The sequence below is a fragment of the Micropterus salmoides genome, unplaced genomic scaffold (assembly GCF_014851395.1).
Source record: "Micropterus salmoides isolate LMB-PRFRI ecotype aquatic unplaced genomic scaffold, ASM1485139v1 Ms_hic_scaffold_10, whole genome shotgun sequence".
Taxonomy (NCBI): Eukaryota; Metazoa; Chordata; class Actinopteri; order Centrarchiformes; family Centrarchidae; genus Micropterus; species Micropterus salmoides.
Window position 1 is genome coordinate 23785229 of NW_024040041.1, and position 144179 is coordinate 23929407.

A 144179-nucleotide genomic window follows, 5' to 3' on the forward strand; every position below is an offset into this window, starting at 1 on the left:
ATGTGTTCGCAGGAAAATGATGATGAATGTTAGCCTCATACAGCTCATTGCAGCTGAGAGAAGGAAAAACTGTTTAAATGTTTTTTTTGTGTAGTAAAAGTGGGGGATGTGATGGGGTGTGTATCCATCTGCGCGTGTGTGTGTGTTTGCTTGTTCGCTCGCTTGCCTGGGTATATGTTCATTATCAGCAGGCTGCCTGGGTTTGATGCATACCTGGAGAGCAACTTAATATCCTCAGGCCACTACTACATGTCAGGCCATAAGAAAGATACACACACAAGACAGAGGAACATCTCTGGCCCCGGTGGAGCCATTTACCTTTCTCCAAGTAGGTTCAAGATATTAATTAAGATAAATCTACCTCAATTCACACATTCTGCCATCTGCCTATTTATCAGAATTATGTTAATCATTTCTGCAGGGCAGAAGAATTATTACCCATTTTGTACGTAATTCGTATTAACATTTCAGAAGTAAATGATTTGCATTCTGTTCCATATGGACTCCTTACACCATGACATCTTTTCAGCATACAGTAGTAAAATAAGTGACACATTCATGACAGCATTATCCCTCTGGTACTCCCACAAACAATATGGAAATGTATCCATTCTAATCATGCACAGCCTCTCAGGATTTATTTGTCATGATGCACCTTGTGCATTTGGACAGCTTTAAACAAAACAATAATCTTACGATGATCCGTTCTGTCTCGGTGATTTGAAGAGAATCAAGGCTGTTTTTTTTTTGCTTTTGGCCAAAAGATGAGCTAGTTAATTAAACTCTGAGGAGATAATTAAGATGAGACGGCTGCTTGAATCACTCCGGTCATTCTGTCATTATCTGGGGCAGGCCGACAGGTGGCACAGGCTTGCATCAGGTGACAGCTCAGCCAACAGATCACACCATATGATGGTATGGGCAAATTTCATAGCATCCCGTGGTACACAACAGACCCACATGTGATGCAAATCTATACTGTAGATCTACGGAGCTGATGGACTTGATCTCAGCTTTGAGTTTGTGGCTATGTGGATGCTTCTGGCTGATAGCACGTCTGGGTCAGAGTCGGGGGCTGAAAGGAGAGTGCCAGGGCTAAAACAGGGCAGATCATACTCCTGCACAAGCCAAGGACTAATGAGGGTGACAACAGGGCCAGGCAATGCTGTGTGATTAAATTTAGATCTGGGGGGAGATCTTGACCCATAGTGGCCTACGTCTAACTGACATTTACCCAAGAGAAACACTCTGCAGCTGAGGCTTATTAACCTTTTATAGATCTAAGCACTGCCGCCTGTCTTAATTGGCAATTGGATTATTAAATAGACCAAATTCAGAGTGATTTGATCCAACAAGGTCTACAATGTGGAGGCTATTTTGAAAGGTCCGGTCTGTGATAATGTGTGCATCCGATCCATGTAAGAGGTTCAATCTTCTAAAGTAAATTCTCTGGGAAGATTCTCAGTCAATTATAGTATTGCAACAAGCCAGTCATTAGGTTAACTGTGAATTACAGTGTCAATAGCACAGAGCTTGAACCAGTTTCTAGAGCAAAAATCTATGTCATGAGAAAAGCAGACAGATAAATGATGGAAATTATGTTGACCACTTATAACAACTTTTCTTTGCAGTGCAAGTCTTTCATAAGTGCATCAACAAGTAAATTCTCACTTTTGACATTTGACACTAGTTCATTATTCAATCTTTCCCCATTTAAGGCCAATTAAAGTGACTTAGATAAAATAAAGAATAACATTCTAAACAGTTTAATAAACAAAAAGAAGGAAAATGTTTCTGTAAATATACTGCCTTTTTTACTGATAGTTACTGACTTGTTTACACATACTTATTACCAATTCAGATCATTACGTCTAAATTAATTGAAGTGAATTACAAAAGTGATGTTTGCATCATGGCAACAAAAAGTATCCTATGGCATTTAAATAAATGTTTTTTACAGAACTGAAAAAAACAAAGACAAATTATTTAATATTCTTGGTGCTGAAGATCTATTAATCAATTAAAAAAATTTTCTTCATTTTTCGTAAACACAATTGTTTTCATAATTGTGCAATATGTAGTCACAATGAATTGTGGGCTTTATTTTCCAAAATTTTTAATTTTTATCATTTTTGCTTTCTCAACTTGCTTTTAGAATAATTCTGAATTAATCTTGAATGGAGAATTTCATATGGCAAGGTGTACCAACGTGTTTGTAACAGAAGGGTGACATGCCTGACAGTGACTGTGGAGTTTATATTTACTGCTGTACTCTTCTCTATACTGAGGCATTATTAGCTAATTCCATGACATAATAATCACCTCAACAGGGGTAATTACAATCCTGTTTAACCAGGTTTTGCAAAAACAAAACATGTTGACAGCACTGTCTCTGATCTGAGAATTTCATATTAATTATAGTGTTCAGCTTTCTTTAAAATTTTATTTTTTTAAACATTATTTTGTGACTGGACTGTATGAGGTTTTACTTCCATTTACAGTTTATCATAGTTCTACAAAATGTATAACAATAGCCTGGTAGCCAAAAGGTTGATTTAAAAACAGTTTTCATAGTATGATGCATGCAATGCATTACATTTTTAAAGTAACATATTTGTATTATTTGACTGTGTATCATATTATAACTTGCAGCACTAATGTTTGTTTTTTATATTCAAAAAGCTGATTATAACTGCATGTGAAAAATGTCCTGTCAGAGTAAATTACTACGTTATTCTGTATTCAGCCTGACTGTTGAAAATCCAGAGAAGCTCTATGCTCGACTAGGTTGCAAGTAGAAAACCTGATGCTAGAGGCAGCTTAAAATTTAACTGTGATTATCATTTGTTGAAAATCAGTTTATTTACTCAATGAATCTAATGTAAAATAAAGATGAAGAAGTGGCTGAGCCAAATACCATCAGTACAACGGATTTTCCGAGCAGCTCTAAAATTTGTGTCTGTCTCATGGTGTTGATGCAGATATTCATTCAAGACAAGACAGCCACTTTTATGGACTTCTTACAGTCAGTTAAGATGACCGACAAGCACTGGGAACATTAGTTCTGTGCCACAAGTCCCATACATCAACTGTCTTGTGACGAGTAAGGGGGGATCAACATATTCTAAATGAGTAGACATAATCCCACTGAATGTGGAGTTAAGCCATTTCATAATTAGTAGATTTTCTAATGTATGCCAGGCTTTAATGACCTTTGCAAATGAGAATGGTTGTTTGAATTTCCATCCTTCACATCGTTTTATCCCTGCCATATCTGCCTGATAGAATGAGTGCACCAGTTGATGATATGCACAAGCTTAATGAACAAGTGCACACACTTCTGAATGGAAACTGATGGGCTCAAGCCAGGGAGATTGGAAATGCATTTCCACACCTTGCATATCATCATCATGGCCATAAGTGGTGTCTCTCTGACCCGTTAACAATGCATTTCAAGCCTTTTCCTTCAATTAGGTACACTTCTCACTCAGATTTCGCTCATCAAAATGCTATTAGCATACTATAGTATAAAAATATACTAGTCTATAGCATCGGAATCTTTTAACTATTGTAAATTAATGTAATGTATTAATATAAAATTACCATTCATTCAACAGTGCAGATGGCAATCAACCTTCATAGCCAGTTAATGTGTAGTTCTCAAGAGTTCCTGTGTAGATATATAATCTGAAAGTCAAATATAAGTAAGTATATAAGCAATGATCAATATGTTTATATTAACAATGGATCACATGACTATGTGTACTGTGACAGTGGTTGGTCGTAGGTATAAGCCTACAGAGAATTGTCACCAACTCATCGTTTCAGCTCATTGTTTTTATTTCTGGCCCACAACTTTACTGTTTTGGTTCACACTCACCACCATCAACAGTGTCATTTTTGGACACAGCGGGCAGCTGTTTCCAGTCAAAAGCTCTGATAAACCTTCTGCACACAACCTACCCAAAGTAAAGCATTTAGCAAGCAAGAGCTATTTTTCAGACAAGAAACAGAGCTAAAAGAAGATTGAATATCAGTCTCACATCCTGCAGGACACAAACAACTCCTCTTATATGTGTAAATATGCAAGTTTTTGCTGACAAGCCAGCCATATCAAAATAAAAGGCACATCTTGTTTTCACTGCCCCCAAGTGGCCAAAAAATTGGTTATTACCACCCCAATCTCACTACCCGACTTGTCAAATATGGACGCAGGGTCAAGACCTATCTGCGTCAGTTAGTAACGCACAGGGGATCCCTATAGCGTCATAGTTCAAGGCATTGGGCGAAGCCCTGTAGCATCAGTAAAGTTAGGTATATATCTAACAGAAAAGACTGAGCAAGGAGGTGGTCGGGATGGATGGAGGGCCAGAACCTTGACTTTGAACCAGGAGACCGGGGTTCGTGAAACAAATAGTCAACATTAAGTGTTTTTTCATTTAAGTAACACGAGTTATGTAAGTTAACTTACGTGTTAACTAACCTACGTAGTTATTTTAACCGAAACCATGATCTTTTCCTAAGCTTTCCTAAGTAGTTTTGTTGCCTTAACCTAACCAAATTGCAACGTTTCATGGCTTTAATAATGTGCCGTTTCAAAATGGCAATGTTTCAAAACACTACTAAATCTAACCGGATGTTGCACATTTATTGTTTATTGTTTACTGGATGTTGCATATTTGCTAAGCATTGCTAACTTGACCGCAGAGCCTTAAACGTCTAAAAATGACGCAAAAGTGGTACCCAAGGCATTGCAAAGGGACGGCAAGCGTCAAAATGTGACAAGTCGGAAGTGACAATGTGTTGTTATTACAGGTTTCAACCAACCTGCAGTGGAGAGCTTTTGTCTACCCTTCTGGCGGCGAGCGTATAATTACACAAACACTGTTGATGCATGCTCAATATGTTTGCCTACCTTGTTTTATACATGTGAGCTCACCGCATGCTCGTGTTCAGAAATACACTGAACAAAATTATAAACGCAAAACTGGTTTTTGCCCCCATTCATCATGAACTGAACTCAAAGATGTCTATGAAGATTCTCAGTCATCCAGGTCATAGTTATCCAACGAAGGTTAAAATCAAGGGCAACTGGACTTGACCAGGGTTGAGAAGCCGTCATTGAACAGGGGAGGGGGTCTACGCCACCACTTATCCCCCACTTACAATGCTGTCCTTTCATCACTTCCCAGAAAACTCAACAAACGTAACCTATTGACCTCAGGTGAAGATACCAACGATGGTCGTTCAGTCTTGGCCACAGGTAGTCTTAACGACTGTAACGACTGTCGTCACAGCAACAAGGAACACTAACGAACCAGCGGTATCGATGACCCGGGATAACGACCCCACTGAGGTTAAATAGCTGAGTTTCCCTGCCAGTCAGTCAGAACGGAAGAAGTCCTTTGGATGAGGGACGAAACGTCTTCCAGTATCTTCAACCAAGTCCAGTTGCCCTTGATTTTAACCTTCGTTGGTGAACTCAAAGATTTTCTCTATGTACACAAAAGGCTTATTTCTCTTAAATATTGTTCACAAATCTGTCAAAATCTGTGTTAGTGAGCACATCTCCTTTACTGAGATAATCCATCCACCTCACAGGTGTGGCATATCAAGATGCTGATCAGACAGCAAGGGAATTGCACAGGTGTGCCATAGACTGGCCACAATAAAAGGCCACTCAAAAATGTGCAGTTCCATCCCACAACATAATGCCACAGATGTCGCAGGTTTTGAGGGAGCGTGCAATTGGCATGCTTACTGCAGGAATGTCCACTAGAGCTGTTTGCCATTGAATTGAATGTCCATTTCTCTACCATAAGCCGTCTCCAAAGGCATTTCAGAGAATTTGCCAGTACATCCAACCGGCCACCGTAGAACACATGTAGAACCAGCCCAGGACCTCCACATCCAGCATCTTCACCTCCAAGATAATCTGAGACCAGCCACCCGGACAGGTGCTGCAACAACTGTTTGCATTATCAAAGAATTTCTGCACAAACTGTCAGGAAACATCTCAGGGAAGCTCATCTGCATGCTTGTTGTCCTCATCGTGGTCTCGATCTAATTGCAGTTCATCGTCATAACCAACTTGAGAGGACAAATGCTCTCATTTGATGATGTCTGGTACTTTGGAGAGGTGTTCTCTTCACGGATGAATCCCGGTTTTCACTGTACAGGGCAATTTGACTTTGAATGCACAGAGATTGTGTGACCGTAACAAGATACTGATGACCATTACCTCATCTTGCAGCATGATCATGCACGGCCCCATGTTGCATGGATCTGTACACAAGTCCTGGAAGCTGAAAACATCCCAGTTCTTGCATGGCCAGCATACTCACCGGACATGTCACCCATTGAGCATGTTTGGGATGTTCTGGATCGGCGTATGCGACAGCATGTTCCAGGTCCTGCCAATATCCGCCGCAACCTGTCTCCCACTCACTTTGCCTCAGTGGTAGCTTCCGCTCTACCTTCCCTCAACACATTTTCCTCACTTGAGGTCAATGATGCCGTACAATCTCTGTGCTCTACACTAAGCTTGTGCCTGGATAGCCTGTGTCCTCTATCCACCAAGCCTGTGAGCCCGAACCAGTCCCACCCGTGGCTAACTGATACCATCCGTGGGCTCCGTACTGATCTCAGAACCGCTGAAAGAAAATGGCGAAAAACCAAAGACCCCGCTGAGCTTAAGGGCTATCAATTGCTCCTATCTTCCTTCTCAACAAGCATCAGTGCTGCCAAAACTGCGTTCTACAATAATAGAATTAGCAGTACCACTGACTCAAGGAAATTATTTTCCACTTTTAAAGTGCTACTAAATCCTCCTCCACCTCCACCACCCACAAACTTGTCTGCTGATACCATTGCTCCCCTACTACTAGCCAATTCTCTAAAACACTCAAACTCAACCATTATAGCAGTACTACTACATCTTTTCCTCTGACCTCCCAGGTCAATAGTTCTTCACTCTCCTCGTTTACTCCTCTTTCAGAGAGCTAAGTATCAGAACTCCTGACCCATAGCCGTCCCATTACATGCCCACTGGACCGGATTCCTGCGAATCTCCTCCAAGCCATGTCTCCTACCGTGGTCCCCGCAATCACTCATGTGATAAATATTTCTCTGGCTTCAGGAACTTTCCCGACCACTTTCAAAAGGGCTCGGGTCACACCCTTGCTCAAAAAGCCCTCACTTGACCCAACTCAAGTTGAGAACTATCGGCCAGTGTCTCTTCTACCATTTTTATACAAAACTATTGAACGGGAGTGTTCAAACAGGTCTCAGAATTCCTCTCACGGAATGATCTCCTAGATCCATATCAGTCTGGTTTTAAGAGTGCCCACTCTACTGATACGGCTCTTTAGTCTGTAAAAGAAGCCCTAAGGTCAGCTAAAGCTGCAGCCCAATCCTCGGTTCTTATCCTGCTTGACCTATCAGCTGCCTTTAACATAGTCAACCACAGGATCCTGCTATCTGCTCTTTCAGCAATGGGCATCTCAAGTAAAGCACTCCTGTGGTTTGAATCCTACCTCTCAGGGCATTCCTACAATGTTTTGTGGCAAGGACAATTATCCTCCTCCCACTGCCTCTCCACAGGGGTGCCCCAAGGCTCAGTGCTAGGGCACCTTCTCTTCTCAATTTACACCACCTCACTGGGGCCAATCATTCGCTCTCACGGCTTCTCTTACCACTGCTAGGCAGACAATACGCAACTCTACCTATCCATCCCGCCAGACAAACCCACTGTCTCGGCACAGCCATTGAAGAGGAGTGGATCAACATTCCAAAGGCCACAATCAACAACCTGATCAACTATGCTCACTGCGTGAGGCAAATGGTGGTCACACCAGATACTGACTGGTTTCCGGACCCCCCAAATACAGTGAAACTGCGTGGCCTTTTATTGTGGCCAGACTAAGTCACACCTGTGCAATACCCATGCCATCTGATCGGCATCTTGATATGCCACATCTGTGAGGTGGATGGATATCTCGGCAAAGGAGAAGTGCTCACTAACTGTAGCGGCCCCTTGGATTTATTGATCAAGACGCAGAGAGTTTCAAATGGGTGTCGATTTATTATTTCTCTCACGTGCACCATGCACCATGAACACCGTGAAAACTACAGAATAAAACAGAAGAAATACAAAAGGCTTCTATGTAGCTTCACAAATAATTTGCACATAAATTGTGTTCACATATTAATCATGTTTACACACAATACAAATCATTTTAACTAACAACCAATATGAATATGAAATGAAATGTTTTTAAGCATTTATGACAAATAAATATCACATGCTTTTAAATGAAATACAATATATTATAATTGTTCACAGAAATAATATTGCTTTTATATTGATGACATGTGCAATTAATCCATAAACAAATGAAGTAATGACATTCTCCTTTCCTTAAACAAAATCCCTTCTGATAATAATACACTAGACACATTTTCTTTCATAGCTCATTCCGCTCTCCAAGGACGCTAATCAAATGGTTTCCGCCATCAGCTATCATGCTCTCTAGCTCGACACACGCTCACAGTTCGTAGGTCTTAGAAATAACATGTACAAACAATACGAAAATAATAAAATCACAATGTAAACTCTTTCTTTACAAGATTCAAATGGATGAACATGATAAATAACTAACGTGTTTACCAGTTTTTTACCGTTCTTCCGACGATACGTGAGCACCACATTGTGAAGAGAAAGTAGCAGGAAGTTTAGCGTCACAAAAAACATAAGAAGAAGAAAAAACGGCACTTTTCAAAATAAAAGCAGAACAGGCAAGGTGACACTTTAGAACTACAATGTCTTATTAAATATATAAATATAATACTATGTAGGAGAATATTAATGCGATTTATCAGACATTTACACTAACACAGATTTTGACAGATTTGTGAACAATATTTGAGAGAAACAGACCTTTTGTGTACATAGAGAAAGTAAATCTTTGAGTTCAGCTCAAGATGAATGGGGGCAAAAACAAAAGTGCATTTTGTTCAGTGTAGTTACAAATATCCTATATCATATCTCAGCGCTCTCCATGAGAAGAAGCTACACGAATGGTTATCTGCGTTTGTCCTCGCCGTCCATCACTTTCGTTTTTAGACTGTAATCCTTCCTCAGTTATATCTATCGATCAAACCAGATGAAACTCATCAGTTAGCAAAACCTCAAATGTGCCTTCAGGATGTTAAAACCTGGATGACCTGTAATTTTCTAATGTTAAACTCAGATAAAACTGAAGTTATTGTTCTGGGGCCTAAGCACCTCCGTCACGCATTATCTAAAGATATAGTTTCCCTTGATGGGATCGCCCTGGCCTCCAGCACCACTGTGAGGAATCTTGGAGTTATCTTTGATCAGGACATGTCGTTTAAGTCTCACATTAAGCAAATTTCAAGGACCGCCTTTTTTCACCTACGTAATATTGCGAAAATCAGGAACATCCTGTCTTAAAATGATACAGAAAAACTAGTCCATGCATTTGTTACTTCTAGGCTGGATTACTGCAATTCTTTATTATCAGGCTGCTCGAAAAAGTCCATTAAGACTCTTCAGCTGATCCAGAATGCTGCAGCACGTGTTCTGACAGGAACAAGGAAAAGAGATCATATCTCTCCTGTCTTAGCTTCTTTGCATTGGCTTCCAGTAAAATCCAGAATAGAATTTAAAATCATTCTTCTTACCTACAAAGCTCTTAATGGTCAGGCACCATCTTATCTTAAAGAGCTCATAGTACCTTACTACCCCACCAGAGTACTGCGCTCCCAAAATGCAGGGTTACTTGTGGTTCTTAGAGTCTCCAAAAGTAGACTAGGAGCCAGAGCATTCAGCTATCAAGCTCCTCTCCTGTGGAACCAGGTTCCAGTTTGGGTTCAGGAGGCAGACACCATCTCCACATTTAAGAGTAGGCTTAAGACTTTCCTCTTTGATAAAGCTTATAGTTAGGGTTGGCTCAGGTTAGTCCTGAACCATCCCTTAGTTATGCTGCTTTAGGCCTAGACTGCCGGGGGATTTCCTATGATGCACTGAGCTCCTCTTTCCTCTACTTTCTCTCCCTCTGTGTGCAACCTCATCCCATTATTGCATGTTACTAACACAACTTCTCCCCTTTCTGGTAGTCTTGTGCTTTCTCGTCCCTCTCCTCTCTCCTCCTATCACTTCCTGCAGGTTTTCTGGCTCTGGAGCTGTGGAGTCTGGATCTGTGGTTGCGGGTCACCTGCTGCCCCGTGTTCCTGCTCGACACCCTCTGCTGCAACGACTATTGTTACTAGTCCTATTGTTATTATTGTTATTATAATAATTAACATTGACTGTTACCATTAACACTACTATAAATATCTGTACCATTTTTTCATTTAGTATATAGCAACATCACCTTTACTGTCTGTACCTCTGTGTGTGTGTATATTGTGTAGGCTGCCTCCCTCCCCTCTCTCTCTCTCCTTCCATCCCTCTCTTTTTCTCTCAGTTCCTCTCCTGCCCTCTCTCTCTCTCTCTCTCTCTCTCCCTCTCTCTCCTTCACCCCAACAGGTCGAGGCAGATGGCCGCCCACCCTGAGCCATGGTTCTGCTCGAGGTTTCTGCCTCTTAAAAGGAAGTTTTTCCTTGCCTCTGTCGCCTAGTGCTTGCTCTTGGTGGCAACTGTTGGGCTTCTGTAAATAGCATCATAGAGTATGGTCTAGACCTGCTCTTTTATGAAAAGCGCTGTGAGATAACTGTTGTTGTGATTTGATTTGGCGCTATATAAATAAAATTGAATTGAATTGAATTCCTCTGAACGCCAAGTTTCTTCTTTTTTTTTTTTTTTCCTGGAGCATCAGAAACTTTTATTGGATTATTAAACTATATTAAAAAAACACTGGTTTCACTGAACTACACACTGCTTTCGTATCCATTTTTACCATTGTAAAAGACAAATCAAATCCACTTTTTTCACAGCAGCAACAAAGTTGCTAATAGTTAAACAGGTTTGGGCGTTTTCCCTCTCTTTTATTGAGATATATACCTTTTTTGTGCATGTAATAGGTTTGCATAGCGAAAAAGCTAGTCCAGCCCAAAGGAAGTTCCCATCTCCCACAGAAAACACTGCTCTGAACTGCCTGAAAACAGCTTGTTCATAGTCCAGCCTTTTCTTCCCCTTTATTGTGACGTCACAAGAAAACATGCGTCATAATGCATAATACGGCTAGTCAGACATGCCTTCAACAACATTTGTAACGAATTAATAACTCACCACTCTGAAACTCTCCAGTCCATGTTGCTAAGCTGGCATGGGGAACATATACAGCTGAAAAAAAGCGTGTTTACCGGCTTTTCAGGACCCGCCCTACTCTCGCTTCTGATTGGCTTGTAGTCCTTAACTAGGTGCATGTGCAACTCCCAACAAAAGATCTTATAGAGGTAAGATGCATCACTCCATAGCTAAAACAGCGTAAAACACACAGGGTGAAAAGAGGTGCTGCAGCAATGTGCAGTATGACAAAAAAAAAAGTGTTTTTTGAAAAGAAAACAATTTAAACCTATTCTGGTACAACCCCTAAATAAAATTATGAACCTGAAAATGAGCATAATATGACCACTTTAAATGTTCGAACGAGACTATGTGGTTCAAACTATGAAACCCTCTGCAGTGAACAAGTGGACTTGCCTACCTTTGAGCAGAGATGCTACTACAGTAATCCCGACATCCCGTAGTTTGAGCTAAGCGCACAACTCTGCATACCTTCAAACTGCAAACAGAGATATAAATCAATCCATACATTTTTTTCAGTCTGGATAATTGGAAAATATTACCCTGAATGCGTAACAATCCCTTTAAGTCGAAGATACACAGTCGCAGGAAGTGATGATAACAGCAGTTACTTCTGGACAGAGAAGTTTCAGGACTTTTAACTTGCTGGCTAACAAAAAAAAAAAGTTTCATGATATTATACCATTGACGTATTTAACGTTCTACAGTTGCACTTTCTAACTCTGCCCTCGTCAGATGCCTGGTAAGAAGCCACGTGGTAGGCTCTGCTAAAAGCCACCAACATTCATCATGGCTTTAATGCTATCAAACTCTAATCTGTCTGGGATTTTGTGTGTGTTAACACAGCTACAAATTCAGAGAGCAAACACTTCAACAGTACTACATAAATGTCTCAATATATTTACTAGACAATAAACAACCTATTCAATTCCAGGGATTTGCATGAGAAACGTGAGCATTAGTGAACAGAGACAAGTCTTCTGCCTCTCTGCTGAGCGAAAAGATGGCTTCAAACGTGATCCTTTGTCAGACAGGATGGGAGACACACAAGCCTCTCGGTGTTGGCAGATCTGGGCTCACAATGCCATAGATTAGTAACAGCCTGACCACAGAGCTGAAATAAGCTAATTGCTTAATTAGCTGACCCAATTCTATAAGCTTCTTTTAGCATATTAACAAGAGCTATGTAACAAATAGTTGCGTTTCACAGGGGTGGTGTTTATGGAATTACAATAATTAGGATCAAATACAAAACATACGGTCAATGGCACTCCTTTTATGGAATCTCTGCTTTAGAAAATCAAGGCATTATTTGATTTCAGCAACACTGAGGTGCTTTTATTTATGTAGGACTCAATTCAGCCTTTGTTGGATCCACATGTAAATGATCCTGGTGCTTGTTTGTAATTTACATCAATTTTACATTTACTGTCCTATGTTTTTGTTTATGTTGTTTTATTTTCTGTTTTTTTCCTATGTTAAACAATTAAGCTGCTTTAGGGGAATAGATTGACTGCCCTCTCAATATTTCTGGACATTTGAGCAATGAGAGACAAATAAGAGAAGGGAGGGAAAAAAATCTTATTAAATTGAATGATGATTGAAATGGATTAATTTACATTTTCCACATGCATACTTTACATACATGATCTTTGCTCAGCACAGGGAGTTCTGGGCAAAAGAGCACTATTTGTATGAGATGAACTCATCTATATGCTAATTCATTGGTATGTCGACCTGCTTCATTTCTTCCATTCAGGACTGTTTACCTATTAGCTATTATAGATGCAAAGGGAATCTAAATCTTAAAACCAAAAAGCTAAGGAATATAGAGCATTAGCAGTACATCACCCCTTATTATATTTTTATTACTGTGGAATTTCTGCCCTTTGTTTAAGCTTGTAACCACAAGCCAACTTCCAAGACACTTATTACAAATAAAATTAGCCAACTCTTTCACTTAAGTGAGACTTGTTGCCCTTGACAAAAGCACAGTGGATTTTCAGAAGACAAGAGGAGACTACACCCTGCTGAAAACCTCTGAGCTCTCCTGATTCAAATGATCTGATGCTCAAAGATGAAAAAGCAACTTGGACTGTTTAGCATTTCACAATGTTCTTTTGTGCGTCAGTATACAATTCATAACATTACAGAGCAAAAACCTGACTTAAATGTTGCATAGAAACACCAACATGGCCTTATAAGGAGATGTTTGACAGATCAAGTTACAAGTGAGCCTAAATGCTAATGTAATTTTATATGAACCAGGCTGAAAGAGATGCAATCAACCATTCCTGATTCAGACGACTGTTGTGTTTAAGAGGATGACAACCCCCTTTCTTATTGTCTATGTAATTCACCAAAATTGCCTCTTACAGCCGCTAAGAGCAGGGTGTTTCATCTCCAAGCTTCCTCTGGTCTTTGCTACTCATCCCATTTCTACTTCCTCCAAAAGTGCCACCACTTCATTAACCTTGCCAGGCATGAGATAAGAGAGGCAGTGCATCAAAGCTGCCAGCCCACAGAGAGAACAGAGCCCTGCATGTCTCCACCACACAGCAGCCATCACACACACTGGCAGATACACAGTGCACAAACCATCCAACATGCAGAAAAGACCTTTTGTGTTTCAAACTGTCATTCAGAATTTTTTTTTTTTGTGCCCACGCGACATCATCATGTTTTAAATATAATTCTAAGTGGGGTGAAAACACTTGCTAGTTCCAAAGGTTTATGGGAGTTTGATTGGGAAAGAACGCAAAATAATTGGTTTAGGTCAGACTTTTCATTGCCTCAGACCATGCAGACACTTATTTAAGGTGTCTCATAGCACTCTTGTAATAGGGGTTCAGGTACACAGCGCTGTCATCACTATGACCTATACACTTAAAACCTTGAAAATGAGAAAATTAAACAAGAAAAGCATCAAAGCCAACTTCAGCTCGATGAGTAACAACTCCCGACTTCCTCAAAGCATGAAAGCAGATGGTAGGAAATGTATTAACTGAGTCACAATATTGTTTTACTTGCACCACATACAAATCTCTCTGGTGCATTTAATCCCTCTACCCACAGTTTCTCAGAAAGGAGGATATAAATTATTTTCCTTTGGTGGAAACTGCAAATCCCTGTCTGGATTCTGTTAAAAGGCTTAAAATGTCACTAAATGCCAAGGCTGAGACTCCTGCTAACACGTAGGTCTTTAAGACAAGATGTTAAAGCGTTGAAAGTTACCTGAAATTGATGAGGTTAATATTCTTATCGCAAACTGAGGCTTCTGTGAAAGTGGATATTGAAAATAGCCAGGTAACCCTTCATATTAGAGGCTATCACAAGGATTAGCTGCATAAACACCAATTACACATTTAATTGTTTATTGTCAGTAGTATTTAGAAAATATGCTACAGTGCATAAATTAAAAGGATTGGGATGTAGAGGGGGGATTTGACACAATATAGTATCATAAGTATGTATTTCAGTGAAGAAGACAAGTAAATGTTCCCAAAATAAGAAGTCAAACTGCTGAATTCTGGCCTGTAAATGAGTAATTTACCATGAATATCCTTCTCTATCCCTATACGGCCATATGAATTTCTAAACTACGTTATACTAGCATGGAAGGGTCTGTCACTGAAATTTGAAATAGAGGACAAAGGGCCACCGAGCAAATAGGTTTTTTTAGACACCGTCCTCTGAGTTCTCTGCCAATGTGAATCAGAGGTAAAATACAGTGCATTAAGTCGACCTCTGAGGAAGCACAGAGGAGGGTAGAGTGAGACATTCTGCTATCTATTAAGACTTGCGCTATGTATATATTGTGTTTTGAAGGAATTTTACTGATCCACAAAACCAGCAGGGAAGGATAAGAGTGAGTCCCTAAGACCGTGTGGTAAGCAACTGCAGTGCAGAATCTCAGGCAAGTTGAAAGTTGCTGTGCCGTTAAGGAGAAAGTCTGGCAGAATCCTGCATGCCCGCTGATAACATGGTTGGATTAAGGATGTTTAAGGGAAGTGAAAATTATTCATTTGAGATGGATGAAAGCTGCACTTGTCAAGTCTACCAGTCATGCACTTTATACATTTCATTTCCACTAGCCAGCATGCATAATTTCCCCTCAATGCAAATTTCTACACACTGAAAATTGTGAGCATATTTACCCCGCTCCCTTAACACATTCTCTGACACAGAAAATGGATCATCTCTATTGAACAGGGAACAAAACAATGCAATTTTGTTTGCAGAGGTTTGAGAATCTAATTTTGTGCAGGAAGATAAAGTCACAAGACTGTAGAATACAAACAATACTTTTCATTTGAAATCATGCCTGAATCAAAAAGAGACAATGTTTTGTTTCCCAACTCATCAGAATGACATCTATGGAAATAATTTTAGCACATACCCAATTATCTAAACAGACTTCATGTTTTGACTGTAATTACTGTTTTTTTAAGTCACAAAAGTCTCAGCCTCAGTGTTGGTCTAGGAGCCTTGTAACTGAGTATATGTACTGTATATGCATCTCTCTATACAAATATTATGATCTCTCTGATGAGAATTAAGTCTCCAGCCTGGATGGCCAATAAATTAGAGGCACGCTTCTCGTTTACTCATCAGAGCTAATGAGGCTGATAAAATTACCTCGAGGATCATAATTACAGGCTAGTGGCAGAGACTCTGGCAGAGACCGGAATAAGATGACACACACACACACAATTTAGATTATGTTGCAAGTGGCAGCATACAGCAGCTAACCTAAAACATCACAAAGCACTCACGTCTTTTTAATAGAATAACTAACAAATATCAGTGTGCACAAGGAAAGATTAAGCTTCCTGAATGAAAATGCATAAACAATTCAGCTAATGAGACTGATAGAAACCTATACTGATCGACATAATCACTTCTTTTTTTTTTTTTTTTTTCAAAATGTACAGGTTTGACATAATGTAAAGTGAACAATATTACAATTTCCACCTTTCTGTCAAAATGATTTTACCACCCTTTCATAAAGATTAAGCACTTCATGGGTAATGGCATATTTTAATGAACGATGGCAGCCTGGACACAAGAGCTCACCTCAGAGGATTCCATTTCATCACACATTCACAGGATGAATTGTTTTACTTATGAATATTAATGTCCCTCTAATTTGAGGCTGTTGTTAATGCTTGTCGCTAGGAGCTTGGCAAATCAGGTCCCATTCCTGTTAAAACCATGTATTAGACACCCCCCTGACACTAAGCCCTCGCCTTTGATTCTTAATTGCAGAAGTGCAAGCATTTGCAGTAGATGGGGCGCAAAGCTTTAATTAACTCTAATATCACACATTCAGTCTCGACTGTCACACACATCACGCATGGCATTTTGTACCAATATCATCCCCAACTCTGCTCAGCTAGAAAGACTGTTTCAAGTTCATGATCACAATTTCACGCATTTCAAAATGAGGGATATGTAGTTTATAAGTAGCTGCAAAATATTGACGCCAGAGAATTATCTTGATGCCATCCTTAAAAGTATTAAAAGCATACATTGATGCAGCTCAGTGATTACTGCACAACTTTAATGCAAAGGGGTTGCTGCATTGTATGGTTTCTTACTGATTTTTGGGCAGTCGTTTAATCAACAATCATTGGTGAAGCTTTATATGTGGGAAGAGGAGTGACAAAAAGTTCAAGGATGTGTTTGAATAGAAAGTGCCAAAGGAATCTAGTAAAGTAAATAATTCAACCTCTCGTACACACTAATCTTCAAAAGATTTATTGGACAACAGATTTCAAGTTTCAAATAATATAAATAGTGTAAAAGTACATACCATTCAATACAAACACTGCGAATGCCATTTTCACACATGACTGACTCCACATGTCGTTTGAACATTTTAATAGCTCAGGTACAGAGCATTTCCGATGCAGATATTAGTAAAGAGTAATGTTTAATTAAACCCGGTTTAAAGATAAAGAGCTCAATACAACCTATAGTTTATAAGCCTTCCCCGGCCATAAGCTACAGCTCTACCTAATCCTTTTCACATAACATTATTGCATCAGCACAGCTGAACATTTTTGCAGCATTTATAAAATTAGCAAAGAAATTAACTGTCCGTACTGTGGCAAATTGGATTTCCAAGTTCTTGCCTTGTGATATAGCATACCCAGGCTGCCACCTACAGTACAGTGTGAGAGGGGAACTGGAGTCTGCAACAAGGCAGTTCAACATGTGTGGCTCTCCATTTTACACTCCACAGCTATTCAAACTTAATTGTCAAGGCTTTTTTCTCCCGCTAATATCCTTACAGAAAATTTGTTAAAATCCATTATTAAATAAATACTGATATAATTTCATTTTGGATCAAGGCTGCTGAAGGATTACAGATTTATTCTGCTCATTCTTATTTGCATATGGAACAACCAGCGTTCCCTCTGTAATTTCTAAATCATGACAGTTTGTTTTTAACTCCCAGCATCCAATTTTTTTGACCCAGTGCAAGTTGATTTGCCAAAATAATTAATTTGATACCTCATTCCCATCGTTCATTAAATACACAGCATCTTCACATAACACAAACATATCCACAGATGATGGCATTTTTTGTGTGACAGTCTGCTACTGCGGCCTGATCAAGATAAGGAAAATGCTCGCAGCTGCATTTGCCATATAATTAAACATCACCATCTTTTTGAGAAAAAAAAAAAACCCTGAAAAACCATTGTGAAAAAAATGTGACATCCCATTATTGAAAAAGCAAAGACTGAATCATGAGCTATTTAGAAATTCTCACTTCACTTTAGTAACAGCAAACGAAGAACTGAAGGTGAATGTTGAACAAATAACATTTTAAGTGAACCTTTATTTTGAAATTTTCTGAAACAACAAAGACATGACTTGATTCATTATGGTTCCAAATTTGACATTGCGACATTTGCTCGTTAGATATAAAAACCTTAAATATTAAAAAAAAAACAAAAAAACATTAAAAATCTTAAAAGGAAGAATACTACAATAAGACAATAACTAAGTTCAGCATGAAAGTTTGAAAAACTGCCTTAGGGCTCATTCCACTCGTCTTTTACTTCTTCGCCTGAACAGTTTTGAGATGGAGGACTTCCTCTTATTTTTGTCTCTCTTTACTCCTATTCAACAAAAGCAGTTTGTATTTGTATGATGCATTCAAATTGGAAACTCTTAAGAAAAATCACTGATACAATACTTACCAAGATTTTGCATCATTTCATTCAACTGCTGATCCTCCTCCACTTCCCTGAAATTGTTGAGAAAACTCTAGTTAAGCATTTTGTTTGAATATCAAGTTGTTATATTACCAGTACTGTATTAGTGATTACTCCTGAAATGTTACCTTAGCCTGTCTTCATCCAGACCTTCCACAATCGCATTTCTGCCGTCCACAATCGCCATCAGCCTCTGCATCAACTTGTTCTCCCGCTGTTGCTCCTCTCTGGACTTTAAATGATCTGTGATACCAAGTTGACAGACTTGTACTGTAAAAACAAATTAAAATTTTTTTAAAAAAGCCGAATTTAAGAGTCTGATCTCTTACCCGGCTTCTCCAGCAGCCTGCGAAGTTCCCCCTCAACGCCTGGCTGCTGCTGTTCCAGCTCCTGAGTCCTGGCACTAAGATTTTCAATCAAAAAGCAAAACACTGATTTATTATATTATATTACATCTTTTGTAAACAATATTGAACAAATATATTTGGTTGGACAGCTAATAAGTTTGAATTATTCCTAGTGTTAAATAAGTGTACAGCAATAACAACAAATAACTTTATTCTCAGAGGAATACCATAGAGCTGTTAATATAAATCAAGTCAAACAGACTGTAGTAGAAACCTTTGAGGTAAACACTAAACAAATTAGATACAATAATTTATGAAAGGTAATTTAACAATAAGTAAAGCAAGTAGTACTCACATGTATACAAGCTCTGATTCCTTTCTAATGTGCATCTGCTTTTTTTGAATGAGATTGAACCAGTCAACCATCAGTGGGTCCATCAATATGTCCCCCTCTCCCTCTGAAAGACAGCACCAAATTTGACAAATATGTTCGTAATACACAATATATTATAAATTAGGTATACAATCTTCAACAATGGTCTAGTGGTGGTCTAGTGTATAAGCCCTGACGGTGGCATATTGGGTAAAAATGTACCACTGGCATTTTTGATCTGCTCTGGCTAACTCGTACACACACCTTAAGTTAATGACTTGTGAGTAAATGTAATCCCACAGTGATAAATTAAGTTCAGAGAAAGCGTTCAGACAGCAATTTTGGCACTGTGCTTTTCTTCTGTCAACTAATACAGTAACTGAAATTGAAGAGTGAGCTGTAGAATAATTCTGTTTTCACAGTATACATTTTACATCATCTTATTTAATATAACAATCAAGAAGCTTCTCATCCAGAATCATGGCTCATTTTATTTTCACCAGATCAACTCTTTGTTTTTAATATGACTGTAGAAATTACACAATAATACAATTAAGTGCAGTTTTGGGATAATTTGTCTGGTATGCAGCCAGTAGGGTGCAGGTTTGTTGAGAGGGACAGTGACTCACCTCCTGAGACTGTGTCAATGCTTCACTTAAGGGACTGTAGCAGCCAATAGTTGTGAGGATTTAGTGTTTTTCCTTTGACAAATGTGAAAGTAAACTGAATATTTTGGGGTTTTAGAGTTTTGCTGGTCACACAAAGCAAGCATTTTAAATGTCACAGGAAATTAAGAGAATTGCTCACAAATTTTCTAACATTTCATGGAGAAAAACAAATTAAATTGGCAATAAATTAAATTGGCAATAATTAATATTTAAAATAATCATTAGTGGCCCCAGCACTAGCATCTATAATATAATTCCATATCTAAATGCTACCCACAAACATTGTGTTAATATGCAGGGGATGTAGAGCAACACAGAAGGAATACACAATGAGGTACAGATTTGTCTGCATCACTTAATGATTTAGCAAATTTTTAATTTTCTTTTTTCTTTTTTTTTTTTTAAAGTGTATTTTGGATTTGCGTTGAAAAAATTAAAAAGGGTCAAATACTGAACACCCAAAGTATAGTGAAGCTTTTACAAAGACAGTGATTAATATATAAATCTAAAATGTTATGGCTGTTTATTTTCCTAAAGTAGTAATCATGGTTTAGGGATTCCTTTGGTCCACCACAGTATTATGACATATACTGCAGTTCAACACAGCATCTGCTTCACAGAGTCAGACTGGATCACCTGAGTAGGTGGATCAATAGATTTTTTTTACTGATATTTGCCAATCCCAATTAGTTACTACATAAACATACACAGTCAAAGCCACATTTACAACAAGGACTGATCAGGACAGGGACTGAGGACAAGGCACTCTACATCTTGCCACCATCAGAACAAACATGATTTTATTCTGAATTGAACTTGAGTGCCAGGGTTTAGTTTTTACGACGACAAATTCCAGTTGAGAAGTAGATGATCTCCTAGGAGGTGTGCAATTGATGTCAAATTCTGGCCAAGCGATTGCATGCTCAAGCTTCCTGGGTGGCGCGCAGAAAAAAAGTATGCAATCGACTAGAATATATATTACTATACCCAAGTCATGTTGACCTTGAGCAAAGCAATCAGGCCCCCTACTCCCACTACCTCAAAAGAGAAGCACCATCCCTGTGGGCTGTCTGTGCCTCTCACCTCATTTGGCTGCAGAAAAAGTAATAGAAATGGCGGGTAAATCCCCACACACGCCACGCTCCAGCTGACTGTGAGTGAATGTGTGTAGCAACCAGGACACAACTCTGCACCAGAGACACACTCACTGAAGCAGCAGTGGGATTCAGCAGTTTGCACAAACACAATCAAATATCAAAGTTTGCGATGAGGTTATTCACTGCATGAGAGCAAAATTGGAAATTGCATTAATAGCTTCTGCCTCAACACAAGTGAGTCTTTTTAGGGACTGTTTATTTTTCACCTTGCAGATTGTTTCTGGACACGTCAACATTCAATTTTATTTGAATGTGTAAACAGGGAAAGGAAGGAAGTTCAGGGGAAGAGCAGCAAGAAGAAAGTACCTTCCTCACAGCTGCGGAGTTTCTTTTCCAGCTCCACACCCTCCTTCTCCAACTGAGCCAAGTTTGTCTCAATATCATTCAGCTCCCCATCAATCTGCTCCACTGGAATATGATAAGACTTCACCTGATATAAAACAATATAACTTAAGAGTCAAGTATAGATAACTTTAATTTGAAAATTGTGACTTTGGCCCCTTAAAACATAAAGGTTGTCCTTTTTTTCCCTGGGAGTGTAATGAAAGCATATTTGTAGAGCTGTTAATTAATCTTTTAAGAGACTTAATGGAGGGAACTTACAGAGGATGACCTCATTTCAGTCCTGGAGGCGTTGGTGGGTGACAAATACTTTCCCTTTTTAGCACCTAAGAGGTAGATAAAATAGGATTAGATAGTCCTTTCATGGCAGCTTTTCAGAAAAGCATTGTCACATATGACTTCACCTGATTTATTTTCAGTGAAAAATGACTGCTCATATGAAATCAACAAGATGGACGAAGCCATGTATGTCTGGCTTTGATGATGATATTTTTAATGAACCTGACGGATTTCCGTGATTGGCTGGAGCAGTCGTTGAAGAGCTAATAGATTCCACAGCTGGTCGTCTGGGTGGGGATTTCACAGACAAGTAACTCCCATGTCTAAAACCTAAAATAAAGATAGTAAGGTTTACATGCTGTACATCTGCAGAAAGTTTAATCTACTAATGCATTTTCAGTTTTCTGCTAAGTGCAACAGCATGTCTGTTTGGGAATCAGTGCATGGGGATGTTGCTTTTTTAATTTTCTGCCATGCTAGTGGTGTGGAGGAATGGCAATGTCTGTCTGTGTTGGTCAGTCCACCACTTCGGTCCAGACTGAAATATCTCAACTTAAACATCTTAGTCAAGGTCAAGGTGTCTGTAGTACCCGAGGGTAAAATTTAGTTTAATATGTTTTTGAAGGTTTGCCATTAAACTTTGTACAAACATTTCATGGTCCGGCCCACAACTTCTACTGTTGTGGTTCACTCTCACTGAGTCGTTTTGGTACAGCAGACAATGTTTTTTGGCGAAAAAGTTCTAGAAACCTCACTGTACACCACCTGGTCAGCACCAAACAGCAAAGAGGCACAGTTACCGACTAGCTGGTCAACAAAGTGGAGCATTTAGCAAATAAAGAGCTAGATATTTCCCTCAGGAGTTCTGAAAGACCAAATGCAGAGCTTTAAAAAAAACACAGTAGTATATTTTTATATATTAAGTATTATGTGAGTATATTTCACATACAGACATAACATATACAGATAGTCATGTTACAGAGCTTGATTTTATGGGGAACTGCCAAGACAACCTCAAAAAAATGTTACAAGCACTATATTACATACCACAATGCACCTTATTGACTAGATTAAAGTGTTTATTCAAAAGTCTTATTATAATGTACAGAGTTGACTCACCCCAGTTTCCAGAGCCAAGCTGAGGTTTCTGGGAGGAGACTTCCCTAAAGTTTGCAGGATCAAACAGAGCAGAGCTAACCAGAGGTACTATAGGGGCTGGAGCCACAGCAGGCCTTGTTGTACTGATGAAAACATTAGAGGAAGTTGTGGACATGAATCCAGGCTTATGTTGCTCAGTAAAGACAGCATCTCTGTAAGAAAGACACAATGAAATTATAATTAAGTGTGTCACCATTTAAAAATGTTGTAAAAAGTACAGTGTTCATCCATCCAGATGTAATACACCCATAGGCTGAACATAAAGAATGAAAATATGAAGAAATAAAAGGCCTCACCTTTTTATTTTGTAATGATTAAAGAGTGGTGAAAACAATTGAGGAATCATCAGCGGGAATTTGAAATGAGAGAATCTAGTGTTTGGAGGAAAAGGCCTGGCCCTCCTTGGGGTTTAGGATGGAGGAGGTTAGGATGCGGGACAGAGCTAGCGGCTGCACTCTGAGTCAGTCAACATTAACAGAGATGGACGAAGCTCGAGGATTCTGCATTTTGGAGAGTGAATAAGCTGAATGGTCAGGGATGTTTTAACACAAATCTTTCAAGTCATTTTTATCCACCTGTGTGACCTTCCCACTACCAAGGTGAGTTATGAGGTTAGTAGGTAAATGATGATTGGAGGATACTTACTTTAGACTTAGCTCGGTTTTGAGAGGCTTGAGCTTTGATTGCCACTCGTAAACTTGATCTGCAGAAAAATGATTAAGACAGAAATAGTTAAGTGAATGAATACATTAATGATGGCAAAGAAAAGCTTAAAACTACTTCATCTGTCATATGAATCAACTTGGAATCATTCTTCATTTACTTACATTATCACTTTGCCTTTTATTTTTTCCATCTGCTTTAGCAATGAAGTGAGCACTCAAAGCAGTTCTTGTACACAGCAAACAAAAAGACTCCCTTGACTTTTTTGTGTCACCCATCTGATAATGAGCAGCTAATAATGAGTGCAGCTACTGGTTTCATTATCTAGTCTCTCATAATGCACTAAAGTCATTGTTCATCACCTATACATCTGTATTTAAAGACCCAATTGATGCTTTAATCTGTGCGTGAGACAAACATCCCTCAAATGGATAAATGCACAAACTCTGTAAATTTGCCAAGAGGTCATCTTGACATTCAAGACCAAGTCCGTGGTCAATATGGGGTCCATATTAGCAGGAAACATAATTACCTCCCTGATAGGGAGACTTTTATCAAAGATGATAGTATGATGACCATTTATATTAGAAACCAACGGTAATTGTGTTTCTGTCTGAAAAGCTACGTACTGTCAGGATGCTGCAGCCATGCATGCACATCCATCCAGAGAGAATGACAGTTCAACTATGAAAGTTCATTACAAGTGTGAGACAGAAATTAAAATGTCAGTATCCAACACTGAGCTAACATCATGCTAAATGCACTGGCTGTATAAATAGGGGGAAATGACAAAAGGTCTTTGTTTTCTATGAATGTGTTCTGAGACAAACAGAAAGAATTGGGGGGGGACAGGTGGGGGTTAGATGTTGGCTAGGTGTCAAATAATGGATCAAGAATGACTGAAATGAATTTAGTATCGCTTGCCTTTGGCAGTTGTGTTTACAGTTGTTGGCCTTGTGTATTCTTTGTTGATGGCCTTCAGACATGGTGCTTCCTTATTGTTTGTCTGGCTGGTGGAGGGCTGTCCTGCCCAGTTTCCTGCTGGGCCTTGGCTGCATTTATCCTCTCTCAAACCGGGGCTGTCAGCTGAACTTGGCTCATCTCCAAACCTGCAGAGAGAGAAAGCCCTCACCATCAGCCTTAATAACAAAAGTCATTACAAAACAATACAGAGTGGGAATGATTAGAAAAGGACAGTCTGTTTGTGGCCACAGAAAGTATACAGAGTGTAGTGCTCACCGTCTCTCTGCTGATCGGATGGTGAATGGGCGTTTGTTGTTGTTGTTGCAGTTTTCTTCAGCCAATTTCTTTCCAATGGTTGTCCTTGTTCTACTTTTATCATCATGACTCAGTGGGATCTTGGGCTTTCCTAAAACATTTGATGGCTCTGTGGGCTTCCTGGTACCTGTGGAGACCTCTGTGGCTGGTGGTGGAGCCTGGAAAAACCTCTGCCGGGCCGACTGAGTCTTCTGGGCTGAGGCCGTCCAGGACTGGGAAGGTGGCATAGGGCTGACTGGCTTCACAACAATGTTCAGTGGGGCTGACAAGACAGAAGAGGGGCGTGGTGCAAGCTGGGTCTGGCTGACACCATTTAATCGGCCAGCTGAACTGGCAGGTCCATTTTTGATTCCATGCGCGGCAGGGGAAGGTTTGCAATTGTTTTGGTGGGTGTTGCAGATAGAAGTGTCTGGATCTTTCCCAGGTTTGTGGCCTCCTGCATGAAGCACGCTGGAACATTCACTGCATCTGTTGGATGTTCATTAACATAAAATTATGAATGCAATAAACAGTACATGCCAGGAAAGTATTACTGAATATAAATGCAATTCTTACTTGAAACAGCTTCTGTGAAAGAGCTTGCCTTCCACAAAGTGCCTTTGAACCAGATGAACTTGACTCTTGCATGCAACACATTTGTTATTGAGAGTCCCATTTTTGTTGCCGTTTTCGGCCAGAACTGCCTTCTGTGAAAGAAAACAAAAGCTGAGGTAACGCTATGTCCAGAAAGGTATTACACATACCTTATTAACATTTACATAACCCACCGAGAAAAAAAGAAAAAGGTAATTTCTCCTTGTTCTTAACCAATTAAAAAAGTAATAGTGTACGACAAATATGGATTGTAACATAGCCATGAATATTTGATGATGCGTTCTGACATACTGACCTGAACAGCAGCGCTGGACAACTTGGGTGAGGCATGAGCAGCGAGAGTGGAAGGTAAACGATTCTCTATGGCAGTTTTAGACACAAAGGTTTTGGCAGCCACTGGGAGATTTTTCTTCTCTGATGGCTCCTCCTTGGAGCCCTCTGCTGGCCTTTTTACACCTCCCACTGAGGAAAAGTACAACATTATGAAATATCCCACTCTAGCACAGGAGAAAAAGCAATCTGTATGTTTAAATCTAAAAAAATAAATAAAAAAAAATAAGAAATATGTAAGAAACTCTGAATTAAAGAAAATCTTATTGGTTAGGAGGACGGACAACTCCGCCTTAGCTATACGGTTTCTAAGGTAATTTGAATCAGCCATGTTCTCACTGGGAGGCCGTCCTTTGAAGTAGTTGTAGTACTGGGAGACGTAGGTAAGAATGCTTAGCCTGTCTGGGATCCTTAAAGCCAACATGTCTTCTGCATCTAACAAAGCTGGGATCCCCAACTTCTCCTCTGCGACCTGAAAAGCCTTGACAGAAAAAACAAATAAACAGTTTAACAAACAGCCATCAACTCCTGCCAAGACAACATTTAATAGTAGTGTAAGATGAACCAAGTAAACAATTTAAAAACATGTTTGCCATATAAAAACATGGTATTCGCTGGGCACAGTAATGTCAGCTCCTACAATTACTGCATGTGTAAAAATGTCAAACAATACAATCTCCTTTAAATAGACGAGCAGGAGCCTGTGGCTCGGCCTAGAGAGGTCTAAAAAGGGCTGTATAATGACTAACACACTTCCTGTGAGCTCGAAGGGATAAGAAAAAGGATGGAGGGAAAAGAATATTGGGGCATTGTTTAGGATAAGCCTGGACATGTTCATTAAATTTAAAGTAAAGCCTTACTGAATACCAAGTCTGTCAATATAAAATAAGAGCACTGAAAGCTGAAAACTAAAGCTTGTTTTGCTACAAACACACAAAAAATATTTAATGTAACAACTTGTGAAATAACCAACTGTGGGAAACATGACACTATTCATGAAATATAGAAGGGTGTGAATTACCGCACTAGTCACATTCTCCTGTTTCAGTACAGGGACCATCTTCAACAATTAGGTGCATCAAACTAAAGCCTGGTCAAAACACACTATTCTCTGGTCACAAATCTGGTTTGAAGTTATTTTTCTTGCATAACTCTGTAGAAGTACACAACAACAGTGGCTTCAAGCGAACCGTCATCATGAGGAACGAGTGGCAGATGACAGCAAGCCTCATTCAAAATGAATAGCCAGGGAGCCTCTCCCCTGAGTTCAGGTTTGTTGCTGACACTGCCGGGATCATCCAAGACAACAAGGAAGTCTTACAGAGTGCACACTGTAGCACTTTGCAGGGCCTGTAATCCTCAGAGGAAGCTGGTAAAATGGAAGAATACTATATAATGAAGAGGGCCCAGCTATGCTACCCAGGTCATGTAGGGGTTAACAAAATAAATGAGGTCAACTGGACAGAGGAAGAACTCTGTTAAAATGTTAAAACAGCTAAATATTTAACCACTCTGCTGAATAAGTACAGAAATACAGTATGCTGCTGGCTGTGTCCATGTCTCTGAGGTTAATGAAGTGGATGTGCTGCTACATCACATTGTGTAGCTCCAGTATGAAGTCACTTGCACTCAATATGACAATAGGGTTCAACAACTTGACAACTTACCAGTCTGTTGTTCTCAAACACATCCTCCTTTCTGAGTGAGTCATAGTCTCTGAGAAAACAGAAATACAATAAACCGAGAGAGAAAGACAGAATTTATATTTATGAAGGAGTCATCTTTCTGATAACTTCCTGATAAGAAATAAAATGTTTACAACCAGAACTAACTAAAGACCACTGAAAAAACGTGTATAAAGTTTAGAGGAGAAAATCGAAAATCACTACTAGGTAGACTAAATAGTAGCCTACTAAAGACCAATAACTACACAATTATTGCAGTTTGGGATGGGACAGGCTACCCCAGGACATAAAACTTTCGTTAAAGCTAATATTGGGCTACTCATTCAAACTAAAGAAGTTCACCTAGATTATGACATTCTTTTCTAAGTAAAATACTTACATCAGGTCCGGTCTGTATTTGTGTATAAGCGCACAAAAAGCTAGTCCGTCCCTGAATGAAGTCGTCATGTTGGTGATGGCCACATCTCGGTAGCCATCACAATGCATTTTACACCACTGCTCCAAAGCCTTGATGGCAGCCATAGTCCCAGCGCGTCAGAGACACAGTGAACTCAGTAACGTTACAGACGAAGTGTGCAACAGGCAGAGGTTTCAATGTGGAGGAGCCGGAGGAAAGACAGATAAAAAAAAAAAAGTCTCTGTTCAGGATTTGACCGTGAACTGCGTCGCTGCAGCTGCGTCCTGTTTCCTTCTTCCACCTGAATGACAGCCGAGTCTGCGGGACGAGCCGGTGGTGTGTGTTTCTCAGCTCATTTCACTAATTGACACCATCTGCTGATTCGTCGTTCGCAACTGTTGGGTAAAATAGTTGAAAGGTAAATAATAGTTTTTCTGGTGTTTAGTTGTCAAAGTTGTCCCAGAAAGTAATTTAAAATTAGTGCCAAAAATTGGCATTGATTTAAAATTAGTGCCAAAAATTGGCATTGACCTAAATTGCAAGTCCTCCACAATTATATGTTGTGGAGTGGTCTTATCATATCCAAAATGAGGTTTTATTTTTGAACCACTTGACATTAGGCTACACTGTCTTTAAATTAAACATATTAAGTCTGCTTCTGCATCAGCTCCCAGTATGCAAGGTAAATTTCAAGTTAGTCCTCTTTTATGCTTAATCCTGCAGACAGTACCAATGAGTGACAAGGTTGGGTTTGTCATTCAAAGATGTCATGTTACAGTGTTCACAGAGAGCCTCTTATGTTGAAAACACAACCCTCAAATGTGACATTTTGGCAAAATATCACAGTTTTTGCTTGTGATTACTTTCTAATTACAGATTAGTTCTGAGCCTCCAGTCTGGAGTGGCCATCTGGATTTGGGGAAATTAAATGCAAGATGCAGTGTCCATATGGTTAAAGTCAAACTGAAAAAGGTCCAGATGCCTCTCAACATTTTATTTTATTTTGTTATATTTTACATTTGGTGGGGCATAGAAACATTTATTTCATAGCATAGGGCCAATCTGACAAAGAATACTGCTGTGCTGTTTTATTTCTGTTGTAATCTCCCCTTAGGACAAAAGCCTCAGCTGTCATTTCCATGTAGGTTATATGGATATTTACAATCATATTTTCATTTAATGCCTCATGAAGTTCATCTTTATTGGGTCTCAGTAAAGGAGTAATATTCTGTAGGATTTCTGAAGTAATTAAACACCAGACTTGCTATCTCAGCAAGCATATCGGGGTCAGCGAGCAGTATGAGAACCAAGAACAGAATCTATGGCATGCATTTTTTTTTTTTACCTCAGTCATCTTTTGTGTGGGGCCTAATTGGGGAGTAATTGAGGCCAACTATTGTCACATCAGGTTTCTGACCTAATTAGCCCACATTATGATGTCCCTAAATTTTTTTTAGGGAAAACTTCTAACTTGATTTCTTAGCTTTCATATATGGAACCGGTTAGGAAGAATTATAGTCATAAAGTTTGTTAGAGAAGTTTGTGAGAAAGCCTGATGAGTCATTCCACCTAAACAGGAAAGAAAATAATTAAGGATCTCTGACTCTTTTTGGAAAGAAGTTTCAAATTTGACCCAGAAACCTCATCAGTAAGTGTCCAAACCTCTGACACGGGCAATGTAATTAGTGTGAAACCAGAGTCTTTGAAATGCGAGCGACCCACACTGACCTCATTCACTGTAAGACATAAATTGTTTATTTGTTTGTAACAGTGTCTCCAAAAAAATTAAGCAGAGTAACACAGCTTTACACTTTACACTATGCTCCACACAACAAATAAGAGATGTTGGAAGAAGGAAGTGTATATATGCATTAGTTGGATTTTAAAAACGCTTACCTTGTCTCATCTGTCCTGTCTAAGGACATCGTCATGCCCAGAAGGGGGCAGCGTCACACTGCACTGTTAAGACTCACCACTACAAACTTGTGGTCAAATACATAAACAATGCATTCAAATAGACAGTGCTAGTATAATTTGCACAGAAGTATGTAGCAAAACCTTACATAAGACTTCAACTAGAATCATGCCAGCACACAAACTATACAAAGTGTGCATTCAGTACAGTCAATGTTATGAAAAAAAGCCCTTTTTATCATCCATCACGTATATTATCTAATATTATCTATTGTTTTAGTTCTATATGCCTTACTGTTGTTCACACTAACATGTGAAAATCACTAATAATTCACTCTGATATTGTGCAGATATGGGTTTCATAACCAGAAATTTGCAAAACAACAGTGCTGGTTGGGCCAAAACCAGATAAAAGTTTTTTTTAAAGTTCTACATTATCTCAAAATTTGTGACTTCATCATTTATTTACCACAGCTGTTGTGAATAATTATTTCATTCTGATGTTATCATTTTGCATTTGTTGATGGTTTATCTTTATAAAATGAGCCCTTAAATTTCCTTCTCTTTAGATTCACAGCTCTTTATCTGCTTCTGGTGCATATAGTTTTAAAAACATAGACATGCATCATCTATATAGACTTACTCTTCATGATTTCATTTTTCAGCTATTTCCATTGTTTCCTTTGAGGATGTGTGGCTGCATGCAGACATCCTGCCTGTCGGTGAACGTAACCCGAGAGGTCAGGGAGGAGATTTTCATCTGTGAAATCATTTAGAAATGATTTGACTGTATCCCATTTCAGCTGTGCCCTGATACACTGAGATGATAAGGGGACACCATTTGTCATTTTCAAGACCTGGCATACAGGATGTGATATTAATTTAGTTGACAACCTAAAAACTTTTAAGATGTTTTAAAAATCACTTTCAGAATATACAGCAACACAAACTGCACATGCATGCGAATTTAAGTAATTCAAATAATGTAGGGTACAGAAATGTTTTACAATTCTATAGTTTTATCAAAATGGACAAAACAGCAATACATGAGAAAAGAAATTTTAAAAATAGAAAATGTCACAAAGATGTTATTTGCAATGTACCATAAAAATAAAATTTAAAAAGATTACAATTTGTTCATAATTTTACAGAGGATAACTATTATTTTATACTGCAAGAAATATTTTATTAATAATGGCTAAATAATTAAGCGCCTCGTCCCAGGTAGTTTTGTTCCAGCATAGTAATAGTATACACTTTTTTTTAGTTAAGATTATCTGTACAAACAGGAAGAAGGAAAATGATCAATCATTGTGCATGGCATCAGCTTCCTGTGTTTGTGACTGTGTGTTGCCTCCTGACATGTTTACAGTGCTGTGGATCTCTGCCTCATGCTCTCTGGCTTTGGCCCTCAACTTGGCGATGCTGCAAGAGCGGAGCTCCTCTGAGGTCGGCCCCTCCAGCCTCGCCCACTTCCCTGACCTCTGGGTCACAGGCTGCATATGCACGCTCAGCGCAGCAGTCACATCTTTTGTCCATGGATAGTTTTCTCCGTCCTGTCGTCTCTCCCAGTGCTCGCCATCTGAACTCTCTGTCTGCTGTTTTAAAGTCCTGCTCGGTGTCTCAGGCGTTTCATCATTGTCTCTTTTTACATAAGGTCCTGCAAGCTGGCCCTGGAGTTTCAGCTGTCGTCTCATCTTGGCACGGCGGTTTTGAAACCAAACCTGGAAACAAATGAGAAGTACTGTTGATGTTTAATCCCATCTTTCATAGTATAAATAGTATGCAGGAGGAACGAGTACAGAAACCAATGACTGTTTCAATGTACATCCAGGTATGTGAGCTTTGTTTTCAGACACACTTGTGAACCTATCCAAGCTATATGATATTTATATTGATCCAAAACAGAACAAATAGTACCAAAATATAATGCATTTCCCCAGAATTCATTGTGACATTTTTGGTAATGTTGAAAGCTTTGACATCTTGAATAGAACTGAATTAAGAAATAGGTCTATGGAGTCCATAGAGCTAAATAGATTAATTTGCACACTGCAGAAAAATTTATATCAGCTGAATGAAGTGAACATTTCCAGAAGGAGTTCAACATGCCAATTACCTGTACTCTGGCCTCAATGAGGTCCAGTCTGACGGCGAGGGCTTCCCTCATGAAGATGTCTGGGTAGTGGGTGGTCTCGAAGGCCTTCTCCAGCTCCTCCAGTTGCCAGCTGCTGTAGTTGGCTCGTGCACGACGCTGCTTCACTGGCCTCTGTTCATCTGGAAAGCACAGCGCAAGCACCAATTACACAATCGCCAACGGGTGGCAACAAACTAATGGCTCTAGATTGGATAATTAGCGCAGCGATCATTAGGCCCACTTTAACACTGCTTGATAATTGATTGTTAGTTACGAGCTGTTAGCTAATCTTTTGTAAACATTTACACTGCAATCAGATGGTGCTCACTGACTGTCTTAGAGACTGTGGCCATACAGTGCCAGTTTGGCTGTGTATCTGTCTGCACAAATCCTGTGTTGAACAATCTGTCCCTTTTTGTCCACAGCAGCTGTGGTTTGAACTCACCTATGCCCTCTGTGAGTGGCCCCATCCCGACTGCCTGTGTGGCCAGGAGCAAAGCTTCCTTGCATGTCTCTGGCTGCAAATAATTCCTCAAGGATTCATAGCTGATAAAGGGCCCTGGGATCAGGATCTGAGGTTGGGAACCCAGCCTGCTTGGGAATGCAGGGAAAAAGTGAGCTGCAGGTGAATGGAAAACTGCAGGCAGGAGAGTAGACACCAGCTGCCTTGGGCCAAACATGTCCAAGCTATTAAGAGTCCAATATTAAGTCTCAGTCCACTGAAAAGGGCCAGGTTGACGCCTACAGGGATGCTGGTGGATTGGTGAAATGCATCCCAACGTCCAGAGTAAAAAAGAAAAGAATTATGATCGTCCACCAGATGTATCCTGTTAGAGCTGCTGTATGTAGCTGAGGTGCTCAGTGCAGGTATAAGGTGTTGCCTGAAGAGTTTAGGTAAGACCTGAATAGTGGAGGTGGTCTCACCTTAGCATTCTACTCTTCTCCTCCAATCCTCTCCCCCTCCTTTTCTGGTCACATGATCTCCAAACAGACGGCAGGGCTTGCTTTATAGGACAGAGGTGAAAATCCAACCTGTGAATCATCTCTCAGAGGATTATCAGTATTACTCCATCAATGTTTGCTGTGTTCGTCATTACTTTCCCAACCACACGTGTTCTCAATCTGTTTCTTACATTATAGTGATTTTGCTCTCTCTTCCTACCTGGGACAAGTTGCAACATCTTTGGCTTCTGAAATTTCAATCAGTGAAATGGACAGGAGCTCAGCGTGTGAAAACTCAGTTTTGAAGAAGTGTGCTCATTTAGACACGTTCACCTCAAAGATTTACACAACCTTTATCTGACAGGTTTAACAGTTGTGAAATATAATAAGAACAAATGACTAGAAAGGAGACATAATGAAAACACAAAACACTGTGGGATGAAAACAAGCACAAACGCAGCAGACTTTGAATAGCAGGTTCCAGGATAAACCCACTCTTCCTGACAGTATAGTGACGAACTTGAACACTTATTTGCTTAATGTTTTAATCCCTCCTGGGAACCCCTGTGTTTGTTGATTTAATTGTATTGTTTTTAAGTCCTAAGTAACATAAGTTGTGATGTTTTGATTTATTTTCCACATCACCAAGACAGGCTGTGCAAAAATTATCATGTCTGTTAACCTTCAAAGCAATCCACTTAATGAGCAGTAGCAGAGACACAAATCCCTTCTTAAAATGACAGGAGAAATCCACTGATGAAATATTAAATGAGGTAAACCAGGTGTAATGGCAGTTTAACACCTGTAAGAATAGCAAACTACTGAATTATTGTGATTAGCTGCTACAGTAGTACAAATGTGTATTTTGCATGTCATGCTTTTAATCCTTGTTATCAAGGATTCGTTTTAATGGTCATTTTACAAAACATGGTTGTATATTGAAATTTATGTTTGTAGCCCCTTTATGCATTATACATAAACACAAACAAGACAGAGCAAAACATAATACAAAATTATTAATTTCTATGGCGTGAGGGGGATGAATATAAAAGTCTCACAGCTTGGGGAAAGTAGTTGTTCTGGAGCATGGTGCTATGGCAGCAGATATTCTGTATCTCTTGCCAGATGGAAGCAGGGTGAACAGGCTATAGCTGGGGTAGTTGGCACCCCACCAATATCACTGATGCTTGGTACATGGGTACCAATGATGTTATGGGTGATCACCTACTGCAGAGCCCTCTGGTCTTGCGCCGTGCACAAACCATGCAAATTTGTGATGTTTCCAGTCAGAAAGCTTTCTATTGCTCATCTGTAAAAAGCCGTTTCTGAGCTTTCTTAACCAGGGTGGACATGTGAGATGACCATGACAGGTTCTTTGTGATACTGATTCCCAGGAACCTGAAACTGTTCACCTGTTCCACCTCAACTCCACTGATGTAAACAGGAGTGTGTCTTTATCTCCTTTTTTCCAAAACCAACAATCAGCTGCTTATACATGTCATCTTTATATTTAACACATAGGCACGTCTTGGAAATGTTTTATGAGCAACCCATTTAAAATTCAAAATAGTTTGTTCCCTAAAATCTTTTAGTGTAGCTGTCGAATAAATGTTATATTAAAAGGAATAAAGAAAATCCTGTAAAATAGAATAACGTAAAGTTTTTGCCTAAGTGCTAACCCCAGCTTGTGCCTCTCATGTAATAGTATAAGCATTACATTCGAGTCGCAATGCTATGCATCAGTTTCTTTAAAAGAAGAAAATGCCCAGCAATACTTAGAAAACCCAAACGGTCCATTAACAAAACCAAGGTTCTGGAAGTACTTCCAGTCTCCTCACAGACTGTGAGAAAAAAAAATGTCTGTCTTCTACACCGAACAAAAGTAGTAACATGTTACCATATTTGTTTTGATTGGGGAACAAAATTGCAACTTGAGAAATGGGTTTAAAATCTTTTTTATTTTGCAGCAAGTAGATTTTCTTTTCATCACAGACATGGTCTGAAATGATCAAATATATTTTCTTATCTTTTTCAGACTGGTATTTGTCTTTCAGAGAAGCTGATTCCTCCACTGTGACTCAAATGTAATGCTTATAAATGAGAGGCACAAAGTGGGGTTGCCCAAGTGCATTCAGTCCAGACCTGAGGTAAAACAGAGAGTTAACTTAAACTTATGGACTTTTTGATTTGTGGCATATTTTTGGTGTCAAACTTGCTAGCAAGAGGTTGCCAGATTGGAGTCTAAGTGGAACAGCTCTAGATAACTTTAGTCAGATGTTTGTACTTATTATTAATGTTACACCCTGTGTTTGTTAATAACTGATATCCTGCAATATAATGATATATTCTTACCATCATTGTAAAGTACGTAGACAGTACTGTGTTACCAAACTCTTACAGGATTTTTCCATCTCAGATCAAAGTATACACATCAACACATTAGCAGCCAAGACAGGAAGATTATTAACACTTTTTTCTTTGAGCACGGCAGCTGTAGCTTAGTGTTGATGGATCTCTGATGAGATGATTGCCAGCACTGTCTAGGTGAATTAAACACAGGTGTGTCAATTAATCCGAAGATACATATCACCTAACAACACATCTCGCTAACTGCTCATCAGCTCAGATGGTGGTGAAAACTTTCAGCTGTCAGTGTTGTCACAGCTGAACTGGCGGGCTGAGCTGGCTTTGATCAGCCCCAGACTGCTGCAGGAGGCAGCTGGTCAGAGCTGAGGTGAGTCACAGGATGGTCATTCCTCTACAAGCAGCAAGGACTGCAACTTGCTCACCTGCGGCCCTTTCATCTGCACCTGTTCAAACACTAAATAAAAGTCTTAGTGGAGGCAAGAAAGAGGTCAGTATTAGGATTTGACTGATTTGGATATCTTTAAAGCGTATGTTGAGATTGAAAGCTGATACTTAATCAAATTTAGGTCTTTTTATGTCAAAAGAATTGAAGATTTACAGTGCGTTTCATAATTTGAGAGAACTCTCCAGTGAAACTAACAAAATATGTTTAGCATTAGCATCTTTTTATAACCTTAAAATACATTACTGAAATGGTATGTTGAAATAATAAAAGTAATTTATGCTCCACATTAATTTAATGTAGGTGAAGGGAGGACCACCATCAGTGGACGACATAACCAGCCAATTAAAAACAACATTTCACACTTCAGTCTGTTTGTGTGAATGCATGACGGAGGGAATGGACAGACAGAGATTGAAAGAAATCATTTCTTAGGTTTACAAGTTCTCCAGGAAAAGCAAAAAAGATTAAAAGTGTCTAGCTTGAGCTGTGGTTAAATAAACAGTGTGTGTGGTGGGACTGACGACAGAATAGCCATCTCCGTTTGTCCCTGGCACACAGGTAGTTACAGGGATTTCTGCTGTTTGAAAGTAGACCCCCTTCTCCCACCCCCTCCAAGTACTATGTTTGTCTTTGCTTGGGTCCTTTAATGCCCGTTGATCCAGATAATCAGGGACAAAATTGGTGAAAAACCAGTGGGGGGAGGTTCTGACAGTAGTTGCTCAAAGAGCTGCTTGTGGATAATTGAAGGAGGCATTAAGACAACAATAGTAATGGCTAATGCTGGGTCTTATTGGTCTCTCAGGTATTTTTAGCTCCCTGGATGACAAGGCAACATCGGAGATCCACAGCTAAAATGGCAATCATCTTATCATTAGCAAACCTTCAACTGCAGGGACAGAATGTGCATTATCCGTGGGTTTACCAAGCCACCAATGGGATGCCCTTCAGATGGCTTAAGCTGGAAATGGACTTGTTTGAGCTTGCATTCATTCATTACAAAGTATAAGGAAAGGAACATCAGAAATCCCCTCAAATGTGTGTTTTTGGATCTCCGATAACAGAATGATTAAAACACCTAAAGCCCCCCACCAAAAAGAGTGTTTTGCTTATTGCTACTTCACTTGGATATTTGACTGTCACTGTGCAGAATGATGTATGATAAAAGTTTAACAATAGAAGGTTCACGGTTCTGTGTTCACGTTTATCTGCTGGAGAGAGAAAGCTTCTCTGTGCTTAAATCTGAGTGTATGACATGTACACTCAAGCATGATTTTGTGACATCTTGTTTGGAAGCCAATCATGGTCCAATGTGCAACTTACACAATTGTGATGTAGAAACTTCAGCCTCCTGTTGAATTATTTTATGAAGAAAAAAAAACACCTTTTGGCCACGGTAGCAGATGTAAGTTGTGAACACAACATTGACATACAGTCACTGGCCACTTTATTAGGTACTTGCTTTGTTGCTTGTTACCACAAATAGCTAATCGGTCAATTACATGGCAGCAACTCAATGCATTTAGGCATGTAGATGTGGTCCAGACAACTTGCTGAAGTTCAAACCGAGCATCAGAATGGGGAAGAAAGGGGATTTAAGTGACTTTGAACGTGGCATGGTTGTTGGTGCCAGACGGGCTGGTCTGAGATTTTCAGAAACTGCTGATCTACTGGAATTTTCACACACAACCATCTCTAGTGTTTACAGAGGATGGCCCGAAAAAGAGAATATACCCAGTGTGGTGCAGCTGTGTGGACTAAATGCCTTGTTGATGTCAGAGGAGAATGGGCAGAATAGGCAACGATAACTCAAATAACCACTCGTTACAACCAAAGTATGCAGAATACATTCTCTGATTGCACAACACATCGAACCTTGAAGCTGCCACTCCTGTCAGCTAAGAACAGGAAACTGGGGCTACAATTCATCCAGGCTCCACAAAATTGGACAATAGAAGATTGGAAAAATGTTGCCTGGTCTGATGAGTCACGATTTCAGCTGCGACATTCAGATGGTAGGGTCAGAATTTGACATAAACAACATGAAAGCATGGATCCATCCTAGCTTGTAATTGGTAATTTTCTTTGCACCTTAGTACCAATTGAGCACTGTCTAAACATGAGCCTACCTGAGTATTGTTGCTGACCATGTCCATCCCTTTATGACCACAGTGTATCCATCTTCTGATAGCTACTTCCAGCAGGATGATGCACCATGTCACAAAGCTCAAATCATCTCAAACTGTTTTTCTGAGCATGACAGTGAGTTCACTGTACTCCAATAGCCTCCGCAGTCACCAAATCCCAATCCAATAGAGCACCTTTGGGTTGTGGTGGAACGGGAGATTTGCATCATGGATGTGTAGCCGATAAATCTGAATTGAGGCGTTTCTTAAGGGCGTCCAACCCGTTACTAACGAGGTGTACCTAATAAAGTGGCAGGTGAGTGTATTATCACCTTTTAAGTTGATTATGGTGAACGTTTTTAGAAAAAGTTTCTTATTTACATATCAAGCAGATACGGTTTGATATTATCATTCATTTGGAGTCATGAGCTCTTTTTGTGGAAATATCTCTGGCTCTAAATGCTCTACTATCTTCACCATCTAGCCGCTAACCGTGTATTCCTGCCATTTGGAAGGCACAGTGGTTTCAATGAAAACAGCTGCCTGGTGTAGCTGAAAATAACGCTATGAGAGCTGTAAGAGTGAACTAAAGCAATAAAGTTGTGGGCTCTGTAAAGCCAAAGATTTTCATCGCTACAAGTGTCCCTTTTCACATTCGGATACATTGTTATTATAAAGATATTAATTGTACCCAAAATAAAATATAATTTGTTGCAGAAAAACACTTTCAATTAGTTGAAATTTGAATTAAATGACGTGGGCTATTTCCCCCCTTTTTTCCTTGACAGACTTGGCTGAAGTGGATTAACTATCACACTCTGCCCTCAGTGTGATAAGATACAATCTCACATAATGTAGATCGTGAACACTGCACATTATTATTCTTTCTCATCCACTACAATGGCACTTGAGCCCATAAAACAAGAGTTCTGCCAAATGTCACGCAAAGATGGATGATTATCATCAGCTCCACTGTCATGGGAATGTATCTATCTGGTGTAATTTGCAGGCTGGAACAGCAATGAGCACAGATAAGATCAATATTTAATGAAAGTGTAAGTGAAGCTTAAGGGTTGTCACTTATGCCTCTGCTGTTAATGACATGTCACATTATCATACTTATCAGATTGGGTCAATCTTAACTGCAATTACTGCCCTCATTTCTTTTTAATTCATTACAAATGTTGAATCATTTCAGTCGTCCACCTCTGTGCAAACACACTGGGAATGTATTCTCTGGCTGCTTGCATATGTATTTTAGTGTTAACTGCCTGCAAAAACTTAAAACTTAAATCTATTAATGGGAGCATGGATTGGTATAATTCAATCAACACACCTAAAATGTGTTTGTAACTTGGAAGAAAGGTGTATTTCATGGCTGAGGAAGCCCCTATGCTTGGTGCCTCACTCTCCTTGGTAATAGTATCCCACAGTGAGCACGCTGATTGTTTTAGTCCTGGATCACTGGCCATGGGATAAACCTGAGAGCCCAGCCTGCTTTTCATGTCAAAACCTTCAAGGGAAAGCAGCCACAATCCAAGAGCAATCACACTTGAGACATCAAAGTGCCAGGGAGAAGAGAGGCGAGAGACGGTCCACATTTTTTCCACGCAAGCCAAGTGCAACTCAAGCGTGGAGCAAGAGGAGATGATCTAAGGCGAGGGTGCCATTGAGAGGAAGACGGAGAGCAGACAGATGTGTATGGGCAGGTAGCGGCACATCAGGGCCCCTCCTGTAGCTGATACACCTCCGCTGGCCGCATTCCTGCTCGCTGCATATTCACTGTCCACTTTCACATGGGCAGGATGACCCACTGACAACCACTGCTTTTGGGAAAAATATTTTGCAATCTAACATTCCCATGGTCAGTGCAGGAAGACTTATTCAATGTTAAAATACTCCATTACAAGTTACAAGTGCATTCAACATTTAACGCAAAAGTGGGTTTAAATACCCAATTACTATCAGCAAAATTTGCTAAAAGTGTGAAGTGAAAGTACTCGTACAGAAATGTCCCCTTTGAGTGATGCCAAAATGTGTAGGCAAAATTTTAACTTCTACTTTATATGCAGTTTGGTAGTTTAGTACAAGCTCATCCGGAGAGGATTCATACAGAAGGAAAGAAGAAATACTGAAGTTCATATTTTGGATTTTTTTACTTTTTTATGGAATGTATGTGAAATATTAGACAATTAAAATGTTTTGGTTCTTGAACAGCTATTCAAATGAACCTATCTGTGAAGTTTAGAAGGGGAATCTTTGTTGGAACTGCACGACATCTGAAACATGACATGGGGCCCAAACTAGACACTGCTTTTTTGTAAGGGGCGACAAACCAAAAAGGATTGAAGCCACTCGTTCTGTATTTTGTAAGATTGAAATGAGTTTTTTTTTTTTTATGTAAAATGTTAATCTGAAAAGTAACAAGTAGCAAAACTAAAGATGTCGAATAAATACATGAGTAAAAAGTGGATATTCTACCTCTGAACACTGAGTGGAGTACAAGTATAAAGTAGCAGATAACATACAGATACCTCACAACTGTACTTGACTAAATGTACTTAGTTACTTTCTACTAATGTACTATGAAGATATTTTATTACCATGCAGCAAAATGTTCAGCATGAACAAATGAGCGGTTAGCTTGTAGCAGCTGCATTTGAGGGTATCCAGCCTAGCATGATGAATAAAGGCAGAGGTTGTTAACTTGTCAGTGGTCCCTCAGACTATTCAGCAACAACCCCACCCCACCTCCCTCCACACCCCTCCCACCACTTCCTCGTTAGCTGTCATTCATCTCTGTTCCGCCTCACTGCTGCCCAGCCAATAGGATGCTGGCGCCTGACCAAGAGCCCAGGCTGCTTGGACTTGTGTAGTAAGTTGATTGATAACTATAAACAGAGCTTTTGGCTAGTTATAGGACACCATACAGGTGCAATTAACACATCAGAAAGAGCCAGCAGAGAAAGACCAGCAAGTCTAAGGCACGATGGGTAGGACATGATTGGGTTTACATATGAATAACGTTAATTATAGGGATGGACGTGTGACTACATATTCATTAAAGGGGATTTGGAGGCATCACGAGGGTTCAGAAGACAAAAGGCACATATATAATATATTCAAAGTATCTTGGATTTTAATGCTGTACGACTTCTGTCACAAAATAAGCCTATATATTTTTTTTGTTGCCAATACAGTTACCTGGAAACCTGGTTTTCATTTTGTCCTTGTTTTACACCTGCCTTAAGTTGGCAGTTATAGATGAAACTTTAAAGTATTTTGACCTCTAGCCTTGTTTACTGTGCTACATCTCAAGAAAAACTGCATTAATGTAGTCTGAGACAACCGGTTTTCAGCCATCCTGCCCATGTGTCTTATTGAATGCTTATTCTTTCTGAATGATAGATTCCACTGACCCACCAGTGTGGGCATGTCTCACCCTCAGTGAGAATTGTAAACCATGCTCTGGCTACATCTTCATGTCCTCCTATGTAACAAAACACCAGCAGCAGTCTGAGCTTTAAAATGGCTTACCCCCATCACGTCTTCAAAGCACCCTTTGGTCTGTGTGATTGAACAATTACCACCATGGTTAATTTACTATCAATAGGGACTTCCACTTTCCTAGTTTACCGGCATGACTACGCGTTGTTTAACTTGTCCGTTTGACACTATCAAGAGGTTTTCGGATGAAGTCAGTGGCACTGGGCAAAACAACTGACACTTTCATGGCAAAATGGTTTCCATCACAGCATGTGCATCGTGCCTTTAATTTGTCTGTTACACGCCAGTGAAGAGCAAGCGTACCCATGACAGCTGCTTCCAGTTTTATCAGGATCCAAAAATTATTGGAATGAAATGAAAAGCCACAAACCTCGCAGCATTTATTTTCCCCCCTTCAATCTTGTTTGAGGTGCTAAAAAAATTTTTCTGAAAGGTAATAATGGCATCTCATGAAATTTGTGTTTTTACAATTTCCACTTTAAACTGCTTTCCAATTTAACTGTGGTGAAATGTCTCCATTGAATTCCTGAACTACAGTGGTTAACTGCTGAAATATGCTACAAAATTAACTTTCTGTCAGGTAAAGCTGAACAAAAAAAAAAAAAAAAAAAATGCATATTCCAAATATTATTGTTACTTTATTGAGTTGGTGCCTCACAGATGGTGTTCAAGTAACACAAGGGCATTGTCACATAAAAAATTAACATTTCTTTTCAAATATTTAAGGAATTCAGAATTGCATTCAGACAATGCCACATTTGGTCATTTTGGCTTCTTTGTCTTTTTTGAATTTGAAAGTCAGTAAAGTTACTAAATTACATCCCTTAAGTAATACAGTGAGACATTCCAATAGCATTTGGTATCAAGTCAGACTTGGACACTCGTTTGTTTTTTTATGTAAAATTATAGCAAAATTGCTACCATACTGATATATCACTGGATGGGGGCTTTTGTCTTTTACATGTTCATTTAAAAAACTACAAATTAAGCTTACTGTCAGCTTTTCAACAGTACAATAATGTTGATATTTTGTTTTCAAACTATTAAAAAGCTGAAACTCTGTAGTTTGTAATAATGTATCTGTTAGTAATATAATAACTGCAAAAACTCCCTCTAAATGTTTGAAATGCAATAACAGTCATTTTAATTTAAATTTAATTAAACCATTAAAAAAAAAACTAAAATATTTATTATTTCAATATTCATTGAATAGGTTTTGTTGACTCTGACTCCAATTCCGTATATTCAGTGTCGTTAACTGATTCTATAATAACACCACCTAATATTCTCCTTATCTTTTTTCATTATTGGTTAATGTATCATTACATCATCAGTCAAAATGACTTACATCCCTAAAGAAGTAATAAATGCACTAATTGTGGCATTATTACAATAACAGGATTTTTACAGTTTCAATAATTACATTTTCAACTCATTTAGAGGGAATTTTAATACATTATTTGAACTCACTGAATTATCCAGAAGTTATTATATTACTGGTAGCTAGCAACTCACTGGAGGATCCTTAATCTGTACCTCTGACGAGCCACAGAGTTCGTTAATGTGTCTTTATCAATTACAGCAATGTTTGAACTAAAGGCAATAAAAAAAAATTTAGCTCTGGAATGCAGAAAATAAATGACACCATTCTCAACGGGGGGGATGTGGAGTTGTACACTTGTTGGTTGTTATGTTGTTGCCTCCATGTGAAGGACCTTCATAGACTCTGAGATCATTGAACTGGTGTCAATTTGTCCATAGATGCCGACTAAAAACGCCTTGTGGAGTAAGATGTCCGCGTGTTCTGTGAGGAGGAAAAAAGCACATTACAACATGCAGCGATGGATGTGTGACTCTGATTAGGACCTTGGGTGCATGCTTCGTTAAACCACATTGCAGAGAAAATGTTGCATGGTCATGCGATTATAAGATGAGACTGACACGGACGGCAGTAACTGCTTCTTATCAGATCACTGTCAACGAGAATCTGACTAAAGAGTATTCGCTTACCTTGACAGAGAAGCACATATTCTGGAAGATTCCTGAGAGCCGTCTGTACCACGTCGAAGCTACCACTGCCCATACAGTACATGAAAGTTGGCAGGAAGTCTGTTGCCAGGCTGCACCATTGAAAACATACATTATTACATCGTGAAGAGCAACAAATGGTAACAAATGAAAGTATGCAGACAGGTGGACTGAACATTGATTGATAGATCTTCTTTATTTATTTCCACATATGTCCTCTTAGTTCCAGCATGCTTGCTGTGGTTGATTTGTCCCAGAGTGCTGCAAACTTACCAGGGATTATTCTGGATGCAGCGCAGCGCCAGAGTGAAGGCCATGTTCCGACACAACTCCTCAGAGGAAACCATGAGTCTCTGCAGATCATTCTACAAACAGTGACATAAGGTGGTGATCGACATGTTACACATCGAGGTACTACACTTGACCTTTTCTTTATTTCTGTTGTTTATGACTCACAATGAAGTACTGGATGATCTCTGGGCTCCTCCTTGACTTCTCATCCACCTCTGTCAACACTTCCAACACATCTATAGCAAATAAATGATACAGCATTTATACTAGGGATGAAACGGTATGAAAATTTCATTTCATGATTATAGTTACCAAAATGATCACGGTTATCAGTATTGTCACGGTATTGTAAAAATGTGCCAAAAACAATTAAAATGTACTGATACACACTGAAACCATTTGAACAAGTTTTATATTGAAAACTACAAATACAATTGCCATTTTGTTTGCATAAAAAATAAAACAACAACAGCAAATAGCCTACCTTTTGTAAACAAATAAAAATCATCTAATTGTGCATTATGAAGATTTTATATTATATAGGCAATACAATGTCCCGTGGACAATTACATGAAAACAAATAAGTCTTTAGAAGACAGTGATAGTAACTGCAATGAGCCCAAAAACTGACAAATACAGAGGAGCCTGTAGCATTTATAGATATGCTGGCTGGTTGACTAAACAGCGTAACGTGTTATCATGTGCAGTGGACGAATAGACTCTGCCAACACACGACGCACACAGCAACAGAACAACGTGTAGCGTTTTACAAGAGCAGCAACACTGAGAGCTTCAGTTTACACGCTGTTAGCAAGTCGGAGAGACCAAAGCTAAAAGTTAACTCACACTGCGTTCACTGTAAGGTTATTTTCTTCAGTCAAGTTTCCCTCAGCGCTCTCATAAAAACTAAAATACGACCGGACTTCAGAGTGACTGAAAAATCTCCGTAGCGCTGTCTTCCGCTGTGTTGTCATTGACCCAAACAAACCCACGTTGCATTCTGCACTTGCGCGCCTGCTTCTGGGAGACGCTGGACAGTGTTTGCTGTGAGATTATAACAGTGTGGTAACCGTACCTGGTTATCATGGTAATTAAAATGTGTACGGTAATAATAACCATCGGGAATTTTACCATGGTTTACCGTTAAACCGGTAATTGTTTCATCCCTAATTTATACATGTGAAATTGCTGCAGAGATATGATAGTTACCCTCAACTGCCTCTCCTCTCGACATCTTTTTCAGGTACATTGTCATGTCTGCCGCACTTAGTGAAACTGAGGCAGATATGTTAACAAGGGGCAGAGAACCTGTGGCCAAGTCGTCTGGTGAAGAGAAGAAACAATTATTTACCAAAATTGTACAGACGTTTCCAAGAAAAGAGCACAGCAGTGGCACCAAATATCAAGACATAAGTAAATTATTGAATTTATTGAATATTTATTTTTTAAGATTTAAATGAGCAGCAGTAGCTCAGTCCACAAGGACTTGGACTTGTTCAGTCCAGCATGGATCAGGCGATACAGAGGGCTCTGCCAAGGTACCCTTGTGCAAGGCATCTAACTCTTGATCGCTCAGGGAAATTCATCACTCTAATATCTCTCTACTTCAACAGCCTGTATAGATATCTCGTGTGTGTGTGTGTGTGTGTGTGTGTGTGTGTGTGTGTGTGTGTGTGTGTGTGTGTGTATTAAAACACTAATCAGACTGTAAAGATAATTTCCCACAAGGGGGATTAATTAGTTTTTCTTATGTTTCAGTTAGACATAGGCTCAGTAACCATGAATTCAGAAAACCCTCATGTGCTTACCATCTCTCTCTTCTGGCGCAACCTCTGCAGAAGAAGTTCTCACTGGCAAAGTGAGTCCAGCCAGCAGAGATTTCAGTTGAACCAGGTCTGGGTTTTCTGCACACATCACCCTGGCAGGAAAAACAGCAAAACTAAATTTCTAACAAAGCCATAGTTGCTGTAAATAAAGTAAACTCATGCATGGTTTGCCATCTTGCAAAAAATATTTTTGCCATGATATACTTACTGCAAGATGTCAGAGTGCTTCTGTAAGTAGGGAATGGCAGCTGCTGCATCGTGAGCGATGTACTTCTGTGTGAACTGCAAAAACTTGTTGATGAAGACTAACGGATAGCGTGTCCTCTGGAAGTTCTACAAGTAGAAAGATGTATGTTCATACATGATTTGACACTCATTAAAACAAGTAGTTACGTCTGATCTCAATCCTGAAATCTATGGTGAATATTTGACAGTGTGAGCCCACCTGAAGGACCTTCATAAAGGACAGAAGGCAGTCCTGAAGCGCCCTCTGGTGGTCGCTGTGGAAAACAAGCGGCTGCAGCAGCTCCAGGATGGCGAGCGCGTTGCTAAAGAACGTCATGTGGTTTTGCTGCCTAAACTCCTGTATGTTTAGGTGAATGCGACCGTGTAAGAGACCTGCGATCATAGGCAGGTGTCTGGAAAAAAAACAAAGAAAAGGAAGCACTTGGCCTTAGGGCTGAAACGATTCATCGATTAAATCGATAAAATCGATTAATAAAATGCTTAGACACAAATTATTTGCATCGATGCTTCGTTTAATCCATTTAATTATACAGCAGTGTTTCGCAGGGACATTTATTACTGTCGCACATCTTGCTTACGCTGTGAACACGACGTGATTATGATGGCGCCGTTTGCAAAGTGAAGGAAGAGAGAGAAAATAGAGAGGGACAAAGAATAAAGTGTCCAAAGTATGGAATTATTTCAAGCTAAAGAAAACAGCAACTCTGTAATTTTACCGTCAGTCCACCTTAAAACGAAACTTGTGTGCCTTATCAGAAAGCAGCCGGTCTTCTGCCAGCTGACCACATACAAGGTAACAGTAACAGCATTTAGCATTTAACTGAATTCATGATTGATTGTTGAGTTGAAGGCTAGCCAAAGTAAGCCGCTGTCCTCAGCTGAAAATGTGCACACGTGCGTTTGTTGTTTTCCTTTTTGGCCCGTGAGTTGTAACCTCACAGTCATGAGTTAGCTGGGTGTCGGGAGCTGCACCTTTTAACTCACTTGCAACTCTCTCTGTAGCTCAGACGTTTCCTGCAACCTGCGTGTGCTAATCTATCCTTCATTATAATAACAAACAGCTGTTTCGTGTGCAGGATCGCTCATTTCCCGTTTCACATTTCACGTGTTTTCTTGACAAAACGTGGTTTGGAGACCGGCGTTGGGTGACACACCCGTCAGCTCTTGTGTGTGTGTGTGTGTGTGTGTGTCCCTGTCACCGATAAGTCACCTAGTGTGAACGCAACAACGACTTCAAGACTCCCATCATATGACGGCAAGTTGTGTGAACGGAAATATCACCTATAAACGTGCACAGCTCCGCCGCCGCCAAGCAAAAGTACTTCTTAAACGACGCATCCATGAATCATTGAAATAATCTATCGAAGCTTCGAATACTAAAATCATCGTTAGCTGCAGCCCTACTTGGCCTATGGCAACAGAAGATCTAATATTTGTAGACTAAATCCCCAAACACTACTACATAGGAGTACCACCTAGTTTTTTCTCACCTGAGCAAAAGTACAGGGTGTGACACAGCCAGCTTCCTACATGCAAGGTTGGCATCAGACACACGGCTCTCAGCAGACTTTGAGTCTCCTATATCAGCAAGCAGTGTGACCAGGCGATGCACCAAGACATCAAGCTGTGAAAAACACACAATAAGTATATACCATACTGTGAAGCATCACATTGAATTTCATATCACAATTCATTGTTGTAATTTTTTCTTTGAGATGTCAACAACAGACAAAATTGTTTTTTTATGAAGATGGTCATGACATCAAATCCCAATTTTCCGCATTATGATTGCTTCCTGTGGTGTGTGCAATTTAAGGAGCTCAGTGAAGGCTGTTGGTCATGACTTATGACCTATTTTGTGACAAGCTTTGGAATTCTAGTGTACTTGCTACTGTTTGTCCAGGGCTTAATTTTACAATTACAAAATCTGTTTTTACTGTGTAATATCCATGTTTATTTAGGGAAGCGCCTACTTAACGTAAGTAGATATTTTACTTAATATGAAGAGCCTCTAGACTAATTACAGTATGACATCTCTATTAATTCACAAGAGGAATAAATAAACATATCATTATACCATGGTAACAGGACTTACAAATTCAAATGTCACTACAAAATCACTTACATTTAGATGGTAAGAACTATCGCATCTAGGAAACAGACAAGACATCTTTACCTTGCAGCTGCTGCCGTATGCAGCTCCCCCACTGCTGAGGGTGCCTTCAGGCAGGGTAATGTGCTGGATGACTTCAGGGAAGTGCAAATAGATCTGCAGCAGCAAGTTCTGGCACCGCTTACTCATTGCACTGAAAGATAAAATAAACAAAATGGGATGTATACTGTATCCTGTGGTTTTGAGAGAAGGCACTAACTACAGGAATATGCCATTCACTTTAGGAAAATGCATTTTTATTATTGGCTTAGGACTGTTCAGCTGTCCACGGTAAAGCTAGAAGCTTAGTAACATAACAATCAAGACTGTAATCCCTGATGTTATTGAGTTGTGTAGCTTGAAGCTATTTAATTGACAGTGAATGGCTGAACAATTTTGTGCAGCCACAGAAAGTTTGTCACAGCTTTTCAACTCAAAGTGAGCTTTACTCTATAGTAAGACTAACATTATAAAGTAAACAATATTCCCAGCTTGACAGAAAAATTACCTTTTCACTTTCTCCACCTCTTTCAGGATTACCAACAGAGCTGATATGAGATCACAGATTAGAGAGCACAATAAAGCAGTTCTCTATTGTTTCTGTCTACAAGCGACAGTAATTAATGTACATTAATACAAACTAGACACATGAATAGCATAATGTAATTCTGAGGCATTTGCCTTGAAGTTGTTGTGGTTTCATAACATCCTCTAAGGCGCTTGTCATGTCTACTAACTTGTCTAACTAATTTTTTACAGCTACGAATTAAGCAAATCAGAGCGACCTTGACCAAGAGTAAAGAGTCTGCTTGTTGTTCAATAGTTGGTGTGTAATTGGAATAAACACCAGCTTATCTGACAGCAAGGTTTCACAAGAAGAATGCTCAACATACAATCACGTGTTTATTCTACACAAGGCCAAAACCCTTTACTTTCAACATGTTTTTATCCTACCACATGTTCACTGGCAACAATTTTACCAGACAGCTTAGCTGTACTTAAAATACTGTAATTCGGAAGCTAATTTTGCTTGACCTTGGCCAAAGTTTCCTCATTAAAGTGGTTTAATAACCAGAGACATATTCATGAAAGGAGGGTTTGCCTCCACAAAGAGTTGCACCCTGATCTCTGACAGCTAAGTCAGAGCAGGAATTCACAACACAGGCAAGTTTAGAGCTTCAGCCTTAATCCTCTTGGCTTCATTATAATACACTGAGCTTTTAAAGAGATCACAGTACAGACGACTTCTGCTGGTTTTAATTTCACACCAATAGACCTAATTATCGAGTTTTCCCTGGTCCATGGCATTGTGGCTGACAGAGGAAGTCTAAAAAGTTCATCTGCACTGAGAAGGAAAATCTTGTGCGATTTACCCCAAGTTTATCAGAACACCATAACAGTTAAAAATGGACTGTCCGCATTTGTGCTAATTAGAAAGAACAATACAATGTGTCGAAATGGATGGGCTGCCACTTTGGTGAACCTTATACAACAAAATGTGTCTTCAAATGTGGAGGGATGAGATAGAGAGAAGAGGAAAGATATGTGAATAGAAGTCAAGACACTTATTTGTGTAGCCCCTACCCAATTTCACAATTCAAAAAACTTTCCTCAAGTTGCACCCGAAGATGGGTGTTGAAACAATTAACATACTAGATGACAAATATCATACACCTTACCTGTCCTCCCATTTTTTTGTGCAGTTGATGAGGTACTCTGACACTTTCTTGATATTTTCTAGATCTCCACTGCAGTAGGAGTGAAGGAGGGGTAGCCTGGACTGGATGAGGGAGCAGGAGGCCTGGTCCAAGCTGCTTTTGTCATCGTGGGGTGAGTCGCGACTGTTGAGCTCCGACTCTGACAAGATCAGGTCGACCAGGCTGATGAGCTCCTCCGAGGTGAGTCGCAGCACAAACTTCTCTGTTTTCTTCTGCACAAACAAAAAAAAAGACAAGAGTCATTAGCTTCAGCAGAATGAACTCCCTCTGACTTAGGCTTCATCAAAAACGCAGGAGAAAAAAAAGTGTGACGGCTAGGGACTTATACGGGTATACAGGCTTATGATCTTACTTGGGGGATCTTCTGATCACGTCCTTGCCAGATACGCGGGATGTGGCTGCACGCCCACAGGAAATCCAGGGCTGATGATGGGTCAAGTCTGAAAAATGTTACACAGACCGTTAAAATAATCTCTCACTGTAAGAAATATAATTCTCAATAAAATCTCATCACATTAATCTATTAGTCACACAAAACAGATGTTTTAAACCAATTGTGTACTTGTAGTCTCTGCACTTGCTGAGAAGAGCACTGATACACTGGAGGAGGGTGGACCAGTTTGACTGATGTGTAAGCAAGGCCAAAAGATAAGGCCTGTAGGCGGGGGTTCCACGTGCCTGAAATAAGAGAAATAGTAAGAAAAGATGCATCAGTACCGCAGAGCAAACACTAGTTAGTGTGATAAGACAAGAGAAGGACTTCATCTGCAGGCAATGCTTATCTTACCTTGTTGAGGGCGAATAGCAGTTTTTGTTGAAGGTCTGGACATACTGAAGTGACCTCAGGGTCAAGATGCTCCAGCCAATCAACCAGTAGCCCAGAGCTCAGTCCTGACTTTGTCACCTCAGAGCTGCTGGCAAAGGTGAGACTGAAAGGTTAGAGATGTGACTGAACATCTATTAAATTCCCATAGCCTTAATCAAGTCCTCAGGAAGATAATGTGCAACTGAGCTAAAGACCTTATGCCCAGTGTTCGTGTGCTCAGTGTGTGGTGGGTTCATTACAACCAACAAATCCAAAATTTTCCCATTACTGTTGAGTCACTTGGTGATACAAAATGTTTCAGAAATGGCTTCTACAGTTAAACCAAAACACTCCCTTTTCGAACAATAGACAGACAGTATTCAGCACTAGGGTTGGGCAGTAACTCGTCAAGCAATTACCATTTCCAAAACAGTAATAATATTACAGGTACTAATCCAAGTAACACTACGTTACTGCGTTAACAGATCGCACCATCCTTGGCGTGAATGACTGAGCGGCAGATCAGCGGCACCGTACCTTATGTTGTTCAATTCAGCTGTTAGCCAAAAAGCTAAAGGAAGAATGGAGAACGAGGGAGAGAGGCGTTCTTTCCATTATATTAGCCATTATTGTGTCACAATGAAAGATGCAAAGAACATTGTTGTCAGTTGAAAAAGCGAAAGTAATATAGGAACGTAACTAGTTACTTTAAATACCCAGTAATAAGTAAAGTAATATTACATTTGTAAGGAGTAATAAGAGTAACTTATTACAATTTCTGAGTAACTTGCCCAACACTGCACAAATAAATACAATCACTCCATCTACTTTCACTCCTTGGACCAAAGAGCAACCAGTATGTACCTGCCTCATTGGCAGTGAACACAGAAAAGATTTTGTAAACTGTTCTATGATTTTCACAGCAAATGAATCTGTAAAGCTGCAAAACCAATTAAACCTTTCCGAACCAAAATCCATTAGCAGTTTCAGAGTACAAGGCCACAGTCTTGCATGACTTGAGAGGGATATTGAATTGCGGCGCTCACTTGTTAGAATCCACTTCCTTTTTCACAGCTCGCTCCTCACTTTCCTGAAGCAGCAAGGAAATCACCGTGGCAACAGGGCCAGCTGTCCCGTTCTGTGTACCAACAGTCATCAGCAGAGACAGGAGCTCCTCCAAATACGGTGACCTCACCTCCATCAGCCCTTGTAACACTGGATTATAATAAAAACAGCATTCTTAGTAATAAATAGGCTTTGGACTACCATTATTCATCCTTATGCAAGAAAACTAAATGTTTTAGTGGCAGCGAACTATGGGTGTAACAACACATTGTATAATATGAATCTTTCAGTATGAGGCTTCTGATTCAGTTCATGGTCTATCCAACAATCCACCAGAGGTTTTGTTCTCAATTCAAGCTACTGTTTTTGGTTCTACTTTTGAATGCAAAGCACTGTTTGTTTTGTGTTGTACAGGCTCCTGTACGGTACTTGTTACTTTTGCTGTACTGAAAACATACCAAACCCCCTTCACTGTAACAAGTCAAGAGGTCATTGTCAGTCACTGCTAAACAGAGTTATAAAAAAAACTTTCTACCTGGGTAAAACAATAAACTTTCTGTCAATCAACTGAATATTTGATAAATATTTGAAACATTAAATTTGATGTAAACAAAAGCACATTCACGTCAACATAATGATTCCAAAAATACCTTTTCCAATGAGCTCTGCTTCTGCATTGCATCTCTCTCCAGCTCTCAGCATTGCAATGATGGCTCTCAGGAGTACATCAGTATCTCTGTGATAAGCCAAAGCCTCAGCCAGGTGGAGGAAACCTGTACGCACTGCAGGGTAGAGACACTTGTCACTCACTGTTTGTATAAAATGACTGAATCAACATTTGAAAAGATAAAGAGTTGAAGTGCTCACCATCATTGTGCCTGTGTTTGTGAGAGGTCTGACCAGCGAAGGATTTGAGCAGAGTCTTTAGTGGTCCTGCCTCCACAGTTGGGTTGTCTAGCCATATTAACATCTCGACAACGACCTTAAGGAATAGTGAGGAGAACGCAATGTCCTTGGACACAAGACGCTGGAAGAAACAGATATCAAGCAGGAGAAATAAGAAAACATTACATTCCAGCGTTTTGAATCAACATGGAGTTGTGCAATGATTGTCAGCGAGCCTTACCTGGTAAAGGTGAAGTTGGCGCATGAGAGGGCAGGAGAGGGCATGGCTGCGGTGCATTGACATAACAATAGGTGCTGCATGAGCAGAGGTGAGCAGGGCTGCAATAGCCTGTAGGAGCCGAAAAGCCAACCCACCCTGCTGAATGTGGCCCTGCTTGGCCCGCATCAGCTCTTTAGCCAGGGCCTGTTGCAAGGCCAGAGAGAGCGTGCTGGGAGGGGGGCCATGCCAGCGAGGGTCCACGTTTAAGGGGAATATCTGTGTTAGCAAAGAAAAGACAAAACAGGGCATTTGAGAAAAAGGTGACTCAACATCAGCTTGGACTAACGGAAGAAACATTTGTTTACAGGTGAAATTGCATGTAATCAACAACTGACATTTAGCCCACAAGTAATTGTGTTTTTAACCACATGTTATCCAAAAAGACTAATACCACCACAAAATAATTAGACCCAAGCAGCAATAAATCCCACCTGAAGCAACATGCCAGTGAGATCGTCGTCAGGCCCGACTGCAGGAAGCTGACTGGCTGCTCTCATCTTCACAGAGCTGTGGGGCGTTTCTACAGTAACTTTGGCCTTACTTGTTTCAGCAGAATCTGTCAGGATGGATGTAGTCAGGACATGGACTAATTTAGATTATGTTCATACATAAGATGCCAATTCTTAATATTGTTAAAACACATTTACAATATTGTGAGTTATCAAAATGTTTTAATTCTAGTGATCTAAACATCTAACCAAACATGAGACAATGACTTAAATGTAAAGTGTCAAATAATATAAAGCTGAAATTGCACATAAACAACCATTTGGAGGCTAAAGTCACCAACCTCTGTCTGGAGGAAGAGAGGAGCTCAGTAATGCATGGAAAGTGTGCCCCCCAGTGGCACCTCGCTCATGCTGCACTTCAACCAGGTGGGCCATGTAGTCTATTGCAAGATAAAACCACAAAGAGATAAATCAGTAATATTTTATGACTATAAATCTCTAAATCTTAAACGATTTCAAAAGTAGGATCTCTCTTACGCTTGTCCATGATGTTCTGTTCCAGCGTCTGTGGATCATGGGAGACAGCCTGGTCCAAGTACTGCAGCAGTTTACTCATGCTGGATACTGGAATGCCAAAGGACTGTACAAACAGCAGCAGCTGCTGAGGCTCCAGGTCTTGCAAAGCTGGGGGAAACACATGTGTTGTTCAGTTAAAAAGCAAACATTTATTTACATGGTGAGCAACACACATTTATGTGTACAAAGTTGTACCTGCGTCAACCAATCTAGAGACCTCTGATCTGATCATCCTCAGTTTCAACCAATCAGGCAGCAGAAGGGCCTCTTCTGAGGTGTCCACCAGGAAGGCAGTGGGAAGAGGTTTCTTGTCGGGAAACCAAATGTCCAAAAGAGCGTAGAAATCACTCTCTCCTGTAAAAAAACACAATGGTTCTTACAACCCTTTTAACATTGCAAACATTGAACTGTAATGTGAACAGGGCTACCTTTGGGTGGCCCCAGAGTCAGCAGGATAACCATTGCATGGACGACGAGAATGTGCATTGTCGCAGTCTCTCCTGTGGTCCAACGTAGAAACACCTGGTCCTGAGATTCGGACTAAAAAAAAAAAAGTTCGTCAAGCTTAATTACGCTCCCTTTTATGCTACAGACAGACATAAAACAGATTCATCTTCAATTGATGATGAAACATCAGTTGCAGACTCAAAGCGCATTTCATCACTGGAATATTGTCATGGCACTTGGCCCAAAACTTTGCATGTTTTTGATTGCAAGAATAGTTTAGGGGATGTGGAACTTGCATCTTATTTTTATTTTTTTTCCCAATGAGAGGATCAATAAAAAGGTAGCCATAATGTAAATGACGATGTAGTTCAGTTAGTAACATAACTCTTGCTAGTGCTCACCCAGCTGTAAAGATCCTCTCCCTCTTTGGTCTTCCTCATCCTCCTGATGTATGTGGAGAAGATGGTGAGGAATGCACTGAGCACAGCATTTGACTCAGGCCTGCAGGAATGTTTGGAAAACAGGCTGTTCATGATGGTGGAACGCTCGACGATTAGCCGGGCAACGTCCTGTAAAGGGTGATAGAGGGTAAGATCCATTTCAGCACTGCTCCATGAAAACAAAACTGATTTGAAGATTAAAGAAAAGCATGTAATGTAAATGTAATTTAAGCAACTCGCCGTGATTACCAGAGCCAGGTCATTATGAGAAGCCTGCTCCTCCACTGGTGCATGCTGGGACAGGTAGATTAGATAGGCACTGATCGTCTGTGGGTCTGTCTCCATGTGAATTGCCTTCAAGGTAACAGACAGACAGAGACACACCCTTCACACTCCTACTCATCAATCTGCCTAAAAGGGGTACATTTATCCCCATTTCACTGTCGAGTCAGACTGACCTGCTGCAGAGCAGTGGAAGTCATGCCTCGGACGCTGTCAAACAAGGGGAGCTTTGGGAGGTCTTGTAGCAGCCACTGGTACCCTGGCAAGAGCTCAGCATCTGCTGAGTCTTCTTCCATAGGCTGGTCCCGCTCCTCTCCATCTTTTAAGCCCCCTTCACTCAGCACCAATGCCAAACCCTGCACACAAACAGGTCACGCAAATGGAATTTTTAAACACACAATGCTACTTAGAGATGATGTCTTCTGCTTCCAATACAGTACCTTCATGGCAAGCACTCTCGATGCCACCTGGGAAGAGCTGAGACGGCGCAGGAAGTAGTCCAGCACTTCACATGTTGTCTGTTCGTCAGCCTTAGGACCTAACAAAAGATCCTGGAGCCGTCCAAGTAGCTGCCTTTGCTTTTGTTGTCTCTAACAGGAAGAGCGTTATTAATACGATATTAGTCAAGAGTCAGTAATACCAGGTTGCAAGTAAATATAAATAAGCACAATTATAAATTTAGCATGCAGAATGTTCATTTGAGACCAACACTGAATAAAAGACCAGTCATTAAGAAATTAAGTAATTCCTGACTGGTATAATAAACATACTTGTCTCTTCTTGGCTTTCTGCTCTTTGCTCTCTCCCTCTTCATCATCCTCTATTGGCAGACTGTCATCCGCAGCATCATGTAAAAGGAATTCACACAGGCACTGCACTGGAAGCACATCCAAGGACCCCTCACTGGACTGGACCAAATCTGCCAACCATGGCATTGACTGAGAGGAAGCCTGTGAAGGATTCAGAATGCACCACAGTTTCAGGACACACAGTGAAGGAGATGATATGCAGTGTTTCCTCTATAAGCATTCAGGAGCAGCGGTGAAGCTGGTTAGCGCCAAGTTAGCTAACATCTCCCCTCCCCCTTCAGGCTGAGCAGCTTCTACAGCAGCTACATAGCTGCTATGTAACTTAACATTAGCTCAATTTATAGAAAGTAACTGGAAGCTGTATTTTATTACTGCCTACTTGTCCAATGTTGAGAACATCAGGTACAAACTTGGACTAAACTGATGTAGCCTGCAGCTCTGTCCTGTACAGACTGATTAAATTATTTGTCGGTTTTCAGTCTGAAAAAGTGGTTTTGGAAAAGAAAGGATGGAGGTGACTGGAGGAGCTGAGGTTAGTAAAGCTAATTAGTGATGCAAACTAGTCCTTTTAAGCTAACCTCAGAAGGGAGGAGGTTTCTCATGTTGCCTATTTTTTATATTAATGTCTACAGATGAATGTCAGAAGCTGTAAAATGAAGACACAAAAGGCAAACATGAACAGTCGTATCTATAATGATTCTGAGGTCATATTAAAAGGGTTTTCCTGCCGTTAAGGCTTAGGGGTGATGCCCAAAACATGCTGTGCCTGTAAACATGCTGTCACTGTAAAATCACAACAGAACCAACCAAATTACTTTCTTCAGATCTAAAGGTTGTAGTTCCTCCAGTAGACTGATCTTTGGGTGTTGTTTATTTATTAGCTGCTCTAGCTTTTCCAACTATTTGTTCAAAGATATGGTGAAAATAACAGCCCAATATGATGTGAAATTACATATTTTTCATTGGAAAACATAACATCACCAAAACATTAATCTAAAGCTCACATTAAACTATGGGAAAACACTGCAGTTTTAAGCTATTCTAATGTGCATCACATGCTCATGGACACAAGAGCAATGCTACTGAGACATGTTGTGTTGGGGTTTTACAAAAATGTTGCTTCTTTCTGCTGCTATAACTCCATTCTAGGGGAAACACTGATTATTTCTTCATCAGGCTCAATTTATGTTCTCCACCAGTGTTTTTGCTACATGGCCATTACCTGTCTCTGGATGATGTTGAGGAGAAAGTCTGGGTTGCGGCTGCGGCAGAGAAGATGTCCCAGACGCAGAGACTGGTTGAGGGTTTTTACCTGCTCCTGGACTTGAGGGGGAGGTCGACGAGGAGGACCCCTGAACACAAACAAAAAACGTCCTCCAGTCACACAGCTTTAAGAACACTTTCATCAAGATTTTAAAAGGTCATGTGGGAATACAGGACAGTGTGTGCTCACTGTCCTCCAACTAATCTAAAGAAAGGGGAGTGTTTGACTCCTATGGCCATGCGAAGTTGATTGATGAGTTGAATTTGAGTGACTAAAATACAATTCAATCAACTATCTACACGGTGTATGAGATAATTCCTCTTGGTTTCTTACTGTGGATCCAGACTGGTAAGCTGAGACAACAGCAAGCTGTTGCTCTCCGTGATGGTCTGCTTGGTGGAGGCTGCTGCCAAGTGGCTCTCAAAGGCCAGGATCTCTTGTTTCTCTCTCTGGGAGATCTGCAGCTCCCTGTTGATCATCTCCGTCTTTGTGTCCTCGTCCGCAACGGTGCATGGAGGGTAGGTATAGTTACTGTGGAAGCACAGAGAGATGTGCATTATTAGTTGTTCAGCATTATCTTAAAAAAGTATTTTATTCTAAATGACAAGCATCTCCTACTTTGTCATAACCATCTCCATGAGCATTTTCAGTGTAGGATAGCCATCCCAGGCAGCCAAACCTAAAGGGGAAAAAATGTCATGACAATATATTAATACAAAATATTTAATAGCTTAGAATATATAAAATAGCTACTTATATGTATGCAACATAGAAAACTAAGTCCTGTACCTATTTTCTGAGGATTAAATGCTGCCACCACAAGCAGCAGCAGCCATGCCTTCCAATACAGTGTGGATATTGCCAAATTTGGCGGTTGGTACCTTAAACATTAAGAGTCTTTTGTTATTTTTCTGATGTGAAAGTGTTCCTAAAAGCTAGTAAAGACTGTTGTAAAGAAAGTTGAAGTACCCTGCAGGCAGCTGAATGTTCTCTGGGTGGTGGTATGTACACAGATTCAGCACTGCATCGATGAGCTGAATCCTCTCCACTTTCAGGACCTCCAGATCTGTTCAAAAAGAAACAGCTGCATGCATTCTGCTGACTTGACACGATAAGATGTGAATATGGAGTTGCCCCTTGAAAGACTAAAGTTGGCTGCTCTTTAACCAAATATTCTGTCAGAGTAACATACACCGCCCTGGTTGTATTATAAACAGTTACAGCCTACGTGGGTCTTCACACACCATCAGAAACTCCCGCAGCCCTCTTAACCAGGTGATCTGCGAGCTCCATAGCATCAGCTGGGCCCAGGGGCAAATCTCGTGACAGCCCGATCACCAGAATGCGCATCAGTGTGTCTTCCAGCAAAGGCACCTCAGAGCAGAGGCGAAGGAAAAAGCTGAATAAAATAAAAAATTTTAGAAGTGTCAGTGCTGGATACAGTGAAAAGAAAACATGATTTATTTTGAATAATAGAGGAAACCTCACTTTCTGTCACTCTCTGGAGGCCAGTTGTCCCACTTGTAATATGTCTCTGGCTGCTCTGTGAAAAGCACTTTGTGAAGGCTGCGAACATGGAAGAGATAACTCATGTTTAAAGCAGCTGAAACCTTGAACAGCTTGGGCAGTCTGAAAAATAATCACATCAGGGACATGCAGTTACTAACCAGTGAACGTAGTCTTTTGCGCCAACTTTGCTGATGGTAGGTACCACAGTGTGAAGCCACCACACAGCGTCTCTCTGGATGGCAGCTATCTGACTCTGAAATGACCTGAGGATCTCCAGATCTGAAACAAACCAGAAGGGTGTTAAGGCTAAACCACGCATCATGCATGTAGTGGTTAACAAATACATTGTCAGAACAACAGCGCTCACTCTTCTTCTCTCCTTTGTCCCATGCAATGCCAGCTTCTTTGACCTGAGCGGTGATGCCCAACATCATGGAGACAGTCAGTAAATCCGTCACCTGGATAACAAAACGCTCCTATGGGAGGGACGAGGATAAACAGTTCAAAGTGTAAATACATGAAAATTAAAGCTGAAATGACAGATTTCCACATTAACTTACTTTGAATTCCATGTCCACATAGGTGGCCTCCTTTCTCTCCTGCATTAAACCAAAGCAGAAGGACTGGAAGTTGATCTCATGCTTGGTCTGTTTGATGATTTCTCTCAGCAAGGCTCGGGAGGCACGGAGGTAGTCATCCTTATTGGTTAACAGGTCCTGGAACACCATCGCCAAGAACTGCAGACACAAAGGAAGAAGATGAAGAAGGAGAATGCTGATATTGCGAAAACCATACAATATAAAACACAGATTTTAGAAGCCAAACAAATGAAACCTGAAACTAATGATGATATACAATAATAACATAATTTCATTACCTAAAAACTACTTTTTATTCAAATTTCAAAGTCTCTAGTTTTACCTTTGGAGCCTGCTCTGGGCTGTGCTGCAGCACTGTGTGGAGGACCTGCATGTTGTTGGGATTCCTGGCATTGGACAGCTCATTGAAGATCACCAGCTTCACCATAGTGGCCAGGTTGTCTCTGTGTGCGTTGAGCAGCTCCCTGGAGGATCAGAGCCAAAGCACCGGTTAGTGTAAGACAACGGGTGTAACAATATGTTAGTAGAAAACAAAAAAAGACTCCACGGACCTGACACACAGCATGTAGTGGTTGAGGAGGACTTTCGGTTTGAGTCGGATTTTGATCAGGTTGGAGACCACTTCCATGTCATCTGCTCCATGGCTGTTGCAATTCATACATAAAGACATGAGGAGGTCTTGAGCTGGACGAGTCAGCTGTGCACACCCAAAAATAAAGAAAGAGAGTTAATGCCATATATAATATAGAAAATGTTTGCAATATTGCAGTATATTGTTGTGTCTCTTGCATTTAATAATGAATACATTGGTAGCAATCGTGCAACAGAATGTACTTTAATATTTATACCAGCATACATGGCTTGATAGTGCTTTTTTTTTGCCATTATAAGCGTGTCACTATCATTTACAAAGATACTGTGACAAATTATCTGTTACTGCAGGACTGCCGCCATCACACTGTAATTTCCTCACCAAATACAGTATTTTACAACAGGTTGCGGACAGAAATTACAGCCAGTGAGGTGCTGGGAAATGGAGCATTGCATTTATATTTTATTCCAAGATATCTGCTACTCACCTTTGGGTTCTGGAGCCACATCTCCAGCCGTTGCACAGCCATGAGCCGTGCCTCTTTGTAACCACACGTGGCTGTGAGCAGACGCAGCAGGTTTCTGGAGACGTTGTCCATCGGCTGCCTGCGGTTCAGCTGATCCCTGAGGACGTCGAGAACGTAGTCCTCCACGCTATCTGCCAGTTCTTCATACCTGCAGTAAGCCAGAGGGTGAGACAAAAGACAGAATGGTCTAGGAATGGTCAGTAAAGCATTTGCAAGAATTATGATAAATCATTCAACTGTATTAAGTTAATAAAATATTAACATCTTATCATCATGTACACTGTAGCATCCCTCATTTCTGTATGGGTAACTTTCTCACCTTGGCATAATCTGCCCATCATCCTCAGGGCTTAGTTTCTCCTCTGCTATCAGCAATTCAGTCTGGCTGTCGTCCTCGTCGGGGGTTGAGGGATGAGGGCTGCTACCTAAAAACCCAGACGCAGCATAAACCAATGAGCACTTGTTTCCTGCATCAGCAATCCTAACACCCAACAAGCGAGTGTGTTTTCTCAGTGTAACTGTACCTGCACTGAGATCTCCACCAGAGCGGGTAGTATCAGCCTGCAGCAGCATACTCTTAGGCGGCATCTTTGTCCCAAAAGCAGTCTGGATATTGTCAACAAAATTCTTACAGTGAGAACTGTCAACCCAGATCCTTTCCCCCAGAGAGTCCTCAATGTACACCTGAAAATATATTAAATATTGAGTAGATGAAATAAATCATTGTTAAAAAAAAAGGTATTTTAAAGCAGTGTTGACTGTTTAGGAGAGATCCTCACTTTAACAAAGATCTCTGGCCAGTTCTCGTCCTCCTCATAGGCTGCCATCAGCAGATTGCAAGCAAGAACAGACACAAGGCTGTTCCCCTTTGCTTTAAAGTTGATTGAAGCATCACGACGCAGGAGGCTGCACAAGGCCTTGAGACAAGAGTGAAACAGGTGGAAAGTAATTCAGATCCAGTCAAATTCCAACACCAGTTCACTTTGACGAAGATTTCTTTGCAAGGCTATCTAACAATGTCTTTATTCAATATCAAAAGTGTTTTAGCCAACTCTTTAGTTAGCAGTTTAGTTAGTAAGTTATATAACAGTAAAGCAAAAGACTCATCTGTTAAGAATAAATAAAACCACTAAAAGACTGAAATTAAAAGATAGGTGGATGTGCATGAATAAATCATTTACTAAGACAGAGACTCCAAAACTACCTACTACTTCACTATTTTGGAATTAACAAAACAAACTGAGGCTAAGGAAACATGTGTATTGACAGCCATCATTGTTCACTAGGCACATGTATCACAATATCATCGCATTAGAAATCTTACCTCAATAATTCCTTCAGTAGCAAAAACGTTGGGCTTGATTTTGGCCAGGAACATGAGACTGAGGTACAGTGTTATGTCAGGCTTGGCTCGGTTCATCTTGAGTTGTTTCACTGCCCCACACAGCAGCCCCTCAATGCGATCATCATTTCCTTCAGACTCTGCAGCTTCAATCTCATCCAGCAGCACTGCAGGTGACACTACAATAAAAAAGAGGTGTTTTAACTTGCAGCTATGACCATGTGAAATATGCAAGATAACTACTGTAGCCATTTCTGTGTTAGCCACTGATTTACCTTCAATGGGTATCACTGATGGCTCCTTAATAGAGGGTGATATTGCTCTCTTGTCCACAGCTGCGACATCAGCGAGTCGTCCCAGAGCACTGACTGGAGGGGTGGTGGATAGTTTGGGCCGCTTGGCGAGGCTGGACAGACCTGATGAGGAGGGCAGAGTGGAGGAAGTCTCTCTCTTACGGTCAGCAGGTAAACCAGTGGATGCTGGCTTCAGGAGGACAGCAGGGGCTTTGGGCTCTCCACCCTGGCTCTTTGATCCGAGAGCAATGAAATCTCCTGGTGGAGGATGACCTGGGAAAAGCAGCCGTCACAGTAAGATGTGATTTTCTACTGCTTTGCTAGTGCTACTATCTTGAGCTTAAAGCAACACTTAGATGACACATGGGTTGGCATTTTTACCTGATGGTTTTGCAGCACTGGGGCGCCTGAGAGTTGTAGGCTTTGGACGATTCATCTTGACCAACAGTCACACGTCAAAACCAAAGTCACTGCACGTTAAGAGGGTGACATTACCTACCTTAGAGCAGTCTGTGTAGGAGAAAAACACGTAAAATGCACACGTTTACGAACGTTAGCTACGGTAGCGTTAACCTAACGGACAGAGCTAACATCAATTAGCTATGTAACGTTAACGTTAAGAGCCTAAATCGCAATAAATTAACCAGTCACTTGGCAAGGAAATCAACATGAGCCTTAAGGACCTAAAGCACAAATCACAGACAAAAAGGCTGTGTCCAGTCTACATAGTGTTAATAACATCTGTACTAAACACTGGACACAAACTGCTGCGCTAACGACAACAAATAATGCTAAACTTCACTTACAGATATGCGGCTCTTAGCAACTTCAGCTAACGTTAGCTTAACGGTGTCAGGCGTAGTACTGACCGTGAACTAGCGTTAATTGGCCTGCAAAAGAACACACTTCAATTAAAAGTGGCTCACATATTTATTCGGTCTCATTAAACTGATCTGAACGGTGCACTTTAAAGAAAAAAATAGGTTTGCCGACTCAAAGCTATCAGGCAGTGTGAGCCATAATGGCTTCTTCTCCGTATCAAGGTTGTTTGCTAACAAACATAAAATGGCACACCGCCACCTAGTGCCAGGAACTTTCAGGTGGTGATGTTTCACTATTCGATACCAGATTAACCTAATTTTCTCTCACTGTTTTGCTATGGATACATTCACGGTATGTTTTGGCATTCGTGGAGATGATCAATTGTCATGAGTGTATATGAGTCTTTAAAACGTTCTACTGTGAAATCCTTTACCGGACGTATCATTATGCCTATTGTGTCTAACTTGACGTTAACTTGGTTGTAGTTACACACGGTTACCACCAGAGGTCATTATTGTAAACACACGTAGTATCAACACAGACGCACCAGCTATTCGCCCACTGGATAGTGGCATTCCTATGCTGAAAATTTAATAATAGATTTAGGTGTAATTGTGTACTAAAACCACCGGAGGGTCGTGTATAAGGTATAAGCCATGGGTCTCGCCCTTCTTATACAGACTGTGTGGTTTCGCCATGGTGTAGGTGTGGCGCAAATTAACCCGATGTGTTTGCCCTCTAGTGGTCACAGTGGGTAAGTACAGCTTCAATAACAAGTTAGATCACATTGCCAGGTAGAGGCATAGTTAAACATCCGGATAACACTTTCAAAGTAAAACTTTCAAACCCACGTATACATAGTGACGCCCGGTGGCCACTAGAGGTCACTAAAGAGTCATACTTTTTTTTCTTAACTTACTGACAAATAAAACGGATCATACCCAGGATATAACTGGAGACTATTAATATTAGACCTTATGAAAACACCACAAATCACAGCAGTGAGTTCTCTTATATTCTGACTGACAGTTTCTTGGGGTCTTTCACTTAATCCATGTGTACAAAGAGTCATTTTGTTTATTTTGTGGAGTCATTTTGTACAATGAGTCATTTTAATCTTGGTTGCTTTCATGTGGTTCAGCCAATGCTTTGGAAAGCTTTTTCCACATCACTAGTTTCAGCAGATAATATTCAGCAGATATTTTGCCATACCATAATCATAATGAACAGTTCATGAGTTGCACAAATAATCTATTTTTCTAATTACATTTTTCTTCTACAACAAGAAAAGTGCAAGCTATGTGTACTAAAATACAATTGTAAAGACAACACAATCACAAGAGTTTCTTGCATTTGCACCGGCAGTTTTGGGAGCTTTGTGTTGAATTAATCTGATTTTTATTATATATAAATAATGAACATGTATATTGTTTATGGCATGGCTTATATACACTCACCTAAAGGATTATTAGGAACACCATACTAATACTGTGTTTGACCCCCTTTCGCCTTCAGAACTGCCTTAATTTTACGTGGCATTGATTCAACAAGGTGCTGAAAGCATTCTTTAGAAATGTTGGCCCATATTGATAGGATAGCATCTTGCAGTTGATGGAGATTTGTGGGATGCACATCCAGGGCACGAAGCTCCCGTTCCACCACATCCCAAAGACTCTATTGGGTTGAGATCTGGTGACTGTGGGGGCCATTTTAGTACGTGAACTCATTGTCATGTTCAAGAAACCAATTTGAAATGATTCAAGCTTTGTGACATGGTGCATTATCCTGCTGGAAGTAGCCATCAGAGGATGGGTACATGGTGGCCATAAAGAGATGGACATGGTCAGAAACAATGCTCAGGTAGGCCGTGGCATTTAAACAACGCCCAATTGGCACTAAGGGGCCTAAAGTGTGCCAAGAAAACATCCCCCACACCATTACACCACCACCACCAGCCTGCACAGTGGTAACAAGGCATGATGGATCCATGTTCTCATTCTGTTTACGCCAAATTCTGACTCTACCATCTGAATGTCTCAACAGAAATTGAGACTCATCAGACCAGGCAACATTTTTCCAGTCTTCAACTGTCCAATTTTGGTGAGCTCTTGCAAATTGTAGCCTCTTTTTCCTATTTGTAGTGGAGATGAGTGGTACCCGGTGGGGTCATCCGCCTCAAGGTTGTGCGTGTTGCGGCTTCACAAATGCTTTGCTGCATACCTCGGTTGTAACGAGTGTTTATTTCAGTCAAAGTTGCTCTTCTATCAGCTTGAATCAGTCGGCCCATTCTCCTCTGACCTCTAGCATCAACAAGGCATTTTCGCCCACAGGACTGCCACATACTGGATGTTTTTCCCTTTTCACACCATTCTTTGTAAACCCTAGAAATGGTTGTGCGTGAAAATCCCAATAACTGAGCAGATTATGAAATACTCAGACCGGCCCGTCTGGTACCAACAACCATGCCACGCTCAAAATTGCTTAAATCACCTTTCTTTCCCATTCTGACATTCAGTTTGGAGTTCAGGAGATTGTTGTGACCAGGACCACACCCCTAAATGCATTGAAGCAACTGCTATGTGATTGGTTGATTAGATAATTTCATTAATGAGAAATTGAACAGGTGTTCCTAATAATCCTTTAGGTCAGTGTAAGGATGAATCATTAGCTGTTTTCCTGTTGGACAAAATTAAACTACCAAAAGAAGAGAAGCTTGATTATACATGAAGGCAAACTTTGACAAAGATATCTCATTTTTGTTATATTTATACATATCTCTTTTTTTCATATTAGTTGACGTACACTAGATTTACTTTCTTGCATTGAAAAGCAAATACTTGCTTTTACTGTGCTTCCTTTAAATACCACTAATGTAACACAAGGCGGCAGCAGTCTCCGTTTTACTGCATTCAGATGGTAAAATTTGTCATTGTACGGGGTTCTATCTTATCAAAGTAGGATTTTTATCATGTATGTTAAATAACCATTGATGAAAACAAAACAAGACTTCAATCTAAACAGAATAATCAGACATGATAAATTAACTGCATTGTGTGATGACTTTATCAAGGACCACACACATGAAAGGATCAGCAGCACCAAGACAAAATAACGCTCCACATTTCAATACACATAACATAAAGCATTGAAACTGCATTCAGCAGCACAGCAGTCACAAAGTACACCGTCAGAACAAATCTGAAAGGAAACAAGATCCAGATTTTTTCAGCCTTTAGTCATCAAGAAAGCTAAAACTAAGAGCCATATGATGAGTCAGACTTTAGAGCTACATAGATGCAAGATCTTCTGAGAAATCACAGTGTGCTATTTTTCATCCCCACAGCTGTTTTCAGTCTTTAAAAACGTTCATGTCTTGAGGAAAACAGCGTCAGAGCATCAAAGCTTTACCACCGTTAATAATGCCCATATTTAGTCCCACCCATGGTCTGCAGCAGCACTTTGTTCTTTCCTCAAACACTGCTAATCTCTATCAAGTATAGAAAAAGTTAACTCTCAACTACTATGTTTAAAAGATGCTCTATTCTTCCTTCTAGTCCTCAAAATTCCAAACTTTTATTTTGGTAATAAATAGTTTTCAGTATGGTGAAGTCATAGGAGCATATTTCAGAACTGTGGTGAATATTAGGCTGTAAACAGTCCACCACCACCACACTCCAGCTGCTGCCATCACTACTACTGTAACCTCACCATGCAGCTCTAACCGGCCAGCTGCTTACGTAAAGTGTTTTCATATGAAACACATTTTGGTGAAGTCAGTGGAATGTGAAGTCAATGTTCCAAATAAAATCTAGCGTCAGATGGGAAGTCTACAAATCTGCAAAACAATTCTTTTACTTCTGAAATTACATACAGTCCAAACTGTGCCAGAGGCGGCTGTCTCATGTCTCAGGCATTCTCAGTTAGATATTCCTGAACAAAACAGTTGGAGGAAGTGAATGTGATTCATTATTTAAGTTTAATTAAGTTTTTGCCCAGAGTGATTTATTTGGCTAATTGGTAATGGTATTACTTCAGTTTAAAAACATATGTATGGTCAAAATCAGTCTTTTTACTCACTGATAATTTGGAGCATTTGTAAAGAAGAAGGGGAAAAAATCCCAGTACAACAGGGAGCCTCTTTGTGCCAGATCAGATTTCTGAGTTCAACGGTCTGAGTCAGAAAGAAGCAAGGTTAGTGACTCAATGTTACTTCCTGTAATCAAAAACCTGCCTGTAAGAACCCACAGCATGGTGACTGACAACCCCCCAACAAATCTGCTGCACATGGTCCGCTGTTTTTGTTTTGTTGGACACAATGGGTGTATTCAGGTCATCTTTGGACACATCTTTGGTGGAGTGGCAGCTGGATGTATGACTGATCTATAATATCAGTGTTGGTCCTGCAGAGACTTTTTCTTTCTTTTTGTTGACTGCTGGAAGATTCTGCAGGAAACGGACGACATAGAGACAGTATATCAGTTCAATAGTCTTGTTCCTATTTTATTGTTTGTTTCTATTGTTTATTTTCTGCACTGTAATCTACTTTAATGTACAGACAACTCTAATTTAATGTAATGTAATCTAAACTCACACCATTTCACCTCTAATGAAATGTAATTCAATTTCATCTAATTTATTCTCTATTCAAATCTAATGAAACCCTGTCTAAACTCATTTCATTTAATCACATCCCATCTCTTTTGCTATTCTAATATATGTAATCTCCACTCATCACATTTCAAATTTCATCACTTCTCATTTATTCTCATCTGATCTATAATGTCATATAATCTCAACCCCTCTCATGTATTCTCACCTCTATTCTAATCTAGTGTTATCTAATCCCATCAAATCCAAACTCACCTCTGATCTAAGATAATGTAAACAAAAATCTCATCCAATCTTGCATCAATTCTAAATGAATGAAATCCCGTCTGATTCCATTTCTTCTCATCTCTTATCTAATCAGCAGTGGAAACAGTATTCTAAAATCTTGCTTAAAGGATCATTTTGGTATTTTTAAACCTGGGTCCTATATTCACACACACACACAAATAACTAGGTACAAAATGTTTTGAAGTCCATACAGTAGACGGCTTCAGTCGGCAGCCGCGAGCTGGCCACAGGGCCTGCAATGTATCCCTACGGGGCAATTGTGCCCATCAAAACTACGTCCAGAAAAAGTGCTTCTTTTTGCCACCGACAGGCTCACACTGTTATACGAGGTGTCAAACAACATCATGGAAAGGATCCCTATGACTAACTCCCGGTGACACCCCTTGTTTTAGCTAGAAACAGACGTCTCGCTCAAGGATTACTCGCTCTGAAATCCCGTTAGAGGCGAGTTGTTGCAGAAAGACGACAGCAGAAACAAGGGAGAGGAGTTTGTTTTGTACATAGAGACTATTAGCAAGACTTTATTTCCTATCGTTACTCCAACACAACAAACTCCTCTCTTTAACTCTTGACTCCACCGTCATCTTCCTTCAACAACTCGCTTCTCACAAAGGAATAGCCTACACTGAAGCCATCTTCTGCATGCAACACTTTTTGTACCTACTTTTTGTGAAAATATAGCCCTACTATATGGCCCCCAAACTACCAAAATTATCCTTTAAGCAAAAGTGCACAAATATTAGCTGGTAATATGCTGGTAAAAGTTAATATATTTAATCCATAACAATACATCATAATGTATTTGTTGATTTAGATTTTGTATTAACAAACTCAATCTGCAAAGTAACTAGTAACTAAAGTTATCAAATAAATAGCAGAGTAGAAGTTATAACATTTGTCTAAAATGTAGTGCAGTAGAAAAATAAAGAAACATAAAATGGAAATATTTGGGCACTTAAATGTTTTATTTTATCTAGAAAATACAGAAGTAAACGAGAACTGGTTCAGCAAAGGGTGCTCAACTTATTAGAGGAAGGCGTTACAAGGAAATGATGTGTTGTTGTTTGTGGTGAACATCGTGCTAACCAGAAAACAAAGCCAGTTTACTTTTGATTTGAAACATGCTCCCCTGCAGATGATGCAATAGTCCACCCTCTCTAGTAAGTAAATGATTCCACATGGGATTCAGAGTTGATCAGTTGAGTCACAAACCGCAAACTATGACCTATGATGTAACCTAAGCCTATGCTGGCCTGTTTATCTGGCTATCTGGCACAAAACCTGTAAGAGATGAATTCTCAGGAATTAGCAGGGTTCACTGGAAGCAAGTCTTTGTGGGGTTTTTTTTTTTTTTTTTTACATGGGAGACCCCCACTTGTGACACAGAAGAATCAATATTCAGTGTTTCTCGTCACATTTGGAAAAACACTCAAAGTAAAGCTTCCAATCAACAGAGAGACGTCTGTACAGTCGTCACAAAGGTTCTTTTGCCCTCAACAGTCAAACTAGAAAAATCGAATCCAACATTTATCACGTATCAACTCGTCATCTACTAGTCACATTTTATCTAAAGGTCAAAATCGCATCATGCATCTGAGACAATGTGTGTGCGCCTTTTATTAGTGTGTCTCTCTGTTCCTCTTTTGTCACTGTGTGCTAAATATAACACCAGTAAACAGAAACCACCACGGAACAAAAATGATTCAATAATGAAGCTCCTTTTGGCCTGGGCAATTAAAAGTTCAAACCACAAGTCGTATGACGACTAAATTCAAGCTGATGTTTGTCTGGACAGTATATCTGGCAAATGGGAGTTTTCTGTCAATCCATACTTTTAAAAGGAGGACATTTTGTCCGTATAAATCTTGTATGCGCAAATCAGCTGACATAAATAAATGAACTTTATAGCCATATATCATACATATGTCATAAAACTAACCAGATTCCATATTTAATTTCAGAATTTCTGCCACACAGGCTCCAGATCCAGATGTTCTTCTTTCCCATGCGTGTAGGATGCTGATCTAAACTTTAAGTGTGCTGCAGCTCTCACACTTTATTATTATTATTATTATTTATTCCACCGTTTTTTGGCATCTAACTAGTCTTGTACCGTTTGTCCTACAAACTTGGTAGGACAAAACTTGGTAGAACCTTTCCTTCACAGTGTATCTTAGTCCGGTGGTGGAGGTCTTGCTCTTGCTCCGGATTCAGACATTGATGGACAAAACCCTGCTCACAGCATGTTAACGAAAAGGGGGCCAAACTTAACACATATGTTTGCTGAACAAGTGTGCAGCACATCATTGAGTCTCTTAGCTGATGGAGCCGCACATTGCTCCGACAGCGGTAGCAATCGCAAAAAATAGCTGGCAGCTCTCACATGCATTTTCTTAAGGAAATGCCATTCTAGTTTTAAATGCGTTTCACACTTTTGCACATATACTCTCAACATATGTCAATGTTTGACAATATTATTACCTGTTAAAGCTATGATATAAAGTGATTTCCATTTACCAGTTTATCCTGCAAGGAACTCATACAGTAGGTATTTCACAGCATCATTTAAGTCTTCGAAACTTTGCTCCAAGCCATGTTGGTCCAGTCAGCAGAAACAAATGTGAAAGTGCATTTTCCTCGTCTTTCTGGCCTCCTTTGAACCGCGAAGCCCACACTGTTTATGGTGTAAACACACTGCATCTGTTTTTAACAGGGACCATACTCCGAGGCAACCTCAAAGCTGAGGTCTTCTTATATCAGATAAATGAACAGGGAAACCCATAAGAGTGCAGCCCTTAAAAGGCTACTGACTTAATATATTTGCATTCAGTACTTAATTACCCAGAATAACCTGTGACATTACTGGCAGCCCCGCAGTTAAAAGAAGAGAAATCCTGACTGCTGGGCTACTTACTACACCACATACTTTCCTCAGGACTTGGAATGCAACTGCTGCTCCTGAGTCAGACGGAGGGAGGAGGAGGTCGCTGTTTTCTCTCAGTTAAAGCACATTTCTGAATACCTTGTAGTATAGACCTCCAAAAGAGTCTCCTTATGGGAGTGGGAGTCAGCAGACTGAGTGAGAACAACAAGTCCAGGACCACCTTTTGAAACTTAAAAGTGACTTTTTCCTTCTCTGTTTTCGGCTAATATTGGCAACAATGGCTCACTTTGTACGGATTAGTTTTGTAAAGTAAGCAAAAGCAGCCGCCAGCAGTAGGCCTATCTATCTTCTATTTCTGGCCTCCCCCCCGCGCCCCCCCTTCCCAGACTGACGTCAGCAGAAAGTTATTTTCATGAATGGAGGGGGCGGTCACGAGGAATCGGTGACGTGAGTGCTTGCGGAAGCAGAGCGTGGAATGTTGGTACATTGTTGTTGTTTTGTAGTTAATTTAGTACGAGGATACAACGCTGCCCGGCTGCTCAACGCTTTAAACCAACTGCGTCAAGTTACCCCGTCGCCTGTTTCGGAAACCTACTCCGCCAGATTTTACGCATTCCTGTTCACAGATCTCCGCGTCCACAGAGGTGAGGTTGTTGGGTTTTTTTTGTTTTTATTTGGGAATAGATAGTTTGACATTCCTCTTTACATTTCTCAAGTTGTGACGGCAGTGACATATCGGCACATGCAGACAGACATGTCGGCCACACTGGCCAGTCATGTAAGATAGGTTTTGATCCCGGCTGATGTTGACTTTGTAGATTGTTTCAGTCGCGTGGACACGTGTTGTGTTGGAGTAACATAACAGTTAACACAATGCCCAGACAGTGGCGAGGGCTTAGTGTATGAAGTGGCGGGGGGTACATAGGCAAAAAAGTAAAACATCATTTGGAATAATTGCTTATTTTATTTTTTGACGAATTTAAGCCTGGTAATCTAAATAAAATAATTTATGTAGTTTACTTGTGAAATCTTTAAGGCTATCCCCTTTTTAAACATATGAATACATTTGACAATGTCTATAACAAGCACAGAAACCGCAAGAAATATCAGATATAGAAATAAAACAGTATTTTGACAAAGTAAGCCTAGTTATTGACTAATGCTACTCAATGTTGTTAAAATTAGGTTAATGTTACAAAATGCCCATATGCTATAGGATCAGTGTGCGCCACAGAACCAAAATTATAAGAAATAAATAGTGTTTTTTGTTTGTCAGGGTTTGTTTATTGATAGTCTAGTGTCTGTCACTGGTATGGGCTTTTGAGGGGGGGAATGAAGTGAAATAAATTGACTGACTGTCCTGTTCAAACTAATTCATAGGCTATCAACTAATTTCACGTTCTTTTAATAGTGGCGCTCTTGTGCATTTCAACGTGGGCTTTATAAGAGGCTGCTATAATACAAAATACCAGCCTACTTTTGACATTGGAAACAACACGTGGTCTGCATTTTCCACATGTGGGACAAAGGGCACAACGTGAAGTTAGACCACCAGGGCTGACTGGAGAAACAAACTGAGCAGCAGGAGGAGGCGCATTTCCACAAAGCATGAATCACTATGGAAGAAGAAAAGGCTTTATCTTATCTTCTCTGTTTAGCTGTAATTCCAGGTCTACATACATCTGTATTCCCTGGGTAAAGATAAGGAATGTTTTTTAAATACTAACCTAATAATTGCACAATAATACTGCTTGACTGTCCACATTCTAGTCTGGCCATTGTATTTTATTGAATAACGTAGACTTGTGAGGCCATTTTGATTAATATATGGAAAATATTTGTCTAGTTTCATTTTGATGATCGCAGGTTTGTGCCTGAGAGGCTTTTCTGATTCACTGTTGTTTCTGGTGGGTGCACCGGTGTCTACTGCTTTCAGAGACGCAATGGGAGAGGGTGCACTCCTCTGTCATGAGGTTAACATGTGGTTCAATCACCCAAGAGATGAGGTCTTCTTTGGATGGAGAAGTAACAGCAGCTGACTCATTTTACCACCACCATGACAAGCCACATAGGAGAAATTCACCATGAAAACATAGGATATGCTGTAGTTTAATTATCACCCAATACATATATGATTTCTCTTTTTGCTGGGCCTTGGTGATGGATGAAAGCGACGCAAAAAGCAAAACATTTTTGGTGGTGGAGTGTTGTGAAAGTGAAATAGCTGTGGTTGGTGATGCGATGACTCACAGGGAGCACGTTCGCTATGATGTTTTGCTCCTCTTACTGGGGGAAGAAAAAAAGATGTAGTTTTGATTATTGACTTTGGAAGCCAGCGATTTTATCCACAGCTGAACATGCCAAACAGAGTGTATACAGGCAATAACAGATGAATGTGTGAACAGGCCTGTGGTGCATTCGTCCAAAAGTGACTCCCTGACAGATATAGTGTCTGAGACGGCTCACTCTGCCACCCACAGTGATTTGCATCCTGCCTGTTCCTGCTTTTTCTGTCAGAATGACTGGATCTCAACCAGCTGCCTTTTACCTCATTAGGGTCAGAGTGTCAAGTTTACTCTTTTTGTGTGTGTGTGTGTCATTGGGAATTCCTTGCTGGTTCTCAGTGGTGCTGACTTGGTGAATTAGTTGTTTATCTTTTTCCTGGGCAACTTCCTGATTCCACTGTGACTCAAATTGCATGTTCGCGGCAACACAAACAACCATTTTAAAGCTCCACAACATTCAAAATGTATGCGTTCCTGTCACATCCTGTTTGTCCTTATGTCAGTGCCTCAGCTAACTGTTCAGAGAAGCATTAAAATCTGGATAGTACAGATTATTGGCAGTATATTACTAAAGAGCCTTGCTTTGTTTTGGTATCTTGTGTTGGAAAATGAGAGATGTGATGAAACGTGGGGCAGGTATGTCCTTGTTATTTATATAAATCCCATTGTCCTTGTTTGGGAGAAGATCTTTGCTCAGATATTCAGCGAGTTCTCCTCCTTTTCCACACAAAAGTTTCAGCAGTTGCCAGCCATTTCCAAAGGTTCTCTGTACTTTTCCTTCCTCCCTGTGAAACATCGGGATTTTCCAGGAAACGTCAGATCGGGAGGGTGTGATTCCCTGCCGCTGGTCGTCGCTTTTAACAGTAAACAGCATGACTCACTGCTCAGCTATGCTCTCCATTTCCTTCACATAATATCCCACCAAATGTGCTGCGCTGGAGAAAGAGCAGAGTGTCGGGCGTACCAGTCTGCACAGAAATCTCCCCACCCCTCTGAGAAAAATGCAAGAGAAGCTTTCTCAGAGGAGTGTATCAGGCTGTCAAGGGCAGCAACAAGTCTGGATTCTGCTTTACTTACTCCCAAATTAAAATTTAAAGAGAAGAAAAACAGAGTCCAGACAAACCAACTCTACATTTATCACTGGAGCATGAGCGCGTAAGTCTTTGATATGCTGTTTATTTTGGGAGACGGTTACCTGCTGTAACTGAAGGGCAGCCTTGAACTTGACCAGATGCAAGACTTTAAAAACAAACATTTGGCAGCAGTGAACAAATGGTACATGGGTTTTAAAACAGACTTTATCTCAAATATAGATTTAGCATAGTATTTCATGAATTTTCTCTTTAGGAGCTGCTTAGCTCTTAAAAAAAAGTCTGCCTGGTTCTGTTGTTTTTAAGCATTCTCAACAATAGTCTTGAAAGGGTCAGTTCATCTTCAAAGCAATGGTGTACACCCAAAGAACAGATTACCAGATGTTTATCAGAAAACATTCTGCTTTCCACATCAAATAAGACACTGGCATAACAAACAAACTTAGCCATGAAATGTGTGTAGAATGTTTGTAATGGACATCTAGTTAAGGAGTTACACTCATGTCATCCCCTGGCTCCAACCATTGTTGTGACACTCTGTCATAAATTAGTGATAACATTGTTGAGAGAAAAGTACATTCTTGGCTATTAGCAATCAGAGGATTAAACATTATAATCTGTTTGAGGAAGTTGGGAAGGTAAAATGAAACATAGGCCGTACAAGGGAAGGCAGTAGACCCCTGACTACCACACATGTGCAAACAGGCTGCCTTTGATTTGTTTGGGCAAGTGAAAGATGCGAGACACTTCTGAATTCCAGACATTTTGTGAATTTTGCAGCCGTTGTTTTACAATTGGGAATGTCTAAACTCCACCCCTATGGCAGAGTGCATTGCAGGACATATTCAGACTGAATGTTCCCTCTCCAGTAAAGATGTGCCTGCATTGTGCATGTGAGGGTTTGCACATGTGTGTTCACTCAGGAATGTGGTTTTGTTCTTTACCCGCCATCTGTGGATTTTCTTTGAGGCGTTTTCCCAGCCTATTTTTCTTACTGTTATGAAAAGCCTAGCATGAGTTGTTTTCTTGGCTACAGCGAGAAGCCATGGTTGGTTGTGAAATACGGCTGTCTCGTCTGTGTGGCTAAATCATGAAGAGTGGATTTGGCTGTGTAATGTAATTTGTTTTTTTTCTCCTGAGGAAGCTTTGCTATCTTGATCAGAAAAACCTTGTCCCTCTGCGAGTTGCAAAAACATATGCACATGCCTAAAGAATTTCAGGGAAACAGCCTGCCCTTTTGGTTCAAGTTGGAGACCTTGTATGATGAGAGAGAGGCCCCACACCAACTTTTCCATGATCTTTGCAAGGAGTATACCCAGGGACCCCCTCTGATGCAATACCACTTAAATAAGGCCATTCAGGCCAACTTGTTGCTGAGGAATGTTGTATTTTAGTTCATCTTTATTTAATGCTTCTAACATCTCAATTATTCAATTATTTTCTGTGCGTTTTGCAAAATTAATCCGAGAGAGCAGCAGATGTTCTCCAAATCTTATGAGACTCTGGGTTTGAGCTGTACATGTATTTCTAATCTGTTTCTTTTCAAAGTCAGTATTCTTTGAGGTTCAACTGTTTGTGACAAAAACACAAAAGTACATTCTGTAGACAGTGATGTTGAATTTAAGCTATTATAAGAACAATGACCACTGTTCAGGTCCCATCAGAGACAGAGAGCAGTAAAGTTGTTTTTCAAGTCGACTGCGCTGTTTGAGTCAGGAATTGGAAATCAACTGTTGCAAAGACCCGTATAAGCAACCTGCAGCTAACGGGACTGCAAAGAATATTTGCCCTCTTGCTGAGGTATCAATTATCGTGTGCTCACTTAAATTGTTTAGTTGGCAGAAATTTGTGTCAGCACTGTGGGCTAAATATATCTGCCAGAGTTAAATAAGGGCATAGAGCAGCTCAGGAAAGCCCAGTGTAAGAGGATCCAACTGGCGAGACACAGCCCTAAATCGATAGACTACATTGTCTCTCAGCAAAAATAAATCAGTGACTATAAAGGAAACTATTTCTCTGTGACACACTATCTCCAGGAATTTTTCCACATGCGTATCTACTGCCCTGTAAAGTTCACCATAACTGTAAATGTTATGCTGATGTGATGGTCTGTTTTAATGTCTGATGAGGAGGCGGAGTAGTGTGGACTGGCTGTGTCCCTCTAGGCCCAGAGACATGAGATTAGGGGAATAAACAATCATAAACAATAGAGAAGACTGGATTTAGGGGAAGTTAACAGGATAAAAAGAAATTAAGGAATTGTGAACACAGGATACCTTTAAGTTATCAGCACAAGTTAGTGCTGCTTATTTATACTATGTATAGGCTATGTTGCGGTTATGAATGAGACTTGTTTACCCTTTTGGTGACCATGTGACTCACACTCCCACGCCCATTTGCAGGGTGTTTCCATGGTAGCAGTCGAGCATGGAACAGTGCACTCGTAGTCAGGCTGGTCCGCAAGTCCTGAAATGGAGCCTCGGGGGGGATGTGTGCCTCTCACAGGATCACAGCTCAGCGGGCTCGCCTTTTTTTGGCCATGGCAGCAGCCTGGAAAGCATGTGCCTCACTGTAATAAGTACAGAGAGGCTTTTCTCAAAAGTGCCCCATCAAAATTGCTAAGGCCGAGAGCTTAAATGCAAAGTTCTATGAAGACTGAGGGAGAGTGGTTGCCTGTTTCTAATCTTGCCTGGTCTAGTGAACTACATTGTCAATTCCCTCCTTCCCTAACAAGTAAATATAGGCACTCTCCAGTGCTGGTGTTTAATGGTGCCAGGCTGCCCTCTGCTGGTCTGTGGCTCTGACATGCAAACACAAATACTGACACATGACGTAACCCTTGAATGTTGTTGTGATTCTTTAAAGTGAATCCATGGAAATGAGTGCAAATATTATAATGTACTCACTATCTGCAGTATACAAAAATATGCATTAGTAGCAGAAGTATTCAGATCTGTTACTCAAGTTAAAGTATAAAATACCACAATTTGAAACTACTTTGTAACTTACTACCGTTTTTAAAATCCAATTAGAAATACAGATGCATTCTCAGCAAATATGTATTTAAAATATCAAAAGTTAAAGTACTCATTATGCAGCACCTGGCTCGTCAATCAGTGATTTATTACTACAAATTATATTGACTTATTAGTGATGCATGAAGATGTAAGTGGTCAAAAGGGAGCTCTTTTAAATCACATTATACACTTTTGGTTGGATCGTCTGTAACAAGGAATCATGTTTTTTTTAAATTTTTATCTGTAAGTGTAACTAGTTAAAGCTGTCAGATGAATGTAAGAGATTGAAAAGTACAATATTTAGAAGTATAAAGAGGAAATAAGTTAAATTATCTTCAAATCATACTCAAGTACAGTACTTAATAAATGACATGATATGTTGTGTTTCACTTAATTTAAGTACTTACACAATTTTGTTTTTCTCTTCGCAGTGTGTCTTCTGTGAGATTCTGGCCAGTTGTCTGCATGCAGGGAATGACGACTCATTTCAAGACGAGCAAAGCTTTAAAGGTAGGTGTGAGAAGTATTTCATTGGACTTTGTCAATATCCAGACATGTTGCTGTTTTTCATCCACTGCTCATCTCCTGCAGGTCAAGAGGGAGGTGGGCGAGAATGCCCCAGCGCTCAGCGACGATGAGTTGGTGGCCATGTCGGTGCGGGAACTCAACCAGCACCTTCGTGGGCTGACCAAGGAGGACGTTGTGCGGTTGAAGCAGCGACGACGGACCCTGAAAAACCGGGGCTACGCTGCCAGCTGCCGCATCAAACGCGTCACCCAGAAGGAGGAGCTGGAGAGACAAAAGTCAGAGCTGCAACATGAGGTGGACAAGCTGGCCCGAGAGAATGCCAGCATGAGGTTGGAGCTGGATGCCCTGCGAGCCAAGTATGAGGCCCTGCAGTGTTTTGCCCGGACTGTGACCCGTGGGCCCCTCTCGCCGGGCAAGGTGGCCACCACTAGCGTCATCACCATCGTCAAGTCTGCAAACCACAACTCCAGCCCGACCCCATTCTCAGCTCCCTCCTAGTGTTAACAGGACTGGGCTCTCCTCCTCCTGCCTGGTCCTTCCTGGTTCTGACCCAGCCTGAATCCACTCATCCTGTACTGAGAGGACGCTCAGTAGTTAAACTGAGGGATTGAATGGGATGGCAAGCTCGATGTGATATTATGCTGCATTTACAACTATGTCTCCCTCCTTCAGTCTCTTACACAATCTACAATGCCTGTGCACTGTGCAAACCCTCTTCCCCGACCCCCAGCACCGGCAGGGTATTTTGCCTCTGTGACCCTTCTTCCATGACTGATAGAGATTTGCCTTTACTCCAGTGTGAAAAAGTATATGACATGCCTTACTGTGGCACTTAATGCTGTTAAGCATGAAACATGAGATTTTGGTAGTACATACCGTATGTGATAGTGAAGCTATTTGTAAAGCCTATGCCAAATCACATTTTTTAGAGTTGTCTCTATGTAAATTGAGCCTTTGAAGCTGTTGCCTTAAAAAGGATGTATGAGTGATCTTTCAAAATTATTATTCAATACTTTGTAGAATTGAATAGTGTATGTAGTTTAACACAGAGGATTTATCGTTCCAGCTTTGAGGTCAGGTAGACACCTCTTCATAGCCACAGTTACCAGTGGTCTCCAACCAGTTGCCTTTAAGAGCCAGCCAAACACCACAGATGTGTTCACTGACTAGCTCTCTCCTCTTTTGGAAGGTGCTAAGCAGTAAAAACACCTGTTGTAGAGTTTGGCTGGAGTGAAAACCTGCCTGTACATAGCTCTCTATGGCCTGTTTGGAGAGCACTGCATTATGCAGTTTGATAATTGACCAGTGTTTAGCTAAAGGGCTCTACTCGTGATACGCTAGTGCTTATATTTTTGTATTGGCAAATTTTTATTCTGTGGTCAGTCATGCCAAATAGCTTATTTAGTATTTAGGAATGAATATTGGAGAACAGCAGTCGGTGCACTCCAGAAAAGGCACTGTGTGGATGGTAGTCTAATTTGGCAGTTTTTAAGTAAGACTTTTCATTTGTGTTTGAAAAGTTTAAAACTCAACCATTAGGCCAGAATTTGTATGCAAGCTTTTGCTAGACTACATCGACTCTGGTTGTAAAATATTATAAAAGGCCCTTTGTGCCTTTTTAGTTCAGATTGGCAACTCATCCATTGAACACTTGACTTGTGGGAATGTTGTTTGAGAAATTGTTGAATTTCTCAGTGGGGCTGAAAAATGTTGAGTACAGTTAGCTACGTTGTTGAAGACATTGGAGGGTATTGGGCAGGTGCTGCAAATGATTCTGTTTTTTGTACCTTTGTGGCCTTTTGACTAGAGAAATCACTCACAATTTCTGCTTCTTTTGAAATGCAAACGAGGTGAATACTTGTTTTTCACATAATTGAAATGCTCAGAAGATTTGACATCGACCATCATTATAGCACTTAAAAGGAAACTGTTAAGAGACCGTATAAAAGAAAATTCACAGGGCAACTGGTGCCTGGAATAGGAGAAGATGAGAGAAGTTGTTTTTGCATTTCTGAAGTTACTGGGGCTTTATTGCATAATGATTAAATGTGTGTGACCCCCTACTGAAAGGTCAAGTCTAATGTATATGCAAGGATGGTATGCTCTCTAGTATGTATGCCGCAGCACTGATTGGGTGATGTCTTTTTCCTTTATATGCCACTCTTTGGTAGGTAATCCATATTGGATACAGTGATAATGAGAGAGGTCCTAACAAGTGAAATGCAATTCAACGTACTTCCTGTATATTACAGATTACCAAAATGATAAAACGCCCACTGCCTCAGTTGTCACTTTACATTGAGAACCCCGTCCAAATAGAAATCATTCCTACTGCTGGGTCATGAGAAGTGCTGCTGCTGGTGTTGGTAACTCTAAACAGTTGCTATTTACCTTGCTTTTGACACACTCTTCTGCAAGAGAACTCCTGACACCTATCTCTAGAAACAGTGGTGTCAAGACAACTACATGCAGTAAACACCTTTCCTCCTGTTGTACGTTTTGAGATATTTAAATATGAAATTCACTTGAAATCAAGCCGTTCTTACCGAGGATCCATTCCTAATTTGGAGTGAAGTCAATAGAGATCGTTCATGTCAGGATTTTCTCTTGGCTAAGAGGACATGACTGGTCTTCCCCTGTTCCATAGCTGCAAAGAACAGTATGGGGAACTTTGCTGCTGTACAACCTGCTGTGATTTTAAGCAGGGGCATTGCTGTGTTCTTACACGTATTTTGTATTTTCACTGTTTCTATGTTGACTCATCCTATGTTCTGTTTCTGATACTTAGTTTTATATGTATATACTGTGTGTGTGTGTGTATTATTGTGTGTGTATGTGTATTTTTATATATATATTACACACATATATACACACACACACACACACACACAGTGTATATATATACGCATATTTATACAGTATATATAAAAACATATTTTTCTATATTTATGTATTTTACTATCCTGGGAGTGGTGTGATTATGTAATCATTCTTTGAAGTCTAATTACGCTGATGCTGACCTTTTTCTGAAAAAGTTGTATTCCCATATACAATGAGAAAACGGCTCTCATAACTTCAGTCTTCTTTGAGTATTTATACCCCATGAATAGTTTTTCCTCAGCACATTATTACACTATTTGTCTAATTCACAAATTGGACAGACCGTGACTAGGGTTACATGTAGCTGCAGCTAATTATCTGTCACAGTCAAGACAGTTTAAAAAACAGGGAAATTACATTATGACTGCAGGTTCACATTGTTAGTAAAGAACACATGTGCATCTATCATATTTTACTCCATAACTTGGAAATCTGTTATAATATTGCAGTGTCAACAAACACCACAAATTAAAATGTACTTCAGTGAGGTTTGAAATCAAACTATATATGCAAAAGGAATTCAAAGGTAACACATTCTACATAATTTCTGGATCAATTTGGTAGAAATCTATGCCAGACATTTACATTGGCAACCAACAATTGCACATAACTCAATGCAAGAGCACATTGGTTTGAAAATTGCCCAATGATTATGATGTTAATGCTAAGAAACCTTAACAGAAAAGAATTCCAAAGCTGCTTAAGACTCTCCACCTGTTATGTTTAAGGTCTGTTTTAAGCCTGAATCAAGACTGAGTTAGAACAATATATAGATACACATTACATGTTTACATAAGTCATTTCAAGCACATTATCTTACAAGACAATTCAGCTTCAAGCATTTTCTGACAAACATTACAGTGACCTCTTGTGGTGAACTTTCAAAACAGAATGCTGTAAAATAAAGCCTTGTTAAATTTTAGCACTTATTACTGTATTTGGATCTGAGGTAGATGCATTATGGCAGCACACCCTAAAACATAATGTCAAAGGATATATTTCAGTACAGTTGCATGTAAAAGACAAACCTCTCTCCAGGTGAATTAAGTACTTTGTTGTTAATCCAACATCCAGTGTGACCAAGTAGAGGTCCATTCATGCTCTCAAAACACACGTTGCTCTTAGGTCAGCTTACCACAAGCAAATATATGCCAGACATTATATTTTCTATAAGACACCTTTTTGCTAAAATAAAAGCAGACCTGCTAAAAGTCAAGTTCAAATAATTTTAGGGTGCGTTTAACAGAAATGTAGACACGATTATGGTTGAAAAGAGGCATAAACATTACCTACCATGATGTTTACTAACCTTGGACTCAGCAGCCTCCTTTCTTCTGAAGCTTGTTCTACCAAGGAGTTGTAATGGAACTGTTTAAGATATCAGTGGTTATTTTACATTTTTATATGAACCATGAAAAAGGCAAATGTATGTATGGAAATGACATTGCTTGTATATCTTGACTAGGTATTCAAGGTTATTAATTTAAAAGTTCTTCCTGAAAACATGTCTTTGATTAAATAAGCTTTCACACACACACACAAGCTTAGCCAGCCCTACAAGCTACAGTATTTAATTTTAGGCATGTAGAAAGTCAGTTTTAGTATTAATAGAAGGAATTGAGCACATGTATAGATGATATGGTTGTGGGTGAAATACATTAAATCAACAGCAGCGGTTTCTATGTTAATTTTGTACTTTACAGAAATAGATTTCCTTGTTCTTGTGGTAACATGTTGAGGCTTAATGACCGTCAATGACGAGGACAGTAATAAGGCAGCATAAAGTGAGTATGTACCCTTCACAACTTGTCATTACTCTGCTCATATATTTTATATTTATTTCATTGAATTGTGTAATTTTATTAAAAAAAAAAAAACCACACCTAAATTATTTTACATTCATTTATTTACATTTTTTCCTCAATGAACTACCCTCATGTACAAATAAAATCTGTATTTGTTTCTGCTCTGATTTAAAGTATGGTAAATTATTCCTATAAAAAGACGTCTGCTGAGTCTGTTTTTGTACTTTCAAATAAAGCTTTTTAAAACCTCAGTGAGAGGTGCAGATTTACTCAGTTCAACACATGCAAGTTACACATGCAAAAATAATTCTTTTAATTTTGTGCCACACAGGACCAAGACACATGAGTCGGCTAATATGAATATTTGCAAATATTTTGTACCCAACTGTAAATTAATTTCTGCTTTTCCAGAAAGACGGCTATCATTGGCACAAGAAGGTGTCAAAACCAACCTATGACTTTATATACAAAACTGGTCTCCTATAACTACTGAATTTAGAAAATATGTGACAAACACAGATAATAACATTTCAGGTGAAAAACAAAGTGGTAGAAGAAACTACGAAGTCTCCATTTCTCCCCCCCCCCCGCCACAGACTTTGGTTTGATCCAACTACGCCTGAACGACACACATTGAATACATTAAGTTTAAGTTTTTTAACTTCATTACACAAAGAGAACATACAGTATTAAACACCACAATTTACACCAATCAAATTCTGTACATATTTCATAATCCCTGGAACATGAAATTATATCATGAATAGTGATCACGTCAAACACAAAAAGATTCTGCTAAAAGCATTTACAATTAGTGCAGAAGCTGCAAAAAAAAAAAATCTCATTGTTAGCGTCTGTTGAACAGAGGTGTAGTGGCACTGAATTACACTCTTTAACATTCTGGTAAAATTAAAGAGAATACTCCCACTTTGAAAAACTTCGATAAGTCTCCTACAAAGTGCCTGCTCCAAAACAAATCTTTCCATTTGTCAGGAACTATGCAGAGGAATGCTCAGCAAATACTTCAAACAAGCAGATGCTAGAGACGGTCCATGAAGTGTCATTTCCAGCAATCGCTGGCTTCCCTGCTTCCCACCTGGAGTCACATATTAATGATCTCCTCTTTGAAAATGACATGAATCAGAGGGAAAACACTTCAGACGGCGTACTGACATAATGACAGAAACAGAATCAGGATCAGGGACACTGTTGAACAAGCAGCATATTGATTTAAAGAAAATGTAATTTTCCTGCGGTTGTTACTGTCCAGATGGCGACAGATCTGTTATCTTGTCATTTAGCTATTAATTCTAAAAACTATTCATAATTTCATCCTTCTTTGGTGCTTAAATTATTAATTAAAAACAGGACAGAGGTAAGCTGTTCATCTTAAATACTGGGATAATGAAAATGAAACACCTGGATTCAACCCAGCTCTCTGCGAGATGCGATACAGCTGTTTCCCCAGGGGGTCAGAGATAGGGGTAGCAAGGACAAAAACTTGGTCTTGCTGGGAAAATGCCTAAAACTCATCATCAGAGGTAATCAGCATGATTTTATCAGACTTGCGGGAGCTCTTGTTGCCTGTGGCCACTTTTCCGTTCATGTTGGGCTGGACCACCTCCTGTGTGGACTGCTGGGTGTACTGCTGGTAGGCCGGGGAGAAGTTGTGGATGGCATCTTGTACCATGTCCCCCGGGTTTATGGTTTCCTTCAGACCACTGGAGATGCTCTGCATAGGAGGGATGTTCTCTGTAGGAACATGGAAAATGGGAGATGATTGCATCACACTTTAAATTTTTGAACAAACAACTGAGATATAATGTGTTAATTGGCGAGTTAGTAGAGGTGCGGATTTTGTTACCTTTACACATAGCCAACCTACCCGTTTCCGCCATTCCCAGTTTTATGAAAAGCTAAGCTAACTGACTGTATATTTACCATAGAGACATAAGAGTGGGAGACTATTAATCTTCTAATTTAACCTTTGGCAAGAAACCAAATAAGAGTATTTCCCAAAATGTTGAGCTATTCCTTCAAATCGTTGAACCAAGGGGATCAATCTGAACGGCTGAATACAAATATGGGGGTGTGAATTTTTCACAAGTACCCCAAGATGATATCTTCATATAATTTGTTTCGTCAAAGAAACAGTTCAAAACCCAAAAGACATTTAATTTAAAATCATAAAAATAAATGCAGCAAATCCTTGTCCTCCAGAAACCAGAACAACAAAAGGTTTTGCATTTTTCCTGGATGAATGACCTAATGGTGTGAAATTAATTTCTTTATTGATTTGATTATAGGGCCGGACAATAAAACAATAATTATTGCAATATAATTATTTTCAATAACAATATAACAAATGTTCAATAAATATTAAATAAATGTTTGATTTTATTCACTTGAATAATTCTTTTATTAAGATTTTTATTTTGTTGAGCTAAAGGGACTGATAAAAGCGTTTACATAATTTTACTCACGCATATTTGTTGACAAAGATTTTATCATAATTGTTTTGAATGTTCTACCTCGGATTTGTGAAGTGATCCGCTGTTTGAAGTGATGACTATAAAGAAGAGTTTAAAACCACAATAACCATCAGGTTTCTTCAACTTTCACTCAGGAGCAAAAATCAGCCCTTAAACTCAAAAGAATTAACGATTTGATACTTATTGTGACAATTATCGATATCGAAAGATATGAAACTTTTTATCATGATAACATTTTTTGCCCATATTGTCCAGTCGTATTTGATTATTTGCATTTGTGTTTCACTGTATCCAATGTGAGACAGTCAGTATGAGAGAAAAATAATAGGCATGATGTCATTGTCAGATTTTTTTCCTCTCTCTCTTTTTTTCTATCAGGCTCCAGTCTATAAATGGACTGTACAGAATTCAGTCACAGTCACCATCTGATGGTCCCTTGGCACCCAGCTGTGAGCTAAGTTGAGGTTGCCCCAGAACTAAAAGGGTGTCCAAGGCAAAAAAAGAAAGCCACAGCCTGCTGTTTCAGGGTCACTGGCAGTGCTGTCTGGATTGGCTCATGGAGGTGGCAAAGAGAAGGGAAAGGAGGGGTGAGGGTGGTACAGGCCATTTATGCACGGTCTGCTGAGTTTCTCCTCACAGGGCTGAAGCAGAGGAATGGTAAACCAGAGGTGTGGCAACCTCTGCATTCACACACATCAACACCTGTGTGCGGGCGCAGCAGCAGAACTACAGTGTCAATGTTACCACTCACCCCACTACAAGTCTGCCTTCTCTGCTAAATGCACACTTTATGTAAGAGAATGACCTTTCCCTGGACACGCCAGGAACTGAACTGCCAGAGGGGACAGGATGGCTAAAACAACAAAACAACAAAACAACAAAATGTATTAATCAGCTGTCAAACACTGAAGCAGTATGTTTATTATTATTATTGCTCAACTGGTCAGAAAGATGAATAATGGATTTCTTTCCATGTGGGCAGGAAGAATGGGTGAGGATGAAAACCAATAATTTCATCCCATTACCTTCTTTCATTTTCATCTTGATTAAAAAAAAATAAGTGGTCATATGCTCTCACAGAAACGTTTCAGTTTCATCATCACTTTCAGTACTTCTGCATGTTAAGCAGCTCAATGGAATAGAGGATTTCCTACAGCAGGAAAAAAATGGCAAAATGATTTATATTGCTGTGGAAGGCTTTCCCCATGGGTTCCATTTGTCTTTTACTTGCAAGCATCGCTGACGTCAAAGGGGTGCTGCTCGCTCCCTGCTAGTTACTTTACTGTGGCTGTGAATTCCTCTTCATCTTCCTCTACATTGCTTTACTGGCAACTGTCCTCTGAGCCACAAGTTAATAATGTACGACAAAAGACCCTGCTGGCTTCCACCCTGAAGCTGACACACTCATCACGACAACACTACTTTTAATATGTGCATATTTGTAAATATGTATACATTCCAGCTTGTGTATCAGTTAAAATAGAGGGAGTGAATGAGAAATCTAACTTTAAAAGTCAGTCTGACTGGGGATAAATGGCTGCAAAAGGCACAGAGCAATGCAATTACTGTTACTGCTATCACTTTCAAGTCTGTGTCAGTTCTTATTCAGTGGGGGAGAAGGGCAATTAGCTTCGGAACATGTCAACGTATTTTCAAGGTGAGGGCAAAAGGTAATAATCAGTTCAACAGCTTTTGCCTGCTCTCTTTACGGCCTACAGTTCTCACCTGGCACTTCATTTGTTTTCTCCTGGTAGACGGTGCAAGTGAAGGCATATCGGAGGGCAATAGCAGCAAAGAACATTTCGATGCAGATAATAAAGTTCTGCCATCCTGCTGCCACGGTGCCGGCACCGACCTCTTGTCCATCAATGAAGAGTGCGTTGGGTAGGACGCCACAGCGCTCCAGGATGGCAAGGACCATTCCTACAAAGCAGCAAACCTTTCATCAGCAATTCATACTTTATATACTGGTACTGATAAAATAAAGTAGAGGGATGAACTTACCTTGCCAGAAGGATAAGAAGATGACAGATTTGATTGTGAGGAATTTGAGCACCGGTTCGTACGGCCTGAGCAGGTCACTTGTGGCAAAGAAGAAGAGGAAGAGAGCGTAGAGAGCGAGGCTGACTGAGAAGTTGTAGATGATTGTGATATATAGGTATCCTCCATTTATACTGCACAGAAAGAGAGTAGGAAAAGCCCAATAATTACATATTTGGTCAATTTACAACAATGACATTTGTCTATCTGTGATTATAGTACCTGTTTATTTATGTTTTGAGCCTATTTATTGCTTTGGGCGAATGGAAAAGACAGACCGCAGTACAGCTGGAAATTCACACTTTTTGTCGTCTTATTTAAAGCAGTTAATAACTGCCTGTTTGTACGTTGCCTTCTTATTTCAGGATGAATCTAATAAACAGGCAGGTTTGTCTATATTTCATTGTCAGACTGCCTTCCCTCTTTGCATTCTAGAGAGCCTCTGAGGACTCAGCTGTGACTACACTAATTACTCCCATGCAGTATAGAGTGCATGGTTGGCTGAAAGCGTATAAGTAAACAATCTATGAATCATCATGGTCTTGCTACAGAGCTTAAAGAAATACATGAGAAAAGACAATTATTTCTGCCAGCTAATTTTGCTCCTGAAGTACATGAAGAAATAAGAAGGAAGAATTGAATCATGTCTATCTTTTTAGTCTGACAGTAAGAGGGTGATGATATAAAGCTGATTGGAAACTTGAACTATGTGCTTCTTCAGAGTAGGTAAGAAACTACATTCAGCTGTTGTCACAGCTGAATCTTAAGAAAGAGACTGACTTATAAAGGCGGAGGCGAGCACCTGAAAATAAGTCAGGCAGGGTCTATAGATTTTATAGCTTTTGATTACACGCATCATTTTATTAAATGTATTACCCTCTCCATATTCTTTTGAGACCCTATAGGCTCATCTGGTACGACTGAAGATACACTAAAATTAAATTTGTTAGTCTGCAATTTATCCCCATCTGTGTATCACTTGACATCCAAAGTAAAAGTATGAAATGAAACAATGCATCTTCCTTTATAACACTGTGTTTCACTAGGTATGACATGCAATATGAATTAAGGGTGTTCATTTCAGAACACTTACTACAATTGTAGAAAAGTTAATATAAAGAGATATAAATTCTTTAGTCCATAATTCAAAAAGCTGAATTATTCTTTGCAATAACAAAAATACCCAAAAGGCTGTGATTATGGCAGGGACACAAACACAACTGGGACCACACGCAGTAGAGTACCTGTACACTCGCACAGGAAAGTTTGAACCCAGCACATTCTGCTAGAAATGAAATTCTAAACCTTTTCATTGTGCCAGATGTGGAAAGGTGATATAATTATCTCCTTTTGCAAATTGATGTGCACATAAACAGCAAACAAGCCTGCTGGCAATGACATTGATACGCAAGATACAGAACGAATGAAAGGGAAAGAGAGGTGCTGCTCACTTAAAATCTCCATCATGATATTTGCCAAAGGCCTGCAGGATGATGGTGATTACAGCCATGATGGGTTTGACAACACAGAACTGGAGAGTCGCCTGGAGGACACATAAGATACACCCAAACAAACAAGGACACCATGAAGGAGGAGGAGGATAAAAGACATCAGAATCAGTTTGTACATTCAATTACATGCAAAAGACCTGCTCAATGACATGCAAGTTTCCATGTCTCCAAATCCCTATAACCTAACCGGTGGCCATTTCTCACCATAACAGCTATATTTTTGTTTTGTTTTTATGTTCCAACTATTCAGTACTGCCACAAATGTTGTGACATATCTGTCTCGTCAGCTACAACTTAAAGGAATAGTTCGACAATTTGGGAAAAGCACTTGTTCCCTATCTGACAGAGTTGGATGACTGATACCATTCTCTGTCCAGCCTGCAGCTGGCAAACTTAGCTTAGCACACAGACTGGAAACAGGGGAAAATAGCTTGGCTCCATCCAAAGATAATAAAATCTGTCTACCAGCACATATAAAGCTCCCTAATTACCAGATTATATCTAATTTATTTAATCCATACAAATTCCAAAGTGTAAAAAGAACAATTTGCAGTTTTATGTGATGGACTGTTTCTTGACTCTCAGCTTCTGTTACTTCCTAGTCACCTCTGGTTGCCTTGAAACTGTTCAGAGCCAAGAAAAAGTCAGGCAAATAACCCCATTTAAAAACAGCAAATTATTGTTTTTAAACTTAAATTTTTAGTTCAGAATAAACAAACAAGATATAACCTATTAATTAGTAAGCTTTTGCAGTGCTGGTAGGTGAGACTAGTAGATTACCCCTGTTCCCAGTCTTTTTGCTAAGCTAAGCTAACTGGCATCTGGCTGTAGCCTTACATATAACTGACAGATATGAGAGTAATATTGATCTTCTCATCCAACTACACGCAAGAAAGCAAATGAGCATATTTCCTTATGTGTTCAAAAACCTCAATTAAAAGGTCATAAAATGCATAATTTGTTAAAGTTGTCTTTCCTTCAGTCCTTGAAAGCCAACCATATTGATGCTGTGGCCTGGTTGGACAACAGAGGATGCAGGGGAAATAGACTTGTCCAGCATACAATGTAAGACTGGAGGACATCTGTCCTCCATGTTGTTTATAGGAGCCTGAACCAACCAATTTGACAGAGGCTGTTCTAAACTCCCATCATTGCTGAGGCAACAGACCAGGAGTGTTCAATTTGATTAGACAGAGGGAGACTTTTTAAAATGACTGGAGTCAGTCGTGGCCACAACAAAATGACATCAATGATCCTTTATGTTATGGATTTACTTTGAAGCTTTTAGTGCTGACACTCTTTGGTTGCACTGTGCTTATTCTAGCTCCAGTTTGTCACTTGGAATTCTCTCAAAGCAAATATATTTTGCATGATACTTCCTGACATGTCTGATATTCAAAACACAATGCACCTTCATAATTGCACTGGATTAAAAGTCTACTGGGGTTCGGCCTCAAATTAGTTAGTAAATGCATCCATGCATGCCGCCCTTGTAATAAATGTTAATACTAAGCTACATGTGAGAGTCAATGTACACTGCACAATACAAATGTAAGATACATTACTCTACATAGCTGTCAGCGGCTTAATTAACAGCTCTATTGCTAACTGGTGCATCAGAGGATTAGGTGAATTTAGGATAATATGCACATCTGTTATAATTCACCAGATTTTACTTGCTCCATCTTTTGTTAAACCTGCCAGTGTTTCCATTACAATGATAAATAATGTTTCAGAGAATTCACAGCTTGAAATGACCCAAAGCATTTTGTTTCTGTCATAATTTTTACTTCTTCAGAGTTCACTGCAATCGTTCACCGGTGGCAACTAACTATAAAACTGATATGTACAATTCTCAACAACACCACCTATTTACTTTGTGTATCACAATACAGACTGTCAGAGCTGACCCCTGATCCTAAATTGATAACAGTTTATTTATTAAATCTATGTATTGGACCACAAGGCCATTGTTTTTGGTGTTGTGTTGCCGCACTCTCTTCTCACAGCCTCTGTCCTGCTGTCCCAGACGCCTTTCTGATAAAACTTCTGCTCGACATAACTTTTTATATCAACTGCTTGTGTATTCTTGCTGCTGTTTATCCCTTTAAGAAAAAAAAAAAAAACTAAAAGAAAACAATACCCCAAACAGCCAGCTGTAGCACAAACGCAGTCACAATACACATTCGTCAGATGGCTCTCTTTTTTTGCACTTGCATATTTGGCAATATTCTGGCACTGTCCTCGGAAGTGAATCTTTAGTAAATACACTAATGCACAGGAATAATATAAATATTTCATTGTAAACTACGTTATTGTTGTTGTTGTCATAATGTATGGATGTTAACAGCATTTTATATTTTTATTATTAATAAATAATGTACAGTATATTAGTATTTTGGGACTTCATGATGATTAACAGAGGAGACCTTTTTTTCCTCCAAAGACTCTTGTCACCTCTCTACACCTGGTCCATTTAATCTGCTTGCTACTTTTAAACAGGGCTGAGAGGAGCTCTTGTGATTAGCAATTGTTTAAGCTCAACTCAGCTCCACCTGCTGATTCTGTTTTCCTCCTACTAATAACGTACTGCATGTATGATAGTATAATTATGTATGTATACTAATAATATCTCCTGGTTAACACTACCAAAATGGCAAAAGTTTGTTGATCACAGCCATATGAACTTCATATATTGAGCATTTATTTGGACCCCCAGCTTAACAGCTGCCACTGGGGTCCACTGGATTATACTTTCTCACAGTTTCAGGAAAATAAGACCCTAAAGTGTCCTACAATATGATAAATTATTAGATATGTCTAAAAACAGTTTAGGATGCAAGAGCCGCTTATTCTCTAACCTTATCTACAAGAACAACCATAACTCTAGGCTGCTTTTTTCCCCCCATATCACTGATTAATTTGTTAAACTCTTCTAATCACACAGTGAAGCTTCCCCAAAATATGCAAAGTTGTGTTGTTTTTTTTAAACATTATTATATAATCATGTGCTTTAGCAATCCAGTTAGATTACAATCAAGTTAATTACATTAGCAGTTAATCATTATTTGAATCCAGTTAGTCACTGTCTTTATGGGAGTTGACTTGCAAAACAGCATTTAATCATTACGATATACTGATTTCTGAAATTCAATAATAAATGAATGTTATTAGGATGACCTATTTTAAAAGCAGAAAATTCATTGCTAAGCCCTTCCTCCAATGCTTTAGCTGCACTCAACCCAGCAAGCTCCAACAAAACTGATGGGAGTTCTAGCACAGTGCGACAATTTATAATTCTATGCTGATCTTGAACTGTCCTCTCACATGTCCTTTAACGAATATTCCTTTCAGATGTGCCACTAGAGAAAACTTTGGAAGTTTTCCTTTTAAAACACTTCATGTAAGATTCCTGAGAAGGCACACAGTGTTTATCAATTGCCCTTATTGAAAAACAAGTCATTTAACCATGTATTTTGTTTTGAAGACATAACTCTCAGTTCAAATTTCCATCAGCGTTAGACTGTGAGCTTTTGCATCATCCCAAGACACCGGGAGGGAGCTCTGCACTGACAGCTCATATCATCTCTGTGTTTATTATCAAGCTGCTTTCACCTGGCCTCAATTGCATTTTTGTTTTTTTGTTTTTAAACAAGTGGATGTTATCCTCTGAAAAGCACAAAACCAATTATAACAGCTGTCATTTTTAAACAGTCTGGAGATCTGGACAGAATGGTAATTTACAGAGCAGTGATGTTTACCGATGCATTCTTAGTTTCAATGTGCATAAATGTATTTCCGTAGTCAGTAGGAGAATCTCTAGAGTGGAGATAACGGGAACAGCTCACCTGTTTGCAGAATCTTAAAAAGCCGATAGAGTAGCTCATTCCAACAAGACAGCAGGTACCATACAGACAACTTGACCTGTGAAGACAGGAAATGATGTCATGACAACTCAAACATCAGATATTTAGCATCAGAAAACAGAAGCAAGTTACAGTATAATGTATGTATTGAATGACAAGTAAAAGAGTACACATGTATGCTGTAATACAACAGCCATACCACTAGCTTGCCCAACTGTTCAGTTCTGTGACATTAAAGTTAATAACGGTTTGTTAATAAACTGACAGGAAAATAATTGAGAAATTATTTTGTTAATTAACTGATAGTCAAAAATGATAGACAGTCGGAATGTTTCCAAAACCCTTTTGAAAGTATGCTACGAAGAATTAAGGCAGTTCTGATGGCAAAAGGGGGTCCAACCCGCTACTAGCAAGGTGTACCTAATAATGTGGCCAATGAGTGTTGTTATCACTGGATTTTTGACTGTTGGTTGGACATTTCAAGACATCACCTTAGGCTCTGGGAAACTGTTATGGGCATTTTGTTATTTTCTGAGATTTTATAGACAAAACAAGTAATCAATTAATCAAGAAACTAATAGGCAGATTTATCAATAATGAATAATTTGTCTAGAATACATTTTCTGGGTGGTAATATATTTGACAAGTGTTCCTAATATTTTGACTACATGATTTACTTATATGATGAAGCAAAAATATAAAAAATTGGTGCTGACAATTGACAAAAAGAGATTTAAAAACCTGAGACAACGTTGTTCATGCAAAGCTGCCTATATGACAAAATCCCAATTAGGAGCCATTTAGAGCTGCACAAAAGCCAATCATGGAAACGGAAAGACAAGCTGCTTACACCACATTGTGTGCAATTTTTGTACATAAAATTTCTGATGCACATACACTAAAATTAAATTTGTAATTAGGAATACTGGCATTTGAAGCATTAATGCAAAAGTACTGCTGTTATTTAACATGTCTATAGAACAATACATATAGTACAGGTAGGTCAAGATGTCGTGTGAGACAGTGAATTTAAAGGCTCCTTTGGCAGATTAACTAAATGGCTTTGGGCCAAAACAACTGTATCACCAACAAACTGGACTGGTCTTACAATACTGATGAACTAGACAGAAGAATGTAGATTAGACCTTTTCTTGAAGAAGTTCTGGTTTCAGCATGTATTCAGATGTATTCTTTGTTCACTGTGTTGTGACACTAAGTAATTGGTATTGTGTTTAGGAGGCAGTTTAGGGTGTGGGGGAGGCAGATGGAATAAATATACTGGTGCAAAAGACTGACTCTGGTGTAGGACTGAGCCTGGACGCAGCAGAGAGGAAATTTAAGACAAACTCAGCCTCATCCAAAGTAACAGTTCACAATCAGTCTCGTGCACTACAGAGTCTTCAACCTCATAACCCTAAGGTCCCATTCAGAGCACTTCAGGTGATTTTCATGCTGCTAACTACCAGACTGTATAAATTATTAAATGAATGTATTGTCTCATTTTTAGACAACATTTCATTACTTGCCTAATGTCAACACATCTATCTTTTTCTTCTTTGTAACCAAGGCAGATGAATGCTCACACACTCACAATGCATCCTCATCCCTTGCAAATAAGAGCATGGACAGTCAAATTGAATTTGAGAAACAAATTAGGAGTTGCCTGCAGAATGAAAATAGACCAAGTATTTGTTGTTCTCTGTGTTGATTGTTGACCATGTTTCTAACATGGTAACATGTAAATTCTGAGCATGGTAATGGAGTATATACAGTATATCAACTATGTGGTCTAACTCATCTACCATGCTGCTCATTAAAACATACTCAACTTGAACCTTAACAGTATGAGTTATGCTCTTACTTCCACTGAGACCATATCTTGTGTAAAATGCTTTATGGAGATTAAAATAAAACATATGGCGTTCTTAGAAATTTAAGAATTGTCTTTCTGAGAAGTAATTTCAGAAATAAAATATTGCATGCCTATGGAAATCCTGAAGGGCATTACACAAGGACTACAGGACAAGTGGCGAGAAGGTGGTGCAGTGATTTTTTACAACAAGACATGCAAAATTTAAGCCATGTCTCCAATCAGGGCTCAACATTAGCGTCTCCACTGTCTTAAGAAGCTGGCAAAGAGCTGCTGCCCTGTGGCTGAGTCAGCCATACAACACAGCCTATCTAAGACCGTTCAAAAGCACTGAGATAAGAGATAACTGTCACAGATAAACAATACAGTTGTTTATTGCCTGCTCTTTCGCTGCATCATCCAAAATAAATACTAATTCAATGGCAGCGACAAAACCATACTAGTTGTCGACTGATATGGGTTTTTCCAATGGCCAATGCTGATATAAGGAGAGCAGGCAGCCGATGGTCAAAATATAACGCCAATATCAAAACGAAGAAAAGTCATGTATAATTCCATTATTCCATGCAGAGTACAATCTAATATACATGGTCTGTTAGCCAGTAACATGTTGTTTTAGATTACATCGGGTTATGCTGTAGATTTCAGAACTTAACTGGTGTTTAAGACAGAGTGGGGTTTAGTTTGACAGAAGTGACGTCATTCAACTGCATTATTCTCTACAGTAACAATATATGTTTAACATTGGCCACAGAGTGCAGATATTGGCCAAAGCTGATTATCTCAAGATGCCAAATATTGGCCCGATTAATCGGCCGATCACTAAAGCGTACCATACTTTACCCCAGTCAAGTGGATGAGAAGGTGGCTCTCACCAGGAATACAATTTCCACGACAATATAAATGAAACATCTGATATATTTACTACTTCTGTTATATGAAAACTACATATTTTTTTATAATAAATGTAAATGTATGGCACAACTGAATGAAGTATCGGAATGACACTCACTGTATGGGCTTCCCTCGAATCTCCGACATGATTGCACTCTCTCCTCCCAGATACTCAAAGGACAGGCTCAGGAAATTGTAAATGACAAAAGCTGTAACAGAAAGAGAAGAGCTAATCATTCAAACCCTGTAACATACATGTTCATGACATTATTTTAACTATAGAATCATTTCTCATCACCTTAAAGTATAAATTAATTTCATCCACATGATAAAAAATAATTAGTCCTACATTTTGGAACAATAAATGTTTCAGTCTTTACATTAAGAAGCTTCCAAGGGTTCTGTGTCTTGGAAATCCCTTCCTAATCCTTCGTTGCTATTTAAGGAGGGATTAAATAAAGCTAATGCAGATGGTGTCCAGTCAAGAGAAGGTTCATTATGTTTTAGCCGTAGCTGCTGGTGGTATTCCAGTCTCCCTGCTTTCTGATGCTCTGCACTATCAATCAGCCACAAAATTGGCCTGCAAACTGGAAACCAATCTCCTGAATAATGTATTTCCTACTTTTCCCTCTCTCAAATTACTTGTAATCCATTTTTCATATGGTTCACCTTTGCAATTGGTGAAGTACTTTGGTCACAAAACTTCAATACATAATTACAGTTGTACAAAGGAAATTAAACTACAATCTACAGAACATAGTTTATATAATGTTTGAATATTGAAAAATCAATGCAGAATTACACATCCATTTTTTTTATATATAATTTGCAAACACTATAAACCAGTAAACAAACCGGGCTACTCCTTAAATGACTCCTCCCTCAAATGTAACACCTCAAATAATGAGTTCTACCCACATGAGAACAATGACTTGTGTGAAAAACTAGTTTGGTCAGATCCCCGTCTTTCATTATCTGTCAGTCTTCTAAAAATATGAGCACAGGCAAACAACCATGACTGTCCAAGAAGGATGTTATCAGGCAGATCATTTAGAGGGAGAGCTTGTGGTACTTACCTTCGTAGCAGTCTCGAACAGAATCAAAGTACACATAGTACTGGTCGTTGCTGATAAAGAGCAGGCTGAGCCAAGAATCAAAGGCATACACTGGCACAATAAACAGGATCCGGATGATGTAGCGCTGCTCATTGGGGACAGTGTAGGATCGAAGGTGTGTATAGATCTACAATGAAAATACAAAACACATAAAAAACTATTAGCAAAACAAGAACATAATTCTCTGATTTGGTGAGCATTGCTATACATTCATTCATATTCATTCATTGAATAGAGTTATGAATTAAATAACTAAGAAGCGCAATTTTTGTACATGAGGATAAAATAGAAAATATACTATAGCATATGTAAAAATCCCTTTACATGCAGGCTATATTTCCATGGAAAACCCAATTAATCAAATATTTGTTACTTTTATAAAATAGCAGCACATTGTGTTTTAATTTCTAAGAGCCCAATCTTCAAACTACTTTCCATTTTATCTGACAAACAGTCCAAATCCCAGATATATTCAATTTACACCGATATAAAAACTGAGCATGAACATTTTGAGAACCTGGAAAATATTTTTCATTATTGTCTGATAAATAAGTTTAGCTCCAAACTTGACAGGTTGCATCTTTATAGTAATACTGTGTATACAATCTGCATATAATACATTTCACAAATGTACAGATAAAAAAAAAAGCATAATGTGACTTTAACTTGTTATTATAGAAAGGCTTTGTGAGTAGGTTACTTTTTAAGTATCAACAATTACAGTGTATTTGACACCCTTGGTAAAGAAGAAAAATACCAGCTTTAGGAAAACAACCAGTTGTTGTTTTCCTAAAGCATTGACACTGAAGTGATATGAACCACATGTGTGAGATCAAGGTGATGTGTCAACCACCTGAGAGCTAACAGAAAACAATCAAATTATGTTCTTTACCGGGATGATATTATTTGCAGCTACATTTTTTTTTTTCTTGGCGTGGCTGGTCTGTGTAACGATCTGCCACTATGAGAAGCAGCAACAGGGTTGACTAGAATAAAGAGAGAGTTCTGACCTTCCAAAATTTTAAGATTACATTGTACAGCTTCTCAGCTTCATCTTCTCTGACATTGTACAGTTAAGTTCTCATACTATCATACATAGGGTCTCTTCAAATAAACAATTAGCAGATATAACATCAAATTGTTTCTCCAGTATTATTACTTTCTCCTCTGCGGGTGGCTGCAGTCGTGCACAAAGACCTCTTAAAATGTAGTGCTTATTAAAGACCAAAGCATATTAGGGAATATTATTGTAATGCACAGACGTGGCAATCGTTTTCTGGTAATGACCGATGACTCATTCTTCATTACTTCATTTAAAAAAAATAAATAAATAAATAAAAAAGGACGACTAACAAACTAATATTTTCTCAGTCCACAAAGATGCTTATTACCCATTAGTCAACTAATTGAGTATGAGAGGGCAATCCTGATAAACACACTAAGCTAATGCCACTGCTGATGAATAACTCTCGAACAGGGAAAGAAACAAACACAACATCACTACCATATTAATTCTGATCATTCGAGTTATCTTTCAGGGTGATTGTAAATATCTTTAGGTTTTGAAATGTTGGTAAAGACTAGAAGTATGAATTTGTCAGCTTGGGCTTTACGTGATGGTCAGGGACATTTTTCCTGATTCTCCAACATTTAAATTTAGTTAGTTGCAGCCTTAATGTCAACTTCAGCTGGTTCAACTACTTAGTAGACAGCCAATTGTAAGGACTTTCTCTAATAACATTTGTCATAACTTCTTGCAAATTACAATAAGGAACAATAAAGATACATCCTCTTTGTTCTTTTAATCACAAAAGTATGCTGGTGTGGCACGGTGGGGCAGTCGCCTCACAGCAAGGTCGTGGGTTCGAACATCGGTTGTCCCAGGCCTTTCTATTTGCAGTCTGCATGTACTCCCAGTGTTTCTGCATGGGTTACCTTCCTTCCACCGTCCAGAGACATGCAGGCAAGGTTAACCGACTACTCTAAATTGTTGTTAGGTGTGAGTGGTTGTTTGTATATCTGTGGCCCTGTGATCGACTAGCTACCTGTCAAGGGTCACGCCTTTTGCCCTATGTCAGCTGAAATTGGCTCAGCCCCCCCTTACACAGGATAAGCGGTTGACGATGGATGGCTACTGCATTTGATTGAACTGGTGTTTATAATAGTTCTCCCTTGTATTTAGTAATGGGTGTATACAGTATATTGCATTTTACTGTGCTGTGGCAAATAGGACTAGGACAATTATTATTAATTTAAAACTTTCTAAAGCTCCCCTATTATGTAAGTATAACCACATACAGTAGTTTAGGACTGCAACTAACAATTATTTCATTGTTGATTAATCGGCAGATAATTTTCTTGATAAATGGCAGTCAAAATGTTAGAAAATAGTGAAAGGCAGCTGATATAGTTTCCTAAACCAAAGATTACATATTCATATTTCTTGTTTTATTTGACCAACAATCCAAAAAACGCAAATATTCAGTTTAAAATTAGATATGAAAAAGAAACGCAGCAATTTATCAGATTTTAAGCAGAGGAAATTTTTGATTAAAAATTACTAAAACGATCAATCAATTATCAAAATAGTGGATGATTCATTTTCTGTCACTCAACTCACTTGCTGAATAATATATTCTATATTATTTTGTACTATTCTAATTTATAAGTAGTATCAGTGTGTCTGAACTTTTTTTTATGTTAAAAAACTAAACAACATCCAAAGTATCACTCTGCTGGACGCATTCAGCTTGATTAAATGCCCATTAGAGGCTCCACATTAAAGTCTGATTACTGTGAGGCTGGGGGTGTGATTCATTTGGCCATCTCTACGTGTGATGGGAAGACGACTGTAGAGTGATGTCCTCCATTTGCTGAAAAGCGAGAAAACCAAAGTCCTTCCTGACTCCATAACACTGACCTGACAGTAATTCATAGCTGTATGCTGAATAATAGCTTCAAGCTAAAGTAAAGTTCAGATTTATTTCTGCAGTTTCTGCCATGACAGAGTTAGGGGCAGATGAAACAATTTTGAAAACAGATATAACCTAAAAAAAAAAAAAAAAAAAATAGTACAAGTGATTGTACACATTGTAACTAAATGATATGCCAAACATGATGCACTCAATACACCTAGCATGCTGCTCTTAATACCAAATGCTTCAAGTTGCAAAGGGACCAATAAGCCCACCAAGAAAAATGAGCCACACTCCACCGGTTACTAGTCCAAAAAGCATTGGCGACTTTACAACAAAGAGGATCTAAGGTCATTGTCTAACTGTGTTTAGTATTCAGAATGTGGGTTTAACAGTCTATAGCAATCCTCTGGAGCCAAGTCAGATGAAACACCACCAGCATTGCAACACTAGTCCTGCAGACCATTTTATTCTCCCTGTGTGACAGAAGGGATGCCTGTTGCAAACTTGCTCCATTCTCCCGGGCGCTACACTTGCTATTTATTTGTTCAATTACAATGCCTTGCTGGCAAGTGGTTGGCCAAACAAGTACTATATTAAAAAGATAGAAACCAATTTGCTGGATATTGAGTCACAAATCCCTAAACAAGGATTGTTTTTGAATCACAGGATGCAACATGTTGTTTTGTGATGATGTGAAAAGGCTTAGAAAGCTGCCCAAACAACTCTTTAAATAATTACACCACTTAACATGCACAGCTGTGGCCACATTCGATATAACATAAATAGGATCCAGGCATATGACTTCCAGCCTGAAGATATTGGATGGATGAATATTCAAACTGGGAACTATTACAGCCGCACAACATTAAAATCACAGCAAACTAGAAAACACCACTCTCATCCTTTACAATGCTGTAAACGTGATCTCAATATCAACTGATTTCCCTGCTGATAATAAACAGCACCCTGCCGCATTCTCTGCAAATGATAAAACCATAATGATAAGCTATCATCTGTGCACAGTGGGCAACTCTCCCATAGAAGAGGAAAGACTCATTTACAGCAGCAACAAAATGGTTTCTGGGTGAAGGTGGGCTGTGTTGAGTCATTTATTCTTCTCATTGAGACAGACAGAGAGAGAGTGACAGAGAGCGCTGTGTATTCATTGTCCTTTAACCGGCTAAAGGATTTTCATCCATTTTAATCTGATAGTCACGATCAACTATAAACTAAGCAAAATATTCCAGGTAGTGCAAGCACAAAGTAGAACCTATATTAATATTTTTTTTTTTTTTAAATACCTTACTAGAAAGAAAGCAATATTTTTATGACTAGATAAGACAAAGTGTCACTGTGAGTAAGAAAATACACTGTGGGATCTGAGACACTGAATTCTACACTGTGCTGCAAGGTAATAATGCTTACTGAATGTGTTTCTGTCCTCTGGCAAGGGAAGTACAATCAGTCAGTCTCTCCAACCACAGTGTGCAGTGCTTTAAAGCTGTATTACTCACTAGTGCAATGTGGTGCAGTGATTTAAGTGTCTTCAAGCCAGTAATTAGAAAGATCCTTAAACTCACCTGGTGGCATGTTAAGAGCAAGGCAGACCAGACAAATATCCCAGAGAGGGCCTGAGCAGCCACTGTATTTAAAAACATCTGATCCTCTATGATCGACCCATTGCTTGTTCGAATAATGGTCATATTGGAGATGTCTGATTTGTCTGGGAGAATCGGTACATCCAGATGAACAATGGAATTATTTTCCGCCATGTCCTCGAAAGAAAAGTTAACCTGGAACGGTATCAAACACAAAAAGTCAGTGTATGGTTTACAGGTAAAATGTAAAAACACCTCCCCGTGGGTTTGACTGAATATTCCCCATTGGTTTCATGCTGCCTGAAGGGCAAACAAATCCTGGATTTTACTGAAAAACTTAATTCATTACAAAATATACTATTATATAGTAAAGTGGCACACTGTCATGCTGTTATGTAGTAGTATGCACATTCTTTGCGTCAATAAACAGCTCACCTTATGCAGGGGGAGGGTGGAAGCAGCTTTATCCCGTTTAGATGGTACTGTCCACAAACAGCCAACGTTACAGGATCAACACTGAGAATAGAATCGCTTTTCAGAGCAGCCAGCCGAGTTCATTTACTGCCATTTACAAAGGGCCCGTCGACTTCATCAACGAATGATACAATAGACTGGACTTCCTTGTTTGAGACAGGTACCTGACAGAGATCGAATTCCAAATAGTCGGCGTCTAATAACTCAAACAAAGCATGTAACTAAAGAACAAGACCCAGCCTCAAGAGTTTACTCTGCGAAACCAGTGAATGTCCAAACTTTCAGTGCGTACTTTCAACATATCCTCAAACGACAAGCAAAGAAAAGCAGGCTGAGCACAGGTGAACGCCTCACGTGTCCGCAGCCCCACGTATGTCGTCATCACGTTGCCTTTATGATGGTAAGATGTCTTAGCCAATGTGACAGTATAACTGAAAACATTTAATGTTTCCATTGACTTACATGTATGGGCTGCTGCAGCCCAATTGAATCAATCATATATCTATCTATCTATAGATAGATAGATATATATAGATAGATAGATAGATATACACACACACACACATACATATATATATATACACACACACATTTTTTTTATATATAAATTAATTTATTACATTTGAGAAAAATACTAAATCCTGCTGATGCTAAAAAAAATATAGCAATTATCATCACTGCTGATGGATCTAAAATATATGGATTTATAGATTGCTGTTGAAACTCTTTAATGCTGCTTTTTGTCATGAGAGTGCTAAACCGAAACAAAGACAGACATTTTAGACGTGACCTGTTTTATTTCTAGATTCTTTTCAGGGAACAATTTCAAAGATTTGAATTCTAAAACATGAAATAACAAGCAGTATAAAATATTGCAAATAACAAAACAAAAACATTAAGGTCAATATGTATTTCGTACGGTGATGAAACTGGAGCTATTGGCCATCATTTTGCCAAATGTAATTTAAATCAATGCACATTCCTCCATTTTTGAGGGCACAGTGGCTTGCACAAAATCGTTATTTACAACCAGATAAACCGAAAATTATGTTTTCCAGAAGACATAACTCACAAATCTAATCAGAATAATTAAACTGGATTTATACATTTCTGTCTTGGAGCATTTAGTAAAGACTAAAATCCTTTCAGTTGAAATAGTCTGGGGGCACTCAGAAGGTCTTTAAATCATTAAGCCTTCATGCTTCACGTCCATTTATTAGCTCACTACCAGACTTGACAACTTTTGATGATCTCTTTCATTTGTTTTATTGCATCTATGGAGGAATCCTTGAGTGCCAGACCCAGTAAGACAGGCCTGTTTCCAGCTTCTTGCGACACAAACGTTGCCAGGTTTTTGGCACAGACATGTGTCAGAGGCTGAAAATAGAAACACAAATAGGGCGTTAGATTTTGCCATACAGCAATGCTGCGATGTAACATGTTTACGTCAGAAGAAAATGAATGATTGAAAATTACTTTTACAATCCTTTAAAAATGTGCAAAGGCCTGGCCTGTGAAACTTCAATCATAAAATCAAGAAATAACGCCTGTGGCACATTTCTCATACATACCCCTACCCCTGTACTCTGTTTGATCATGTTCAATCAATTTTCTAATTAAAATACAAACTGGTTTTCACCACTTTTTCTTGTATACAAAATATTTTTTTCCATATCTTTTAACACTGTGAGGGTTTTATAGGTATCATCTCACATTCCAAATCATTTCACATTATGAACAAGTCAATGGCCAGACTTGCCTGTGCTGCTGCCATCGCATGTGTGGTAAATAATATAACTTGCCTTTACTGACACAGCATTATTGATTGGGCTATACTCCACACACATTGTGAGAAAAATATATATTTTTTGTGATGTTCTCCCAAAGTAAGTTTGCACGTCTTACAATATGACTTGATTCTATTTTAATGAAACCCCTGATGTGGTTGTAGCAAGTCATCTGGCTGCTGTGTAATCCAGTAAACTTGACAATAGCAGAGATGAAGACTCCGCTGTTGACATAATACTTAATTACATTACATAATAGTATTCAATCACAGCTTTCAGTCTGCATGACGGTGCTTCAACACTGCATTCCTCCTTGACAATAAAACAATGGGTATTGTCAAGTCCTACAGCAAACATAATCATAATCTATTTCTCTATGGATGATCCATGTCTACCACAGTTAGAAAATGACTTGCTCATGCGGCGCTGAAATGGGTTTTCTTGTGTAAATTTTAACAGACCACTGAACTCCATGCCTGCACACATCTAATTGCACCCCATCTACCACAGCAGTTCAGAACAAATCTCATCTGCCCTTTCACAGCATGAAATCAGTTAACCTGTGCTGCAACAAGTCCATCTGATGTCGTGTGAACAAGTCTATCTCACACCGGTACAATATTTATATGAACAATTTCATCCAGCATACCTCGTCTTTGCCCAGCAGTACTTTGGTGGAGAACATTGGCGTGCTGATATCATTGGATCTGGAGTCAGGTGTGACGGACATCAATGTCCCAATTTTACCGTATTGAGTGAGAACTATGAATATGTAATTGCTGAACTCTGTACAGATGACCTGTGTTGAAATTCCATTGACTTCTTTCTCTGTCTGTCTCGATCTGATGATGGGCTCAGTAGAAGACATTTTGTCAATCCTAGGGGAGAAAAAAAAACAAAATGGTACATGAAGATTTTTTGTAGGGCTGAAGCTAAGGGGGATTTTCATTATAGATTATTATACCAATTATTTTCTCAAATAATCAATGATCTGATTAATCATTTTTGTTTCCCAGAGCCCAAGGTGACCACCAAAATCTACTATCAAATCAGTTTACTGTCATATATGACTAGGAAAAACATAACAATCACTCACAAATGTTTTGGTATTTTGTTCTTGTAAAATGACTGAAATTAATAATAAGTTATCAAAACAGCCAAATAAGTTTCTGTCAAACGACTTATCAATGAATCAACTAATGACTCTAATTATTTGAAAAGATAATTAACACCACAGACATATGTTTTCCTAAACTCACAGACAAGTTAATGTCACTCCTGTGTTGTGTGTGGAGATTTGTGTAAATTGTCTGTATATGTGTACTATATGTAGTTTGTGTGTAGAATTCATGTTGAAGGTGAATCTTTAACTGCGTAAGTAATGACACTATATGTAGCCCGTGGAATCAGATGCCACACGGAACACTTCACTTCAGGGGTAGGCTACATATAAATTAGTTATAACATTTGATTGGTGAAGGTTTGTTAAATAATGACCTACACTTAACACTACAAATGTTGCATGAGCAAGGGCATCAATAGGGGCGTCATGGGGGTCCTCCCCCAATAAGATTTGAGCATTAAACTCTTAATTTCCTACATTCTAAAGACATTTTCTGCACCAATTTATGGTGGAAATGTCTTTATTTATATGAAGGGAAACAAAATCCATGTGGCCGATGACAAATCATAATATATGAGTGCAAATGAAAAAGCTCTCCAGTCAGCTATCTAGTTTTTCATATTAAAAGGGACTGCTCTGTGTTGCACCTTTCAGATAAGTCTGTTTTACAGTTTAGAATTTGTGCATAAAACATCCTACTTATTTGAAAAATAACGTTACTTGGAAATAAGCTGACATGCTGACATGACAGTTACGTTACGATTCAAACAGGTTTTATTTGGGATTTTCAGACTCGGATACAGCATATTGTTAGCGGCTAAGGAAAGCAAAGAAGTATTTGAGAATTGTGTGCTGACTAAAACCCACATCCCACCACCTGCGGAGAGATTATTTTGTTACCATCCAGCGGGATAGTGAAAGAAAAGCTCCGCAGAGTTAGCAGAGGTGATGGTCGGATACGGGGAAGTGAGATCCACAGGCTAACGTTAGCTACACAGCTACTGTTAGCTCCAGCTGTAATCGTCACCATTCACATCACAATCACCAGATATTCAGCATTAGCAATGAATCGGCAATTAAATCCTCACCCTGTTTCTTCGTGCACGGAATAAACCCTTCACTTCAAGCAACTTCAGAGGCGCTCTACTAGGGCTCTGTCATTCACACCACAAACAAACGTGCCTCGTTTGGTAGGGGTTGGGCCTATGGGTTGGGCGTAGCGGCGTAGCTATCTTTGCGTGATGACGTCGCACGAAGTCAAGTCTGACTTCCGGGTTAGTTTCTGGCTCAATTTTTTGAGGAGGTTTTAATCATTATTTCATCGCGAACAACTGGAATAAGACTTGGGGTTTTATATGTAATAATTGGCACATGCGTTCTAATAAAAAGCCAATATGATACTTGTTGGCCTTCAGATATCATAGTAACATTTAAGGTAGTTTGGGGTAAGACGCCACCCCTAAGCTCAAAGTCTAACGTTATTTGCTGACATAAAATAATACTTTATAATTTCTATAGTATCTCGCAGATGGTCATGCTTAGGGTAACATAATATAAAGTAAAATAAATACAGTAGACAAATTAATTTATATTCAATCAAATGGAAGTTACCTATGTTGTAGAAATAAACTACCGTTGCCTTATGTTATTAGCTTTTCTATAATTTTAAATAGTGAGTTGCTAGGAACATCATTAGCAGACAGTCTGAGGTAAAATATGCTCTTGCCAGCTAGCTGGTAATGTGAGCATATGTGAGTTTATAAACTTGGAATTTTACCTCAGACTTTCTAAAAGTGAAGTTGCTAATTGGGTAAAGGGGCTATCCAGTGTCTAAATAAGTTACAAACAATCAACCATAAAGGGGCAAGGTGACTGGTGTGACATACTAATCTGCGTTTTTCTATTAGCCAAAACTTATAAATATCTTTCTCTCTAAACAATTGCATAACTTATCTTAAGGCTCCTCTATATATATATCTCTATATATAGATATATATTGTAAAAATAAAAGAAAAAATTCCCCCTCTCACCCCTTGCGGAGTGGTATGTGTCATCCTCAAGCTCGGGTCCTCTACCAGAGGAATACAACCTTCAAATGTATAATGCAACGGCAAAACTGTCTGCTTCTTTCTGAGATTGCTTTTTCCAACATATTTGACAATATTTCTCCGGGGAGTGCAGTAATAGACAGTGGCAGCGCCGACAGTTTGTCGGACTTAGCAACAGTAACCGTGGGATGTGGCTTAGCGAAGGGTCAGTTGGCTTTGAGTTGGCTTCCAGACCTGTTTTTCACAGCCCCATTGAGTTCTTGATGATGCTATTAGTGTCCTGTTGATCTTGTACATTTCCAAGCATTCCAGTATCCGTGTATGTGGCATTGAGTCATAGGGTTTTTTGTAGTCAATCCAGGCGGTGCACAGATTGGTCTGCCTGGTCTTTCAGTCTCGAATGCCTGCTCTATCAACCAGTAGCTGGTGCTTCGCTCCCCTGGTATTACTGCCCAATCCCTTCTGGGTCCTGTCCATGTATTGAGCCATGTGCCTACTCATCTTAGCCGCTATGATGCCTGACAGGAGCTTCCATGTTGTGCAGAGGCAGGTTATTGGCCGGTAGTTGGATGGGATTGTTCCCTTCTGGAGATCCTTCATGATCAGGACTGTCCGACCTTGGGTTAACCATTCTGGGTGGGCCCCTTCCATCAGCAGTTGGTTCATTTGTGCTGCCCGGTGTGTATATATATATATAAATTGAACACAGTTTTAAAAAATTACAGCTTACTTTAAATGACAGAAAAATTAGATCAACTTAGGTCACAATGGCTTTGATCAAATAACTTCAAAAATTGTGATGAAACAGAGGACATTTTTAGTTCAGTGAGACTAGGCGCAGTCTAGTCTTTCTGTTGAGAAAAAAAAAGTGACATTTTGTGGTTTTTGTTAGAATTAACGTGGGGGGTAAGACGCTTTGAAAATACTATCCTGTAAGGTAGATTTGAGGGTTGTCCTTGGCATTGTCCTCACAATAAATCTTCCTTACTTGTTTACCACAAATTCACAGTAATAAAAATAAATGTGTTCATGGTTGTGCCTGAAGTTTGCCAGATACTTGAATTTGAACAGACTTAATTGTACTTTGTGTTTGTCTTTATTTTTCTCATAAATAGTCAAGGTTCCAGCATTGTTCACAATACATGATGACACTTACTCCACATTGTAATTTAACTGGAAATTACTGTGATGAAGTGAGAATGTAAAAGTATTATCAGTGAATTTCTTTAAATGTAAAAATAAGTTGATCCTCTGCCCTGGTACATTTCAATCAATATTAAGTGACAGAAACAAGTCGTCCAAAGGAAGAAACTGCAGAAGATCTTTTTCAATTAACTGTAAATTGAGCTTTAATTTTAGTAACAGATAAAGTCTTTAGATTTATTAAATGGTGACACTTCAGGGTGAATGAACGCGTTGTTAACTGGGATGTAAAATGTTCATGGTGCCATGAGGGGAGAAAAATAGATAGAGGGAACAGGAGAAATGTTTCTTCTTTGATGATTGACAAATGAAATAGAAGAATTAATAGCATATAAATGTTTAATGTAAACCAACTGGAAAGCTGTTTTCAGGGTAGCAATGGTATTGATATGACATTTGAACTTCAAATGCTATATGTAGGCTATATGCAAGGACAATTTAGTAGGACTTTTTCAGCAGTCACATCTTATTTTACAGCTACAAGAGAGAGCCAAGCAGCTGAGGAATTTTTACTGTTAGCAAAAGTGCTTGCATGACTATTTTTTTTTAGGTGGATGTGAGGCTTCACTGAAGTCTGCAAGTGCTGCATCAGGCTGATCCAAAAGGAGCCATCCCTATGAACATGACACATTCACAATGTCAAATAGAGCCGGCTCAGCGGAATTGTTATGCACTCTGAGTAGGCAGCAGTAGGTATGGAATTGGTTGGACCGCTCCCTTTCCTCCCTGGCTGACCATCTGTGTCCTTGACTGATCATTTTGATCTAAACAAAACTATAATGCAAATATCAATAACAATATTTCAGCATTGCTTGTACTTCAATGTAGTGCAGCTATAGAATCAAAGAGCAAAGATGGGGAAAACTTTGAAAGCACAGAACAAAACTACATCCACAACTGATTTTACCTCTTTAATATAAAAATGAATATTGAGGGTGGTAACGTTCAAACTGATTATAAAGCATCCTCAGATTATTGCATCAATGTGTGTCATCTTTCTGATGTTTTGAGAATATATCTGCTTAAGTTCATGGCCAAGAGGGGTTTTGGTTTCTTATTCATAAAAAGTGTTTTTGTTTAGGTCTGTCATTCTTTATACAGTAAGAAAACTCTGTGAGAAATCCTGTCTTGTTCTTCTCTTTAATTAAAGGTCACGCTTTATGTGGTTGTATTTCAAAGGTGAAATTTCAGATTTGACAAGAGTCAGGCAGAAAACATGTACATGTGAACTATGAACCAAAATGTTTTTGAAATAAGTGAGGTTATGAAGATTGAATTAATGATAACATACTATGCCTTGCAATTAATAGAAACTACTATTATATCAGGCACGTCAGGCATATCAGTCTGGTGCTGTGGATCAGTTGGTAGCACGGCAGACTTTGAATTGCCCTTTGGTGCTCAAAGCCTGTGCCCCCCAGCTATGTGGAGTCCTTCACCATGCCTGTGCCAAAGAAGCCACATCCCAGTGACTCCAAGGACTACAGACCTGTGGCACTGACCTCCCACATTATGAAGACCCTGGAGAGACTGGTTCTGGATCAGCTGTGGCCCATGGTCAGACCTCTCCTGGACCCACTCAAGTTCGCCTACCAGCCCCGACTGGGAGTTGAGGATGCCATCATCTTCCTGCTCAACCGCACCTACGCCCACCTGGACAAGCCGGCGAGCACTGTGAGGGACATGTTTTTTGACTTCTCCAGTGCTTTCAACACCATCCGGCCAGCCCTGCTGGGTGAGAAGCTGACAGTGATGCAGGTGGATGCCCCCCTCGTGTCCTGGATTGCTCACTACCTGACTCTGGCAGACCACAGTATGTGCACCTGCAACACTGTGTGTCAGACAGCATGGCCAGCAACACCGGGGCCCCACAGGGGACTGTCCTCTCTCCCTTCCTGTTCACCATCTACACCGCAGATTTCAACTACCACACAGAGTCCTGCCATCTTCAGAAGTTTTCTGATGACTCTGCTGTGGTTGGATGTATCAGCAAGGGTGACAAGGCTGAGTACAGAGCTGTGGTGGGGGACTTGCAGAACCACCTACAGCTCAACGTGACAAAGACTAAGGAGCTGGTTATGGATCTAAGGAGAGCCAAGGCACCAGTGACCCCTGTTTCCATCCAGGGGGTCAGTGTGGACATTGTGGAGGATTACAAATACCTGGGAGTGCACATTGACAATAAACTGGACTGGGTCAAGAAAACTCAAGCCCTCTACAGGAAGGGCCAAAGCCGTCTCTATTTTCTGAGGCTGAGGTCCTTCAACATCTGCAGGATGATGCTGAGGATGTTTTATAAGTCTGTGGTGGCCAGTGCTATCCTGTTTGCTGTTGCATGCTGGGGCAGCAGGTTGAGGCTAGCGGATGCCAACAGGCCCAACAAACTGAGCTGCAAGGCCAGTGACGTTGTGGGAGTGGAGTTGGACTCTCTGTCGGTGGTTTCAGAGAGGAGGATGCTGTCCAAACTACATGTCATCTTGGACAATGTCTCCCACCCACTCCATGACTTGCTGCTCAAACACAGGAGCACTTTCAGTGCAAGACTCATTCCCCCAAAAATGCAGCACAGAGCGCCGCAGGAAGTCATTTCTGCCTGTGGCCATCAAACTTTATAACTCCTCCCTTTAAGTGTCTGACAGTCTGTTATTAAACTAGACCTTATTATCTATTTTCTGTGCAATATTACCTGTTTAATAATTAATGTGCAATATTCTCTGCTGCTATTTATTCACTTGTCCTTTTTGGTTCACCATAATAATTCTTAATAATGTAAATATTGTACATACCCACACTCCTTTATATTTGTGTTTATATTTTATTTATACTCTTATATTTATATACTCTTTATCTATCTACCTTGACAAGTGTGCAATTGTGACAAAAGAATTTCCCTTCGGGGATCAATAAAGTATTTCTGATTCTGATTCTGATGTCATTCAGTCTTGAGAGTAGAAATTTCCACATACAAATTGACAAACAACAATATGTCCCCCTTGGCAAATATTAAGCATCAAAGTTTAAACACATCAAAATAGCTTCATAAAAGCTACACAACATATTCATGAAGATTTAGTCTTCAGATCAGTTTGAAACAAATGTCCTCCTGGTCCTTGATATTTTAATTAACATCAGTTATGGCAAGACATGTGTTGTGAAGCTGTTTCTAACATGTTATTCACTGTAGTCTTTCCCTTATTTTCCATATCATTGCTTTGGGTTGGGCATCGCCGAATATACAAAAATCTGCTACTGTTCAGGGACTAAGATAAATAACTCATACCAGGTTTATCCACTGGGTCATAAACAGGTTTTTGTGATAGAAAATACCACTGAGGCTTTGTCATGAATTCTACTTTCATATTATTAATTTCATGTATTATTTCTTTGTGAATTACTAAGCCCTTGCTTTGCATAATGTGTTAAGAGTAGACTCATACTAATGGGTACAGTGCCTGTTTCGGGGGTTCAAGGGTTCTTGAACTGCCAGGAAAAAATGAGGAGAAGTTACTTCATTATAATGGGATGTATGTAAAGACAGTACTGGTTGGGAATAATTACATTCAAATCATAGGCTTGGTACTTTCCATTCCTTTGCTTGTCACCCCAATCTTTTGCAAATCATCTGACATCAAAATCAGTATTATTGGCCAAGTATGTGTGCACATACATAGATTTTGACTTTGTTGCTCTCAGTGTACTTATACAGAGTTTCAAGAACAGTCTACAGGAAGAGAAATCCACAGGGACAAGAAAGCTGGACAAATACAGGTAAAAGTAAACATATAACTATTAGACAGTGACAGTAGGTGGCATATGTTAATATATATATATATAACATATGCCACCTACTGTATATACAGGGGTTGGACAATGAAACTGAGACGCCTCTCATTTTAGTGTGGGAGGTTTCATGGCTAAATTGGACCAGCCTGGTGGCCAATCTCCATTAATTGCACATTGAACCAATAAGAGCAGACTGTGAAGGTCCAATTAGCAGGGTAAGAGCACAGTTTTGCTCAAAATATTGCAATGCACACAACATTATGGGTGACATACCAGAGTTCAAAAGAGGACAAATTGTTGGTGCACGTCTTGCTGGCGCATCTGTGACCAAGACAGCAAGTCTTTGTGATGTATCAAGAGCCACGGTATCCAGGGTAATGTCAGCATACCACCAAGAAGGACGAACCACATCCAACAGGATTAACTGTGGACGCAAGAGGAAGCTGTCTGAAAGGGATGTTCGGGTGCTAACCCGGATTGTATCTAAAAAACATAAAACCACGGCTGCCCAAATCACGGCAGAATTAAATGTGCACCTCAACTCTCCTGTTTCCACCAAAACTGTCCGTCGGGAGCTCCACAGGGTCAATATACACGGCCAGGCTGCTATAGCCAAACCTTTGGTCACTCGTGCCAATGCGAAACGTAGGTTTCAATGGTGCAAGAAGCGCAAATCTTAGGATGTGGACAATGTGAAACATGTATTGTTCTCTGATGAGTCCGCCTTCACTGTTTTCCCCACATCCGGGAGAGTTACGGTGTGGAGAAGCCCCAAAGAAGCGTACCACCCAGACTGTTGCATGCCCAGAGTGAAGCATGGGGGTGGATCAGTGATGGTTTGGGCTGCCATATCATGGCATTCCCTTGGCCCCATACTTGTGCTAGATGGGCGCGTCATTGCCAAGGACTACCGAACCATTCTGGAGGACCATGTGCATCCAATGGTTCAAACATTGTATCCTGAAGGAGGTGCCGTGTATCAGGATGACAATGCACCAATACACACAGCAAGACTGGTGAAAGATTGGTTTGATGAACATGAAAGTGAAGTTGAACATCTCCCATGGCCTGCACAGTCACCAGATCTAAATATTATTGAGCCACTTTGGGGTGTTTTGGAGGAGCGAGTCAGGAAACATTTCCTCCACCAGCATCACGTCGTGACCTGGCCACTATCCTGCAAGAAGAATGGCTTAAAATCCCTCTGACCACTGTGCAGGACTTGTATATGTCATTCCCAAGACAAATTGACGCTGTATTGGCCGCAAAAGGAGGCCCTACACCATACTAATAAATTATTGTGGTCTAAAACCAGGTGTTTCAGTTTCATTGTCCAATCCCTGTATATATATATATATAAAGTCCCCCTCTCACCCCTTGCTGGGTGGTATGTGTCATCCTCAAGCTCGGGTCCTGGGAGTTTGAGGGTTCTGCGCAGTATCTTAGCTGTTCCTAAAACTGCACTCTTCTGGACAGAGACCTCTGATGTTTTACCTGGAATCTGCTGTAGCCACTCTCCCAGTTTGGTGGTCACAGCCCCCAGTGCTCCGATTACCACTGGCACGACTGTTGCTCTTGCTTTCCACATCTTTTCTAGCACCTCTTTCAGCCCTTGGTATTTCTCAAGTTTCTCGTGTTCCTTCTTCTTGATGTTGCTGTCGCTTGGGATTGCCACATCTGTCACTGCAGCCTTCTTCTGCTGTTTGTCGATCAACACGATGTCTGGTTGGTTAGCCATCACCAGTTTGTCAGTCTGGATCTTGGACTCCCACAGGATCTTAGCTAGGTCATTCTCAACTACCTTAGGAGGTGTCTTCCATTTTGACCTTGGAACTTCCAGCCCATACTCATGGCAGATGTTCCTGTACACTATGACAGCTACCTGGTTATGGCGTTCCATGTACGCATTTCCTGACTGCATCTTACACCCTGCTGTTATGTGCTGTACTGTCTCAGGGGCATCCTTGCACAGTCTGCACCTGGGGTCTTGGTGTGGTAGACCCCAGCCTCTATTGATCTTGTAGTAAGTGCCTGTGCCGCCATGATTAGTGCTTCTGTGCTGTCCTTTAGTCCAGCTTTTTCCAGCCACTGGTAGGATTAGTTGATATCAGCCACATCTTCTATTTGTCTGTGGTACATGACGTGCAGCGGCTTGTCCCTCCATGAAGGTTCTTCGTCTTCCTTGTCCTCACCCTCGGGCTTCTACTGCCTGAGGTATTCACTAAGCCCTTCATCTTTGGGGGCCATCTTCCTGATGTACTCTTGGATCTTTGTAGTTTCATCCTGGACAGTGGTCTTGACACTCACTAGCCCTCCTCCTCCATTGTGAGGAGCTTTCTTGTCTTGATGTCTGTAGCCTCTATCTCCTCCTTTGGCCAGTTTATTATACCAGTGGGGTATCTGATAACTGGCATTGCGTATGTGTTGATGACTCAGATCTTGTTTTTCCCATTCAGGACCTGCCTTACTCTCTGTAGGTATTTGGCTGTGGCGGACTTCCTTGCTGCCTCCTCATGTTTCCGTTAGCCTGCGGCACCCCAAGGTATTTGTAGCTGTCCTCAACATCTGCAATGTGGCCTTCTGTAGTTCAATCCCCTCGTTTCTGATCATCTTCCCTCTTTTTGATACCATGCGACCACAATTGTCCAGCCCGAACGACATTCCAATGTCGTTGCTGTAGATCCTGGTAGTGTGGATCAGTGAGTCGATGTCTCGCTCATTTCTGGCATACAGCTTGATGTCATCCATGTAGAGGAGGTGACTGATTTGTTCCACTTCGGAACCGATATACGAAGCCAGTCTTTGTGATGATCTGGCTGAGGGGGTTCAGGCCTATGAAGAACAGCAGCGGTGATAGTGCATCACCTTGGTATATGCCGCACTTGATGGTAACTTGTGCAATTAGGTACTTGTGTAATTGGCTTTGAGTTGGCTTCCAGACTTGTTTTCCAGACGCGACGTGAATGCAACGCGAAGGAATTCACGTGAGTTGAATATTTTCAACTCAAGCGAGAAAGTCGAATGACTGTCAGTGTTGAGATTGTCCGTACGTCACCGACGGCTTCAGAGCGATGTGTGGAAAGGGCCGGGCAGAGCGGGGGATTGAAAATCTGCTGGTCAGCTGAGAGCTGCTAAACTTGGGGGAGAGGAGCAGGGAGCAGCGCTGCAACCTTTGGACATGTAAACCCGTAGTCAGTCTGGATTCTGCTAAGACAACTACACCGTTTACTCGCGGGAGGAGCTCAGAGTTAACTGCTTTTTTTAAATGAGCTTTTTTTTTGTTTTTGGGATTGCAATGTTGATTTATCTTGACTGGAGCTTCTCAGCAGCTAGCTTCCGTGCACATCTGGTTCCACTGTTGTTGTTAGCATTGTTAGCTCTGTCGGACTACGACTTCATATTTATATAAAAACCGGACAAAACTGGACATTACTTGGAGAAAAGAATGCGAGGAAGTTGAACAACCTGCTGAGTTCAGAAAATATGTGTCTGTAACTTTATTCCAGCTATCATTTTACTTTACTGCGACCAAGTTAGCATAGAATAGCCCTGATCGATCCAAACCATTGTTTCCATTTCCATTTCCATTCAGAAAACAAACATTTTAGAAGTTGTTGTCCTGCTGTCTTGCTGACAGACCTGACAAAGCATGAATTCATATGTTTAACAAATCTGTATCATGTTGTAGTTATTTTGGCATCAGTTTAATCCGTTTATTGCTAATTAATCACAGCAAAATGTTTACTTTGGGTTCATACAGCTGTAGTAATGGCAAGTTGTGTTTATTCACGTTATCATCGCCTTCTCAATGAACACTTGCAGTGAATGTACTCACGCGAGGAGAAAATTTGCGTTTGGTCTGAATGCTGCATAAGGGTCCACCTGAATACCCCGCCCTGACTGGGAATCAAATCCACGATCACCTGTACCAAAGTCAGTTACATTAACCACTGGGCTATCAAGGCACCATTTCATATAATTTCTATTTACAAGTCAAACCATTTTATAATAAACAATAAACAACAATATGAGAATACTGGAAAAAAATATTGGATGAATGGCATGTTAGCAAAAGTAGCCTTTCAGCTACACTAAATGCACTGCAGTGCCTTGATATCAGAATCTTTGGATTATACATCAAAGGAGGGCAGGCAATTCATTTTAGATGTTGGTTGTGTGAATAGATTTGTGCTCCTCAACACATATTTTGGATGGCACTTTGACATGTGTTGGAAGACATTGTTGAAAGGTGTTGTTTCAAGATCTTCCTTTGGGCAACAAAAATGTTACAAACAACAGCTGTATCCAAAAGTTGAGCATCGGCGTCACACAAAGAAAAAGCTTGAAGTCTGACTGTCACACATTTCCAAAAGAGTTGATGATGCTTAAGGGTTCTCAATTGTTTTATCTTTTTATTTTTAACGGTTAAATATATATATATATTCATATTTATTATTATTTATTTTTGTATTTTGCTTTTATTTTGACAGCACAGTAGAGAAAGACTGGATTCGCAGGGGAGATAGAGGGGAATGACATGCAGCCAAGAGCCCGTGCCGGACTCAAACAGGGCCGCCAAGGCAAGGACCCAGCCTCAATATGTGGCACACACTCCGCTAGGTGAGCCACTGGGGCGCCCAAGGGTTCACATTCAACATCTGTGTCGTATGACTAGTCAAGCATTTTCTCTGTCTCTGTGTCTAGCACTCAAGACTCTCTATGTCAAAATGTCATCCCAGATGAAAACATGTTATTTGCTGGATGAGGCGGTTCCTGTCTATCACCACTCTGCATTTCATCTTGACATTCAAATTTGTTGCATGTGTTTGTCTCATCTCTCAAGTCTCTTTGGTACAGACTGAATACATATCTTGGAGGCTTATTTTTCTGTCTTTACACTTGCTACCTCAATCATCAGTTATTTCAATAAATCAGCCAAAGTGGAATTGAAACATTTTCCTCACACATGACTTGTAAAATCAGAGAAGCTCATAGAGGCGGATGAGGGCAAAAAGGCACATTTATGCCTCCGTATATTCTGTGGTCACAAATTCTCATACACATACATGCACACACATACACACACAATTATTACTCTTGTGGCCACTAGAGTGCTGTGCTGTATTACAGTTGGAGCTCAAAAGCGACTTTACTATGACATTTGAAATCCCATTTATGGCACTTGGGATTAACCACTGGGGCTAGTTTCCATTAAGGGTTTTTAAAATACAGGCAAAGACAAACCAAATGGGGAAAAACAACGTGTTCAGGGCATTTGTCAGAAAGCCTTAGCAGACTGTGATTTAGGCTACTGTACTTTTTATGCCTGCAGACCACCAAATCACAATACTTTTGGTTTAAGTTTGGTTAAGTTTTTTTTTTATATAAAAAAATCTAAATTTGCGTGAATAAGACTAATTAAAGACACATTTTTTAAGATTTGTATAATATCAGAAGATTACCATAATCTGGGGGGAATTCCAGTGGTCACAGACATTTTTAACACCTCACTGGAGACATTTCACGTGCCAGCCTGCTTCAAAGCCTCCACTATCATCCCTGTCCCCAAGAAACCAAGGACCACTGGACTAGACACTAGACTAGACTACAGACCCGTCGCCCTGAACTCTGTGATTATGAAGTCCTTTGAACGCTTTGTGTTGTCCCACCTACAGTGGGTACGGAAAGTATTCAGACCCCTTTAAATTTTTCACTCTTTGTTTCATTGCAGCCATTTTCCAAAAATCAAAAAAGTTCATTTTATTTCTCAGTAATGTACACTCAGCACCCCATCTTGACAGAAAAAAACAGAAATGTAGAAATTTTTGCAAATTTATTAAAAAAGAAAAACTGAAATATCACATGGTCATAAGTATTCAGACTCTTTGCTCAGTATTTAGTAGAAGCACCCTTTTGATCTAATACAGCCATGAGTCGTTTTGGGAAAGATGCAACAAGTTTTTCACATCTGGATTTGGGTATCCTCTGCCATTCCTCCTTGCAGATCCTCTCCAGTTCTGTCAGGTTGGATGGTAAACGTTGGTGGACAGCCATTTTCAGGTCTCTCCAGAGATGCTCAATTGGGTTTAAGTCAGGGCTCTGGCTGGGCCATTCAAGAACAGCCACGGAGTTGTTGTGAAGCCACTCCTTCGTTATTTTAGCGGTGTGCTTAGGGTCATTGTCTTGTTGGAAGGTAAACCTTCGGCCCAGTCTGAGGTCCAGAGCACTCTGGAAAAGGTTTTCGTCCAGGATATCCCTGTATTTGGCCGCATTCATCTTTCCCTCGATTGCAACCAGTCGTCCTGTCCCTGCAGCTGAAAAACACCCCCACAGCATGATGCTGCCACCACCATGCTTCACTGTTGAGACTGTATTGGACAGGTGATGAGCAGTGCCTGGTTTTCTCCACACATACCGCTTAGAATTAAGGCCAAAAGTTCTATCTTGGTCTCATCAGACCAGAGGATCTTATTTATCACCATCTTGGAGTCCTTCAGGTGTTTTTTAGCAAACTCCATGCGGGCTTTCATGTGTCTTGCACTGAGGAGAGGCTTCCGTCGGGCCACTCTGCCATAAAGCCCCGACTGGTGGATTGCTGCAGTGATGGTTGACTTACTACAACTTTCTCCCATCTCCCGACTGCATCTCTGGAGCTCAGCCACAGTGACCTTTGGGTTCTTCTTTACCTCTCTCACCAAGGCTCTTCTCCCCCGATAGCTCAGTTTGGCCGGACGGCCAGCTCTAGGAAGGGTTCTGGTCGTCCCAAACGTCTTCCATTTGAGGATTATGGAGGCCACTGTGCTCTTAGGAACCTTAAGTGCAGCAGAAATTTTTTTGTAACCTTGGCCAGATCTGTGCCTTGCCACGATTCTGTCTCTGAGCTCTTCAGGCAGTTCCTTTGACCTCATGATTCTCATTTGCTCTGACATGCCCTGTGAGCTGTAAGGTCTTATATAGACAGGTGTGGCTTTCCTAATCAAGTCCAATCAGTATAATCAAACACAGCAGGACTCAAATGAAGGTGTAGAACCATCTCAAGGATGATCAGAAGAAATAGACAGCACCTGAGTTAAATATGAGTGTCACGGCAAAGGGTCTGAATACTTATGACCATGTGATATTTCAGTCTTTCTTTTTTAATAAATTTGCAAAAATTTCTACATTTCTGTTTTTTTCTGTCAAGATGGGGTGCTGAGTGTACATTACTGAGAAATAAAATGAACTTTTTTGATTTTTGGAAAATGGCTGCAATGAAACAAAGAGTGAAAAATTTAAAGGGGTCTGAATACTTTCCGTACCCACTGTAAAATCCATTACAGACCCACTCCTGGACCCCCTGCAGTTCGCCTACAGAGCCAACAGGTCTGTAGATGATGCAGTAAACATGGTCCTTCACTACATCCTCCAGCACCTGGACTCCCCAGGAACCTACGCCAGGATCCTGTTTGTGGATTTCAGCTCTGCTTTTAACACCATCATCCCGACCCGACAAGCTCTCTCAGCTGAACGTGCCTGACTCCACCTGCAGGTGGATCACTGACTTCCTGACGGACAGGAAGCAGCACGTGAAGCTGGGAAAACATGTCTTTGATTCCAGGACCATCGGCACCGGTTCCCCTCAAGGCTACGTTCTTTCCCCCATTCTCTTCTCCCTGTACACCAACAGCTGCACCTCCAGTCACCAGTCCGTCAAGCTCCTGAAGTTTCCGGATGACACCACCCTCATTGGGCTCATCTCAGATTTGACTAAATCCCTAGGAGTTCGTTAAAGTATGGAGTGTGTAAATCATCCAAAAATTGCCGTAAAATTCAAAATGGCTGACTTCCTGTTGGGTTTAGGGCATCGCTCCAAGAGGCTTTTTCGTATGTCTGGATATGATACATGTGCCACAGAAATTTCATACATGTAGGTCAAACGTGCGGCGGGGGCTGCTTCGTTAAAGGTCACTTCCTGATGCCAGCTGGTGGCGCTATGACTGTGGGTGAATGTCGGCATGTACATGTGTTCAGAGCGGGACTCTCATCCTACATGTACAGTTTGGTGCAGATGTGAGCATATACACTGAAGTTACATCATCCTGTGTCATGGCGAAGAGTTGATCTTTGACGCCACACCACGGACACGCCCATCGACGAAAACTTATAGATAGCACAACTTTTCATCTTCAATGCCTATAGAAGGCACAGCAGAAAGTTGAATTCGATCCGAATAAATCCCTAGGAGGAGTAACTTCCTGTTTCATGGCGAATCATGGACACCACGGACACGCCCATTGACGAAAACTCACAGACAGCACAACTTTTCATGTGTGCAAAGTTTGGTGAGTTTTCGAGTATGTTTAGGACCCCAAAATTGAGCTTACTTTGCAGAAAATAAATAAATAAATAAATAAATAAAAAATCCTTACAGTTTCAATAGGGACCTCGCACGGTTCGTGCTCGGGCCCTAATAATAATCTCTTCAGTTTCAATAGGGACCTCGCACGGTTCGTGCTCGGGCCCTAATAATCTCTTCAGTTTCAATAGGGACCTCGCACGGTTCATGCTCGGGCCCTAACAAGAAATTTCATTCTCAAGACCAAAAAGCCGATGACAAAGCCACTTTCTTCCAGTATATTGGGCCATTAAAGAGGTTACTAAATTCTTATGTTTCACAAACCATAGTCAAAAGGCACAATGTTTCTATAATTTGTCTGTTGGCCTGAATGGGTTATGACTGACAGAAGGCAGATACAAATATTTTGGAGAGGAAAACAGAAATCAGAGATGCAGCAAAAACACCTCCCACCCTGTCTCATCTCAGCTCTTCACAGTGTTCCAGAAATGCACACATAAAATCGTGACTGGAAGATCTTTCAGTCAATAAAAGTTTTTGGCTCAATCTTTGAGTGCTTTGTTAAATTACCCCTCAAATAATATCACAGAAAAGCAGAATTGACAGAAGAAATAAATTCCTTATAACTAGTGGAAAAAGTTTCCTGCATGGCAACATTTATCATGGCTGATTCAACTGCTTTTGCAGTGTGGATGTTCATCTGCAGCACACACATTTGAAGTCAGATATTTGAGGCAAATGTTTTCATTTTCATATTATGTATTTATTAGAAATAAAGATCCTCTGCTCTGCTTTTTCTATGAGTGGCAGTGGGCTGTGGCCCTGCACTTATGAATGTACAAACTAGTAGCCAGCTTATAAAAGCTTCCCCTATAGCAGACGCAGAGGCTGCCATTAAAACGTCAAGGTGTAATAAAGTCAATACTTTGGAAGAAACAAACGTAGCATGCTGATGTAATCTTTTAATCCAACGGATCCAGTTTGGCTATCTGTCAAACAACATAACTTTCAGCTGAAAGTTTCTCTACCTAACTCACAAATAATATCTGTTACCGAAATTGTCTTGATGGCACCATAACGTCCTCATTTCAGGCAAGTCAGTCAGTACAGTCAGTACAAATGGTAAGTAACAACTCGGTTATTTGAGTTTTTAATAAAGAATCAGCATATTATAACACAACATGAACATGTTTGTTGAGCTGTATGCTTGTCTGTAATTACAAATATCCACAAAAATCTACACAAAAAGGCAAATTTGACATTTTTGCTTGTTCAGCTGACCTGCTGTCTACTGACTAAAAGGCTGTGCCAAAGTACATCGTCCTTTCTAGGAACCTTCATATAAATGAACAATTATTTAACAGTTCTGCTAAAATAGCTGAATAAAATTATAAACGCTTTTGTTTTTGCCCGCATTCATCATGAGCTGAACGCTGAACTCAAAAATCTAAGACTTTCTATATGTACACAAAAGGCCTATTGTTCACAAATCTGTCTAAATCTGTGTTAGTGAGCACATCTCCTTTACCAAGATAATCCATCCACCTCACAGGTGTGGCATATCAAGATGCTGATCAGACAGCATGGCTATTGCACAGGTGTGCCTTAGGCTGGCCACAATAAAAGGCCACTCGAAAATGTGCAGTTCCACCACACAGCACAATGCCACACATGTCGCAAATTTTGAAGGAGCGTGCAATTGGCATGCTGACTGCTGGAATGTCCACCAGAGCTGTTGCCCGTAATTTGAGTGTTCATTTCTCTACCGTAAGCCGTATCCAAAGGTGTTTCAGAGTATTTGGCTGTACATCCAACCGGCCTCACAACCGCAGAACACATGTAACCACACCAGCCCAGGACCTCCACATCCAGCATCTTCATCTCCAAGATCGTCTGAGACCAGCCACCCGGACAGCTGCTGCAACAATTGTTTGCATAACCAAATAATTTCTGCACAAACTGTCAGGGACCTTCTCATGGAAGCTCATCGGCATGCTCGTCCTCCTCATCGGTTTTCTCGACCTGACTGCAACTTTGCACAGCCATTGAAGAGGAGTAGACCAATGTTCCACAGGCCACAATCAACAAGCTGATCAACTCTATGTGAAGGAGATGTGTTGCACTGCGTGAGGCAAATGGTGGTCACACCAGATACTGACTGGTTTCCGGAACCCCCCCGGACCCTCCCAGTACAGTGAAACTGTAAATTTTTGAGTGGCGTTTTTATTGTGGCCAGCCTAAGGCACACCTGTGCAATACCCAAGCTGTCTGATCAGCATCTTGATATGCCAAACCTGTGAGGTGGATGGATTATCTCGGCAAAGGTTAAGTGCTCACTAACACAAATTTTGACAGATTTGTGAACAACATTTGAGGAAAAATAGGCCTTTTTGTACATAGACAAAGTCTTAGATCTTTGAGTTCAGCTCATGATGAATACCGGCAAAAACAAAAGTGTTGCCTTTATAATTTTGTTCAGTGTAGATTATTAGGAAACGCGACATCTTACAACATATGTGTTACTATATAATTTAAATACTGTCTCTTGTAGTTTTGTAGTATGTATCTTGTATAACATAAATGGCATTTATACAACATATAGTATACTGAAAAATGGAAGCTGATTAAAGCAATTTGTGAGATAAAGCTGCTGCAAACATTAATCTTTTAACAAACCATAGAGTGAGAGGGGTAGAAAAGGGTAAGCATCACATTCACAGCAATTTAGTTTTTTATGTAAAATCTTTTGTATTCATCAAATAGTTTTGTATTGCAATTTGCAATGCAGATGAGGAAGTTGAAGAGATAGATAGATTCTTATCCTGTTATTGTTAAGATATAAACAGTAAAAACAGAAGGGACCCTGTTTTGATAGTGAATTACATGTTTCAAAAAGAATTAAACCAAAATAATAACAACATAATAACAGTGTTGTTTCACAACAGTTTACATGCGAGTGTTTGTGTGAATCAATTTATGAAATATACATAATCAAAGGAAGGGTAGATTATATCCATAGATCAGATGGAGGTGTGAACTCTGCGCACTATTAATAATTCCATCATGTTGAAAGTGAAACCTCATCATTTGCAAGGTGTTATATATGTGGTAACCCTTCAGTACCTTCAGATTTCTCAGTATTCAGGTCAGCAGTGGATGTATACTTTGTAAATTATTCCCAGAAACATCTTTGTTTTATCTCTTTTGCAATATTTTGCTTATGTTTTTATATTTAGAGTAGAAAGGCTCATTCTTCACCTTTTAAGCAAGAATATTTGAATAATTAGCAGCACAGAAAATTTTCTTTTAACAAATTGCTCTCATCTCAGGGGTACACAAGACATTAAGTGCTTCACATTTCCATTGTTCTCACACATTAAGCCACAGTATTTGGTCCTCAATCTTGTATATGTGATCATTAATCCTTTCTAATGACCTTCATTAGGTCTTAATTTAGTTTATCTATGTCCAAGCATGTTTGCTATGCTCTGCTGTGCAGAATATAATAGTTAATACAAGATGGAATTAATGTCATCGAATACAGGAGATATTGATGGGTTTCAGTGACACCATCTAAATAATTGAGCATATTTGGTTGATGAGTTCATTAATGGTAATCAGTTTCAACTGCCACTTGACACGTGCATGTAAATGAAACATAAGTAGCGTGCCCTTTAGTGTTGTTTAAATTTTCACATAAATGTATCACCTGATTAATTCAAATAACTTTGTTAATTTGTGCCACTGATTATCTGCCTGGTCTGTGATGCAGCACCTCATTAGATCAGGATAGCCAGAAGGCGTTCATGGCAGTCTAGCTGAAAACTTAAATATTCCAAACAATTAATATTGATATTCAGCAGCATGATGTGCAGCAATATAATTTCTAATTGAATAACTAAATGTAAACTGAAACATATTTGAAACTTCTTGAATGAAAATGGCAAACTGTGAAGGCGAATTTAAGGGATCATTTTACGCCAACAACGCACCCCAGTCATCACAGCTAAACTAATAAAGTGCACTTTACTTATTCTGGATGACAGAGAAATTGCAGAGGAGAAACTATAAAAAGAACATCCCATGTATTTTCACAGATGGTAATGGGGAAGAGTAATTTTTTTTCTTGTTCTTGACGCCTCAGGAACTGGACTCAAATGGCATCCATTCGTTTCTACATTGTGGCTGAGTAGTCCCATGGACAATTCACCCCACACCTTCAAACTCCATTGATACTAGGACACTCGAGGCCTCCTGGAAAACAGTAGGCATGCACACACATCTTCCACATCACGTCCGTGGTTTAAAAAACAAACTCTGCTTGTGAGAATGTGTATACGGCTGCAACTTACATCAGGGAGGGCCACAAGTCGGAAGCAGAAAACATCCACAGTTTTAAGGACATATATATTGGTTTGCTGGGAGACAGTGGCTTTAATGTGTGGAGCACAAATAAGTATATATAGTTATTTCACTCATGAGGTGTTCACTCCATTAATATTCTGATTGAAATGACTAATGAGTTGTACGTGAGAAAGGAAATCACATCCACTGATATTTTTTATCTCCTGATTTTATCAATCTGCCATGGTTTATAGAATCCAAAGTTATTTTGTGATGAAATTATTTACTCTTTTTGGTGTATCAAATAAAATTCCCTCTTCTAAGAAAAAATTCTTTTTTTCCCTTTATTTCCCAGGATGACGTCCAACAACCCTCAGGTGAATAGACATGAAGCAGTTTCAATCAAAGGTGGGTGTATGGTCATGTAACTACAGCTGGCCAATTCACTAGTTTGTAAAGAGCAAGTATACTGTATGGGACTGTTGGTTAAAACAGACCTTTGTGTGGCTGCATGCCAAGGCTTCTGCTGGTGAAAAAACATTGCTCTGGCTCGACTTTCCTCTAGTCTCTTTGATGCCAACACTGATCAAGATTATTATACCAGTAAATGTCTGTACTGGAGACATTTCAGTGTGTCTTCTCATTGTTCTGTCTTTGGACATCTATAGTAGCAGAATAAGAATAATTCGCTAAACAGAAAAGGGAATCCAGATTTTCAGTGTACTTTGCTGAAAGATATTTATTTGTATCACCTCTAAAGTGTTTTAGGGTGATTGGTTTATGACCTCTAATTACTCAGGGTTAGTGATGTTGGACGTTAATGGCTACATGTTGGAGAGAAAACCTGCTTGAGAGTCTTGGCGATTTTCTCACTTTCGATGGACGTTTCGATGCTGGACCTTTATTGCCAGGTTTCACCACGTTTGAAGTGAAGACTGAAATACATCATCCTTCAGACTTATTAAAAGAAAAACACATTTGATTCTGTTTTTGTTTCTGTTTCTGATTTGGTTATGACTGTTACAATGTCCTAATTGGTCTGCATTTTCTAAGCACAGGCACAGATACCCAAAGGCTAATGTACTTGTAATTGTTCTTGTGATAATTATTTTAATCTGGATAATTAAAGAGCTATGTGCCTTGATTTGTGTACTGAAACATCAGCAGAATCCAAAGCAGCTCACTATGGAGTACTGCAAAGGTGAACAAATGTTTAAAGATGTTGGTGTCAATTGAACATGCTAAAACAAATCCCTTAAGAGGTAGCAAATTAGGAGCTTTAAATGTGAAGCAGAGTGAAACTATCTACTTTCTACACTGACACTAGAAAGGATAATGATTAATTCACTTAACACCCTGCAAACAAACTACAAAAGCAGAATTATGCAGGTTAATGAAGTACATAATAAAAGATACTGTCAGATCTCTCACACCAAAGCAGGGAAAGGCATGGTATTTCATGTTGGATCCAAAATATCTGAGAGAGCTGAGATTTCTCACCCATGCATGACTGTTCAGAGGCGATTCACATCTTAATGTTGAAGAAGTGAAGAAGTGATCCTATTTGTGAGTCCACTGTACATTCGGCTCGATGCAGCCCAGAAGTTCAGGCCCATGAGTTGAACCTCAAAACAATCAATGAAAAAAACAACATTCTGTGATAATGCCCGATTTAAATTCTTTCCTGCCCCTGCAGAGCAGTAAATTTTTCATCAATCTATCTACCTATCTGTCTATCATTCTGTCTATCTATCCATATCTATTATTGCTGCCTGGTAACAGGCTTGTCACAGGGAGCCCTGTTGTCTGTTGCCTGTCTTTGTGTTTGACGGGAGAGCAACTGAGGAAGGTTTTGTCAGCAGACAAAAAAACCTTTTATCAGAGATGTGGTCTCAAAAGAGAGCAGCGGATTCATAACGTTTGGGTCACTACATGTTCTCATCTAAAATTCTTTCCCTTTCTGTAGTTGTGGTGGGTGTTTCAGTGCTGCTGTTGTGTGTTGTTGTATGATTTATCACTAGTGTGATGACTGCTCACACACACTGAGAATGATGTTATCACTTGAAAGAAAAAATGCAAAAGAAAAATGAACTGAAATGGGCTTACTTCTTCAATATATAATGTTTATGATGATTTGAATTGAACATCCTCGTTTTGAAATACCAGCCTTTTACATTTTGCCCCCCATCGTAGATTTTGGTGGCAGTATTAATCACACATTTAGCTGGTATTCAGTTTATTGTTTGATGAATGCATGAGACCATGTGGGGATTGTTTATCATGAAGCATAATGAGCACAATATTTTACAGTGACATGGCAATGTCTTTGCAAGCTGACCACCCTTAATTCATTCATCAATCTGGGTCCCTGTGTTTGACGACTGGGTGGCATTTTGTGAAGACCGAGTGCAGGTATGGGGGCAGGTCTGTGATTCTGCCTTGACATTATTTAGAACAGCAGGAGGAACACAAATACATTGCACACACCTGAGAAAAGGTCACAGAGAAAAATGGAGAACAGCCGCAAATTGCCTCTCCATCCCATTACTGGTCTTTGTTACCACAATATGTTACCCACTCTGCCACACAGGACAGCCAGTGTGAACTGTGGGCTGTGACTTAAGAAGAGAACTTTTACTGTGTTACATTAATCAGGTCTGGGTGTTTTCCACTTGCCAAAGAATTCTTTGTTTTACCTCCTTAGGGAAATTAGAACTAGAAGGCTGATGAAATTATTTATTACCACTTGTTTAATTTCTGAACATCAAGGTTTGACTATATTATATATCACCGAAGAACTGTGCTGCAGATGAAAGACGCAGTTTGTATAGTGCAAAAAGATTAACCATGAAGTATGTAAGACTGTTTTGAAAGGCTTCCTCCAATGTAGCTGCTCTGTGGCTTAGATCAGAATGTACTAGATGTTTGTATTTAATTAATTTTGCTATCCTGTTTTTACGTCACCTCCGGGCTAGCCTTTGTTCCACAAGCTTCCGTAGCTCAATCCAGTGTCTGACTAAGCTTTTGTTTAATTAATCTTTCTGAAAATGAGGCATGTTCCTGTGGTTTGCTTTCTATATCCTAAGACAAAAACACTCTAGAGGTTGAAACTGTTATGATTTTAAGTTAAACTATTAATTTGTTGAAATACAAATAAACTACAGTTCCCATGAAAATGTACCAGAGCAGTTGTGGGGGTACGTAAGTCTTTTTAAGTACCCATGCTTACTTTTCCAGTCCCTGAAGATATCCAAACACGTGCTCCAATTATTATTAATAATGATTATTGAATTATCAAAAATCTTGATCAGAAAAATCAGTAACCACAGATTATCTGTTTGTCTGTGATCCCTGCCCTCTGGACTTGTGCCACACTCATCTTCAATGTTTTATATTCAACAGTTAATAAAATACAGTTAGATGTTACCAGGAAGTCCATGGCACATTTCCACTCATACAGTTCTTCAATAAGCACTAACCTACTAAGTTATCATTGGTTTGCTGTGTTTCTCAGTAAATCAAGCTTCCCACCCACCTGACTTTTAATTCTCCTTTAGCACTCCACTAAATTAACAACATGGTGAGAGCAATTCAGAATCAGTCTGCACTGCCTGTCATCATTCACAAAGGCATTAGAGCATCTATGGAACAATGTGTGTATGTGTTTGTGTGTTGTATGCACGAATGTTTGGAGGTGTAAAGCATAAGAGGGTAGTGGCTGATGAGGTTAGGGAGGTGTGAACCGGTGGGTCTATGTGGTTTTTGCTTTGGTTTACAATCCGTTTTGAAAAGATTTCCAGCAAAGCCTCAAATGTTCAAAGCTGTGTGTCTTCAAGTGTACCCAGTGTCCAGTGCTCGTCAAGCACACAGAGCAAAAATCTGCCAGTTTAATGTGCTCACTGAACAAGAACATTGTGTTTGACTTCGGCTGTTCTTATCTACCCCTTGGTAGTGTCCTTCCCAGATTCTAATTTACTCTCCAGTGAAAGGCATTTTTGTTATTAAATTATTCAAATGAAGACTGCCACAGTATATAAAATAAACGTAAAGTGAACGGGTTACAATTCCACTTTAGGCAATAATGGTTTAAAATAATTAAAAACAATAGCCCTCAAACCATGAAGGAGACCAAGCAATTGGACCCATACTGTGGCCATGTGGATACTTTTCAGGAACTGGAACTGAGGAATTAAAACTTTTAACTCTACATGAAGAACATTTAGCTCAGTATATCACCATTTGGATCTCTGAAGTTACCTAGTGTAGTGAGCCAAAAGCACAACAACAAAGCAGACATTTTGACAGGCTATTGCAACATCTGTGCTTAGCAAAAAGACAAGGATCATGCAGTGTGAGGAAGAGGAGTGTAGAAGCTGGTGGATGGATATGTAACGCTGTCAAGTTTGCAACTGGAGACCAAGGTTTGCGTTCTGTTGCAGACTAGTAATTCATGTTGGCCTTTTTTATTTATGAGGACAATCTTTTCACGAGGTGAACAGTCTTTAGTTGCCTAACTTAAACCCAATTGCGTCTAAATGCATGTAGAATGTACAAAAGGTTGGCATTGAATATAAATCAAGATTTTGTCATCATCAATATTCTTGTTCTAACTCCAATCGCAATAAAGGCAGTGTTACATTACTGTTACAGCCCATTTGGGAATAGGAACATTCATACATATCTTAAAATATATTAAGTCTCTTTTAAATACCTTCAACAAAATGGCTGTAGAATCACTAACGGCAAATGCCAACAATTCTGTAACATTAACATTTTTACAACACTTCATCCCCAAGTAGGTGTAGAAAAATGTTAACTTTGCTCCAGCTGAAAGTGAGTTCAGGCCCTGGAGCTCTTCAGCAATTAATTAGAGATTTCTAATGATGGAACCATAGTGATGAATAATTCATGTCTCAAACTACAGGAGTTAGGATAGCCTTGAGGGAGATCAACAAGCAGGCTTATTGTAATTATTATCATTCTTACTTCATTTATTTATTTTGCAGCAAATGCATATTAACCTTTGCTATCTACCCTCTGATAGAATCTGTTTGCATTGGGCTGGTTTCAAAGCTCAAGTCACGCAAAAACAAACAGTTGAGCCAACACTTGCTGAACAGTGAACAGTCTCTCACTTCACTTCCTTTCTCTTTAGTTTCATCTCTTGTCTCTTGATAGTCTCTTGATTAATGAACAATTATACAGTATTTAGAGCAGCTGTCATCCATCCAACCTGCAAGCTCAAGTCACATTTCTCTGTGCAGCATCTGATCTGAAATATAATGTCTGAAGAGAAATCAGAACAGTGTTTGCAGGAACAGTGAAAATGAGTCTAAATCAATGCTTCTTTTCTGTAGAAACTAAGGTAACAAACAGTAACAAACAGTGGCAAATAATACTAATTATTATTTTAGGTGCTTCATTATAGTTTTTATTTACATTCTAAATTATTTTAAATGTAACCAAATGCATTCAGTCGGTTTTCACCCATGTTCATTTATTATCTCAAGAGGACTTGAGTTCTATCTCATCAAAGGCAAAAGCCCGAAAAAAATATCTTTTAAAAAATGTGTCTACAAAACAATTATCATTTCCCACATCTTTTTTTTCCAGCATCTTTTTTCAGCTGCTCACCAATGAGGAGAGAATCTCTGAACTTTTCAGAAAGGTGCTGGGGTCATCACTAGGAGTGCATCTTCACGGTTCTCACGATTCGATTTGATTACGATTATCCTGTCAATGATTTGATTTGATTCGATATCTCGATGCATCACGATGCGTCACCTCTAGGGGTGAGAATTTCTAGGCACCTCATTACGCACATTAAACTAGAAATAAAATATGTAAAAAGTATTGGTATCGGTATCGGTATTGGCAATACCAGCCTGGGTATTACTTGGTATTAGATTGTATCGGAATTGACCCTTCGCTAAGCCCCGCCCCCCTTAGTTACTGTTGCTAAGTCCAACAAACTGTCAGCGCTGCCACTGTCTATTACTCCTCGGAGAAATATTGTCACATTTGTTGGAAAAAGCGATCTCAGAAAGAAGCAGACAGTTTTGTAGTTGCATTATACATTTGAAGGTTGTATTCAGGCTGTGAAATGGACTCAAACTGACTCAAACAGTCGAGAAAAAAATGAAAGATAGAAGCTAAAGCCTACCAATCACACAGTACAAGTGAATCACCGCATCCCCCGACGATTGAGACAAAAGACAACGATATGAACGATCAACACTGTTCCTGTAAAGCTGGGTAGGCCTCTATTCTATTCAGAACAGTAGGGCTTTATTATGTTACACTCAGTAGGAAGTTAATTAGCGTTAGCTAACTTCTGATTCTAATATTACATTAAGAACAATCCACAGCCGACATTTTTCTGGATTTATTTCAGGATTTGGAAAGAGAATAAATCGTCCTTCTCCTTTCAACCTCTCTGGGTGGCGACTGTAACTATTACAAGTGCCCCGGGAACAGCGTGGACCAGATCTTAGAAAAATAAAGCCAAAAACAGCTAGAAAACGACTCTTTTTCCATTAGAGTCAATGGAGCGCAGCCATGAAAGTGTCGAACCTCAGTTAGAGCGAGTCCTATATTGCGCTGTGATTGGCCAGCTGTGTATTTGGGGCGTGGCTTAGCGAAGGGTCAATTAAGTGGTATCGCACATCACTAAAGGCTTGTGCAGACTACACAACTTTCAGTGTCAGCCTATGGCCGTGCCGTTCACACTACACAACTTGCCGTCTTGTGACCGGAGTCTTGATGTCGTTGTGGCGTTCACACTAGGTGACTGATCGATTACAGGGGGTCACACACTAGGCGAGCTGACGACGACTGTCTATCACCTGACACTGGTCCCCAAACCACGTTTTGTCAAGAAAACACATGTGAAATGTGAAACGGGAAATGATGTGAACCTACAGACAAAATAGCTGTTGTTTGTTATTATAAAGATAGCAATTATGAAGACAACGAATATGGGTGAAAGAATGGATTAGCACACGCAGGTAGCAGGGATTGACTGTGCTACAGAGAGAGCTGGAGGGGAGTGAAACGTGTTTTGCGGTGAAAAAGTAGTCGGCCGACTTCTCCAGATATTTGGCATGCTAGATATCTGGCAGATGTTGGCGATGTGTCAGAAATGTGTCGGGGAGCCGTTTTGACGCGTCATTGAGTAGTTCACACATAACGACTGCTGACTGCCGATCAACCCGATTTACTCCCGATCACAGCCTGACGGTCGCTGAGCTCGCCAAGCGGCAAATAGGGCTAAAAATCGTGCAGTGTGAACTAGGCTTAACAGTCACCTATAACGCCTGTCACGTAGCTGTCCTTTGAAGAATGAAGAGAGGATGCTAGCTTCATCCCAATGTTCCCCAGCGCCCTGCTAGTGCTTTTCTGCAAGAAAAAAAAATGCTATATGGACACAGGCCCTAATGGAACAAGAAGAAGGAGACACAGTGAGCTGTTAGATGAAGAGCTGCAGGTGACAGGCTGCACACCTGGAACTTCTCAGCAAGGTAACCATTCATTGTGTCCTGCTGTTCGCAGGCTCATGCCGGGTGCAGCATAAAATCACATCAGGGTTGCTCATGGAATGATTGAAAAAGGCCAATTATTCCCTGACCTCTTTATTAAAACAACAATAATTTGTTTTGCTGCCCCCAGAATTCTGTGACCTGTAGTTTTAAACTGCACTTGTTGTTAGGCCTACCACCAGTAACCACAGGTGTCTCCAAATCAACCAGGACTGAAATGTTAAAACTTAAAATCACTACCAGGAACTGCACCTTTCTTATTGTTATCCATTTTGTTTTTCACATTAGAAGTGCTTTCACAATTTTTTAGCATCATGGAGTGTTGCATGGATGTTTTCATATTAACATCACAGAAAGGATTACTGTTGTGGATTAGAGGGACTGTGTCATGTGTGGGTAGAACAGGTAAGCAGAAGCAGTGTTGCTATGGTGTTGGATTTGAAAGTACTCTTTATGTTTCAAGATATTAGACTTGCGTGGGCAAAGTCTGTGCAGCTGTCATCCATCCGACCTGCAAGCTCAAGTCACATTTCTCTGTGCAGCATCTGATCTGAAATATAATGTCTGAAGAGAAATCAGAACAGTGTTTGCAGGAACAGTGAAAATGAGTCTAAATCAATGCTTCTTTTCTGTAGAAACTAAGGTAACAAACAGTAACAAACAGTGGCAAACAATACTAATTATTATTTTAGGTGCTTCATTATAAGAAGAAGCAAGAGAAAAAAATAAATTGTTAAGAAAAAAGAACCACGAGGTAACATCAATAAAATGACCGTCCAACATTAGAAACCTGTTTTATTTCATTTCATCCAGTTTAATCTTACTCACACATTTGAAGTCGGTGACTGCATGAACTGACCTCATACTGCAAATATTGCTCAGTTTTCTGCAGCAACTTCAAATTGCTGTTTTAACTGCCCATTTGGACAATATACACATATAGACAATAACCAAGTCTCATTAAATGAATGGAAAAAAATGCTAATTATTATCAATTCCAGTTTAGTTTATCATGAATATTCCTAAACTTAATTTATGTAGTAGCAAAGGGCAGACAGCAATCATGGGTTTTGTTGAACATCATGTGTGATGTGGATCTCAGCTGCAAGTATACAAATGATGAGATCAAAACTTTGCCTCATAATTTATCCCTTACAGAAAGCTTAGTTTCTATCCTAATGAATGCTGACATTTGAATTCAAAGCCCTTGCCAAAGCTGCACCCTGAAAGTTTTTCTACTAAAATACACCCAAGATTAAGAACAGCCAACTTCGAGTAGGGGGATACATAATGGCAACAAAAATCTATCTATCTATCAAAAGTAAGCTCTTTTTGTGTAGTTTATAAATTCAGGAAGCATTTAGCTCTGACAAGCAAAAGCCATGGCTACACCAGAAACAGAGACACATATACAAACAGCAAACAAACAGTTCAGCTTTCCTTGTTTTCATCAGAACAGCAACCCAGTGGGTTGAACATACTGGCTGATACACAGCATGTGTACAAAAAAAGTCCCATCCAAACAACTTGATGTGAACCAACTCAGTTCACAAATTGTTTGCCCTCTCTGCCTTAAACCCTGCATGTTGTGTGCTTGCAAATAATATTTTAAGAGCCAGTACCTGAGAATGTGCCCACTAGCTATCTGGACTCAGTTGACTCTTCTGACTGGACTCCACAGTTTACTCGATGCAGAGTAGAAGTTCCAAAAAGGATGAGATAAAGAAAATGTATGCAAGTAACTAAGAGAAAGGACAATGTTTGAAATGTGAATAGTGCAGTGGTCTACTGTAAAGTGAAAGATAATGACATAATAATTACAATCTTTGATGGTATTTGACAAAACACAGGTGAGACACATTAGATAATCAAGACAGACAGGAACAAAGTTCAGACAAGACACAGGAGGAAGACGATTTCAAAATAAAACAGGAAACATACCAAACTTCAAACCAAACCCTGACAACTATGCCTATTAGATTCATGGGTGTGTTATACAAAGTATATTATCATATTATATAGAGTATAAATTATGTATTATGGATCACATGCTGTAGGCTGTGCTGCTAGTCTAGAGAAGAGGAAAGAAAGCCAGTGTGTCACTGCTGGTCATGGGGAAAATGTGAAATCCAAAGTGTGAGTATATGTGAACATACATTTGCAATTATAAAAGTGCATAAAAGGTGGCTCATCAAAATATTGTAGATTCACTTTCACTTTAATTGATTTGCTCTTGTCTACAGTATACAGAAGTGATATGACTTGTTCCTCATTCTGTCTCTCTCTCTGCACGCTGCTGCTATCCATCAAAGTCTGAAAAAATATTGACATGGTCTAAATTAAAATGATATTTACCTGTCTTGAAACTCCTGCCACTATCCAGAGTCATTACTTTACTTATACACCTTTTCAGTATGAAATGTCAATTCACCTGAGTCAGAGTCGCTTTGAAATTTTCTCTTTCTACATTGCCTAACTTATGTCTGAATATAGCTTTCAATGAATGTGACATCGCTTAATTATATTACTGCCTGTATATGACCCCTGTAACAAGGATTTAATTAATAGAAGTACAATTTAGCTGTCACATGTCGATGTTCTGACATGATGATTATGTTATTAACCATATTTCATGTTAAGAGTTCACATGCATGGAGGCAATACGGTTAACAATTATATAAAAGAAAGCAATTGCTGGTAAACCAGGCATGCACATCAGTGTGGCCCTGTCATGTTATTTTAAGTATGGAAGCATCCTAATCAACTCTTAAGCACTCAGAATGATTAGCTATTGCATAACCTGAAACCACGCCAAAGGGTTAAAGCCCAGTTTTAATGTAGTTCAGACATTGCTGGGCTTCAGTATTGGGCTGTATTCCAAAAAGACAATTTAAGAGAATTACTGGAGGCACATTAAGTTGTCAGGATACCAATTCCATCAATGAAAGCCTAAAGAAACATTGTGTTGCTGGAGAGAAATGCATCCCACACATGTGGGCTTTGTTAATTTGCCGCATGCATATCCTAAATTAACTCTCTTCAGCTCAAACAGGGCAGCTAAATTACTGTCACAGCTAAACATTCTTCTAAGGTAGACTACTGTATATGGCTGTATGTTTCTGAACAGTGAATTGTATACTGTGTGGGCTGATGTACAGAAAGTCACCATGGCATAATAACAGCAGCCTCTTGATTTTATTTCAGTACATTTATAAAGTGCACAATTATTTTTGTTTGGAAGAGGTGAGAATGTGTGATTAATTTGGGTTACTACATTTATTTTTATATGTGTGCATCGACTTCACAGCATTACTGCCATCATCATTATCTGTAATATCACAAGGAAAAGCTAAAACACATGGCCGTAAGAGCAAAGACCGTTCGGCATATGGGTGCATTTTTTGTTCACATTGTTTATTATTGTTTAATGTGATGTTAACTTTGGCAGAAATTCTCAAATAAACCACTCACTTTAGGCAATTAAATGCCTCTCAGTCATTATCACGTTTTAGAGCAAAACTAGAAATCTTAACGACTTTACTGATTGTTCTCTGTTGTTAAACAAATCTCTTATCTCTTATTGTTTCTAAATGTAGCACTTGAAACTATTCGGCATAACTGTACTGTACTGTATTTGCAATAATCATGATTACAATGACCTTTTGGGACAAAATAATCTATATTTAGAATAAAACATTTTGGCAAGTATATACTCGAAGACATAGCTTAAGTGCTCACAATATGTATTATACAGTAATTGTATGAACTAATGTTTTGCAGTAAAACAATGGAGTCTGGTTCATAGTGCAATGGTTGGATAGAAAGAGAAGATAGAAACTGTAGAAATATTTTTTACCAGCTTATTACCAGCATTTCTTCACACTAGCAGGAAACACACCAATGCCTTTCATGTACACAGTCTCTGTCTGTGTTTGCAGTCCCCAGCCTCTCCCACTGTGTGACAAAAACTAATAAAAACAACATAATCCATCACTGCTAAAAGAAGCAGAAAATACATATACTAAATATCACTATTTATGTTACTTCAGATGTCACTGTAAGTGACTAGGCCTCAAATATTAGATTTGAACAAATTAATTCAATGAACCTTGATGATAAGCAACACTGTCTGACATTTTAATGGTATCTCTTCCCTGACCACTTAGGAATATTTAAAAAAAACCTGAGATTGTTGGCACTCAAGACTTAATTTGTGCCAAACTTATAGCCATAGTTATTGGCTTTACACCATCAAAAGATTCTGAATCCATACTTGTCGGAGAAGACCTGGCTAACTGTACCAAAACAAATCTGCAATTATATTGTTCAATGTGTAGGATTTAGCTTGCAACCTTCCACTAAAATGTTCCTCATTTCTTGCCAAAGAACAGCACACATACGAAGAGCCAGCTTACATCTATACAGAAACACAAATATCAGGAAAAGGTGGCCTTCACTCTTTCACACTTTAACTGACCTCTATGCTGTGTTCGAGATTATGTAACTGCTAGGAGGTGAAACTGTCAGATTTGACACAACTCTGAGCCAGTCCTGACATTTTCTCTCTTTCCTTCAGGTCCATTGTTACATGTAGACAGATTTTTTGGATTCTGTTCAAAGTGAGTAAGTACATGGGAGTGCTGCATGAGCTTTCATTTGCATTGGTCTTTGTTCTATATTGGGGAAGCCTAACCTGGTCTGTTCTCTGAAATTCTGGTCTGAGTTGATAGACACTGACTGAGCATAAATATTCAAGCTAGAAACAGTATTGTCATTTCACAAAACAAAAGCTTTTATGCCACACCTACTTGTGTTAGAATTATATTGTTTTATCAGCTTCAACAACACAATGACATTTTTAAAAGTGCACCGTTATTCAAACACTAGAAATTTTAAAAAGATGATTTACATAATGCAGAAGGGTAGAGCAGATATTTACAGATGGTTAGTCCTGCATTTACTGTGAGTATATAATATTATTTTCCAAATGATCATAACATGACAACTCAGCATATGTTTCAGAAACTGAAAATATAAAATCCCCAAATTCCAACAAAAGAAACATTACTTAATGTTAATTAAGATACAAGGTTTCACTTCCTTTCTCTTTTCATTTTAAACACTGTTTCATCTTTGCCCTTTTGTGTTGTGAATTTGCAAGGGGTATTTGTACATGTACTGTATTCATTATTAAATATTTTTAATGTGGTCTAGCTTAGTTCTTTTGACTGCCACTGAATATAATTATCAGCGGAAAAACTGCACATAAGTGTTTTTTTAATTAAAGTCTCTTGCTTAGAAATGCCTAAGGTAGCCTTTAATCTCAAAGCAGCATGTTGTTGAGAATAGGGATATATTTTCAGGTCAAAATTCAATTCTCTCTCTCAGAATCAAAGACCTGCAAAATGGTGTCGCTTCAACATGTTTTCAACTTGGGTTTGGGTAGTGTGATGTCTGTACTGAACTGTCTGAAGCTTAACTGCTGTCTAACTGCTGTATTCAGACCTGCTTCACTTACTATACAGTTTTCATCTTTCTATTACAACCTGTTTCCTTGGAGAGTAAAAAATTACTGAAGCTGTGGTAGAAAATATTTTAATGCAAGAGAACAGTAAGAGAGAGAGCAATGTCTACATTTAACGCTAACTGAAATATTTTGTTAGGATTTAGTTAAATTAGGATTTAGTTGTGCAAACTATGTGTTTTTTAAATAAATTTTAATTTAGGAAAACTTAACATTTCACATTTAGTGAAATATTTATCTTGGGATCAACATTTGTCATGTCAAAAAATGCATTTTCTTACCACTACAAGTCCCGCAATTCTTTCTTCTGTTAAGTGTAAATTCTTAGTTACAAAACAAACATAGATGTCGGGACAATCCCAGCAAACTCTTCTATTGTACCCAAGTACTTCCTGCAAACTATCAGGTCTCAAAGGATAATTTCAGTATTTTTAAACCTGCGCCCTATCTTCACATATTTTGGTGTTAAAATGACTAGTAGGTACAAAAAGTTTGGAATCCATGCAGTAGATAGCTTGCTAGCAGTTCCTCTATGCATAACAAACTCCTGTCCCTCGTTTTCACAGTCGTCTTCCTGCAACAACTCACCTCCCATGAGATTTCAGAGCGAGACTTCTGTTACTGGTTTAAAACAAAGGTTGTCACCGGGAGTTACTTGTAGGAATTCTTTCCGTGATGTTGTTAGACACCTCGTTTAACAGTCTGAGACTGTAAGGGTGCAAAAAGAAGCACTTTTTGTGGACATAATTTTGAAGGGCACATTTGCCCCGCAGGAATACGTTGCAGCCATTGTAGCCAGTTCCCGGCTGAAGCCATCTATTGTACAGATTCCAAATCTTTTTCTACCTATTAGTCATTTTGACACCAAAATATGTGAAAATAGGGCCCAGTTTTAAAAATACTGAAATTATCCTTCAAGTTCAACTGTCAAATTAAACAAGTACTGGAGATGGTCCCTTCTGTTCATACTCTAAAACAAAACTGGAGGTTATGAATATAACCAATGTTCCCTGAGGGAGGGAAACGAGGTACAACACATTAGTATGGGGACTGTGTCATCGCGAGACCAACCTGAAGAAACTTTATCAAAATGTCTGTCAGGGCCAATGAGACTGTTGCAGGCAAAGGGAGTCCCGCCTTCCCCTGGGGCTATAAAAGCCCCTGCACAGTCTCATCTCCTCAATCTAAACTGCACTTCACCGAGTTAGCCAGTGGCGAGGGGCTGACCTGTGTTGTACCTCGTTTCCCTCCTTCAGGGAACATTGGTTATATTCATAACCTCCAGTTCCCTGAAGGAGGGAAACGAGGTACAACACATTAGTATGGGGATATATCATAACGCCCTGAGGCACCCTCTGCAGCTAGATTAAATAGATCCGGCCCTGGGACAGCTGGACTGTGTCATTTACATCATTTCCCTGCTGAGAGCACTGACTGGGTGACATCCTGTCACGTCCAGACAATAAAACTTCATGAAAGTGTGTGGAGAAGCCCAGCTCGCGGCGCAGCAGACATCCTCCACTGGAACCCCGTTGAAAAGGGCCCAAGAAGCAGCCATGCCCCTGGTGGAGTGTGCGTGCACCTCATTGGGCATCTGTGCACCCTTTTGTGCATAAGCACGAGAAATTGCCGAGCATGCGCAAACAGGGGTGGTGAAAAGGAAGTCAGTTCACAACTTGACGTCCTATATGATAGGGCGGGTACCTAAGGGATGTATGCTGGATTAAGACGAAATATCACCTTAGAGTAGTCCATGCAAACTGCATACACGATGGATGGACAGAAAGTGCATAAAAAGCTTGAGTAACATTACATTGTAATGGATGTAATTGATGCGATCTACATTTTTGTTGGGAGTCACTGGAAACAATGCTGATAACACCGGGATATTTTCAAAACCTGCTGCTATCTGGTCCACAAGTTTGTACTCATTAGGGACCCCCCTGGGGACCCCCATTGCAGCTATATAAGTGGGTGAATTTAGAGTTGGATCAAATGAGTTAGTGGAGCGTTTAGCTAAAATGTGCCTTCTACGTCTACGGGTGAGGGAACCAGCAGAGGTTCCCATAGGTCTGGTCAGTCTTTCACCTATCATAACTAAAGGGGCAGCTAACCTTACCACGGCACATGTTCCAATGGTGTTATTAGGGATGCGAACGAACAATCTATTGCTCCCACAATAATAGTACAAACCTGCTCTGGCCCAGGATCCTATGAGGCTGTGGTTCTGCAAGGTGGTATAACACCAGTCACTCGGAATCTGCTGCTGCACAGGCCACACACTCACCTAAGTTTTGTTCTTTAGCACTGTTCAAGATCCAATCCAACCATACATTGCTGTCCCTAAAACCTGTAGCTCTTTCTATCACTTCTAGGGGTTTTAGCTGCGTATAGTCCATAGTGACCACTCTAGGACTAGGTCCCTCTGGTTCCTGGGGGGCTATCACTGTGGTGTTTGAGCTGTTGTTCGAGTGTTGTGAGGACTGTGGGAGTGGATCCTTGAGATTAATTTTGATTAGGGCCTTCGTTCCAGTCTGATCTACACCTAAAATAAGGTATACTCTGTTATCTTTGGAGGTCTGGGATTGGGGGGTGGTTGTCCAGCCCCCTATGGATAGGGTAAGTGGGTTCTGCGAGGGGCTAAAATCTTGCTGGAATTTAAAGTGCCTCCACATACTTTCATAGGGCTCTTTGAGCGAGTGGGGCGTCCAGGACACCCCTGTGTAGGCTCTGACCAATCCCCAATCACTGCACCAATCCACATTAGCCCGCCCTCTCTCCACACATTCCACATGTACCAGCGGAGAGTTGCACACATATACATCATACCCTCGCCAAGAGCTATTCTTTCCTTTACATGGAATTACTGAACATAAGTCAAATGTGAAAGATGTGTTTGACCCTTTGATGTAATCTAGTTCTATTCCTCCATAATTTTGTCGGCAAGAGTCTACCTTCCGGGTGGAGGATCGCTTACCTAACCTAGGTGTTTCTGGAGTGGATGAGCTCGAGTTGAATGGAGGTTCCCCACACAAAACCCAAATTATAGTAACAAATAAAAACATCCCCACTCCCAAACCTCCCAACACCCTTGGATTTCCCCACATCCCCATCTTGACCGAGCTCCTCAACCTTTGTGCTGACCTCAGAACCTCTAGGTCAGGTGTTTGTAACCCTTTTTGCTCAAAGTCTTTCTTCCTGGATGTGTGCTGTCCTCAGCGTGGCAGCCCGTTCCTTCCGTCTTCTTTCTTCAGTCCCAGGGGTAGACTGCCCTGAGACCAGTTACACAGACCAGGGGATTATTCTGGTCCTTGTGTTGAGGTCTGGTTTTTCTCTGACCCATCCGAGTCAGTGCTCAATGCTTGTTGTTGCAGATCCTTCCCCACCTCGGCCAAGGACCTTGTGGGCTCTGCTGCCTCTGAACACTGGCTCCAATCATACCAGGTCTCCCCTTTACCCTTTAACCTCACCACGTGGGAGGTCCTTTCCACCACCTGGTAGGGTCCAGTCCACCTTGGTTCAGACCACTTCCTTTTGATCACTTTCAGCAGCACCCAGTTCACTGTGGGGTCAGTGGATGTTCTCCCTGTTGTACAGCTTTTTCTCCCAAAGTTGGAAAAACCTGAAATGAGAGCTTGCAGTTCATTAAAATATGCTTTGTGACTTTCCACCCTCCCTGACTCATCCTGTGGCAGAAGTCCTGCCCCTGGGCCTGGAAACTGTCTTCCTGTCATTAGTTCATATGGAGTAAACCCTGTTCCCTGATTAACAGAGCTCCTTACTGCCATCAAGGCCAGAGGAAGCGCATCCACCCAGTTTAATTTTGTCTGTGCACAGATTTTAGCCAATTTGCTTTTAACGTTTTGGTTCATTCTTTCTACTTTTCCCTGCGACTGGGGATGATATACTGTCCCAAAAACATGCTTCAACCCCAAACATGCCTCCTGTAAGTCTGCATTTTTTCAAACCATCAATTGTCACTGCTATCCCTTTTTCCGCAGCTGCTTTGTGTGGATACTGCCTAGGCCAAAAAGGTGACACAGATTGAATGGTAAATGAGATTGGGTTACAATCAGTGAAACCCACGTCCGTGGGACCCTCAGACCACAGTGATTTAGGGAGAGTGACTATCAAAAGGTCCTGCACTAGGGTGATCCATCTTTTCTCTGCCATGATCTCTAGACACCATCTCATGTTGCAGTGTGACTCTGTCTGTGCACAGCAAGTGAATGCAATAAGTTTTAAAGCTGGGGGAAAAAGACACTTGTGGGAGCTGGGTTGGAACCCAGTCCGAGCAGGCCAACGACTTGTTGACCATTGGCCCTAAATCTCTGGCTTGGTGTTTGGGGTGAAGTGCCAGAGAAACATGTGGCACAGCTTCCTGTGACATCTTATACCACTCAGCCTGTTCTGCAGTTAGCATGGTAGCTGATGCAACCCCCTCCGGGCCCACATACAAGTTCTGGGAGGTTATGTCCCACTTTTTCCCTTCAACTGTTTCTGCAAAATGTTGCTGGTACCACTGGGTATCGTGTCTGTCATAGAAGAGCATCACATGGGGAGGGTCAGGGGGAGGAGTGCAGGGTTCGAGCAAGGCGATCTAAAGTTTCCACATCAGGAATGAGCTCATGAGGGCCTCCTGTTGGTGTTTCAGGTTCTAGGAGGCCCCAATAAATGTCAGCAGATTCACACTGAAAGGGCTTCAACAACCACTGTCCAGGGCCCTTGTAGGAGTGACCACAGAGGTACTGAGCCCCATCTGGCAGAGTAACTACCCGTCCATCTGCACTACAAAGAATTGTGGCACCAAGTTTGATCAACAGGTCCCTCCCCAACAGGTTCACAGGAACAGTGGATGAGAGTACGAAGGGATGGAGTAAGCACTGTCTCCCCAACTTTGTCGGCAAAGGTTTAGTTAATGGCAGCTTCTGGCCTACCCCAGAGAAACCTACGACCTCTACAGTTTCTCTTGAAATGTCTTTCTTCAGTGGGCTTTCATTAATGGAGGAAAAGGTAGACCCGGTGTCAACTAGGAATGTCATTTTTCTGTTGTTGACCTCTAGGGACAGCATGGGGTCTGTCTATCCCCCGCTGTCTAGGTCTCTCTGTGGGGTGTTTCATAACTGAGCTCCTTGGTCTGGGCTCTGTCCAGACCAGTCCCAGTTGGTCAGGTCCACCTGAGGGTGTTGTCCTCTGGGTGCGGCCTGTGGGTTTGGTGCAGCCACTCCTCCTCTTGGAGGCCCTCCTTGGCCCCGCCCTCTGGGTTGTGTTTGGTGGTGCTGTTGCTGTTGGTTGTTAGGGCATTCTCGAGCCCAGTGACCTTCCATGCCACAGATGAAGCAAGCTCCTCCCCACTGAGGTCCCCGTGGGGGTCCACCTCTGTCTCTCCCCCATCCTCTACCTCCCCTGTTACCTCCCCTGGGAGGCCTCCACGGTTGTCGGTTCCACTGCCCCTGACGGGAGTGCTGTGGATCCACCCAAGGTGGCATGGGATACAGGTCTGGGGTGTATGGTTCCGGAGGTGGAATTCCAGCTACAATTTGCTTACCTGTAGGCTGTGGTGTAGTTTTCTTTTCCTCATTTATTTTCTGCCTTGCTTCCCCCAGTTGCAATTTAAGAGTCTGTAGCCCCTTAACCTCATTATCTTTCCCTGCCTCCTGATATTTAGCTCGCTAAGTGGTGGACTAAATGTCTCTCCCAAACCTGTGACTCACTACCTGGTAGATCAGGATTAGCTAATATAGCATCCTTCACTGCTCCCGGAACCCCCTCCAATACAGCCCTACGGAACCACTCCTGCTGAACTCCGCCTTTCCCCGGATGGCACCCTGTGTGCTTGGTCCATGTCTCCTTACTCTGCTCTAAATAGTCTCTGGGGCTCTGTTCTGATTTCCAGGGCAGCTTAGGGACCTTCGCTGAGTTTGGCAGGGGAAATCTGTTTCTCATGGCCTCACCTATTTTACCCACCACCGCTGCAAATGGTGTCTCATCAGGATCATCATCTGTATGGGCCTCCTGTTCTAGATCCCTCAACACATGACTGGCCATACACCTGGCTGCTACTGCTCTCCAGTCACCGAGGGCCAATTTCTGTTCTGCTGTGAGCTTATCTAGTTGTCCTAACCACAACCCCCCACACTCCGCTGGCGATGGCATTTTGTCTACCAAGGCTTGTACGTCCCCTAGTGTCAAAGGCTTGTACCTCTCTCCATATCCACCCCCTAGCTGTATCAGAGGGAAATTACTGCCTGCTGCCCTAGCCCCCTCTCCTGCTGTATGCCTCAGCTCCATTCCATACTTACCTGCACTCTTCTCCATTCCTTCAAGTAATTGTTCTGCTTCCGCCTGTTTCCTCGCAGATTCCTTTAGTAGTTTCTGCACCGTGATGTTCCCTTGTTCATTAGAACGTGGGGTCCGGACTGAGAGCAGTTGGCCCTGCTCCCCCTTTTTACTCCCTCGCCCCGTGTCCCGCTGGCTGTCCTGCGGTGGCCATTGATCCACTGCTGTCCACAACTCACTTACCTCTGGCTCCTTCTCTTCTTCTAGTTCACTATCCTCATCCTTCCACTGACCTGAGAGCAGACCCCACACGTCAGCCTTTTTTATTCGAGTTCCAGGTTTCTTGGGCCCTTGTTCCCTTTCTGTTGTAGTATTTTGTTCTCTCCTGGCTCGAGCTCGGAAAGGTTCATGATCCATTTCCCTCTCCTTGGCCTGATATGATCCTACTGACTTACCATACATGGAGCTGGTGGAGCTGTGTTTTTCATGTTTAGGGGTGATCCATCTGGATCCTTTATTCTCAGGCTCTGTCTCCACCTGAAATGTGCCTCCTGTCACCTGTAATGTCGGATACATACTTACCGGAGGTGCACTGGGCGGTGCACTAGGCACCATCCATTTTTTTATAGGGGAAGTGCCCCCTCTTTTTCGCCGCACTTGGTGTCTGGTTTCCTTGTTCTGCCAAATGTCTAACTGCTTGGCAATCTACTGCCAGGGCAAACACTTTCTGTCTCTCCTCCTCCCATCTCTTTTCTTCTGTTCTCCACTTCCTCTTGTGCATCAGTCCTGCTGTTGCCTTCTGTTCGCGCTTCGTCCCACTTCCGCTCACATTCTCGTACCTTCTTCCATACTACACCGTGCAGCGCACCCACCCCTTCTGGTCCAGGTGCTTCCTCTGCAACAACACTGTCCAGTTTGCGCTTTGCTTCCTCCTTTTCTTTGTCTCTATCTTTTCTCTTATGTCTGTTACCTACAACCACGTGAAATAAAGGGGAGGCTTTTCATGTTTGAGACACTAGCACCCAATATTGCCCTGGAGAGTATCTTTCACACACTCATACAATTCATTCACTACCAACACTTCATGTAAATTACCTTTTTATCCTTAGAATTCGGGGGTCCTGAATTTCACGGGCCTCTAACCCAGCGCTCTAGGGACTTTAACCCTGAGCCTTCCCTCCCTGTCGAGAGAGAAGTGGAAATGCCAAATCAAGGACACAATATTCACTTTTTAAACCCTTTTACCATAACCAATAATCTCCTCCAGTTAATGAACCCTTCCTTTAAAACAATGTCGCACTCAGGATTGATTTAGCTCTAAATTTTCAATCGATCAATTCAGGTCAAATCTGCAGATTCGTTAAAACAGGTTCTGCTTACCTTTTTACTTCGTTCCTTTGTGCTCAGTCAAGGGCCAAATCGATGATTTCACTCTCATCCCAAACGAGCCCCCAAATTGTTGAAGTACGCTGACTTCACCAGGTCCGTTGATGAGAAGAGATCAGATGAGACAGTGCCTTAAGTTTCGAGACCTTTCCCAGATAGGACTGTGGAGCGGATCCGCCTTCAAGCCGGCACATACGCCGTACGCTCTCCCC

The 144179-nt window shown here is 40.1% G+C and overlaps 6 protein-coding genes and 1 long non-coding RNA gene across 15 annotated transcripts; 2 read left to right on the forward strand and 5 right to left on the reverse strand.

Annotated features, from left to right (window-relative positions):
- Positions 1 to 17016: 17016 nt before the first annotated feature.
- Positions 17017 to 28017, reverse strand: micall2a (mical-like 2a). Of its 2 annotated transcripts, none has more exons than XM_038703791.1 (17): positions 27755 to 28017; positions 27358 to 27406; positions 26030 to 26171; positions 25656 to 25822; positions 25322 to 25449; positions 24728 to 25234; positions 24413 to 24597; positions 23471 to 23528; positions 22787 to 22977; positions 21890 to 21997; positions 21650 to 21714; positions 21353 to 21476; positions 19204 to 19306; positions 18831 to 18904; positions 18630 to 18744; positions 18487 to 18533; positions 17017 to 18405 (listed from the first exon to the last, which is right to left on the reverse strand). In XM_038703791.1, exons 1-17 carry the CDS (start codon positions 27895 to 27897, stop codon positions 18326 to 18328), a joined length of 2286 nt encoding a protein of 761 aa, XP_038559719.1. In that variant the 5' UTR covers positions 27898 to 28017; the 3' UTR covers positions 17017 to 18325. The 2 variants fall into 2 exon arrangements, with proteins under 2 accessions (XP_038559719.1, XP_038559708.1); XM_038703780.1 differs by having other exon boundaries at positions 25322 to 25452.
- Positions 28018 to 28030: 13 nt separating this feature from the next.
- LOC119891865 lies at positions 28031 to 36672 on the forward strand. Its single transcript, XR_005442490.1, has 4 exons — positions 28031 to 28190; positions 31344 to 31520; positions 32249 to 35499; positions 36380 to 36672. It is a non-coding gene; the product is annotated as an uncharacterized LOC119891865 (long non-coding RNA).
- On the reverse strand, positions 30686 to 32532 carry si:dkey-43p13.5 (visual system homeobox 2). Its single transcript, XM_038703805.1, has 3 exons — positions 32269 to 32532; positions 31806 to 31963; positions 30686 to 31410 (listed from the first exon to the last, which is right to left on the reverse strand). Exons 1-3 carry the CDS (start codon positions 32501 to 32503, stop codon positions 30991 to 30993), a joined length of 813 nt encoding a protein of 270 aa, XP_038559733.1. The 5' UTR covers positions 32504 to 32532; the 3' UTR covers positions 30686 to 30990.
- Positions 36673 to 41825: 5153 nt separating the features above from the next.
- Positions 41826 to 62686, reverse strand: ints1 (integrator complex subunit 1). 8 transcript variants are annotated; one of them, XM_038703834.1, is made up of 48 exons: positions 62438 to 62686; positions 62013 to 62101; positions 61614 to 61904; positions 61321 to 61517; positions 60776 to 60913; positions 60521 to 60680; positions 60316 to 60421; positions 59958 to 60183; positions 59430 to 59575; positions 59201 to 59342; positions 58840 to 59016; positions 58647 to 58755; positions 58438 to 58558; positions 58259 to 58336; positions 58015 to 58169; positions 57740 to 57836; positions 57560 to 57651; positions 57389 to 57449; positions 57104 to 57301; positions 56729 to 56858; positions 55468 to 55647; positions 55138 to 55287; positions 54874 to 55053; positions 54656 to 54769; positions 54377 to 54544; positions 53957 to 54068; positions 53724 to 53882; positions 53490 to 53636; positions 53294 to 53392; positions 52935 to 53059; positions 52465 to 52719; positions 52206 to 52365; positions 51989 to 52120; positions 51320 to 51488; positions 50256 to 50382; positions 50031 to 50146; positions 49821 to 49908; positions 49430 to 49680; positions 47775 to 47904; positions 47089 to 47222; positions 45798 to 45990; positions 45561 to 45685; positions 45335 to 45444; positions 44736 to 44849; positions 43692 to 43762; positions 43509 to 43600; positions 43218 to 43327; positions 41826 to 43011 (listed from the first exon to the last, which is right to left on the reverse strand). In XM_038703834.1, exons 2-48 carry the CDS (start codon positions 62065 to 62067, stop codon positions 42896 to 42898), a joined length of 6606 nt encoding a protein of 2201 aa, XP_038559762.1. In that variant the 5' UTR covers positions 62068 to 62101; positions 62438 to 62686; the 3' UTR covers positions 41826 to 42895. The 8 variants fall into 8 exon arrangements, with proteins under 8 accessions (XP_038559762.1, XP_038559803.1, XP_038559794.1 ...); XM_038703875.1 differs by having other exon boundaries at positions 54665 to 54769; positions 59958 to 60144; positions 62013 to 62141; XM_038703866.1 differs by having other exon boundaries at positions 59958 to 60144; positions 62013 to 62141.
- An 8007-nt stretch (positions 62687 to 70693) lies between these two features.
- On the forward strand, positions 70694 to 77652 carry mafk (v-maf avian musculoaponeurotic fibrosarcoma oncogene homolog K). The gene is given in 4 exon segments (XM_038703908.1): positions 70694 to 70813; positions 70816 to 70877; positions 77058 to 77136; positions 77218 to 77652. Coding segments are annotated over 4 exon segments (681 nt in total). The 5' UTR covers positions 70694 to 70708.
- A 4476-nt stretch (positions 77653 to 82128) lies between these two features.
- Positions 82129 to 100976, reverse strand: tmem184a (transmembrane protein 184a). Its single transcript, XM_038703896.1, has 9 exons — positions 100579 to 100976; positions 100126 to 100338; positions 95589 to 95754; positions 94631 to 94721; positions 91731 to 91806; positions 87823 to 87914; positions 86336 to 86505; positions 86057 to 86254; positions 82129 to 83591 (listed from the first exon to the last, which is right to left on the reverse strand). The coding sequence occupies exons 2-9, from the start codon at positions 100315 to 100317 to the stop codon at positions 83362 to 83364; spliced, it is 1215 nt and encodes a 404-aa protein (XP_038559824.1). The 5' UTR covers positions 100318 to 100338; positions 100579 to 100976; the 3' UTR covers positions 82129 to 83361.
- Positions 100977 to 101329: 353 nt separating this feature from the next.
- Positions 101330 to 104745, reverse strand: psmg3 (proteasome (prosome, macropain) assembly chaperone 3). Its single transcript, XM_038703921.1, has 3 exons — positions 104616 to 104745; positions 103054 to 103282; positions 101330 to 101994 (listed from the first exon to the last, which is right to left on the reverse strand). The coding sequence occupies exons 2-3, from the start codon at positions 103270 to 103272 to the stop codon at positions 101842 to 101844; spliced, it is 372 nt and encodes a 123-aa protein (XP_038559849.1). The 5' UTR covers positions 103273 to 103282; positions 104616 to 104745; the 3' UTR covers positions 101330 to 101841.
- Positions 104746 to 144179: the final 39434 nt, after the last annotated feature.

What these genes read in the sequence shown, in the direction of transcription:
- micall2a (XM_038703780.1), bottom strand. Translation starts at nt 27,897, where the DNA reads ATGGCTGCCATCAAGGCTTTGGAGCAGTGGTGTAAAATGCATTGTGAT. An exon ending in CAATCACGGAAATCCGTCAG is followed by an intron (nt 21,715 to 21,889) that starts GTTCATTAAAAA and finishes TCTACCTCTTAG; the next exon opens with GTGCTAAAAAGGGAAAGTAT. An exon ending in CTGAAATGAGGTCATCCTCT is followed by an intron (nt 21,477 to 21,649) that starts GTAAGTTCCCTC and finishes GTTTTATATCAG; the next exon opens with GTGAAGTCTTATCATATTCC.
- psmg3 (XM_038703921.1), bottom strand. Translation starts at nt 103,272, where the DNA reads ATGTCTTCTACTGAGCCCATCATCAGATCGAGACAGACAGAGAAAGAA. An exon ending in TACTGCTGGGCAAAGACGAG is followed by an intron (nt 101,995 to 103,053) that starts GTATGCTGGATG and finishes TTCTATTTTCAG; the next exon opens with CCTCTGACACATGTCTGTGC.
- ints1 (XM_038703834.1), bottom strand. Translation starts at nt 62,067, where the DNA reads ATGAATCGTCCAAAGCCTACAACTCTCAGGCGCCCCAGTGCTGCAAAA. An exon ending in GATGGGCAGATTATGCCAAG is followed by an intron (nt 60,184 to 60,315) that starts GTGAGAAAGTTA and finishes GACCATTCCTAG; the next exon opens with ACCATTCTGTCTTTTGTCTC. An exon ending in ATGGAGATGGTTATGACAAA is followed by an intron (nt 57,302 to 57,388) that starts GTAGGAGATGCT and finishes GTGCTTCCACAG; the next exon opens with TAACTATACCTACCCTCCAT.
- si:dkey-43p13.5 (XM_038703805.1), bottom strand. Translation starts at nt 32,503, where the DNA reads ATGTTTGGCCCAAGGCAGCTGGTGTCTACTCTCCTGCCTGCAGTTTTC. An exon ending in GCCACTCACAGAGGGCATAG is followed by an intron (nt 31,964 to 32,268) that starts GTGAGTTCAAAC and finishes TGTGCTTTCCAG; the next exon opens with ATGAACAGAGGCCAGTGAAG. An exon ending in TCATTGAGGCCAGAGTACAG is followed by an intron (nt 31,411 to 31,805) that starts GTAATTGGCATG and finishes ATTTGTTTCCAG; the next exon opens with GTTTGGTTTCAAAACCGCCG.
- tmem184a (XM_038703896.1), bottom strand. Translation starts at nt 100,317, where the DNA reads ATGGCGGAAAATAATTCCATTGTTCATCTGGATGTACCGATTCTCCCA. An exon ending in TTTTAAGATTCTGCAAACAG is followed by an intron (nt 87,915 to 91,730) that starts GTGAGCTGTTCC and finishes TGTGTCCTCCAG; the next exon opens with GCGACTCTCCAGTTCTGTGT. An exon ending in TATCATGATGGAGATTTTAA is followed by an intron (nt 86,506 to 87,822) that starts GTGAGCAGCACC and finishes CTTTCTGTGCAG; the next exon opens with TATAAATGGAGGATACCTAT.